Source organism: Pristiophorus japonicus, chromosome 22 (genome assembly GCF_044704955.1).
Source record: "Pristiophorus japonicus isolate sPriJap1 chromosome 22, sPriJap1.hap1, whole genome shotgun sequence".
In the NCBI taxonomy this organism is placed as follows: Eukaryota; Metazoa; Chordata; class Chondrichthyes; family Pristiophoridae; genus Pristiophorus; species Pristiophorus japonicus.
The window spans coordinates 63545509-63689687 of NC_091998.1; the positions used below are offsets into that span (position 1 = coordinate 63545509).

The 144179-nt window shown below is 44.3% G+C and overlaps 1 protein-coding gene and 1 non-coding gene across 3 annotated transcripts; both read right to left on the bottom strand.

The window, feature by feature from the left end:
- Nucleotides 1–32013: 32013 nt before the first annotated feature.
- tia1 (TIA1 cytotoxic granule-associated RNA binding protein) lies at nt 32014–86807 on the bottom strand. 2 transcript variants are annotated; one of them, XM_070866276.1, is made up of 13 exons: nt 86442–86807; nt 64579–64675; nt 62041–62136; nt 60202–60291; nt 59457–59511; nt 57695–57782; nt 48301–48376; nt 42790–42898; nt 41306–41401; nt 39859–39943; nt 35414–35537; nt 34348–34499; nt 32014–33580 (listed from the first exon to the last, which is right to left on the bottom strand). In XM_070866276.1, exons 1-13 carry the CDS (start codon nt 86474–86476, stop codon nt 33457–33459), a joined length of 1227 nt encoding a protein of 408 aa, XP_070722377.1. In that variant the 5' UTR covers nt 86477–86807; the 3' UTR covers nt 32014–33456. The 2 variants fall into 2 exon arrangements, with proteins under 2 accessions (XP_070722377.1, XP_070722376.1); XM_070866275.1 differs by lacking the exon at nt 60202–60291 and having other exon boundaries at nt 86442–86805.
- Nucleotides 86808–90798: 3991 nt separating this feature from the next.
- trnag-ccc (transfer RNA glycine (anticodon CCC)) lies at nt 90799–90869 on the bottom strand. The gene has a single exon. It is a non-coding gene; the product is annotated as a tRNA-Gly (tRNA).
- Nucleotides 90870–144179: the final 53310 nt, after the last annotated feature.

Sequence of the window (144179 nt, forward strand, 5' to 3'; positions counted from 1 at the left end):
CCTTAGCCCTTAGATACACTTAAATTGGTAATAACAATGTTACAGTTCACTTACTGATATAAAAAATAAAAAGAAAAGCTACTCACCAATCACCAGCCAATCACTTACCCCATTGGCTGTGACGTCACCTTTTGATTCCTTTCTACTTCTATTTTGCTTTCTCTCCCGCTGTAGCTGCACAAGTCACGCCTTTATAGGCCGCTCCGACACTGCTCCCACCTCTCGCCAACTGCCGCTGGCTCTCGATCTCCCGCTGAGCCTTTTATAGGCCGCTCCCCTCTCACCAACTGCCGCTTCATTGCGAGACGGATGGAGTACAAAAGCAGGGAGGTCCTGCTGCAACTGTACAGGGTATTGGTGAGGCCGCACCTGGAGTACTGCGTGCAGTTTTGGTCACCTTACTTAAGGCAGGATATACTAGCTTTGGAGGGGGTACAGAGACAATTCACTAGGCTGATTCCGGAGATGAGGGGGTTACCTTATGATGATAGATTGAGTAGACTGGGTCTTTACTCGTTGGAGTTCAGAAGGATGAGGGGTGATCTTATAGAAACATTTAAAATCATGAAAGGGATAGACAAGATAGAGGCAGAGAGGTTGTTTCCACTGGTCGGGGAGACTAGAACTAGGGGGCACAGCCTCAAAATACGGGGGAGCTAATTTAAAACCGAGTTGAGAAGGAATTTCTTCTCCCAAAGGGTTGTGAATCTGTGGAATTCTCTGCCCAGGGAAGCAGTTGAGGCTAGCTCATTGAATGTATTCAAGTCACAGATAGATAGATTTTTAACCAATAAGGGAATTAAGGGTTACGGGGAGAGGGCGGGTAAGTGGAGCTGAGTCCACGGCCAGATCAGCCATGATCTTATTGAATAGCGGAGCAGGCTCGAGGGGCTAGATGGCCTACTCCTGTTCCTAATTCTTATGTTATGTTCTTATGTTCTTATCCTTCTAAACTCCAGTGAATACAGGCCCAGTCGATGCAGTCTCTCCTCATAGGTCAGTCCTTCCATCCCGGGAATCAGTCTGGTGAACCTTCGCTGCACTCCCTCAATAGCAAGAACATCTTTCCTTAGATTAGGAGACCAAAACTGAACACAATATTCCAGGTGAGGCCTCACCAAGGCCCTGTACAACTGCAGTAAGACCTCCCTGCTCCGATACTCAAATCCCCTAGCTATGAAGACCAACATGCCATTTGCTTTCTTCACCACCTGCTGTACCTGCATGCTAACTTTCAATGACTGATGTACCATGACACCCAGGTCTCGTTGCATCTCCCCTTTTCCTAATCTGCCGCCATTCAGATAATATTCTGCCTTCATGTTTTTGCCGCCAAAATGGATAACTTCATATTTATCCACATTATACTGCATCTGCCACGCATTTGCTCACTCACCTAACCTGTCCAAGTCACCCTGCAGTCTCTTAGCGTCCTCCTCACAGCTCACACCGCCACCCAGTTTAGCGTCATCTGTAAACTTGGAGATATTACACTCAGGTGAATGTAAAAGATCCCATGGCACTATTTTGAAGAAGAGCAGGGGAGTTATCCCCGTGTCCTGGCCAATATTTATCCTTCAATCAACATAACAAAAACAGATTATCTGGTCATTATCCCATTACTGTTTGTGGGAGCTTGCTGTGTGCAAATTGGCTGCCGTGTTTCCTACATTATAACGGTAACAACATTTCAAAATGTACTTCATTGGCTGTAAAGCGCTTTGGGATGTCTGGTGGTTGTGAAAGGTGCTATATAAATGCAAGTTTTTTTCTTTTATTTGCAGTTTCCCTCATTCTGTCTACTCCACCCCTCCACATCTGAATGCAATGGCAAGACAAAGTCAAGACGTCTAGAGATAGGGAGGGTTGCAGTGAATGGCTTTCATGGCCAGAGAAGTTAGCACATCTGGCACACAGCATTCCTCATGCACTGAGGAAATAGGTGTCTCCATCATCCAAGATACAAATCTACCAGCTACCCTCAGCTAAGGTAGCCTGCGAACCACCTTAATTCCCAAGCAACTACTTGGAGTCGTAGGTGAGAGTTGTGTAAGCAGAGACGTCCAAAGATTGGAGACCATCCGAGCGATATGGCATGCGCAATATAGATCGCATCAGTGTACATTTAAAAAAACTTAATTTTGTGCAATGCGTTTGCTACACGAGTGTAACTGAAATAGAGTCATAGAAATATAGAAGTTACAATATGGAAATAGGTCATTCTGCCAATCTGGTCAATGCCAGAATTTTAAAAGCTTTTATTTCATAGAAACATAGAAAATAGGTGCAGAAGTAGGCCATTCGGCCCTTCGGCCTGCACCACCATTCAATGAGTTCATGGCTGATCATTCACCTCAGTACCACTTTCCTGCTTTCTCTCCATACCCCTTGATCCCTTTAACCATAAGGGCCATATCTAACTCTCTCTTGAATATTTCCAATGAACTGGCATCAACAACTCTCTGCGGCAGAGAATTCCACAGGTTCACCACTCTCTGAGTGAAGCAATTTCTCCTCATCTCAGTCCTAAATGGCTTACCCCTTATCCTAAGACTGTGTCCCCTGGTTCTGGACTTCCCTAACATCGGGAATATTCTTCCTGCATCTAACCTGTCCAGTCCCGTCAGAATTTTATATGTTTCTATGAGATCCCCTCTCATCCTTCTAAACTCTAGTGAATACAGGCTCAGTCTATCCAGTCTGTCCTCATATGTCAGTCCTGCCATCCCGGGAATCAGTCTGGTGAACCTTCGCTGCACTCCCTCAATAGCAAGAAAGTCCTTCCTCAGATTAGGAGAGCAAAACTGAACACAATATTCCAGGTGAGGCCTTACCAAGGCCCTGTACAACTGCAGTAAGACCTCCCTGCTCTTATACTCAAATCCCCTAGCTATGAAGGCCAACATACCATTTGCCTTCTTCACCGCCTGCTGTACCTACATGCTAACTTTCAATGACTGATGTACAATGACACCCAGGTCTCGTTGCACCTCCCCTTTTCCTAATCTGCCACCATTCATTGCACTGTAATCTGCATTGTTCTAATGAAAACATAGGAACAGGAATAGATCATTCAGCATTTCCATTCCATTGTAACATGGATGATTTGTACCTCAACTCCCTGTACCTGTCTTTGCTTCATAACCAAGACCCATACTTAACAAAAGTTTATCGTTCTCAATCTTGAAAATATCAATTGACTCAGCAACCACAGCCTTTTGTGGAGAGAGTTCCAAATCGAATAAGAATGATCATGGCTGATCCGATCATGGACTCAGGTCCACTTCCCTGCCCGCTCTCCGTAACCCCTTCTCGTTTAAGAAACTGTCTATTTCTGTCTTAAATTTATTCAATGTCCCAGCTTCCACAGCTCTCTGAGGCAACGAATTCCAGATTTACATCCCTCGGAGAAGAAATTTCTCCTCATCTCCGTTTTAAATGGGCGGCCCCTTATTCTAAGGTTATGCCCCCTAGTTCTAGTCTCCCCCATCAGTGGAAACATCCTCTCTGCATCCACCTTGTCAAGCCCCCTCATTATCTTATATTTTTCAATAAGATCACCTCTCATTCTTCTGAATTCCAATGAGTAGAGGCCCAACCTACTCAACCTTTCCTCATAAGTCAAACCCCTCGTCTCCAGAAGCAACCTAGTGAACCTTCTCTGATCTGCCTCCAATGAACTGTTCGAGTGTCTGGTGTAAGCAGATTCAATAGTAGCTTCCAAATTCATAAGGAACCCCTGAATTTTTTTAAATTATGTGCTGTATTATTCTATGATTCTACTACCCTTTGTATGTGGAGGGGACGGGTGGAGGGGTGTTTTCTGATTTCACTGCTACATTACCCAGCTCGAAGTTTAAGATTATGCCCTCTTTTTCTGGATTCCTGCTTTAGGAAATAGTTGATCTCCATGATCAATTTAAAAGAAAATTAAATATCTCGATTAAATCACCTTGTAAAATCAAAGCAATGCAACCCAAGTTTATACAACGTGTCCTCAATTTAACCCTTTAAAGTTCTGGTATCGTTCTGGTGAATATGCACTGTAATCTTCCAAGGCTCATATATCTTTCCTAAGGTTTGGTGCCCAAAATTAAATGCAGTACTCCAAGTGGCATGAGTGAAAAAGGCTCAATTTTTCAAGTCTTTCTTTAGAGCCTCTTCAGAGCAGACAGCATCCTAGTGAATCTGTATTGTACCCACTCTAAAGCCTTAATATCCTTCCTGTAGCGTGGCAATCAATACTGCACACAGTACTTGCTCTAAGGTTTTATATAGGCTTGGCTTCTAACACAGCACACATGTACTTACATTGCATGCATGAATGAGCTGCATTAAGTAGTAAGGATCAAAACCCAAGGGCCATCTCTTCTGGATGTTCTGAGCTAAACCAAATCTGAGCATTTATATGTTTTATTAAACCTCTCCAAAAAATCCAAAAGTGTTTATACACAATTAATTATTTTAAGCAGGTCAGGAGCTGTGAACAAATACAGCAGCCTTTCTGCACACAAGATCCCATCAACAGTGTGAGATGAATGATAAGTTAATCTGTTTATGGTCGTGTTTGATTAAGGGAGGAATGTACCAGGAAAAGGCCTGCTTTTTCCAATTGTGTTTTTTTTTAACATCCACCTTAACCAGCAACACAAAGAAGTGGAGCCTCAGGTTAACAGCTCAAAGGGTAACAGTCCCAACACTGCAAATATTCCCTTGGCACTGCACAGAAGTGTGTGTCTAGATTATTAAAAAAAATAATAATTTTTTTTTAAAGTGTCTAGATTATGTGCTCAAATCCTGGAGTGGGGTTTGAATCTATAAATTCTGACAGAGGCAAAACTGATCAACTAAGCCAAGCTAATACAAAAGTAAAATCAATCAGTTTATCTCATTCTCGATCTTTTCTACAAAGGAATTCAAATACAGAATCCATTGTTACATTCTGAACTGGGAATGTTGAATATGCACCATCTTGCAGCCTGCAAGCAACCTACCTACTGATTCCCAATGCAAGTAGTGGCCAGGGGCCGGCACTATGACCACTGCTTTTAATGACTTGGACTTGGGTGTACAGGGCACAATTTCAAAATTTGCAGATGACACAAAAATTGAAAGTATAGCGAACAGTGAGGAGGATAGTGTTGTGTATCTGTAAAGCATGCACTCCCATGTTCGTCCACCAGGGAGCTCATCCCCTGAAGTCCCAAGGGATCCCAGCATCCCTTGGGAGCACTGTATATAAGCCGGCCCCTAAGGCCTGTTCCTCACTCTGGAGTGTCTTATTAAAGACTGAGGTCACTGTTACTTTAACCTCCCTGTGTGCAGTCTCACCTGTGTTAGGAACACAATAACTGGCAACGAGAATGTGAATCCAACGCAAAGATGCAGCAAACTGTGGGCATCCTGGAGAAGTTCTCGGAGGGTGAGGACTGGGAAGCCTATGTCGAACGGCTAGACCAGTACTTTGTAGCCAACGAGCTGGACGGAGAAGGAAGCGCTGCAAAAAGGAGAGTGGTCCTCCTCACAGTCTGCGGGGCACCGACCTACAGCCTCATGAAGAATCTTCTGGCTCCGGTGAAACCCACAAATAAGTCGTATGAGGAGCTGTGTACACTGGTTCGGGAGCATCTTAACCCGAGGGAGAGCGTGCTGATGGCGAGGTATCGGTTCTACATATGCCAGCGATCTGAAGGTCAGGAAGTGGCGAGCTACGTCGCCGAGCTAAGGCGACTTGCAGGACAATGTGAGTTTGATGACTACCTGGAGCAAATGCTCAGAGACTTTTTTGTACTGGGCATTGGCCACGAGACCATCCTACGAAAACTTTTGAATGTAGAGACACCGACCCTCAGTAAGGCCATTACGATAGCACAGGTGTTTAAGTTCACCAGTGATAACACCAAACAAATATCTCAGCACACAAGTGCTAGCAATGTTCATAAATTAACTGGAACTGTGTTTGCGAGCAGAAATGTACAGGGCAGAAACCACGAATCTGCAATTGCCAGCAGGCCTCAGGTGACCCAGATGACTCCGAGCTCCCAACAAAGGATGAATGCAAGGCAATTCACACCTTGTTGGCGTTGTGGAGGCTTCCATTCAGCCTATTCATGCCGCTTCAAAGGGTATGTTTGCAAGAGCTGTGGAACAATGGGGCACCTCCAACGAGCTTTCAAACGAGCTGCAAGCTCTGCAAAACCTGCTAACCACCACATGGCAGAGGAAGATCGGACCATGGTGGATCAAAGCAATTTCAAGCCTCAGAGAGAGGAGGCAGATGCTGAAGTACATGGGATGCACACATTTTTGACGAAATGTCCACCTATAATGCTAAACATAAAATTGAATGGCTTACCTGTAGCCATGGAACTGGACACTGGCGCAAGCCAATCCATCATGAGTAAAAAGATGTTTGAGAGACTGTGGTGCAACAAGGCATTCAGACCAGCCCTGAGTCCCATCCACACAAAACTGAGAACGTATACCAAAGAGCTTATCACTGTCCTGGGCAGCGCCATGGTCAAAGTCACCTACGAGGGCACGTTGCATGAACTGCCACTTTAGATTGTCCCGGGCAATGGCCCCACACTGCTTGGAAGGAGCTGGCTGGGCAAAATCTGCTGGAACTGGGATGACATCCGAGCGCTATCACATGTTGATGAGACCTCATGTATCCAGGTTCTCAAAAAATTTCCTTCCCTTTTTGAGCCAGGCATTGAAAACTTTTCCAGAGCGAAGGTGCGGATCCAATTGGTCCCTGAGGCATGACCCATTCACCACAAGACGCGAGCGGTACCTCATTTGATGAGGGAGAGAGTAGAAATCGAGCTGGACAGGCTGCAATACGAGAGCATCATCTCCCCAGTGGAATTCAGTGAGTGGGCCAGCCCGACTGTTCCAGTACTCAAAAATGATAGCATGGACAGGATTTGCGGCGATTATAAAGTACCTATTAATCGTTACTCGATACAGGACCAATACCCACTACCTAAGGCAGACGACCTATTTGCGACTCTGGCAGGAGGCATTCACCAAGCTCGACCTGACTTCAGCCTACATGACGCAGGAGCTGGAGGAGTCTTCGAAGGGACTCACCTGCATCAACATGCTACAACAGATGCCCGTTTGGAATTCGGTCAGCTGCAGCGATCTTCCAGAGAAACATGGAGAGCCTACTCAAGTTGGTACCACACACGGTGGTCTTTCAGGACGACATATTGGTCACGGGTCGGGACACCGCCGAGCACCTACAAAACCTGGAGGAGGTGCTCCAGCGACTGGATCGCGTAGGGCTGCGGCTGAAGAGGTCGAAATGCGTCTTCATGGCAACAGAAGTAGAGTTTTTGGGGAGAAAGATCACGGCAGACAGCATTCGGCCCACAGACGCCAAGACAGAGGCTATGAGGAACGCAACCAGGCCACAGAACGTCACAGAGCTGTGGTTGTTCCTGGGACTCAATATTTTGGTAACTTCCTACCGGGGTTAAGTACCCTCTTAGAGCCCCTGCATGTGTTATTGCATAAAGGTGAGCACTGGGTATGGGGAAAAAAACAAGTAATTGCTTTTGAGAAAGCCAGAAACATTTTATGCTCCAACAAGCTGCTTGTATTGTATAACCCGTGTAAAAGACTTGTGCTAGCATGTGATGCGTCGTCGTACGGAGTCGGGTGTGTATTACAAGCTAACGTTGTGGGGAAGTTGCAACCTGTCGCCTATGCTTCCAGGAGCTTGTCTAAGGCCGAAAGGGCCTACAGCATGATTGAGAAAGAGTGTGTGTTCAGGGTAAAGAAAATGCATCAGTACCTGTTTGGCCTCAAATTTGAGCTGGAAACCAATCACAAGCCCCTCACATCCCTGTTCACTGAAAACAAGGGAATAAATACTAATGCCTCAGCCCACATACAAAGGTGGGCACTCGTGCTATCAGCATATAACTATACCATCTGTCACAGGCCAGGCACTGAGAACTGTGCGGATACTCTGTCGGCTACCATTGCCCACCACGGGGGTGGAAATGGCGCAGCCCGCAGACTTGTTGATGGTCATGGAAGCGTTTGAAAATGATAAATCACCTGTCACGGCCCGCCAGATTAGGACTTGGACCAGCCAAGATCCTCTACTGTCCCTAGTGAAAAACTGTGTACTGCATGGGAGCTGGGCCAGCATCCCCGTTGAAATGCAAGAGCCAATCAAGCCGTTCCAGTGGCGAAAGGACGAGCTGTCCATTCAGGTAGATTGCCTGTTGTGGGGTAACGGCGTAGAGCTACCAAAAAATGGCAGGGAGACGTTCATCTCGGATCTCCACAGCACATACCCGGGTATAGTAATGATGAAAGTGATGCCAGATCCCATGTGTGATGGCCCGGTATTGACTCTGACTTAAGAGTCTGTGTATGGCAATGCAGCGTATGTGCTCACTTGAGCAACGCGCCCAGAGAAGCACCACTAAAGTTTGTGGTCCTGGCCCTCCAGCCCATGGTCGAGGATCCATGTTGACTATGCGGGCCCTTTTCTCGGTAAAATGTTCCTGGTGGTGGTGGATGCTTTTTCAAAATGGATTGAATGTGAAATAATGTCGGGAAGCACCGCCACCGCCACCATTGAAAGCCTGAGGGCCATGTTTGCCTCGCATGGCCTGCCTGACATACTGGTCAGTGACAACGGGCCATGTTTCACCAGTGCCGAATTTAAAGAATTTATGACCCACAATGGGATCAAACATGTCACCTCGGCCCCGTTTAAACCAGCCTCCAATGGGCAGGCAGAGCGGGCAGTACAAACCATCAACCAGAGCCTTAAATGAGTCACAGAAGGCTCACTCCAAACCCGCCTGTCCCGAGTACTGCTCAGCTACCGCACGAGACCCCACTCACTCACAGGGGTGCCTCCGGCTGAGCTACTCGTGAAAAGGACACTTAAAACCAGACACTCGCTGATTCACCCCAACCTGCATGATCAGGTAGAGAGCAGGCGGCAGCAACAAAATGTAAACGATGGTCACGCCACTGTGTCACGGGAAATTGATCTGAATGACCCTGTGTATGTGCTAAACTATGGACATGGTCCCAAGTGGATCGCGGGAACGGTGATAGCTAAAGAAGGGAATAGGGTGTTTGTAGTCAAACTAGACAATGGTCCAGGTGCTTTCTAAAAATTTGTCCAAACGAGGCTGCGGTTCACAGACTGCCCTGAACAACCCACAGCAGACACCACCTTTTTCGAGCCCACAACACACACCCAAAGGATCAACGACACCACGCCGGACCACGAAATCGAACCCATCACGCCCAACAAGGCCAGGCTCACCTAGCAGCCCAGCAAGGGCACAGCCAACACACCAGAACAGACATTTATACCGAGGCGGTCCACCAGGGAAAGAAAGACTCCCGACCGTCTCACCTTGTAAATAGTTTTCACTTTGACTTGTGGGGGGGGGGAAGGGGGGGGGCGGAGAAAGAGAAAGTGTGATGTTGTGTATCTGTAAAGCATGCACCCCCATCAGGGAGCTCATCCCTTGGGAGCACTGTATATAAGCCGGCCCTAAGGCCTGTTCCTTACTCTGGAGTGTCTTATTAAAGGCTGAGGTCACTGTTACTTTAACCTCCCTGTGTGCAGCCTCATCTGTGTTAGGAACACAATAGTGATAAGTCTTCAAGAAGACATAAAAAGGCTGTTGGAATGGGCGGACACATGGTAGATGAAATTTAACACGTAAAGTCTGAAGTGATACATTTTGGTATGAAGAATGAGGAGGCAATAAAACTAAAGGGTACAATTCTAAAGGGAGTGCATGAACAGAGATACCTGGGATACATGTGCACAAGTCATTGAAGGTGGCAGGGCAAGTTGAGAAATCAAATAAAAAAAGCTGACAGGATCCTGGGCTTCATAAATAGAGCAGAGTGTACAAAAGCAAGGAAGTTATGAACTACCTGTATAAAACACTGGTTTGGCCTCAACTCGAGTATTGTGTCCAATTCTGGGCACCGCACTTTAGGAAGGTGTTGAAGGCCATAAAGAGGGTGCAGGAAAGATTTACAAGAATGGTTCCAGGGACTTCAGTTATGTAGAGATAGACTGGAGAAGCTGGGGTTGTTCTCCTTATAGCAGAGAAGTTTCACAGGAGATTTGATTGAGGTATTTAAAAATCATGAGGGGTCTAAACAGAGTAGATAGAAACTGCTCCCATTGGTGGGTCAATAACCAAAGGACACAGATTTAAGGTGATTTGGCAGAAGAACCAAAGGTAACAGGAGTCAGAATCTTTTTTACACAGCATGTGGTTAGGATCTGGAATGCACGACCTGAAAGGGTGGAGGAGGCAGATTCAATTGTGGCTTTCAAAAGGGAATTGGATAAGTACGAGGAGGATGCTAAGAGGCTGCAGGGGGACTTAGACAGGTTAGGTGAGTGGGAAAATGCATGGCAGATGCAGTATAATGTGGATAAATGAGAGATTATCCACTTTGGTGGCAAAAACAGGAAGGCAGATTATCTGAAAGGTGACAGATTAGTAAAAGGGGAGGTGCAATGAGATCTGGGTGTCATGGTACATCAGACATTGAAGGTAGGCATGCAGGTGCAGCAGGTAGTAAATCAAATGGCATGCTGGCCTTCATAACAAGGGGATTTGTGTATACGAGCAGGGAGTTCTTACTGAAGATGTACAGAGCATTGGTGAGACCACACCTTAAGTATTGTATGCAGTTTTGATTTCCTAATCTGAGGAAGGATGTGCTTGCTATTGAGGGAGTACAGCGAAGGTTCACCAGACTGATTCCCAGGATGACATGTGGAAAGACTGGATCGGCTAGGCTTATACTCAGTGGAATTTAGATGAATGAGAGGGGATCTCATAGAAATTTATAAAATTCTGATGGGACTGGACAGGTTAGATAAAGAAAGAATGTTCACACTGTTGGGGAAGTTCAGAACCAGGGGTCATAGAAACATAGAAACATAGAAAATAGGTGCAGGAGTAGGCCATTCGGCCCTTCTAGCCTGCACCGCCATTCAATGAGTTCATGGCTGAACATTCAACTTCAGTACCCCATTCCTGCTTTCTCACCATACCCCTTGATTCCCCTAGTAGTAAGGACTTCATCTAACTCCTTTTTGAATATATTTAGTGAATTGGCCTCAACAACTTTCTGTGGTAGAGAATTCCACAGGTTCACCACTCTCTGGGTGAAGAAATTCCTCCTCATCTCAGTCCTAAATGGCTTCCCCCTTATCCTTAGACTGTGTCCCCTGGTTCTGGACTTCCCCAACATTGGGAACATTCTTCCTGCATCTAACCTGTCTAACCCCGTCAGAATTTTAAACGTTTCTATGAGGTCCCCTCTCATTCTTCTGAACTCCAGTGAATACAAGCCCAGTTGATCCAGTCTTTCTTGATAGGTCAGTCCCGCCATCCCGGGAATCAGTCTGGTGAACCTTCGCTGCACTCCCTCAATAGCAAGAATGTCCTTCCTCAGGTTAGGAGACCAAAACTGTACACAATACTCCAGGTGTGGCCTCACCAAGGCCCTGTACAATTGTAGCAACACCTCCCTGCCCCTGTACTCAAATCCCCTCGCTATGAAGGCCAACATGCCATTTGCTTTCTTAACCGCCTGCTGTACCTGCATGCCAACCTTCAATGACTGATGTACCATGACACCCAGGTCTCGTTGCACCTCTCCTTTTCCTAATCTGTCACCATTCAGATAATAGTCTGTCTCTCTGTTTTTACCACCAAAGTGGATAACCTCACATTTATCCACATTATACTTCATCTGCCATGCATTTGCCCACTCACCTAACCTATCCAAGTCGCTCTGCAGCCTCATAGCATCCTCCTCACAGCTCACACTGCCACCTAACTTATTGTCATCCGCAAATTTGGAGATACTACATTTAATCCCCTCGTCTAAATCATTAATGTACAGTGTAAACAGCTGGGGCCCCAGCACAGAACCTTGCGGTACTCCACTAGTCACTGCCTGCCATTCTGAAAAGTCCCCATTTACTCCTACTCTTTGCTTCCTGTCTGACAACCAGTTCTCAATCCATGTCAGCACACTACCCCCAATCCCATGTGCTTTAACTTTGCACATTAATCTCTTGTGTGGGACCTTGTCGAAAGCCTTCTGAAAGTCCAAATATACCACATCGACTGGTTCTCCCTTGTCCACTCTACTGGAAACATCCTCAAAAAATTCCAGAAGATTTGTCAAGCATGATTTCCCTTTCACAAATCCATACTGACTTGCTGACTTGGACCTATCATATTACCTCTTTCCAAATGCACTGCGATGACATCCTTAATAATTGATTCCATCATTTTACCCACTACCGATGTCAGGCTGACCGGTCTGTAATTCCCTGTTTTCTCTCTCCCTCCTTTTTTAAAAAGTGGGGTTACATTGGCTACCCTCCACTCCATAGGAACTGATCCAGAGTCAATGGAATGTTGGAAAATGACTGTCAATGCATCCACTATTTCCAAGGCCACCTCCTTAAGTACTCTGGGATGCAGTCCATCAGGCCCTGGGGATTTATCGGCCTTCAATCCCATCAATTTCCCCAACACAATTTCCCGACAAATAAGGATTTCCCTCAGTTCCTCCTCCTTACTAGACCCTTTTTGCTGTACAGTGGCCCTTTTTGTTCTTTGCCTTGGGTTTCTCTGCCCTCCACTTTCCCTCATCTCCTTTCTGTCTTTTGCTTTTGCCTTTTTGTTTCCCTCTGTCTCCCTGCATTGGTTCCCATCCCCCTGCCAAATCAGTTTAAATCCTCCCCAACAGCACTAGCAAACACTCCCCCTAGGACATTGGTTCCGGTCCTGCCCAGGTGCAGACCGTCCGGTTTGTACTGGTCCCACCTCCCCCAGAACCGGTTCCAATGCCCCAGGAATTTGAATCCCTCCCTGTTGCACCACTGCTCAAGCCACATATTCATCTGCGCTATCCTGCGATTCCTACTCTTGACTATCACGTGGCACTGGTAGCAATCCCGAGATTACTACTTTTGAGGTCCTACTTTTTAATTTAGCTCCTAGCTCCTTAAATTCGTTTCGTAGGACCTCATCCCTCTTTTTACCTATGTCGTTGGTACCAATGTGCACCACGACAACTGGCTGTTCTCCCTCCCTTTTTAGAATGTCCTGCACCCGCTCCGAGACATCCTTGACCCTTGCACCAGGGAGGCAACATACCATCCTGGAGTCTCGGTTGCGGCCGCAGAAACGCCTATCTATTCCCCTCACCATTGAATCCCCAATCACTATTGCTCTCCCACTCTTTTTCCTGCCCTCCTGTGCAGCAGAGCCAGCCACGGTGCCATGAACTTGGCTGCTGCTGCCCTCCCCTGATGAGTCATCCCCCTCAACAGTACCCAAAGCAGTGTATCAGTTTAAACATAGTTTAAAGATAAGGGGTTAGCCATATAGGATCAAAATAAGGAGAAACTTTTTCACCCAGAGTGTTGTGAACTTTTGGAATTCTCTGCCTCAGAAAGTTGTTGAGTCCAGTTCAATGGACATATTCAAAAGGGAGTTAGATGTGGCCCTTACGACTAGAGGGATCAGGGGGTAAGGAGAGAAGGCAGTGATGCTGAGGTTGGATGATCAGCCATGACCACATTGAATGGCGGTGCAGGCTCGAAGAGCCAAATGGTTTGCTCCTGCACCTATTTTCTATGTACCTGAGGATTTTCTTTGCAGGGCTACGGGGAAAGGGCATGGGAGTGGGACTAGCTGAAGTGCTCTTGCAGAGAGCCGGCACGGGCTGAATGGCCTCCTTCTGTGCTGTAACCATTCATTTCTCTATCCTTTACCCGTGTCTGTATCTACCAGGAGCAAATTTAAGGGTGATCAATTTGCCCCTAGCTCCTATTATATCAGAGAAAACATTCCAAAAAATTCCTAACTGTCACAATTTAACATGTTCAGGTGGCTCTTCCCTTCACTTACAAAACTCCTTCCCCCTCTCACTTACAGAACTATGTTATGATCTAAGGTCAGGTGAAGAAATTTTTTGCTCAAGTTCAAAAACCACTTGCTAACTTTAAAAATTAAAATTAATTCCATGTTTCCCCATTTCTCATGAAGGCAGCAATTCATGCTAAGATTATGGTTCCATGGGTAGCTGTATCCTAAAAGTCATCATCACCATCGGCAGTCCCTTAAAACGAGGATGACTTGCTTCCACGCCCCAAAAAATGGTGAGTTCACAGGCGTTTCGAATGAAGGACCTGAATTACATCCTCAAGGGTAGAAAGATGCTGTGCGTGAATTTTTTTAACGTGGTGACCGTTGCACACCAGCCACCACACGGGCTTGACAGAGCTAGGACTTGGTCCAGTGGCAAGAATTACCCAAGACAACTGGAGACCTGCTCTGCTGCACAAACCTAGTGTGCACATATCGCAGTGTGGGCTGGCCCGTGCTGCCCGAGCCCCTAACTCACGCCTCCACAGTCTCTCACAGCTCCTTCACCCTAAAGGCAACGGCAGCGAAGAGTGATGTCAGCAAATTCCAGACCGGTGATTGGAGTGAGGGCAGATGCGGCGAGATCGGGGCGAAGTAGCTGAGAGACTGTAATCCAAAAGTGCAGACACAAATAAGCATCCTCATTCTTCAGGAAGTGATTCAACTAAAGAGCATCACAACCAAACTGAACGCTGTACTGCCCAGACAACCCACCCACCTAGATACATGGTCCAAGGGAGAGATATCAACTGACCAAACTGGATTAAAAAAAAAGCGATATCTAAAATGTACGTTGGAAAGCTTTGAGTATGTGTCTAGACTTCCAGAAACCCTTCAATAATTAGTATTTATATAGCACATTTAATCTAGCAAAACAGCCCAAGGTGCTTTACTGAGTGTTATTAGACAAAATTTGACACGGAGCCTCAGAGATATTAGGTGATCAAAATCTTGGTCAAGGAGGTAGGTTTTAAGGAGCACCTTAAGGAGAAGAAAGTAGTAGAGGTGGAGGTTTAGGGAAGACATTCCAGAGCGAGACAGCTGAAGGCATGACTGCCAGTGGAGGGCGAAGGAAAGAGAGAACTTCAAAAAAACATTTCACTTGCGAAGTGAATAAAAAATTAGTTCAAAAAGGAAATGCTGGGAACTAAAATGACATTCTGGGCAGAGCAGTGCAGGCAAGTAAAAATCTGGCATCATTCCTGCTGCAATTGGATGGTGCAGTGATGTTGATTGTTGGGGGAGCTTAGGATTCTATCAAAACAAAACCCAAAAACACAGGATCTTGCTAAAAGTTTGAATTTAAAACTATTTTGAAGTGTATTTAAATTACCTCTGTAAATTTCATAACAAATAGGCACCTATTTGCACTAAGCGCCTTGCTCCCAATCACCCGTTGTAAAATACAACTTCAATCCACCTTGTCAAGCCAGATTCTTAAATCTAGAATTTGAGTTCATACTTTTGATGCACGTGTACCCTTCATTTTCAGAGATTTGAACTTCAGCCAACTTCAATTTACCGAGAATGGCAAGAGATTAAGATTACGAATCCCATTTTAACCAATAAAAATGTTAAAAGTAGTTGCAAGAAAAATAAATGAGGATAGAAGTTATGAACCAAATAAATGAACTTCACAGATCAATTACTGAGTCTTTGGTGAAATATTACTAGTTTATGTATCAGCTGTGGCTCAGTGGGTAGCACTCTCGCCTGAGTCAGAAGGTTGTGGGTTCAAGTCCCACTCCAGGGACTTGAGCACATAAATCTAGGCTGACATTCCAGTGCAGTACTGAGGGAGTGCTGCACTGTCGGAGGTGCCGTCTTTCAGATAAGACGTTAAACCAAGGCCCTGTCTGCTCTCTCAGGTGGACTTAAAAGATCCTATGGCACTATTTCGAGCAGAGGAATTATCCCCGGTGTCCTGGGGCCAATATTTATCCCTCAATCAACATAACAAAAACAATTATCTGGGTCATTAGCACATTGCTGTTTGTGGGAGCTTGCTGTGTGCAATTGGCTGCTGTGGTTCCTACATTACAACAGTGACTACACTCCAAAATGTATTTCATTGGCCATAAAACACTTTGAGATGTCCAGTGGTCATGAAAGGCGCTATATAAATGCAAGTCTTTCTTTCCTATCTCGATCTATATATTGTAAATCAAGCAAATACCTTGGGTTTATCCGCGAGTGTTTTGCGTTGCTCCCTTCTGGTGAAAACTGTTCTGCACCAATGTGTGCATGAAGGCGAGAGTGGTGCATATGGTCTTGAAATGAGGAAATGTGTTTGCACCATCACATAAAACTTTCGATACGGACCATGTTTATCAATGTGTCTCCATCACTTTTTGCTACTGTGTTTTCTGGTTTAACATTTGAGCTCTATAGCAATACTGTGGATTGAAACAGGGTGACTGTAGGATTGGAGACATTTTCTCTGTTAGAGGCACGACATGAATGCAAGCTGATGTTACTCTCATCAGGGAAGCTACAAAAAAATTGTTGCTGTCGCATGCAGCATGAAAGCATAAAACACAGAATCTTGGGACAATCGAGTGTGGAATGAACTTCTCCCTTAACAAGACTTAGTGTGATTTGGCAGAAAGTACATAGAAGCATTCAGACAATTCTCATCATCAAAGCAATGGCCATTTTTGCCGCAACCCTCAAATACACTTTTCGATCTGTTCAAAAAGACAAAACTAAGCAGAAAGAGATCATACATAGCTGCGATTAAACAGAATAAAGGAGTTCAGTATGATGGCCCAATGACCGTTTTATTTATTGACTGTTAATAACTGCTACAGTTATAATACCAACAAGGCCGTGCAGTTAACAAACCCGAATGCAAGTCAATTGGTCCTTCACAAACCTAGTTCATGTGATTTTTGCCTGGAATAGATTTCCCCTGAGGTGAAGTTTTTTTTTAATGCTGATGCAGTTTCAACAGAAAATAGAGACTTTATCCCTTTTCTTTATGGCCTGTTTAGGCTGCATTTATTTTCCCCAACATCTTGGAACTGAAAATCCGCTCATCCAGGTGGCTGCTCACTCCACAAATGCCTGTAACTACAGGTTAGTCTGCCACCCATTTCTGTGATGACTTCAGGGAGGCTGTTGGGTGGGAATATTCCAATCCTCTCCCCTCCCGCCCCTTCCCAGATACAGCATCGAATCTGGGAGAAAGATGCTCACAAAGACAGTCTCATTCCATGACAAAGTATCATCTGCATCTCTTTCTTGTACTCCCTTCTTAACTGGTGGAGCATATGTACAAGCAGGAGACGGTTTTTTTTCCCGGGGGGAGGGAGGGTGGAGTTGGAGTGAACACATAAAATTGAAACAAGTGCCATCTTTGGAAAGACCTCTGTTCAAATTGTTTCAACTGCCTCAACATTCAATTAACTTTAATTTAGCAAATTTAAAAGTTCCACATCAAAAATGAAAGCAGAGCATTAATCGGAATTGACGTGGTTTCTAAGCGCCAACCCTTGTAGGTTAACAAAAGGGATACAGTCTCCAGTGCTTTCTAGCTCAGGACTTCTCAAACAAAATGATCCAGCAGTTCTGAAAGATTAATCTGCAGTGCATCAGTCCAATCCAAAAAACAATTTACTTGAACTCCTGGGGCTGTACCAACCAGTTATACATTTTGGTAACTAAATGCAGTATCTATTATGAAAAAAAAAACTTGCCAAACAATCCAGTATAAAACAAAGGAACCCATTTTAAAATTGGTTAAATGCGGATATAGTGTATCTGGCAAGAATTTGCACATAAGTCATCTTAGAGTAAGTCATAGATGGCCCGGATACCATTTCTTTCGGCCAATACACAGCTTGTCAAGCCAACAGAATTTACAAAAGAAAATACATTTTCACATTTGATTTACTGCTGCAACCATAAGTATTCTACAGAAGAGGATCAGAAGGACTAGACCGTGTGTACAGTACTCTAAACCATGTCTGTACCCACTTACTGACTAGTCCGCTGTCTCAATTTTGTCCATTAAAATGCTGTAAATCAGTTGGATTGGCACAGCCCTATTTGACCCTTTGATCCAGAAGCCCAGGCAAACATGACAATCACATTAAGACGATATTGAAGAAAGCTTGTGAGGTTAGCAGTCTTCCCGATTTCCTGACTATGGAAAAGAATCTCAGCTGGAAGGACTTCCAAGACAATTGCTGGGAAAACGTGAATTTTCCCCAATGATCCTGGGAAAGAGCATTTTAAAACCAATGTACAATTGATATGCAATAAAATACACTTACAGTACCTCTTATGCATATGCAGCCAATATTGCGAGCATAGCTGATCATTTACACCAGAAAACTACTACATTCTGGACACCCTCTGAAGAGACACGCCAAGAGATTTTTTTTTTTTTAATTCTTTTTTTTTGAGGTGCTCCAAATAGTGACTTAGCCAAGAACAGACAAAACATATCAACTGTGGCAGATGGGCTCGCTGCATGGTGTGGGCACCTCCTGCCCATGGAACAGAACCCACAACCGTCTGGTTAAGAAGCCAGTGCTGCAACTGCCGTGTCGGCATATCACTGACAGTATTTAATTTTGTTCCCCCCCCCACCCACCCCCGGCCACCTCCCCCCACTCTCTCCAAATTACCATTTGTATATGCAGGCTGTTATTTTGGTTCGAGATGCACAACGATCCCCAACAATAAACTGCAGCCTCCTTAAGACGCTGTTGCGCCAACTTCCTGAAGTGTTTATGAGCCAACACTCAAGTCAGTAGTCAACTCCGACAGTGAACTTGATTCCTACCATCAGCCTCTTGAAATCATCAAAAAAAAACCACAAAGATGCAGCAAACTGTGGGCATCCTGGAGAAGTTCTCGGAGGGTGAGGACTGGGAAGCCTATGTCGAACGGCTAGACCAGTACTTTGTAGCCAACGAGCTGGACGGAGAAGGAAGCGCTGCAAAAAGGAGAGTGGTCCTCCTCACAGTCTGCGGGGCACCGACCTACAGCCTCATGAAGAATCTTCTGGCTCCGGTGAAACCCACAAATAAGTCGTATGAGGAGCTGTGTACACTGGTTCGGGAGCATCTTAACCCGAGGGAGAGCGTGCTGATGGCGAGGTATCGGTTCTACATATGCCAGCGATCTGAAGGTCAGGAAGTGGCGAGCTACGTCGCCGAGCTAAGGCGACTTGCAGGACAATGTGAGTTTGATGACTACCTGGAGCAAATGCTCAGAGACTTTTTTGTACTGGGCATTGGCCACGAGACCATCCTACGAAAACTTTTGAATGTAGAGACACCGACCCTCAGTAAGGCCATTACGATAGCACAGGTGTTTAAGTTCACCAGTGATAACACCAAACAAATATCTCAGCACACAAGTGCTAGCAATGTTCATAAATTAACTGGAACTGTGTTTGCGAGCAGAAATGTACAGGGCAGAAACCACGAATCTGCAATTGCCAGCAGGCCTCAGGTGACCCAGATGACTCCGAGCTCCCAACAAAGGATGAATGCAAGGCAATTCACACCTTGTTGGCGTTGTGGAGGCTTCCATTCAGCCTATTCATGCCGCTTCAAAGGGTATGTTTGCAAGAGCTGTGGAACAATGGGGCACCTCCAACGAGCTTTCAAACGAGCTGCAAGCTCTGCAAAACCTGCTAACCACCACATGGCAGAGGAAGATCGGACCATGGTGGATCAAAGCAATTTCAAGCCTCAGAGAGAGGAGGCAGATGCTGAAGTACATGGGATGCACACATTTTTGACGAAATGTCCACCTATAATGCTAAACATAAAATTGAATGGCTTACCTGTAGCCATGGAACTGGACACTGGCGCAAGCCAATCCATCATGAGTAAAAAGATGTTTGAGAGACTGTGGTGCAACAAGGCATTCAGACCAGCCCTGAGTCCCATCCACACAAAACTGAGAACGTATACCAAAGAGCTTATCACTGTCCTGGGCAGCGCCATGGTCAAAGTCACCTACGAGGGCACGTTGCATGAACTGCCACTTTAGATTGTCCCGGGCAATGGCCCCACACTGCTTGGAAGGAGCTGGCTGGGCAAAATCTGCTGGAACTGGGATGACATCCGAGCGCTATCACATGTTGATGAGACCTCATGTATCCAGGTTCTCAAAAAATTTCCTTCCCTTTTTGAGCCAGGCATTGAAAACTTTTCCAGAGCGAAGGTGCGGATCCAATTGGTCCCTGAGGCATGACCCATTCACCACAAGACGCGAGCGGTACCTCATTTGATGAGGGAGAGAGTAGAAATCGAGCTGGACAGGCTGCAATACGAGAGCATCATCTCCCCAGTGGAATTCAGTGAGTGGGCCAGCCCGACTGTTCCAGTACTCAAAAATGATAGCATGGACAGGATTTGCGGCGATTATAAAGTACCTATTAATCGTTACTCGATACAGGACCAATACCCACTACCTAAGGCAGACGACCTATTTGCGACTCTGGCAGGAGGCATTCACCAAGCTCGACCTGACTTCAGCCTACATGACGCAGGAGCTGGAGGAGTCTTCGAAGGGACTCACCTGCATCAACATGCTACAACAGATGCCCGTTTGGAATTCGGTCAGCTGCAGCGATCTTCCAGAGAAACATGGAGAGCCTACTCAAGTTGGTACCACACACGGTGGTCTTTCAGGACGACATATTGGTCACGGGTCGGGACACCGCCGAGCACCTACAAAACCTGGAGGAGGTGCTCCAGCGACTGGATCGCGTAGGGCTGCGGCTGAAGAGGTCGAAATGCGTCTTCATGGCAACAGAAGTAGAGTTTTTGGGGAGAAAGATCACGGCAGACAGCATTCGGCCCACAGACGCCAAGACAGAGGCTATGAGGAACGCAACCAGGCCACAGAACGTCACAGAGCTGTGGTTGTTCCTGGGACTCAATATTTTGGTAACTTCCTACCGGGGTTAAGTACCCTCTTAGAGCCCCTGCATGTGTTATTGCATAAAGGTGAGCACTGGGTATGGGGAAAAAAACAAGTAATTGCTTTTGAGAAAGCCAGAAACATTTTATGCTCCAACAAGCTGCTTGTATTGTATAACCCGTGTAAAAGACTTGTGCTAGCATGTGATGCGTCGTCGTACGGAGTCGGGTGTGTATTACAAGCTAACGTTGTGGGGAAGTTGCAACCTGTCGCCTATGCTTCCAGGAGCTTGTCTAAGGCCGAAAGGGCCTACAGCATGATTGAGAAAGAGTGTGTGTTCAGGGTAAAGAAAATGCATCAGTACCTGTTTGGCCTCAAATTTGAGCTGGAAACCAATCACAAGCCCCTCACATCCCTGTTCACTGAAAACAAGGGAATAAATACTAATGCCTCAGCCCACATACAAAGGTGGGCACTCGTGCTATCAGCATATAACTATACCATCTGTCACAGGCCAGGCACTGAGAACTGTGCGGATACTCTGTCGGCTACCATTGCCCACCACGGGGGTGGAAATGGCGCAGCCCGCAGACTTGTTGATGGTCATGGAAGCGTTTGAAAATGATAAATCACCTGTCACGGCCCGCCAGATTAGGACTTGGACCAGCCAAGATCCTCTACTGTCCCTAGTGAAAAACTGTGTACTGCATGGGAGCTGGGCCAGCATCCCCGTTGAAATGCAAGAGCCAATCAAGCCGTTCCAGTGGCGAAAGGACGAGCTGTCCATTCAGGTAGATTGCCTGTTGTGGGGTAACGGCGTAGAGCTACCAAAAAATGGCAGGGAGACGTTCATCTCGGATCTCCACAGCACATACCCGGGTATAGTAATGATGAAAGTGATGCCAGATCCCATGTGTGATGGCCCGGTATTGACTCTGACTTAAGAGTCTGTGTATGGCAATGCAGCGTATGTGCTCACTTGAGCAACGCGCCCAGAGAAGCACCACTAAAGTTTGTGGTCCTGGCCCTCCAGCCCATGGTCGAGGATCCATGTTGACTATGCGGGCCCTTTTCTCGGTAAAATGTTCCTGGTGGTGGTGGATGCTTTTTCAAAATGGATTGAATGTGAAATAATGTCGGGAAGCACCGCCACCGCCACCATTGAAAGCCTGAGGGCCATGTTTGCCTCGCATGGCCTGCCTGACATACTGGTCAGTGACAACGGGCCATGTTTCACCAGTGCCGAATTTAAAGAATTTATGACCCACAATGGGATCAAACATGTCACCTCGGCCCCGTTTAAACCAGCCTCCAATGGGCAGGCAGAGCGGGCAGTACAAACCATCAACCAGAGCCTTAAATGAGTCACAGAAGGCTCACTCCAAACCCGCCTGTCCCGAGTACTGCTCAGCTACCGCACGAGACCCCACTCACTCACAGGGGTGCCTCCGGCTGAGCTACTCGTGAAAAGGACACTTAAAACCAGACACTCGCTGATTCACCCCAACCTGCATGATCAGGTAGAGAGCAGGCGGCAGCAACAAAATGTAAACGATGGTCACGCCACTGTGTCACGGGAAATTGATCTGAATGACCCTGTGTATGTGCTAAACTATGGACATGGTCCCAAGTGGATCGCGGGAACGGTGATAGCTAAAGAAGGGAATAGGGTGTTTGTAGTCAAACTAGACAATGGTCCAGGTGCTTTCTAAAAATTTGTCCAAACGAGGCTGCGGTTCACAGACTGCCCTGAACAACCCACAGCAGACACCACCTTTTTCGAGCCCACAACACACACCCAAAGGATCAACGACACCACGCCGGACCACGAAATCGAACCCATCACGCCCAACAAGGCCAGGCTCACCTAGCAGCCCAGCAAGGGCACAGCCAACACACCAGAACAGACATTTATACCGAGGCGGTCCACCAGGGAAAGAAAGACTCCCGACCGTCTCACCTTGTAAATAGTTTTCACTTTGACTTGTGGGGGGGGGGAAGGGGGGGGGCGGAGAAAGAGAAAGTGTGATGTTGTGTATCTGTAAAGCATGCACCCCCATCAGGGAGCTCATCCCTTGGGAGCACTGTATATAAGCCGGCCCTAAGGCCTGTTCCTTACTCTGGAGTGTCTTATTAAAGGCTGAGGTCACTGTTACTTTAACCTCCCTGTGTGCAGCCTCATCTGTGTTAGGAACACAATAGTGATAAGTCTTCAAGAAGACATAAAAAGGCTGTTGGAATGGGCGGACACATGGTAGATGAAATTTAACACGTAAAGTCTGAAGTGATACATTTTGGTATGAAGAATGAGGAGGCAATAAAACTAAAGGGTACAATTCTAAAGGGAGTGCATGAACAGAGATACCTGGGATACATGTGCACAAGTCATTGAAGGTGGCAGGGCAAGTTGAGAAATCAAATAAAAAAAGCTGACAGGATCCTGGGCTTCATAAATAGAGCAGAGTGTACAAAAGCAAGGAAGTTATGAACTACCTGTATAAAACACTGGTTTGGCCTCAACTCGAGTATTGTGTCCAATTCTGGGCACCGCACTTTAGGAAGGTGTTGAAGGCCATAAAGAGGGTGCAGGAAAGATTTACAAGAATGGTTCCAGGGACTTCAGTTATGTAGAGATAGACTGGAGAAGCTGGGGTTGTTCTCCTTATAGCAGAGAAGTTTCACAGGAGATTTGATTGAGGTATTTAAAAATCATGAGGGGTCTAAACAGAGTAGATAGAAACTGCTCCCATTGGTGGGTCAATAACCAAAGGACACAGATTTAAGGTGATTTGGCAGAAGAACCAAAGGTAACAGGAGTCAGAATCTTTTTTACACAGCATGTGGTTAGGATCTGGAATGCACGACCTGAAAGGGTGGAGGAGGCAGATTCAATTGTGGCTTTCAAAAGGGAATTGGATAAGTACGAGGAGGATGCTAAGAGGCTGCAGGGGGACTTAGACAGGTTAGGTGAGTGGGAAAATGCATGGCAGATGCAGTATAATGTGGATAAATGAGAGATTATCCACTTTGGTGGCAAAAACAGGAAGGCAGATTATCTGAAAGGTGACAGATTAGTAAAAGGGGAGGTGCAATGAGATCTGGGTGTCATGGTACATCAGACATTGAAGGTAGGCATGCAGGTGCAGCAGGTAGTAAATCAAATGGCATGCTGGCCTTCATAACAAGGGGATTTGTGTATACGAGCAGGGAGTTCTTACTGAAGATGTACAGAGCATTGGTGAGACCACACCTTAAGTATTGTATGCAGTTTTGATTTCCTAATCTGAGGAAGGATGTGCTTGCTATTGAGGGAGTACAGCGAAGGTTCACCAGACTGATTCCCAGGATGACATGTGGAAAGACTGGATCGGCTAGGCTTATACTCAGTGGAATTTAGATGAATGAGAGGGGATCTCATAGAAATTTATAAAATTCTGATGGGACTGGACAGGTTAGATAAAGAAAGAATGTTCACACTGTTGGGGAAGTTCAGAACCAGGGGTCATAGAAACATAGAAACATAGAAAATAGGTGCAGGAGTAGGCCATTCGGCCCTTCTAGCCTGCACCGCCATTCAATGAGTTCATGGCTGAACATTCAACTTCAGTACCCCATTCCTGCTTTCTCACCATACCCCTTGATTCCCCTAGTAGTAAGGACTTCATCTAACTCCTTTTTGAATATATTTAGTGAATTGGCCTCAACAACTTTCTGTGGTAGAGAATTCCACAGGTTCACCACTCTCTGGGTGAAGAAATTCCTCCTCATCTCAGTCCTAAATGGCTTCCCCCTTATCCTTAGACTGTGTCCCCTGGTTCTGGACTTCCCCAACATTGGGAACATTCTTCCTGCATCTAACCTGTCTAACCCCGTCAGAATTTTAAACGTTTCTATGAGGTCCCCTCTCATTCTTCTGAACTCCAGTGAATACAAGCCCAGTTGATCCAGTCTTTCTTGATAGGTCAGTCCCGCCATCCCGGGAATCAGTCTGGTGAACCTTCGCTGCACTCCCTCAATAGCAAGAATGTCCTTCCTCAGGTTAGGAGACCAAAACTGTACACAATACTCCAGGTGTGGCCTCACCAAGGCCCTGTACAATTGTAGCAACACCTCCCTGCCCCTGTACTCAAATCCCCTCGCTATGAAGGCCAACATGCCATTTGCTTTCTTAACCGCCTGCTGTACCTGCATGCCAACCTTCAATGACTGATGTACCATGACACCCAGGTCTCGTTGCACCTCTCCTTTTCCTAATCTGTCACCATTCAGATAATAGTCTGTCTCTCTGTTTTTACCACCAAAGTGGATAACCTCACATTTATCCACATTATACTTCATCTGCCATGCATTTGCCCACTCACCTAACCTATCCAAGTCGCTCTGCAGCCTCATAGCATCCTCCTCACAGCTCACACTGCCACCTAACTTATTGTCATCCGCAAATTTGGAGATACTACATTTAATCCCCTCGTCTAAATCATTAATGTACAGTGTAAACAGCTGGGGCCCCAGCACAGAACCTTGCGGTACTCCACTAGTCACTGCCTGCCATTCTGAAAAGTCCCCATTTACTCCTACTCTTTGCTTCCTGTCTGACAACCAGTTCTCAATCCATGTCAGCACACTACCCCCAATCCCATGTGCTTTAACTTTGCACATTAATCTCTTGTGTGGGACCTTGTCGAAAGCCTTCTGAAAGTCCAAATATACCACATCGACTGGTTCTCCCTTGTCCACTCTACTGGAAACATCCTCAAAAAATTCCAGAAGATTTGTCAAGCATGATTTCCCTTTCACAAATCCATACTGACTTGCTGACTTGGACCTATCATATTACCTCTTTCCAAATGCACTGCGATGACATCCTTAATAATTGATTCCATCATTTTACCCACTACCGATGTCAGGCTGACCGGTCTGTAATTCCCTGTTTTCTCTCTCCCTCCTTTTTTAAAAAGTGGGGTTACATTGGCTACCCTCCACTCCATAGGAACTGATCCAGAGTCAATGGAATGTTGGAAAATGACTGTCAATGCATCCACTATTTCCAAGGCCACCTCCTTAAGTACTCTGGGATGCAGTCCATCAGGCCCTGGGGATTTATCGGCCTTCAATCCCATCAATTTCCCCAACACAATTTCCCGACAAATAAGGATTTCCCTCAGTTCCTCCTCCTTACTAGACCCTTTTTGCTGTACAGTGGCCCTTTTTGTTCTTTGCCTTGGGTTTCTCTGCCCTCCACTTTCCCTCATCTCCTTTCTGTCTTTTGCTTTTGCCTTTTTGTTTCCCTCTGTCTCCCTGCATTGGTTCCCATCCCCCTGCCAAATCAGTTTAAATCCTCCCCAACAGCACTAGCAAACACTCCCCCTAGGACATTGGTTCCGGTCCTGCCCAGGTGCAGACCGTCCGGTTTGTACTGGTCCCACCTCCCCCAGAACCGGTTCCAATGCCCCAGGAATTTGAATCCCTCCCTGTTGCACCACTGCTCAAGCCACATATTCATCTGCGCTATCCTGCGATTCCTACTCTTGACTATCACGTGGCACTGGTAGCAATCCCGAGATTACTACTTTTGAGGTCCTACTTTTTAATTTAGCTCCTAGCTCCTTAAATTCGTTTCGTAGGACCTCATCCCTCTTTTTACCTATGTCGTTGGTACCAATGTGCACCACGACAACTGGCTGTTCTCCCTCCCTTTTTAGAATGTCCTGCACCCGCTCCGAGACATCCTTGACCCTTGCACCAGGGAGGCAACATACCATCCTGGAGTCTCGGTTGCGGCCGCAGAAACGCCTATCTATTCCCCTCACCATTGAATCCCCAATCACTATTGCTCTCCCACTCTTTTTCCTGCCCTCCTGTGCAGCAGAGCCAGCCACGGTGCCATGAACTTGGCTGCTGCTGCCCTCCCCTGATGAGTCATCCCCCTCAACAGTACCCAAAGCAGTGTATCAGTTTAAACATAGTTTAAAGATAAGGGGTTAGCCATATAGGATCAAAATAAGGAGAAACTTTTTCACCCAGAGTGTTGTGAACTTTTGGAATTCTCTGCCTCAGAAAGTTGTTGAGTCCAGTTCAATGGACATATTCAAAAGGGAGTTAGATGTGGCCCTTACGACTAGAGGGATCAGGGGGTAAGGAGAGAAGGCAGTGATGCTGAGGTTGGATGATCAGCCATGACCACATTGAATGGCGGTGCAGGCTCGAAGAGCCAAATGGTTTGCTCCTGCACCTATTTTCTATGTACCTGAGGATTTTCTTTGCAGGGCTACGGGGAAAGGGCATGGGAGTGGGACTAGCTGAAGTGCTCTTGCAGAGAGCCGGCACGGGCTGAATGGCCTCCTTCTGTGCTGTAACCATTCATTTCTCTATCCTTTACCCGTGTCTGTATCTACCAGGAGCAAATTTAAGGGTGATCAATTTGCCCCTAGCTCCTATTATATCAGAGAAAACATTCCAAAAAATTCCTAACTGTCACAATTTAACATGTTCAGGTGGCTCTTCCCTTCACTTACAAAACTCCTTCCCCCTCTCACTTACAGAACTATGTTATGATCTAAGGTCAGGTGAAGAAATTTTTTGCTCAAGTTCAAAAACCACTTGCTAACTTTAAAAATTAAAATTAATTCCATGTTTCCCCATTTCTCATGAAGGCAGCAATTCATGCTAAGATTATGGTTCCATGGGTAGCTGTATCCTAAAAGTCATCATCACCATCGGCAGTCCCTTAAAACGAGGATGACTTGCTTCCACGCCCCAAAAAATGGTGAGTTCACAGGCGTTTCGAATGAAGGACCTGAATTACATCCTCAAGGGTAGAAAGATGCTGTGCGTGAATTTTTTTAACGTGGTGACCGTTGCACACCAGCCACCACACGGGCTTGACAGAGCTAGGACTTGGTCCAGTGGCAAGAATTACCCAAGACAACTGGAGACCTGCTCTGCTGCACAAACCTAGTGTGCACATATCGCAGTGTGGGCTGGCCCGTGCTGCCCGAGCCCCTAACTCACGCCTCCACAGTCTCTCACAGCTCCTTCACCCTAAAGGCAACGGCAGCGAAGAGTGATGTCAGCAAATTCCAGACCGGTGATTGGAGTGAGGGCAGATGCGGCGAGATCGGGGCGAAGTAGCTGAGAGACTGTAATCCAAAAGTGCAGACACAAATAAGCATCCTCATTCTTCAGGAAGTGATTCAACTAAAGAGCATCACAACCAAACTGAACGCTGTACTGCCCAGACAACCCACCCACCTAGATACATGGTCCAAGGGAGAGATATCAACTGACCAAACTGGATTAAAAAAAAAGCGATATCTAAAATGTACGTTGGAAAGCTTTGAGTATGTGTCTAGACTTCCAGAAACCCTTCAATAATTAGTATTTATATAGCACATTTAATCTAGCAAAACAGCCCAAGGTGCTTTACTGAGTGTTATTAGACAAAATTTGACACGGAGCCTCAGAGATATTAGGTGATCAAAATCTTGGTCAAGGAGGTAGGTTTTAAGGAGCACCTTAAGGAGAAGAAAGTAGTAGAGGTGGAGGTTTAGGGAAGACATTCCAGAGCGAGACAGCTGAAGGCATGACTGCCAGTGGAGGGCGAAGGAAAGAGAGAACTTCAAAAAAACATTTCACTTGCGAAGTGAATAAAAAATTAGTTCAAAAAGGAAATGCTGGGAACTAAAATGACATTCTGGGCAGAGCAGTGCAGGCAAGTAAAAATCTGGCATCATTCCTGCTGCAATTGGATGGTGCAGTGATGTTGATTGTTGGGGGAGCTTAGGATTCTATCAAAACAAAACCCAAAAACACAGGATCTTGCTAAAAGTTTGAATTTAAAACTATTTTGAAGTGTATTTAAATTACCTCTGTAAATTTCATAACAAATAGGCACCTATTTGCACTAAGCGCCTTGCTCCCAATCACCCGTTGTAAAATACAACTTCAATCCACCTTGTCAAGCCAGATTCTTAAATCTAGAATTTGAGTTCATACTTTTGATGCACGTGTACCCTTCATTTTCAGAGATTTGAACTTCAGCCAACTTCAATTTACCGAGAATGGCAAGAGATTAAGATTACGAATCCCATTTTAACCAATAAAAATGTTAAAAGTAGTTGCAAGAAAAATAAATGAGGATAGAAGTTATGAACCAAATAAATGAACTTCACAGATCAATTACTGAGTCTTTGGTGAAATATTACTAGTTTATGTATCAGCTGTGGCTCAGTGGGTAGCACTCTCGCCTGAGTCAGAAGGTTGTGGGTTCAAGTCCCACTCCAGGGACTTGAGCACATAAATCTAGGCTGACATTCCAGTGCAGTACTGAGGGAGTGCTGCACTGTCGGAGGTGCCGTCTTTCAGATAAGACGTTAAACCAAGGCCCTGTCTGCTCTCTCAGGTGGACTTAAAAGATCCTATGGCACTATTTCGAGCAGAGGAATTATCCCCGGTGTCCTGGGGCCAATATTTATCCCTCAATCAACATAACAAAAACAATTATCTGGGTCATTAGCACATTGCTGTTTGTGGGAGCTTGCTGTGTGCAATTGGCTGCTGTGGTTCCTACATTACAACAGTGACTACACTCCAAAATGTATTTCATTGGCCATAAAACACTTTGAGATGTCCAGTGGTCATGAAAGGCGCTATATAAATGCAAGTCTTTCTTTCCTATCTCGATCTATATATTGTAAATCAAGCAAATACCTTGGGTTTATCCGCGAGTGTTTTGCGTTGCTCCCTTCTGGTGAAAACTGTTCTGCACCAATGTGTGCATGAAGGCGAGAGTGGTGCATATGGTCTTGAAATGAGGAAATGTGTTTGCACCATCACATAAAACTTTCGATACGGACCATGTTTATCAATGTGTCTCCATCACTTTTTGCTACTGTGTTTTCTGGTTTAACATTTGAGCTCTATAGCAATACTGTGGATTGAAACAGGGTGACTGTAGGATTGGAGACATTTTCTCTGTTAGAGGCACGACATGAATGCAAGCTGATGTTACTCTCATCAGGGAAGCTACAAAAAAATTGTTGCTGTCGCATGCAGCATGAAAGCATAAAACACAGAATCTTGGGACAATCGAGTGTGGAATGAACTTCTCCCTTAACAAGACTTAGTGTGATTTGGCAGAAAGTACATAGAAGCATTCAGACAATTCTCATCATCAAAGCAATGGCCATTTTTGCCGCAACCCTCAAATACACTTTTCGATCTGTTCAAAAAGACAAAACTAAGCAGAAAGAGATCATACATAGCTGCGATTAAACAGAATAAAGGAGTTCAGTATGATGGCCCAATGACCGTTTTATTTATTGACTGTTAATAACTGCTACAGTTATAATACCAACAAGGCCGTGCAGTTAACAAACCCGAATGCAAGTCAATTGGTCCTTCACAAACCTAGTTCATGTGATTTTTGCCTGGAATAGATTTCCCCTGAGGTGAAGTTTTTTTTTAATGCTGATGCAGTTTCAACAGAAAATAGAGACTTTATCCCTTTTCTTTATGGCCTGTTTAGGCTGCATTTATTTTCCCCAACATCTTGGAACTGAAAATCCGCTCATCCAGGTGGCTGCTCACTCCACAAATGCCTGTAACTACAGGTTAGTCTGCCACCCATTTCTGTGATGACTTCAGGGAGGCTGTTGGGTGGGAATATTCCAATCCTCTCCCCTCCCGCCCCTTCCCAGATACAGCATCGAATCTGGGAGAAAGATGCTCACAAAGACAGTCTCATTCCATGACAAAGTATCATCTGCATCTCTTTCTTGTACTCCCTTCTTAACTGGTGGAGCATATGTACAAGCAGGAGACGGTTTTTTTTCCCGGGGGGAGGGAGGGTGGAGTTGGAGTGAACACATAAAATTGAAACAAGTGCCATCTTTGGAAAGACCTCTGTTCAAATTGTTTCAACTGCCTCAACATTCAATTAACTTTAATTTAGCAAATTTAAAAGTTCCACATCAAAAATGAAAGCAGAGCATTAATCGGAATTGACGTGGTTTCTAAGCGCCAACCCTTGTAGGTTAACAAAAGGGATACAGTCTCCAGTGCTTTCTAGCTCAGGACTTCTCAAACAAAATGATCCAGCAGTTCTGAAAGATTAATCTGCAGTGCATCAGTCCAATCCAAAAAACAATTTACTTGAACTCCTGGGGCTGTACCAACCAGTTATACATTTTGGTAACTAAATGCAGTATCTATTATGAAAAAAAAAACTTGCCAAACAATCCAGTATAAAACAAAGGAACCCATTTTAAAATTGGTTAAATGCGGATATAGTGTATCTGGCAAGAATTTGCACATAAGTCATCTTAGAGTAAGTCATAGATGGCCCGGATACCATTTCTTTCGGCCAATACACAGCTTGTCAAGCCAACAGAATTTACAAAAGAAAATACATTTTCACATTTGATTTACTGCTGCAACCATAAGTATTCTACAGAAGAGGATCAGAAGGACTAGACCGTGTGTACAGTACTCTAAACCATGTCTGTACCCACTTACTGACTAGTCCGCTGTCTCAATTTTGTCCATTAAAATGCTGTAAATCAGTTGGATTGGCACAGCCCTATTTGACCCTTTGATCCAGAAGCCCAGGCAAACATGACAATCACATTAAGACGATATTGAAGAAAGCTTGTGAGGTTAGCAGTCTTCCCGATTTCCTGACTATGGAAAAGAATCTCAGCTGGAAGGACTTCCAAGACAATTGCTGGGAAAACGTGAATTTTCCCCAATGATCCTGGGAAAGAGCATTTTAAAACCAATGTACAATTGATATGCAATAAAATACACTTACAGTACCTCTTATGCATATGCAGCCAATATTGCGAGCATAGCTGATCATTTACACCAGAAAACTACTACATTCTGGACACCCTCTGAAGAGACACGCCAAGAGATTTTTTTTTTTTTAATTCTTTTTTTTTGAGGTGCTCCAAATAGTGACTTAGCCAAGAACAGACAAAACATATCAACTGTGGCAGATGGGCTCGCTGCATGGTGTGGGCACCTCCTGCCCATGGAACAGAACCCACAACCGTCTGGTTAAGAAGCCAGTGCTGCAACTGCCGTGTCGGCATATCACTGACAGTATTTAATTTTGTTCCCCCCCCCACCCACCCCCGGCCACCTCCCCCCACTCTCTCCAAATTACCATTTGTATATGCAGGCTGTTATTTTGGTTCGAGATGCACAACGATCCCCAACAATAAACTGCAGCCTCCTTAAGACACTGTTGCGCCAACTTCCTGAAGTGTTTATGAGCCAACACTCAAGTCAGTAGTCAACTCCGACAGTGAACTTGATTCCTACCATCAGCCTCTTGAAATCATCAAAAAAAAAACACACAAAAAAAAACAAAGCCAAAAGTAGAGTTTTACCAAAAAAGAACTTGCCATGTGTTAATGGTGGAGGTTGTGTATATTTTAATCATCTTTACATGCAAACTGCATATTCTGGCAAAACAGGTAACATCCCCTTAAATCTGAGTGCATCTGAATTTTCCCTCCCCCTGCCCTCCCCCCACCAAATACACTTTGGCACAAATGGTGCCAGTTTTATTTTGCCAGTAGCTACATTTATGTTTTATATAAAAAAAGATGAAAATATGTATTAATTTTAAAATGGAAACTCAAATTCAGATTTCGGTTGCAAGCCGGTACATTAAACTGCCTTACTCTTAATAGTTATGCTTCACCTACACATCTGGAAATGTCAGTTTTAACCAGTTCCTGAGGACAACCCTCTGCAGTGCCAGGGATAACGCCACGGTTATTTGCACTGCTCAGACCAGGGAACTGTCCTCCCTGAAGATGAAGTGCTTGAGATGACACTGGAAGAGCAGCGGGAATCCAAGTCAACATTCAGAAGTGCTTTCTCTACAACATCACTAAATTTTTACTTGGTTTCTTTAATGAAATGATTAAAATACTACTTCAAAAAGAACAAAAAAAACCACAAAAACATTTTACTATAGTATTTCATTGCTTTAAACTATGCTGTGTACATGCTGAGAGCGCTCAAGGGACTCGACATTTTTTTTTCATGTTCTGAAGGATCATAATATTTTTTTGAACAACCTCCTACATTTACAAACTATGGCCTTGTACAATAGAAATGTGGAAAACATAGGATTATTAAATTTTACAGTTTGAAATCTGTGGATTTTGTGGAATGCAAAACTAAACTGCCCAGTATCTGTTTAGAAACACGGCATCTAACATTGTGCAATTCGCCTGCCTCATTTTATAAAAGTGGCAGCGTTACTTAGAAATCCCTGCTTTTGTTTATTCTCTCCAATGGCCATAGGAAATGGATTTTATTTTTTTTTGTTGAAACATCTGAAAGAAAACTGGACACAAAAATTGGCAGACATCCAGCATCTTTAGACAGACGCTTGGATGAGACGAATTTCCATGATTTCTAAAATGAATTGCTTTCCTTTTAAAATAAATACAATGCAGTTGATATCTTTCATTGATCTGGCTTTGAAAAAAAAAACATCTTAAGTAAACAAAGGCTTGACGTGTCCGCTGTGGCAGGAAACCACTGGCTATAGGTAGGAAGAGAGAGTCCATTTTGCTCACTGGGTTTGGTAGCCTGCCATGCCAAAACCTGCTTGGTTGGCTATCACACTGGGACTTTGACCTTGTGCAGGTTGGACTCCATAGTTAGCGCCCATCCATGCGGCAGTGGACGGTGTCTGACTGCAAGAAAAAACAAGCAAACAGAACATTAAAGCGAGAGGCAACACAAAATGACTAGGTTTATATGTCTTGAACAAAAAAACAGAAGCAGGAGGGATCACGAGTCTTCCCACCCTCCCCTCCCACCTCGGCATCTACAAAGTATACATTGAATTATAAACCAAAAAAGGGCTCGATTATTCAAAATGCTTACACCATCACTAGTTCATTGTAAGAGAGGCTGTGGCAAGCATTCAACAAGATGCTTCAAGTAGACAAGTATAAAATTAAACATGGCCCAGTTTTTCCAGAATGATCACACTGGAACCTAAATGTATCTTTTTTTAAAAAATGTTTCTTGCTGGTCGCCAAGAGGCATTGGTGCATTTTTGACAGTGCAAAATTTAGGAGTGTCTTTGGGAAAGAGGAGCTGACTTTTATACAGGTAATGAGATCAAACAGAACGGTAAAATCTTCACTCTGGTCATTGGCTCTGATGTGATTTTGTTTCAAATATTTTACTCTTTATGTAGTCTTTAGATTACCCACACACTATGCATCAGCTGCCAGTGTTCTAGAAGCTACCACTGGAAACACGATAGTAACAGCCAAAGCCAGGAACTGGGGCACAGGTCATGCACTAAACTTGTATTCAACTCTTGATTATTTTGTCTCAAAAGGAAAACTGCTGAAATCTACTCGCTTTTAGTTCCGTTAATGGGAAGGGTTGATAGAGCACCCAACAATCCATGTTAATAAATACAGCAAAAATAAAAATCACCGCTTACTCCATTCTGAATCCTTGTTGGTTCCAAGCTTGCCCATAAACGCCGTATGGTGGCATCTGCCAGCCGTTAGGCATATACTGGCCGAACTGTTGAGTATTTCCATACCACTGGCCAAACTGGCTCCAAGGCTGAGCGTAGCCCATCTGATTTTGCTGAAAATTTTTTTAAAAAGGGAAGGGGGGAGGGGGGGGGCAGAGAAGCATGATAATATTTTTCTGAAAATTATCCAAGAACTTGACAAAAACAATTTATGCTTCTAATAAAATTCCTGGAGCGTGCATTAGGCTACAGAGCAATGCCAGATTTGACCTGTGGCACCCTAGGACGCATTCTCCACAATTTCTCCCCCGCCCCAATCTTAATTATCGGGGTCAATTTCACACAACACTATCCCCGTTAAAGTTGCTTCTAACGGCACTCCCCATAACACTGAACCCAGACTATGGGTAAAGCTCCATGGGATGCTGTGCTCCATAGATTAGCGAATGAAAAAATACAATTTCAGTCCATTTGCTGTACAAACTCTATGACAGTAACTCTGCTACTCAAATCTCATACATAGCTTTACTCCCATGTTGTACGATTGAAATAAGCAAAGCAATGACCCATCTTTCTTTCCTCTTTTTTCCTATTTTTGATCTGTCTTCAACACTAAGTTTTATTTTCAGATTTATCTGCTCCCTGATCAGTTGAACACCAGTTTCAAATACAACGTTTTCAGCCGCTCAAGCCTCGAGGCAGAGGACATTCATTTGACTTTGTGGCTGAAGCAACCAGTGCTCTTCTGAATGAGGCACTGACTGTTTGACAAGATAACTCATGTGTGGCCCTGTGAAGGAGTGCTGTCCAAAATAAGTTGAGTTAATAGAAAACATCACATTTTAAGAATGCATAGCATTTAACTTGGTTCACTATTCTCTCCCAAATTACAAACATATCCAGATAGGATCAGTATCATAAACTATGAGAGATGGTTACTCAATTTCCGTAGAAAGTTGAGCAATTTGCCAGATACTAATTTGCTTTAAGACGTCTAAAATAGTAAAAAAAACAGATTTCAACTCACCTGTTGAAATTGGCCCATTCCGTCAGGTGTTTCTTTCCCCCAGTAGCATTTGACAATGTGTCCTTCTATGGTGGTTCCATTGACTGAGACAATAGCATGTGCAGCACTTTCGTGTGATGAAAAACTAAGAAAAAACAGCAAAAATTCATAACTACTGAGTAAAATTGATTTATTCCATCTTCCATGCTGCAACTAATACAGAGCATGTTTAACACCAGGGAAATATGGAGTCAGTGAGTATGATACTGATAACACATAGCTCTAGGCGGCTACTATAAAACTAACAGAAAGCAGATTTTGTATTTGGTTGGCACATAACTATTGAACACTGGATGCCCAATCAACTTTTATGTCACTTCTGAGAAATGTGCTAAATATTTCTTTTCAGCTTTCCTTCCTGATTTATGACAAATCACTCCGCTTCTAAGAACATAAGCAATAAGAGCAGGAGTAGGCCATTTGGCCCCTCGAGCCTGCTCCGCCATTTAATAAGATCGTGGTGATCTGACCATGGGCTCAGCTCCACTTCCCTGCCCGCTCCCCATAACCCTTTACTCCTTTATCGCTCAAATATCTGTCCATCTCCGCTTTAAATATATTCAATGACCCAGCCTCCACAGCTCTCTGGGGTACAGAATTCCACAGATTTACAACCCTTGGAAGAAATTCCTCCTCATCTCAATTTTAAATGGTTGGCCCCTTATTCTGAGACTATGTCCCCTAGTTTTAGTTTCCCCTATGAGTGGAAATATCCTCTCTGCAACCACCTTGTCTAGCCCCCTCATTACCTTATATGTTTCAATAAGATCACCTCTCATTCTCATCAAAGTTAAATAATCGCTCACACTCATTCATTCCTGGTTTCATTTGGACTTTCCCCAAGAACCAGCTCTAGGCCACCCGGAAAACGCATTACTGTGGAGGGTCCTCAACCAACTGGTAAAAGCTGGTTGGACATCCAGCGTCGGACAGAAATGCGCCAAAATATACACAATCTACTAGCAGCCCCTTGTTGGCAATTTTATTCCTTACATTCCAGAGATGCATGTAGTGTTAGTTTTATACATGCGGTGCCATATCTCGCATGGATTTCAGTTAATCAGTGACTGCTACTCAGTCATTCTCTCCTGAAGCACAGGAACTTCCTCTGTGAAAGAAATTAATTCTAAAAGAGCAGAGCTGCTCACTGTTATTTTTCAACCGTCAAACCTGATAAGAGCCCAACTTTTCAAACTACAAGTTACGTTGTTAAATCAACCTTGAAATCTGCACATGCTGGTTATTAAAGCAGTGCCGACAATGAGTTTGCGAAGACTTAGAAAATATTTATCTGAATCCTTATCGGTGTAAAAAAGCTTGATTTAAAGTTGATTGTAGTGGATCACTATGAGACTGCTACATATACAAGCAGTTACAGAAAATGCTTGTTATTATTTATAGAATTGTAGTTCTAAAATGCTTCAACTAATACGCCAACCGTTAGGGATGAGATTCCTATGTGGTATGGAGCGGAGGTTGGAAGCTGCGTGGAGGGGAGGTCAGAAGCGGAGAGGAGAGGACGGATGAGGCATGGAGGAGCAGAGAGGTTGGAGCCCAGAGGTGGAGCAGCGTGGATAACACCAAGGGAATAGCGAGGCTGTGAGGCTCACATTGCGTACTACGAATTTCACGGAGAGGTGTCCCATGGGAAGGAGGACAGGGGGAGTATGTTTGAGTTTGTGTGTATGTATTGGCACATGTGGTGGAGCCTGGTCTCCAGTCGTCTTATATCCCCGTGCCACTGGACCAAGACCTTGCTCTGTCAAGCTGGTGTGGTGGCTGGTTTGCAATGGCCACATTAAAATAATTCATGCACAGGCATCTTCCACCGTTTAAAATTTCATTTGTGTAGTCATTTTTAGTGTGGAAGCAAGTGATCTTCGACCCAAGGGGCTGACTATGATGATGTAGTATGCAAGTGTGCAATTGATAGCGTTTATCTATATCCGGTACGGGTGTGTCAGATTGTTACTGTACCTTATATCACTATTATATTCAAGCAAAAGATCTGAATGGCGAAGAAAAAGTGCTTCTCATCTAAAAATGTTTCGACAGATGGCATAAGCAAGACATGTTTGGATGCAGTTATGCACAGTGAATAAAATTATTTTTGCCACACCTATATTTAATTTGCATGAAAGTAATTCATTGAAGTTGATGGGCTGGGGTTATAAATTAAACCCTCAATGCTACATCTGAGACATCCCCACCCCAGATGGCTAAAAGTGATCCCCTCAAAACAGATGGGGCCCATTCTCTACGCTCACACTGTACTGTATGATTCATATTTTCTTGGAAGGATCACACTGAATAAAATATACAGAAAGAATTTTCCGGGAACTCAAAAGGAAATTGTGCAGCCAATGCAATGACTGTAATTTTTTTTTTAAAAAAGAGAAAATTCAGCAATGGAAAACAAACCAGTTGGAGAAGGTGAATAGTTCCCAGATAAAAGCAGCTTGTACAAAGAAACTAGCAAGATTATTAGTCACCACTGCAATAATCATACCGCTAAACTGTACTAACGGGCTTTCTTGTAAATTTAGCCAAAACAGCCATGGACATAATCCCGCATTGGTCTTAACCCTTCTTCCGTTGGACTATTTGGACTGCCACAGGTAACTGAATCACGGCTGCATTATTTCATCATGGTCTGTACCCCTAATAAGGTAAAGTGCAATGAAGGCTTTGCCGTTAAGGACCGAACACAAGTCTAGCTCTTCAGCCCTAATGACAAAATCGTCTTTCAGTCTTGCCTGAAGCGGACTCCACATCCAATGGTCTCAAAATAATGGGTCCCATCCAGCATCTGTACCACATCTATTCTATAAAGTGGAATCTACGTCAAACAGTCAACACATTCACAGAAAGTCTTACAATTAACAGAGTATTTCTCGCAGTGGATTGGAGCAGCCTAGGACTTTTGGGACCATGAGTAACAGAATCCACGCAGCTGAGGTGCTTTACATAGTCATGAACTGCATAAATGCCACACCCACATACATCAAATCGACACACAGGAATTCCAACAGTGCAGTTGCTGGATTAAGAGCTACCAGAAGGGAGGAGTCAATCCCCAACTCTGTACTTCAGCACGTGGTCCACACCGACACTTGAATGCAGTACTGAGGGAGTGTTACATCGTCAGAGATGCCATCATAGAAATTTACAGCACGGAAGGAGGCCATTTTGGCTCATTATATCCGCGCCAGCCGACAAACAACTACCCAGCCGAATTCCACTTTCCAGCTCTCGGTCCGTAGCCCTGTAGGTTACGGCACTTCAAGTCCACATCCAAGTACTTTTTTTAATGTGGTGAGGGTTTCTGCCTCTACCACCTTTTCAGATAGTGAGTTCCAGACCACCACCCTCTGGGTGAAGAAATCTCCCCTCAAAACCTCCTACCAATTACTTTAAATCTCTGCCCCTGCTTGCTGACACCCCCTGCTAAGGGAAATAGGTTCTTCCTATCCACTCTATCTAGGCCCCTCATAATGTTATACACCTCAATAAGGCCCCCCTCAGCCTCCTCTGTTCCAAAGAAAACAATCTCACCCTATTCAATCTTTACTCAAGGCTAAAATTCTCTAGTCCAGGCAACATCCTCGTAAATCTCCTCTGCACCCTCTCCAGTGAAATCACATCTTTCCTGTAATGCGGTGACCAGAACTGCAACGCAGTACTTAAAGCTGTGGCCTAACTAGTGTTTTATACAGTTCAAGCATAACCTCCCTGCTCTTGTATTCTGTGCCTCGGCTAATAAAGGCAAGTATTCCGTATGCCTTCTTAACCACCTTATCTACCTGGCCTGCTACCTTCAAAGATGTGGACCTGCACTCCAAGGTCCCTATGTTCCTCTACACCTCTTAAGTGTCCTCCCATTTATTGTGTATTCCCTTGCCTTGTTAGCCCTCCCCAAATGCATTACCTCACACTTTTCTAGATTGAATTCCATTTGCCACTGTTCTGCCCACCTGACCAGTTCACAGATATCTTCCTGCAGTCTACATCCTTCAGCTTAGATGCTTAACCCATTTGCCTGTTCAAGATGACAATAAAGATCCCATGGCACCATTTAAATATGACCAGGGAGTTGTGTGCCCTGGTCAACATTCGTCCCTCAATCAACATTAAAAGCCAGTTAACTGGTCTCACTTAAAAATAAGTCTCACTCCTGTTTCTGTGGGCTTGCTGTACTCAAACTGACTGATATGGTTGCCAACACAGCAACAGTGATTGCACTTCAAAGTAATATGAAGCACTTTGGGAGGCTGGGGGAGATATGATAACATGCAATATGAATGCAAGTTTGCTCTCTCCCTTTCCTATCAGCCATTCGCTGTTAGTTAATTCTTAGGAAAACAAAGTCAATTCCAAATGCTAATTAGTCAAAGCCCAAGACGTACCGTACAAATGAATATCCTTTCTCAGGAAACACTCTGATCTCCATGATCTGTCCAAAGGGCGAAAATGTCTGGCGCATAAGTTGCTCTAAAAGAAGAAAAATATTCAATTGAAATGTAATATTTAACAGAGATTTCTGCAATAGATTAAGGGTTTAATGAAAGTAATGTGCATCAAAAATACTTGCCATCTGGGCAAGGATATAGGACACCCCAAAGTATATTGTGTTTTGGGTTTAGAAAAAGTACAGCTTATGTACGAGTTATTATGGTAGATACACAACAGTTTTATGCATTTTCTGTTAAAACAGAAGTCACACAACACTATTTGGAACTTACTGCTGAACATGGAAATTTTCACTCAATTTATCAGACAGGAATTGAGATTTACTGCATTAGGGAGTAATGCTACCGATCATTTACATCCGTCATGTCAGAAGATTCAGATGAAGGCCCATGGAGTTTAAGGCAGATGAGCTTGAAGATCTGGGTAACATAGTGGGTTAGATAATAGCCCTGCACCTCAGACTCAAGCTTGAATCACCAGCTTACACTGTCTGGATGCAGTTTTCTATGTTTGTTTTCTTTAAGGATCCACCACTAAGTGAGTTTGGACAGTTGGGGTTCTCATAGGAAGACTGCTTATTAAGTATCAAAATGGTGTGGCAAATAGAAGAATTTCTCAATGATGTAGGAGTAGGTGCTCTTAGTTATATTCCATGCCACACTGTTGAGCAGAGAGCTTTACTCTACATATGACTTGGGAATGCCTGATGCCAACACGTGATGTTTTATTTCCATTTCCATTAACATCTCTCGGTTTTTATCAGCCCCCCCAAAAAACAGGAAAATTGCAAATGAGCTAACTGGACGTGAACTGATTTAGCAAGAGTCAGTGAAAGATAACAATGACTGAAAAAGCAGTGGCTGATAACAGCAACCTTTTCTCTCAGCTCCCATTTGAACAATTCAATCTTTATTCCAGGTGCTTCAAGCAATATAGTAAAATGGGTAGTTACTGCTAGTAGATGACAAGTATAAATGTGATTAAGTATAAAGGTGATTAATAGAATTCCATGGGAGCTGGACAAATTAAGTGGGTGGATTAAGGAATGGCAGTCATTTTTAATGAAACTAAATGGAGCGTGCTCCACAACACAAAGACAATATATATTACAAAGCAGGGTTTTTCGGACATAGACAATGCTAGCACGCCTACTTTTATTGCCCATTTGTCAATTCCTTAAGTTGATGGGCCTGCTCCTTGAACCACTGCAGTCCTCGTGGATGTGGATGTGTGAAGTGCAAAGCATTTGCCAAGATGAAATATCTCGTCGAGCAGCTTCCATGGCACAGGTTTGCAGCAGGTGACCATTCTCAGCCATCGCTGCAGTTTCTCCCCACAACAGCCATACAGTTAAAACTCAAATCTCAAGATATTAAGCATTACCTGTAAGTCCAACCGCTATGCCACCGCAATAGACTGTACAGTTGCTGGGACTGGACTGATTGACAACTTCCTCATAGGAGAGCTGTTTGGTATTTGCTGCAAAGGGGAAAAATGCACAGGTCAAAATAAAAAGCGTTGGTCCCAGATGGCTGAAGATTTTAAGTTAGTGTTTTTTTTTAAATTAAAGTCGGTTTTTCTGATATTTACAAAATTTCATATGCTGCCATGACAATTTGCTTAATCCAAGAAATGATGTAGTCCATAATTCCCCACAAAATATCACTATCAGACACATTAAAACAAAACTCATATCCACGGCCTGCTGGATAAGATGCAAGTGCTACCAACTGTGCCAAGCTGCACCAAGGGAGAGCGACCATTTAATTTTATTACACACATTCTTGATTGCAAAGACTCTTCTTAAACTTTTAGGGCTAGATTTTCGGCTTTTTGCGTTTTCGCCCGTTTCCGGGCGCAATTCGCGGCGAAATCAAAAAATTTAGCGCGGGGTTAGCGTTAGCGCCAGAGCGCAAAGCTTTTCGCCAAATGAAAGTTCACGAGGATCGTTAGTGCTAACTCTGGCGTTGCGCCACACAATTTGTGCGCCGGTGCCCAAAGTTCCCGCGCTTCTGGTCTGCTGGCCGATCGCAAATGCAGGGCGTGGCTGTGCGCATGCGCAGTGCAACCCGGGGCTGAATCAGCCATTTTATGGCTGAAGAGGAGATTTTGATGATGGAAGATGAGTCGTCGAGACAGCGTGCCTTGCGATTCAGCCAAAAGGCTAACGAATCTCTCGTAGGGGCTGTAGAGAGAAGATGGCATGAGTTACAACGCAGGGGTGGGATCTGGACCCCTGCCATCCATTTTCAAACGCATTTGGAGGGAAATCGCTGAGGAGGTCGCTGCCTCAGGCACAGTGGTCAGGAGTGGCACACAGTACTGAAAGAAGTTCAATGATCTTTTGAGGGTCGTTAGAGTACAATTTTTATTCATGCACTCCTTCATTACTTCAATGATAAATCGGACACTATTTGTTCTCATGCTGTTGCTGTCTCTCAGCACTCTATGGGTTGCCTCCTAAAATGCATGACACATAGGTAGGCTTAGTTTGCCATCTTATTTGCCATGAATGATCTTGACACATTAGCAGATGCTAAATCGGGTGATATGCTCGAAAGTTCTGCCCGGACGCTAGCGCAGCGATGCACGACGATTTACGTCATCCAAATGGTCAAAACAGTGACGGGGCGCTAAGTTTTAGCATCGCCGCAAAACCATTGGCGAAAATTCCACCTGGGCGCAAAATCTTGTGCGCCTTGTTTCACGCCCGCCCCCCTCCCCCCCCAAAAAAATCATTTTTGCGCCCAGCCGAGGCGCTAAATGGGGCGCAAATGAGCCAAAAATCAGCCTGTACTCGCTAACCTTGTATGCAATACCATTACTTGCAGTTACTGTATCTCCAATAGGTTGCTTACTGAACTTACGCTCTGATGTACTCTTTGGGGCAGGAGGCTTGCGGGTCGCCCAATTTGTTCGGATCTGCCTTCCTCCAAGCCACTGCCCACCCATTTGTTGAATGGCATTTTCAGCATCCTAAGATTTGAAATAATAAAATGGAAGCAAACCTTCAGTAACTGGATGAATTAACCAAAATGTTTACCAACAAACATTATTTTAGCAATGGACATCAGTAGACGTCCCCAGTTAAACTTCAGCCATCTGACAAGGTACTGCTTCTCCAATTCCTCCATTTTCCTGCACTAATCCCCAGGCAAGAAACTGACCCATTTACCTATCGCAAGTCTCTTCCAATACAGGTCATCAGCCCAAATCTAGTCTCCTTTATTTCTGTGGGAAAGAGTTCTGTCCCTGCCCTGTACCTCCAACAAGAATCAAAACTGTTATAGTTATAACACCTTTACTGCAATAAAAGATCCAAAGTGCTTCACAGAGGTGAAAAAAAACATAATCTGGACAGTGAACATTGGTGAGAGGGATACCAAAAGCAAGGTCAAAGAGTTAGGTTTAAAGAAGACTTTTGATAGAGGGGAGAGAGGAGGCAAGAGTTCAGGCAGAGAATCCCAAAGTGTCGGGCTAAAACTGCTGAAGGTTCTGCCACCGAAAGTGGAGCCAGAAGGGATACCAGAGACGGAATGTTGGAAGAGAGAAAAGTAGAAATTTCCGGTAAGTAGAAGCTGTAAAGAGTGAAATTTAGTTTAACATTTGGATTTAAAACTAGATCTTTAAAAACTTTAGTTAATAGAAGCTACACATCAGTCAGCAGTAAGTGTGTGTCTTGAATAGATGCTAATCACCGGGAGCAGGGAAGGCGAGTCATCACCTGTAACTTGGGTGAAGCTGCTATAGTATACAAACATAGAAAATAGGTGCAGGAGTAGGCCATTCGGCCCTTCGAGCCTGCACCACCATTCAATAAGATCATGGCTGATCATTCACCTCAGTACCCCTTTCCTGCTTTCTCTCCATACCCCTTGATCCCTTTAGCCGTAAGGGCCGTATCGGTCTGATCTCACTGGGCTCCCAGGTTACACGCTGTCTGATAAAAGTAAACAGGTCTGCAGAGCAAAGTGGTCTGTACAGAAGAGTGGGATTAAAGTGAACAGAGTGTTTTATTTGGGAATTCGGGGACGAGGGTTTTGCCTGTACTACTTGTAGTGCTGTGTGTTACAGGTAGATATTGAATTTCATTGCCCATAACTTAATCTAGATCAATTAAGTAGTCAAGAAACTAAACTGTAAACTATGTTACTTAAATACAAATATAATTTAAAAAAAATTAGAACAAGGTCATCTAGGGATGGCAGTGCAGGTGGTGTGCTGCAACTGAAGCACGTGGAAGTTTGTGGAGAGCATTGTGATCCCAGATAACTACATTTGCAGTAAGTGCCTGTAGCCTGAGGAACTTCAGCTCAGAATTGTTGAGCTTAAGTCTGAGGTACAGATATTGCAGGGCATCCGGGGGGGGGGGGGGGAAGAGGAGAGGAGAGGGGGAGCGGCGGGGGAAGAGTTACCTGGACACATTGATGCAGGAGGCAGTCACACCCCATTGGTACGTCTGGTTAGTGGTCAGGGACAGGAGGGTGTGGTAAGGGGATCCCAGGTGCAGTGCTGGAGGAACCTCGGCATTTGTCCTTAACCAACAGGTATGACGTTCTTGCTGCTTGTGTGGTTGAGGGAAAAATCTGCAGGATGAATGAGCAAGCTGACCATGGTACCATGGTGCAGGAGGCCATCCAAATGGGGCAGAATGAAAGGGAATGTAGTTGTGGTAGGGGACAGTATAGTCAGAGGGATCGATACTGTTCTCTGCAGCCACAACTGGGAGTTCCGAAGGTTGTGTTGCCTGCCCGGTGCTAGGGTTAAAGACATCTCCTCGCAGCCAGAGAAGAACTTAGTGGAGAAGAAGAGTGGGATGGGGAGGATCTAGTTGTCGTGGTCCACGTAGGAACCAATGACATAGGTAGAACTAGGAATGAAGTTCTGCTGAAAGAATTTGAGGAGCTGGGATACAAATTAAAAAGCAGAACCTCAAAGATAATAATCTCGGGATTGTTACCTGAGCCATGTGCCATTTGCATAGGGATAAGCAGATTAGATGGCACAAAAAGTGGTGTGGGAAGCAGGGTTTGATTCATGGGGCACTGGCACCAGTACTGGAGAGAGGGAGCTGTTCTGTTGGACGGGCTCCACTTAAACTGGGCTGGAACCAGTGTCCTGGCGAATTGAATAACTGGGGCAGTAGACAGGGCTTGAAACTAATGAAGGTGGGGGGTGGGAGGATTCAGGAAAGAGTAAATTTAAAAGCAGCAAGAGAAATGTCAAGGCTCCAGAGCAAAGTTTTGGGTAAAAATAAGCAGAGTGGGGCAGGAAGGGACAGAGAGATAATAAGGCATCAGTGACTAAGGTGACATCAGGAAAAAATAGAAAAAAATCAAAGCTAAAGGCACTATATATCTGAATGCACGAAGCATTCGCAACAACATAGATGAATAGTGCAGATAGAAATGAATAGGTTTGATCGAATAGCCATTACAGAGATGTGGTTGCAAAGTGACCAAGGTTGGGAACTAAATATTCCAGGATACTTAACGTTTAGAAGAGATTGGCAAAATGGAAAAGGAGGAGGGGTAGCCCTGATCATAAAGGATGGGATAAAGACAGCAGAGAGAAAGGATCTTAGCTCTAAAAATCAAGAATAATCAGTTTGGGTGGAGCTAAGAAACAGCAAGGGGCGGAAAACATTGTAGGGAATTGTTTATAGGCCCCCAAACAGTAGTGGTAATGTAGAGCAGAGTATAAATCAGGAAATTAGAGGAGCATGTAGCAAGGGGTAATACAGTAATCAAGGGGCACTTTAAGCTACACATAGACTGGGCAAACCAAATTTGCAGTAATATTGTGGAAGACAAATTCATGGAATGTATGCAAGATAGTTTTCTAGATCAGTATGTTGAGGGATCAACTAGGGAACAGGCTATTTTAGATCTAGTATTGTGCAATGAGAAAGGGTCAATTAATAAGATTGCAGTAAAGGGCTTCTATAACAATTTTATATTAAGTTTGAAAGTGATTTAGTTAAATCCAAAACTAGGGTCTTAAATCTAAACAAAGCAAACTACGTAGGTATGAGGGGCGAGTTGGCTAAGGCAGATTGGGAAACTACATTAAAAAGTATGATGGTAGACAAGCAATGGCTAGCATTTAAAGAATACATAATTTGCAATAAATATACATTCCTTTTAGGCTCAAAAACTCCACAGGAAAAGTGGACCAACTGTGGCTAACAAGAGAAGTTGAAGATAGTATTAGATCAAAGAGGCTTACGAAGGAAGTTGCCGAAAAGAGCAGTAAGCCTGAGGATTGGGAGGATTTTAGAATTCAGCAAAGGAGGACCAAGAAATTGATAAAGGGGAAATAGAATATGAGAGTAAACTAGCGAGAAACATAAAAAGACTGTAAAACTTTCTATATGCATGTAAAAAGGAAAAGATGAGCAAAAGTAAATGTGGGTCCCTTACAGGCTGAAACAGGAGAAATTATAATGGGGAATAAGGAAATAGCAAAGAAATTAAACAAATACTGTGTGTCTATCTTCACAGAAGACTCAAGAAGAAATAGTGGAGAACCTAGGGTCTAACGAGAATGAGGGACTGAAAGAATATTGTATTAGTACAAAAAATAGTATGGGAGAAATTAATGGGACTGAAAGCTGATAAATCCCGTGGACCTGATGGCCTACATTCTAGAGTTGTGAAAGAGGTGGCTATAGAGATAGTGTATGCATTGGTTGCCATCTTCCAAAATTGCATAGATTCTAGAACGGTCCCTGCGGATTAGTAAGGAGCAGATGTAACCCAACTATTTAAAAAAAGGAGAGAAAATGGGGAATTACAGACCAGTTAGCCTGACATCAGTAGTAGGGAAAATGCTAGAATCTATTATTAAGGACATGGTAACAGGGCACTTAGAAAAGAAAAATAGCATTGGGCAGAGTCAACATGGACTTATGAAAGTTTGACAAATCTTGGAGTTTTTTGAGGTTGTAACTAGCAGAATAGATAAGGGGGAACACCAATGGATGTGGTGTATTTGGATTTTCAGAAGGCATTCGATAAGGTGCCATACAAGAGGTTATCAAACAAAATTAGGGCTCATGGGATTGGGAGTAATATACTAGCATGAATTGAGGATTGGTTAATGGACAGAAAACAGAGAGTAGGAATAAACAGGTCAGTTTTGGTTGGGGGGGCTGTAACCAGTGTGGGGTACCTCAAGGATCAGTGCTTGGGCCCCAGCTATTCACAATCTGTATCAATGATTTGGATGAGGGGACCAAATGTAATATATCCAAGTTTGCTGATGATTATACAAAGCTAGGTGAGAATGTAAGTTGTGAGGAGGATGCAAAGAGGCTTCGAGGGAATATAGACAGGCTCAGTGAGTGGGCAAGGACATGACAAATGGAATATAATGTGAAGTTATCCACTTTGGTAGGAAAAATAGATGGTGAGAGATTGGGAAATGTTGGTATTCAGAGGGACCGAGGTGTCCTTGTACATGAATCACAAAGTTAACATGCAGGTACAGCAAGCAATTAAGAAAGTAAATAGTATGTTGGCTTTTATTACAAGAGGGTTTGAGTTCAAGAGTAAAGATGTCTTACTGCAATTATATCGGGCCCTGGTGAGACCACACCTGAAGTATTGTGTACAGTTTTGGTCTCTTTACCTAAGGAAGGATATACTTGCCATAGAGGAAGTGCAACGAAGGTTCACCAGACTGATTCCTGGGATGGGGGGATTGTCCTATGAGGAGAGATTGAGTAGACTAGGCCTATATTCTCTAGAGTTTAGAAAAATGAGATGATCTCATTGAAACATACAAAATTCTTACAGGGCTTGACAGGGTAGATGCAGGGAGGATGTTTCCCCCGGGCTGGAGAGTCTAGAACCAGGGGTCACAGTCTCTGGATAAGGGGTCGGCCATTTAGGACTGAGATGAGGATAAATTTCTTCACTCAGAAGGCGGTGAATGTTTGGAATTCTCTACCCCAGAGGGCTGTGGAGGCTCAGTTTTTGAGTATATTCAAGACAGGGATTGACAGATTTTTGGATATTAAGAGAATCAAGGGATATGGGGATAGTGTAGGAAAGTGGAGTTGAGGTAGATGATCAGCCTTGAATGGCAGAGCAGGTTCGAGGGGCTGAATGGCCTGCTCCTAATTCTTATGTTCTTAAAGTTGCACAGATAGTGAGGGGCGAGGGCCAATAACCCACATGTGCATATTCACGATTCCACTGCAGGGAGTAACAACCACTTGTTATTTACGGTCATTCGTATGGGTTTCTCGGTTCAGTTCACACTCGGACACACAGGTTTCTGTTGTTTCCTTAGACAAATTGAACACCTGAGATTCGTGAAAGGGTTAGCCAGCTGCCAAAGTGAACATCCAATATGAACATTCACTTACTTACCCACTTATTGTAGAAGGACACAAAGCCATACCCTTTGGATTTTCCAGTTGCCAAATCTTTGACCACTCTAGCATCACTGGAAACATAAATAAGTAAGACAAAATGAATAAACACACTTCTTGCTGGAGTAAGCCTACTGTAGTGAATAAAAGACAGGAACCACACACACACTGCTTATTGTCAAGTCATCGTGTCTCACCTTTGATAAAGGGACCACTTATTGCAAGAGCGTTCTACAAAGCACCTTTCTCCCTCTCCACTATAAAATGTACTATGTCTTCATCTGCTAGTTTACTACATCTTGATCTGCTAATTCAGTTATAACAGCATTGTTAACTTTAATGTGGTAAACATGCAAACTGTAGCTGAGCTGGCTAATGTTGTTACAGAAGTTTTTGTTTTCTTTTTAAAAGCTATTCAAATAGTTTGTAATTTCATTCATTAAAAAAAAGTTAAAACGTCTGCATGGTCAAAGCAGCTATTCCTAGTTGTATGAATCACCAGGCCAAATCAAAAAGAAAAAAAAAATCATTGTAGATTTCAAGATTAATTGAATGGCTTTCCTTAACCATGCACATTACTTAGTACTTGTTGCCAACAAGTTTTCTACCTAGTCTTAAAAATACAGTATATGAAATAGAAAAAAAACTAGAAAAATAAAAAATAGGAATTAAAAGGCATACATCGCCTGTTAACAATTCTTTTAGTTTCTCGGTAGGGTGAATTCGTTACCCCCTTTTTGGACTGTGGGCAGCTGTAAATTTTGAGAAATTGAGATTTTCAGAAACGGTTGCAATATTCAGAAAAAGTGAAAACACTAATAAGACACTGTACTTCCAAAAGTGTTAAACAGAACTACGCAGACTAGCATAAATATACGAAAAGTGCATTATATACAGACAGGATCAGATCACTAAAGAATCGATCGAGAACTATTTTAAGCATAATAGAAAAAAAATAACAAAGTCAATTATATCTGTATACAAAGATAAAAGGAAATAAGAAATCTACAACTGAGTGAACGATTATCCACTGTGACAGTCCCTTGCAGTTAGCCATGGAAATCCTGTCCATTCTTCAGAGACATTCTGCAAAATAACCAGATCCCTATTATTTGAAATTGATTCAGAACCCAACTATGGTGTATCTTCCTTTCCCCAATCATTGCCAATTATGTGGATTGTCCAGTATAAAATGTTTCTTAGGCAATTTGTTAACTCAAAAATAAATTTGTAAATATGATTTAATAAAAATCTATTGGTAGGATGAAAAAAGTGCTTTTTTTTACCTTCAGGTGTGAATGCTTTGGTAACCTCTATGACATGCTTCTGTATAAAAATGCATTTGGAGTCCACGTTTAACCTGAGATTACCATGCAACCGCTTGACATGAAAATACCAACTCTGTGTGGATCAAGAGTAGACACTGCTCCAATCACTTGAAATCTGCTGTTTGAAAGATTCACCCTGAAGACAGCCAATGCCTGGCTTGCTTTTGTTGGCCCACATAGATCGGATTTTTATCAATATCCAAAAAAATAATCTTAATAGTACCATCAAGTACATTTTCTTTTTAAAAAAAAAGCTCTGAAGCAGTGACCAAGTTGCATCAACATGTGCAATTTTCTAAGTTTTATTCACAAAATCCTTCTTGAGAAAACTATAAAGAATTACATATATATATATATATATTTAAATCAATTCCCCAGGTTAGATTTCCAATGCCCATACATAGTCCCCAAGCAAAAGAGGTGCGAGCCTCGACTGCAATGCCCCACAATCCATCTCGTAAGAGGCAATTGCCAACGACACAGGGAGATTTCCATTCCAATCAGAAAACATCTCACTTCCCCATGACATCTACCAACCATCTTGACAAGCTTAGAAACTCGCCAGTGTTGGATATTGCTGGCAGAAACCCACATTTTACCCTCCGCAGTGCCAAATACACCCCAGTGTCCATGAACCCGATTGGAAACAGTAACTGAAGAAAACCACCCGACGCTCTGACCTGGCACTCACAGATCCTCGTTTCACACTATGGGGCTCCCTTCTTTTGTTCTTTTGCAGTGATGCACAATAGGCAGAAGCTCAGTTTTTGACTGAAAGCAGGTTGTGCAAAACTTCAGACCAGTTGCCCTGCACAAAACTTTTATCCATTAACACCAAAAGGTGATGCTAAAGAGCCAATAGGGAAGAGGCTAAATCTAACCAACAGCAACTTTGCCAACAGGTTTTGTTGCTGCAAAAATACTACTTCCATGTAGGCCAACAAACAAAAAGAAGAAAAAGCCATAACATCTCCTCAAATTGAAATGGATGAACGTTTAACATTATAAAACTCTTGAGCTCAAGCCAAGACTGTAATGCTGCTCTAGATGTTAATATCATAATATTAAGAAGAATCAATAACCTGTACCTTCTACATGGAACAGACGGGCAGCATTCTGCAAACACAGATTGTGGTGAAGGACAACGCGAGGAATGCATTAAAATTCCTAGAGCCCTTTGAGTATTGGAAGATTATTTCAACCATCAAATACACACCCTTTGCGAGAACACCTTCAAAACATTCAATATAAAAATAGATTATTCTTTTCATTTTAGTGCAGAAATACTTCTGCAGTCGACCATAGATAAAGCAGAATTCATTTGATATTTAAAGCTAAGGCAAGCTTTGTGAAGAAGATAGAAGATTCTACCCCCCACCCACCCCAGCAAATCTACACAAAGCACCAATTTTTACTGCCCGACCAAGTTGCAACAGATTTCACTTCACCACTTAGATTGTTTAAGATATTCTGGTGTTTGGGTATAGTGAACAAAAAAGATAGCAAAGCTCTGCAGTGAAGCCAATCTCTGCATCATGCAGATCCAATTCTACACACCACGCACAAGGCGATACACCCCATGGAGATTTAAGTACTAAAATCAATTAAGTACCCGAATGAAATACAACTCAGTAAGTATAAAATGACCCAGCCACAATTGTTGTTTTTGATGCAGTAACAAAACCCAAACCTAATGACTAAAACCGAGCACAAATGGACGACCGAATGCCATCTTTGAGGTAAATTAACTTCAACAGACATGAATTAACAAGGAATATGAAGACTTGAATCCATTTATTACAAATTAAAAAAAAACATTTGTAAAGGATTTCCTTGTTAAGCTTGAAACTCCTGTACAACGCATCCCTGCTAAAGCAGGAGAGACCGAACAGTACAAAAAATAATGTAGACACTATATTGATCATGCACAGCCTTTAGCCTAAAAACAAGATTCAGGTTGATCCAAAACAGTGTCCTCAATTTTTAAATATTGACAACTGTACTTATGGTCCAGCAAGAAAGCTCAAGTTTTCAAAGCTAAACTTCAACAGCACTGTCAGTCACCATTTGCTATAAAAACTCAGCCATGTATGGAGCATTAACACAAGGGAGGGTACAAGTCTATGTCTGTTCCTTCACACACACACCTGTCATTTACCAGAGTGGCACCAGCAAGGCATCAGGAGCTAGCTATCTACTCTCTGTCACAAATAATTCTTGGTGCAGGAGAGAAAGCCTCACGAAGCCCGATCTATGCTATTCCCCTCCCAAAAGCAGCTTTGAAGACTAGAGGGAGAGTCTATCGGCATTCACTCTTTCACAACTTTTGGCCCACAAAAAGTAACATTTCAGTTTGTATCCATCTGGATGGTATTCATTCTCCCATCCCATCCTACTTCCTTCAGCCAGAATAGTGGTTATAGTCTCAGCTGCAAACTTTGCTGTTCGCACAGTCTACACCACATTTAAGCAACAGGGACACTGCCGAGGAGTGACACAGGTCCTGCCACTTTTGCTCCCATCAAGATTGAGACTTCTACCCGGTGACATTGGACTGTCGAACCTCAATAATATACAGGAAAGGGAGATAACAGCTATTTTAGCCACAGTTCAAACTTTTGCCCTCGGAACTATTCAGCCTCTAAAATTATAACAGTTCTCTTTGTCCCCCTAGGGATAACTTGTTATATCCACTTCCGTAGTTAAAGGGCCCGTTCCCAAAAAGAAAGCTGAAAAGCGTTTGAAGTTGAAAAAAAATGTAGCAGCAATGCAGTATCAGTGTTTCTCATAGAAAGTGCCATTCTAGCCTGTCACCAACTATACTTAAGGCAATGTTAAGTAGCTTCCAAAAAAATTAAACAATCAAAAATTGCCCAAGAAACATAGAAAACATTGAGCCCTGATGAATACATTCTATGCAAAATGCTGTAAACCTTTTCAGTATCAATGAAAATGAACTATATTGTACTTACCTGAATAGAAAACTTGAAAACAAAAGGCTTAGAAGAATACAGCAAAGTAACAGGTATAGAGTTACATTAAACAAGGAAAAAGTTACTTAAACGGGAACAAATACAAGAATAAACCCAAGTGAAAGAATTTGTTGACATCAATTAACGTTTTTGTTCAAAAAAAATAAGACTTTCCATGCAAAAGTAGGTGGTGTGTTTCCCCGTTATGGGACAGAACACTCTCAAACTAAGTGTTTCACATCAAATATTGACCCTAACATGACAGCAAGGGAATTTGGTTCAGAACTGACAAAAGGCCATCAACCTAAAAGGTTAACTTTTGTTTCTCTCCCCACAGACACTGCCTGACCTGCTGAATATTTCCAGCATTTTGTTTTTATTTCAGATTTCTAGCATCCGCAGTATCGTGCCGCTGTGTTGTGGAAAAATAATTTCCATCTTTGGAAATTGACTTGATTACAATTTCTAACACTGTTCACAACAGCCACCTGTGAGTTTGCATAATACAATACACTCGCACAGAAAATGATTCGTTCATTTTAACACTTCATTAATTATCACCTAATAATTTGGCCACCTTGACTGGTCATAGGGAAATTCGGAAGGAATAACCAACAGAATGCAAAGCATGACACATTGCCAACATGCAAAAAGGGGACTGTATTCAGTCTTGTTAAGAAAGATCTTTCACAACCTTACGATGTTCCAAAATGTTTGAAACCAATTAAGTTATTTTTGAAGTGCAATCACTATTGTAATGTAGGGAAACATGGCAGTCAATTTGCCCACAGCAGGGTCCTAGAAACAGCAATGAGATAAATGACCAGATTTTAGTGATGTTGTTTCAGGGATAAATATTATCCAGAACACCAGGAGAACTCCCCTGCTCTTCAAAAAATATACCATAGGATCTTTTATGTCCACCTAAGAGGGAAGACATCCAATCCTAAAGATAGGTTAAATAGTTGGGTTAAATAGATCAGAATACAAATCTCCACTTAAAATATGATTGTTAATTGCATTTTGCAAGTACTTTCTATGTGCTGGATCCAAAACCAATTGACATTGTAAATCGAGAGCCACTGGGAGCTACATGAAGACGACATCAACCCACTTTATTTGGATCCTTAACAACCTTACAGGGAGAGTTTCTCTTTGGTGCTAAATTTAATCCCAGGTCCCAGATTTTCACTTTTAACATATTCGAACACACTGAACCATCCAGTCTTCACATGTGGAATTTTAGGTTACTCCCAGAGAAGCAAACACACACAGCAGAAGCCCCTGGCAACTGTATATTAACACAACCAAGAATCCGCCACTTTGCTAAGTCTGAAGTGGTGATACTTAGTGCAAACTCCAGTATATTGCGTTGATTGCCAAGCTCCGAAGTTATAAAAAATAGCATGCACTGATCAAAGAATCGAAGAACGTGGAAATGTTTTGATTTTTATGTTACAAAAATATTCAAGCTTGAACTTTCCCTTTAGTACTGAAATGGCTAAAACATTAGTTTACCGAAGAAAACATTAAATTGTCTTACAAATCTACTCTAACAACCACCTTCCCCATACAGCTCTCACACATTAAATTTTTTAAAGAAATTTGCTTTCTTCAAATTTCTACCCCTTTGCTCTCCCTGTGGGGAACGTACCATTACCCCAGTAAATGCTCCCCGTGTGGGGAACGTACCATTACCCAAGTAAATGCCCTCCCTGTGAGGAATGTACCATTACCCCAGTAAATGCTCCCCATGTGGGGAATGTACCATTACCCCAGTAAATGCACTCCCCCTGTGGGGAATGTACCATTACCCCTCCCTGTGGGGAATGTACCATTACCCCGGTAAATGCCCTCCCCCTGTGGGGAATGTACCATTACCCTAGCAAATGCACTCTCCCTGTGGGGAATGTACCATTACCCCAGTTAATGTTCCCCCTGTGGGGAATATACCATTACCCCGGTAAATGCACTCCCTGTGGGGAATGTACCATTACCCCGGTAAATGTACTCCCCCTGTGGGGAATGTACCACTACCCCAGTAAATGCTCCCCGTGTGGTGAATGTACCATTACCCCAGTAAATGCTCCCCGTGTGGGGAATGTACCATTACCCCAGTAAATGCTCCCCGTGTGAGGAATGTATCATTACCCCAGTAAATGCTCCCCGTGTGGGGAATGTACCATTACCCCAGTAAATGCACTCCCCCTGTGGGGAATGTACCATTATCCCAGTAAATGCCCTCCCTGTGAGGAATGTACCATTACCCCGGTAAATGCCCTCCCTGTGGGGAATGTACCATTACCCCAGTAAATGCCCTCCCGGTGGGGAATGTATCATTATCCCTGTAAAATAGCACAGTTGTTTCTTCGGGCTTCTAGCTGGTGAGCACCTGTGTGACTTTGCCTCCTGATGGAGAAACAACTGGCCTGCAACATCTCCTTTTGTCTTCCTAAGCAACAGGAATGGCTCATGGCCAAGGTCCAACAGCTCATTGGGGAATAGCGGGTTGCTCGCATATGGCTTCCTACTGCTTCTGTAGTTTACTCAAGGTAAAGGCTTTTGCAATATCAAGCAACTTGCAACTATCCATTAAAAGAGAATTTTTTTTTTTTTTAAATTGCAAATTACTCCAGGACTTTATTAAAAAGAACTGTTAGAATTGTTGGGGACTTCAGAATACAATTATGTTTAACTAAAAAAACTGTAGAGTGAAATTTCTCTTCAATAGATAACCATGAACAAAACTTTTTTAAAGAAAAAAAAATCAAAAATTGGTAATTTTTTTTAAGGCTTTTGAACACAGCTAGATTAACATTATGGCATAAGTGATCATGATACTTCAAAGATTTTAAAGTTACCATTGGGGAAAACTATTTAATCCAGAGCTAGTTTTTAAACAGCTGGTGATGTCTGGATGAAGGAACAATAATTTAAAGCATTGTTCCTTCAAAATGGACAGCCTAGTTCCCTCCCATTAACCTATATAGCACAAGCCTAGTGACTTAAATTTTCTGCACAAATTACTCCTGATATCTGTTGCAATGGAATTTTATGAATTACTCCGTAAAACTGAACATCTAGAAAAATTAACTGTAGTCAGCAAGAGAGCTACAGAAACTATTTTAAAAAACTATTTAAAAAATTATTTAAAGGACGATCGCCTCCTTCTCAGAAGTGGAAAGCGATACCATATTCTTCTTTGAGTTGAAGAGAAAGTTCAGAAATACTTGGAGATGGATCTTTAAATTCTACATTAATTCAAAACATTTACTTAGCCTACTCCATTTAAGTTTTCATAAAAACAAGTGTACTTTTATTTTCATCTTAGCAACTTTGCACATATAGGCCCCAAGTTTCCACACACGGCAAAACAGGCGCCCCTCCGAGCTGGGCGCCCGTTTTTCGCACCTAAAACGGCGCCTAAAAAAAACGCGCTATTCTCGAGCGCCTTGCAGCTCCATGTCTGCCTGGCGCGGCGTGCAGGGGGCGGAGCCTACCACTCGCGCCGATTTAAATGAGTTTTTATCGTGCCGGCAACCCTGCGCGTGCGCATTGGAGTGTTCGCGCACGCGCAATATGAAGGAAACATCGGCACTCGGCCATTTTTGTAGTTCTTTGCAGCTGTTCATTTTTTATCATTTTTTAATAAAAGCACATTGCCCTTCCATGATCAGCACTGAGGCTTCTTGCAGCAGTGAGAAGGCTGCAGGAAGCCTCAGAAGTTGAGGCAGCCGTTTCCCGACGGGCCCGACCGACGGCAGGGGGGCCTCGGGAATGGCTGCCTCAACTTCTGAGGCTTCCTGCAGCCTTCTCACTGCCTCCTCCCCGCCGTCGGGAACGGCTGCTGCCGTCGGTCGGTCGGGCCTTCACTGCGTCCCCCCCCCCCGCGGGAACGGCTGCTGCCGTCCGTCGGTCGGGCCCTCACTGCGTTCCCCCCCCCCCCTGCGGGAACGGCTGCTGCCGTCCGTCGGTCGGGCCCTCACTGCCTCCCCCACCCCCCCGGAAACGGCTGCCTCAACTTGTGAGGCTTCCTGCAGAATTCTCCCTGCCTGAAGCACTTTCACACAGGTAGGAACATGGTTTATTTAATCTTTTCTTTGCTTATAAATTTTTATTCAGGTTGGAATTATTTGTATATGATTTTTTAATGTGTAGACAAGGTTTTTTCAGGCCTACAAAAATCTTCACTTGCTCCCTTCTAAGTTAGTTTGGAGTACGTTTTCACTGTGGAAACTTTCAAATCAGGCGTCAGTGGCCGGACACGCCCCCTTTTGAAAAAAAAATTCTGTTCAAAAGTGAAACTGTTCTAAATGACTAGAACTACAGAAAACTTAAATGTGGAGAATTGCGATTTCTAAGATACTCCGTTCTCCACCAGTTGCTCCTAGGAGCAAATCATGTGGAAACTTGGGCCCATAATATAGTCTGTAAAGAAGTTGTAGAAAAACCTCGGAAGAACCTCAAGCAGTTCCTTTCACTATTTTGCATTCTCACATAGCAGAAGAATAGAATTTAGCTTCAAAAAATATTGTTCACAACTTTAGTGGAATAGATATTTTTAAAACTCAAGGTTTTTTTTTAAAAAAGTGTTGGTCACTGTTTTCACCCCCAGGGTTTTAAAAAAAAAATCAAAGTTTAACCTCAGAATGGTTTATTAATGAAGATTACGCATGCAGTTAAATTCAAAACATTATATAAAAATGTTCTTGGGTAAAATCTGCAAACCAGCCATATGTGCATAATGTGCTGTTTTACTGCTGAGGGAGATGAATCAAACCAGTGTACTTACTTAGAGTAATGCAGTGTTTTTCAATTTACGGATATTTAACAGGAAGTTTTAAAGAAAACAAAAATGTGCCCTTTTCTGTTCTTTGATTAAACCCTTGCCCTGTACTTCGAAGTAACAATCCACCAGAAACAATGATACAATTACACCTAAACTGGATTGAAGAGGCTCTGAACTGATGGTGGAGATGCCACTACACTGCAACTCAGACAGAAAACTGAGTCGTCAAGAATTAATGCATTAAACATTTAACTTAAAAAAAAAAGCCAATCAGCGTAAAATTTCACACCAAGATATACTTACGATATTCTTCCAAATGGTGCAAAAGCTGCTTTTATATCTTCTGTGGTGATTTCTGGACTCAAGTCGCCAACAAATACATGGAAATGATCTGTTGAAAATTTGAAACAGATTATTTCCAATTAAAAATCGAGCAGAACAATGTTAAAATTATAACACCTCTGAAAGGCCAATTGCCCTGCAGACAGAGGATAAATAGAACTTCAGTAGCACTAGAAATACACACTGACAAAACAGCAGAGCAAAGTTCACTTGCATGCATAAAGAGGCATACAGATGATAGAATATGTAAAGTATTCAAACCTCTAAAGGTTCTTCCTTTGAAGGCCTGAGCTGCAAAAATGGGTTTTGTTAATTGCTGACAGTAGACCAATAACAGTTAAAAGTTAATGACGCACAATGTGATTAGTCCATTTCGGGATCATTCTTGGTAAACACAACTTGTTAAGAGGCAAATTTGAAAATAAATGAAAATCCTAATTAAGCTTTTTGCACCAGATGTTATACCATTGGTGCTGATTATGTGTGTTCAGTCTAATTATTACTTCCTGAAATCGGAAGGAATATACAAAATACAGAATATAACAAATTATGAAAGTTAACAACCATTCTATCCACCTGTTGTCAGTAACTGTGCTATCAGGCATTCCAGATGTGCATTGCAGGGTCAGTGTACTTTTTGAAATCAAGCCATGGACTGTCAAGATTGCGGAAATAGATTTTTATGATGCAGCTGGACACAATTGCAACATGTACAGATAGTTCACACGCTTGAAAATTACTTCGTAATAATCCACAGGGATACTTTTCAAAAAAGCTGCCTTCCTCTAAAGCTGGGTTAGATGGAATGCCTCATGGTGAGAATGTATGGTATCTACAAGTCTATGGCTTGATTTCAAAAAGTACACATAACAAGAATGCCACTACAATGTACATCATCATCATCATCATAGGCGCTCCCTCGAAACGAGGATGACTTGCCAAAAAAGGATGCCTAATTGCACAGTTACTAATTACAGATGGATATAATGCTTCTCAAATTTCACAATTTAATGATCTTAAGTTGAGGTTTTAGACCTAAGTCCCTTCAGCTGTAAATTAACCCTGCTTATTCGAATGAAAGTGAATTTCACGGCTTTCTTGGTGAACTGGGCATTTCCTGACTGGGAAAGGCCACCTTCTTGTGTCCTACCAAGGAGTGGAATTGGCGAGATCCACAATGCCAGGAGTTGTGGAAGGAGGCAACACCATGTCACATTAAGAAAAAAATCCCAGCCCTTTCAGCTTAGATTTCAGATTTGTACATCAAGGAAATGACCCGCTCATGTAAAGAGGTCGGGCAGCTTGGAATGATTTGACCCAACACATTGATTTTGACAATACTTAAATGCCATCATTTATCTTGAAACTGCATAAATCTGCAATTCAGGATGGAACTACTGAAGCTCCAGTATATCTCTCACTTGATAAACTATATGCAACTAGCTAACAGAATATTACACACACAAATTGAAAGTTTGTGACCATTTCATGCCAATCAATTTCTAGTGTTTGAAAACTCTTTTAAATGATAACTCTAGCATTTTAACTTCCAGTTGCCTGGGCTTCAAAATCAGAATGACACAAAACTGTTTAAAACAAACAAATCATCTAAAAACTGATAGAAAGGCTGCACCCTTCAAACACTTTGCAGAATGCCTGCTGCACTGACCATATGAAATTGAGTTTCGATAGGAAAGGAGAATGCTATTAGTGTGATACTTACTACTTGTGTCTTTCTTCTGGCTACTTGGAGTTGTTGCCCAGTTCACTTTGACTTCCTGAAAATTATTTCATAGTGATTAGAATAAAATAAGTTAGCCAATTTTATTCAATACAACATTATACACCCGGCAACATTTTACTCTGCACACATACTGTCCATATCTACTGTACTTAAGTTATCTCCCTAAGTGGTTAAATATTTATAGAGGGATTCTAAAATTGGGTTGCCACCCTCTTTCACATTTCTTCTGTGAATAATGGATTTCACTGAAACATGGCCACCTATAACAGTGGATTTGATCCCCAATGCTTCTTTTGGAAATAATGTTTGGACAGTAATTTAGGAGAACATATTGCAGCAGCTAGTCTGGAATGCAATGCAAAGCTAACGCAATTGAGCGGTTAGATTAATAAATCACAAATGAGTGAAATAAACATATACATGTATACAGTGATGACCTTTTTTTTGTTTTACAAAACTAGCCTGGTCATCAGGATTCTGATCTATTATAATCTTGGTCACTAGGGGCTCATAGTGGCAATTACTGCAACCAATTGAACTTGAACATTAATGGGAAGGCACCAGTGTGTGACAAAGGATGGAGACACAGCATTGAGGGTCTTGTACACAAAATACATGGGCGGCAGCAATTCCATCAACAGGATGAGAGGATGTGATAAACCAGTAGCATACAAAAATTGCTTTTGTACATTGTATTTATCACAATTAGAAAGTTTTTCCTTACTGTTTTGTGGTGTGTAGCTGAATGCAATTGTGAGACTGAAGAAGCAGGATGTGGGACAAAGGACATTACAGCTAACTGTGACACCTCAACCTGAAGACATATAACATCATAGGACAGGTATTAAGGTATTTTCAGGTTTATTTATTACACAGGATGCATTATAAAGTGGCTTGTTAGATACTTTTTACAGTTTAGAGACGTGTACAATAGTTTATATATTCACAGCTAGCTTTGCTAGTTGCTGCAACTGCCAACAAGTCTTATCATCCAAATCCAAGTAAAGTAAGACCACAGTTCAGGATGACAAGTCAGATGTACATTTGTCCTTTAAGGCATCAATCTCGCTTAATGATTTGCTACCGATTAGAACACCAAACATAATTGCTGCTTCACTGGCATCAAAATGGAGCACTCCTTGCACCCTTTCGATTTGCATACTGATCTCATTACGAATCCTTGTGCAAGTCAGCTATTTCACATGGAAAGTATAGGAATTGTACTACCACTGCTTATCGCACTGTGCAAGAATGCAGAGAATAGAGTCCGAGCACTGCAAAGCAACTGATGAAAGGTTTGTATTTTGGGCAGTAACGTAACTTTCTCCTTCAGGTGTGATGAGCCCATTGTGCACTTTCACTTTCTTCCCCCAGATTTTCAGCATTCACACTTATCTTTTCACCACTGCAAAGCAACATTTTGCTTAAGCCAGCACCATGTGACACCATCAATAATCTGAGCAGGTCGGTGAGGTTGTGTGTAAAACGTTGTACATTTAGTCTATCGAACAGGTTGGCATAGTTGACAGCAACAGCAGCACTACATACAGCAAACAATGCAAGGACCGGTGGTCAGGTGTTACAGTTGAAGAGTTGTTTATGAACGTCGGACACATAACTCTATTTACAATACTAAAAACGAGGCCACGCTAACTTCCAGTCATGTTGTGACTAAAAGTGTCCAGAAGTTCATTGTCTTGGATTCAAGATCACCCACCAATGGCAGTGGTCACTGAATGACGGTCCCAATAATGGAGTCATGATTTAGACTTGAATCTGCAACAACACACCCAAATCATGTTGCCTTTAGTTTTAAATTAGAATTTTACTCTTACTTAGTTTAAAGTTTAAATATATTGGTTCCCCCCCCACCACAAGGCTCAGTATCAGAAGGTTGAGTTACAATTTGGGTCCTTGGAATTTTTCAATCATCAACCAACCCAACTCCCATAAAAGCATCAATTTTAATTTGTGGAAAATTTGTGGTCAAAAATGACCTTTTGTTTTCATTCTCAAGTCTTCCAGTAGTTTGCTTTTTGAATGTACATTTCTAAGAATGTCAGAATTGTTATTTCACTTCTCATAAATTTGTGCTTGAATGACAAAAAACTTCATTATTTCAAATCCCCAAACTTGTTTCAAACATTTAGGCCATTATTTTAATCCTGGTTACAATTTGTTTATGTTTTATTTTGAATTTTAATCCCAATTTTCATCCCTTTTGAACAAATGCACTCATTTTCAATCATCATCAGCCCGGAGTGCCTGTAATGCAACTTTTCTGCGGTGAATAAATTTGTTTTACAGATGATTGAGGTGATGTGAGAAAGTGGTGGTATAAAAGTAGTCAATTAATGAAGAAATTGACTACAAAGATTGAAGTATGACACTTCTTGCCAACTAACTTAAGGAAAAATTAAGTCACTTGTGACTGGAATACTAAAACAAATGATATCAGAGTAATTTGTTTCTGAAGACAGCTGCACATAAAAAGGGAGAAAAAGTCACATGTACATATTCTCTTCCAATTACAACTCACCCGTTACACTAGATGATAGCTTACCTTACCCATAATTTTCCGCCCGTTCATAGCTGCTAATGCTGCTGCTGCATGCCGATGCTCATAGAACTCCACAAAGCAATATGGGTCATTGCCAGTCTGTTAGAATAGGAAAACAGAACCAGATTGATTCTTTCAAGAGGTGTTTTTTTTTTGCGGGGGTGGGAGGAGGGGGGGGAAAGAACCAGAATAGACGAGTAAGAAAAATGCAACAGGTTTCAAAAGTGCCGTTATTTCAGAATTTCAGAAGTTTACAAGAGAACAAACGTCACAAACTGAACAAGTCTAAAAACCTGGCAGTTAGTTGAATTATCTTTTCTCTACTTCTTGTATGTTGATGTCTTTCAGGGTATGACTGCACATTCAAATAGCCATTATTCTTCTGCAAGTTTAGCATGCTTTGACTATGAGGTTCAACATAGCTCAGCTTGACTGTTTTTCACCCGACACTCCTGCAGGTGTTGCTGGACTGGAATGAGAACGTTGCCCAATTTCCCTCTCCCAAACTCATGGATGTCAAGACCTGTTGGCACCCCAATGGTTGCCCTGGCTAAGATTATCTCGCAGCACAGGTCAGGGATCAAATCTGGGATTTTCCTGGTTCGGATCGACTACAAACCAATTGCACAAACATTGCAGCTATCACAAGAGTGAGGCTATATGAGTGAGGGAAGTTAACAGAGATGGAAAACATTAGTGAGTAATTGCTCTTGACTACTGCTGGGCAAATGTTCTATGAGGAGAGATTGAGTCAAACTCCAGGCCTATACTGGCTGGAGTTTCGATGAATGAGATGTGATCTAATTGAAACATATAAGATTCTGAGAGGTCATGACAAGGTAGATGCTGAGGGGCTGCATCCCCTGGCTGGTGAGACTAGAACTATGAGGCACAGTTTCAGGATAAGGGATCGGCCATTTAAGACTGATTACAGGAGGAATTTCTTCACTCAACAGGTTGGTAATTTTGGAATTCTCTAAAGGGCTGTGGATGCTGAACTGTTGAGCATATTCAAGGCTTAGATGGATAGATTTTTGGACTCGAGGAGAAATTGAGGGATATGGGGATTCGGCAGCAAAGTGGAGTCAAGGTTGGAGATCAGCTATGATCTTATTGAATGGCGGAGCAGGCTCGAGGGGCCGAATGGCCTACTTCTGCTCCGAATACTTATGTTACGGAAATTTATAGCACAGGAGGCCATTTGGCCCATCTTGTCCGTGCCGGCTGACAAGGAGTTATCCAGCCTAATCCCACTTTCCAGCTCTTGGTCCGTTAGTCTTGTAGGTTACGGCACTTCAAGTGCATATCCAAGTACTTTTTAAGTGCTATGAGGGTTTCTGCCTCTACCATCCTTTCAGGTAGTGAGTTCCAGACCCCCACCACCCTCTGGGTGAAAACAATTCTCAATTCCCCTCTAAACCTCCTATCAACTACTTTAAATCAATGTCCCCTGGTTATTGACCCCTCTGCTAAGGGAAATAGATCCTTCCTATCCACTCTATCTAGGTTCCTCATAATTTTATACACCTCAGCCTCCTCTGTTCCAAAAAAAACAACCCCAGCGTATCCAATCTTTCCTCCTAGCTAAAATTCTCCAATCCAGGAAACATCCTCGTAAATCTCCACTGCACCCTCTCCAGTGCAATCACATCTTTCCTGTAATGTGGTGACCAGAACTGCACGCAGTACTCCAGCTGTGGTCAAACTAGTGTTTTATACAGTTCAAGCATAAACTCTCTGCTCTTGTATTCTATGCCTTGGCGAATAAAAACAAGTATCCCGTATGCCTTCTTAACCACCTTATTTATCTGTGCTGCTACTTTCAAGGATCTGTGGACATGCACTCCAAGATCCCTCTGTTCCTCTACACTTCTCAGTGTCCAACCATTTATTGTGTATTCCTTTGCTAGCCCTCCCCAAATGCATTACTTCACACTTCTCTGGATTGAATTCCATTTGCCACTGTTCTGCCCACCTGACCAGTCCATTGATGTCTTCCTAAAGTCTACAGCTTTCTTCTTCATTATCAACCACACAGCCAATTAATCCAAAACATTAAGTTTATGCACAAAATTCTCCCAATTTTTATATTTGATGCATCAAATTGGAATGCAAATAATGGAAATGTCACCTTGCACAAGTGAAGTCAAAGGTTACATGACAGTAATTAATTCCTATAGTAAAACTTGATTCATTAGAGTAAGAATTCCTTTATTAAAAAGCCTTGACTTAAAAAAAAAACATTATTATGTGACAGTGCACCTTCCGTTACTTGACTATAAAAGCTTTAAGTTTATTTTAAAGAAATTATTCCATTTTAATTTTGCGTTGCGACATAACAAGTGCTGAATATCACAATCCAAATTTCTGAGAGCATTTCTTTTTTTATAAAGTGAAAATTATTTAAAAGAATCACTTCTTGTATCTCTTCCCAGGAATAATATTTGGATTTAATCCTTCTGTGTCAAAGATGCATCCTTTCAATGAATAAATATAACAGGCGATCAAACACCCTTCTCTAAAAAAAAAAGCCGATCTTACCTCAACAATCATCTTACAGCTTTTGCATGGTCCAATCTGACTGAAAAGTTGAAGAATGAGGGCTTCTGTCACATCTCTGGAGAGATTCCCCACATATCTATCAAAAAATAAATACAAAATAAGTAACCACACAAGAGTGATGAATTATCTATACACAGTAACAAATCAGAAAACTAGCAAAAACGTTATCTGCAAATATTTCCTATTACACCCCCTTACACACCTTTCCCTTACAAAAGCTAAGTAGGGTAAACTCATCCCTAGCCAAGATTCAGAATGAATCCATGGGCTGTAAATTGCGGCCCCTCCAGATGCGTCCGATGAGCGCACGCAGCCGAAGAGGCCGCTCAAATTTCGAGTTTAGCTGTGCATTGCATATGCGCCTAAACCCAGCACCTCAAAATTTCTTTTGACAGATCGCATGCCTCCCTGGGCGAAGGGCCTTCGTGGGTGGAGATTTGGGCTATTTGCTCAACTCTTACCCAGCGAATGCCCTTAAAACTCTTACCCGAGTTCTAAAAGGTAAAAAATAAAAATTATGATTTATTTTTATATTAAAAACCCTGCCCATGAAGGTAAGTTTATGTTTAACATTAAAACATTTTTTTATTTCAAAAAAATATTTTCTTTTTATAAAACATTGAATTTAATTTCTATTATTTAAAAAAAAAAGTGAAGTATGTGCACGTTTTCTTTGTTTTTAAGGGTATTCTCACTGGTAGTAATGGGATCTGGGAGCTCCCAGTACTATGAATGAGAATTATGTACAACGTCCCGAATCCAGAATTCCGAAAACCGGACATTTTTGCGGCGGCCAAGATGACGACATCGGGCGCGAGGGACGAGGAAACTGGTAAAAAACGCAGCGCCGGGGGGGGCGGCGGATCGTTGGGTGACGAGGAGCGGAGGATCGGCGGGCAGTGAGAAGCGCCAACAGCGAGATCCGAAATCCGGCAAAACCCAAAAACCGACATGGACTCAGTCCAGATGTTGCTGGATTTCAGACTATTGATTTTCTTGTCTGAGATCCGGCAAAACCCAAAAACCGGCACGGACTCAGTCCGGATTTCAGACATTGTACTTGTGCCACATTGTAATTGGTGGTCCAGGCCCACGTGATCCCAGGAAGCGCGTGCACTCCTGGCATGCGTGAGCCTCTGTGCTAGGCTGCGCAGCTAGGCCTGGGCCCCACAGTCTATGTTGGAGCGGGCCCACCAGGTACATTCGGATTTGTGTGTGTGTGTGGTCGGAGGCATCCGCCCGCAATTTTTGGCCCCGTGTTTATCACCAATACATTACCAAACAATCACGTCACAGTGTTACAAGATTGGTTTTTCTTTTTTAAAAAAAAGACTTATCATTTCCAAACCATTTTTCATTTAGAACAAAACATATTTCTTGGCTTAAGGTCAATGGAAGCAAATGATACAGACAAAAGACAGGAGGAAATGCCAATGGTTTTTGGAGGGATAGTTTTGTTTAAACATAATTACTAAATAATGAACAGTGTTGGTTCAAGGAACAGTGTTTAATATGAACAACCAGAACTAAAATTCAACATTGCATCCAACACATATTTTTGAATAGTTCGAACATGCCGACTTCCAAAGTTTCTTAAAACATCAGCAGCCTCGTTAACATTTTGACAGACCAATTTGATTAAGTAGGGCTGTAAAGTTTAGTATAAGGGATAATCGAATACACTTCAAAGTACAAAGCTAGATAAGAAGGATTGAGAAAACTAAAGTTTACAAAAGCTGAAAGAATACATCAAAGCAGCAAACAATACATGTAAAATTGCAGGAATCAACTTGGGTAACAAGTAGGTTTTCAATTAATTGCGCAGTAATCTAATGATAAAAGAAATACATACAGGTTATAACAGGGAAACATTCAGCCCAACCATTCTATGTCAGTGTTTACCCTCCACACGAGCAAATAGTCTTAACAACATTCAGTCACCCTGTTCCCATATCCCTTCAACCCCTTTTCTTCATCCAGCTATCCAATCAAATGTTACACAGTTTCTGCTCAACCTATAATACAGGAAGTGAATTCTACATCCTCACAACTCTTTGTGCAAAGAGGGTTCTCCTGCCTTCTGTTGGTCCACTTAAAAATGCTGTGTAACAGTTACTCTGCAACGTCTTTACAGGGGATTAGGGTAGACCTTTGGACAAGTACAGAATTAGATTTCCAAGAAAAGCAAACATATCCAGTGCATAAATAATGCTAGATGTTTTAAAATAATTAGAGGTTTAAGCAGATAAATGCTACCCTCATCTACAAGTTCTAACGGCGCTTTAAATTTATAAAACTTCAACCAATGGGAAATGCACTCGAGCTGGAAGCTATCTGATTTATCCAGTTCGAATGTGGTCAGCGGCATGAAACGTAACTCTGTTACTCACTCCACAGATGCTACCTGACCTACTGAGTATTTCCAGCATTTTGTCTTTTTATATCCGATTTATCTCATTCAGGCAGCACACATCTATTTTTCATGGGTTTCACAAGCGGCTGTTAAGATTTGCATGCTCCAATCCTGTGGTATAAATGGAAGAAGACTGCTGCTGGAGGCCAGTGTCGTGCTGTTGTCTCCAAATCAGTGCAGCAAATTGAAGCACTTTAAGAGGATGTGGACATCAAAATTAGGAAAGCTCAAATTAAAAAAAAAAACTATAATCTCGGGAGATTCTCGATTAGAATATGGAAAACAGAACTCTACTACAGGTATTTAAAAGAACTCTGGAGACATAGCTGAAATCTATAGACCAATCAAGTTTAATACAAGCAGGGAAAACATAGAAAGTATCTTGAGAGATCTAGAGGGGCATGGTTTGATAGGTCACACATGGAAATCTACAAGTGAACAAAAGCTGGCCAGCATGGATTCAAAAAGCAGATATCAAGCACAACTAAAAGCAAATATGCAAAACGAATAATGCACATATATAAGTGAGTCCAACAGACAGACATTTCGGAATAAAATGAGGGACAAGGCAAGAAGATGGATTTGAGCTTAACCTAAAAGGCCATATCTCACATTTTCCTGTTCCTAAAATGTTTTGTTTTTAAATCCACGATCTAGCCAGAGTTAGTACTATATTTGGCACTGTAATCTGTGCCTTGGTGTTCCAACACCGAATGTATCAGCACTGAGCCAACTAGAGGAATTTATAATCCAGCATAAATGAGGCAACATATTAACAGCATAAACTTCCACCTAATGTGCACATCAGAATTTAATTGGATAGTATAACACAGTAACACAAATTATATGAATGGAAAGGCATGACAGTAGCTCACTGTCTAGACAGTACTGAACTATCATGGGATTTTTTGTAAGCTCATGTATAGAAGCAGATGGTAGTCATTGTAACTTTTTTTTACTGTCATCAAAATATGGGGTATAGTTGACCCTCTCATTGACTTTGAAATGTTAAGTAGTAACACAGACAAAGTTTCAACCCAGTTCACATGAAAGTACACCCACAGAAAAAACAATACACAGAAAACACACACTGAGTCAATTTTGATGGAATTCTTCCAAAGTTCTGCACATATTCTCTTATTGCGTGCGGGCAACCTATACTGCACAGGGAATAGGGGAAACATTCAAACTTTGCATCCATTAAGTTAATCTAGGGGTGGATTCACTCTGGAGCATCCGTGATGCTGAGGATGCTGTGAATAGCACGTTGAGTGAGTTGGTCATACCGCGGGTAAAGGTTACACAGGCGGATAGGGGATGGGTGACCAACAGGAAGAGCAGTGGAAGGAAGGTAGTGAAGAGGTCACCTGCAGTCACCCCCTCCAAAACAGACTTACCGTTTTGGGTACTGTTGGGGGGGGGGGGGGGGATGACTCATCAGGGGAGGGCAGCAGCAGCCAAGTCCAGGGCACCGTACGTGGCTCTGCTACACAGGAGGGCAGAAAAAAGAGTGGCAGAGCTATAGTGGTAGGGGATTCTATTGTAAGGGGAATAGATAGACGTTTCTGTGGCTGCAATCGAGACTCCAGGATGGTATGTTGCCTCCCTGGTGCAAATCAACGATGTCTCGGAGCGGTTGCAGGACATTTTGGAGGGGGAGGGTGAACAGCCAGTTGTCGTGGTGCATATAGGTACCAATGTTATAGGTAAAAAACGGGATGAGGTCCTAAAAGCTGAATTTAGGGAGCTAGGAGTTAAATTAAAAAGTACCCTCAAAAAGGTAGTAATCTCAGGATTGCTACCAGTGCCACGTGCTAGTCAGTGTACGAATCGCAGGATAGCTCAGATGAATACATGGCTTGAGGAGTGGTGCAGAAGGGTGGGATTCAAATTCCTGGGACATTGGAACCGGTTCTAGGGGAGGTGGGACCCAGTACAAACCAGACGGTTTGCACCTGGGCAGGACCGGAACCAATGTCCCAGGGGGAGTGTTTGCTAGTGCTGTTGGGGAGGGGTTAAACTAATATATCAGGGGGATGGGAACCTATGCAGGGAGACAGAGGGAAGTAGAATGGGGACAGAAGCAAAGGATAGGAAGAAGAAAAGTAAAAGTGGAGGGCAGAGAAAATCAAGGCAAAAATCAAAAAGGGCCACATTACAGCAAAATTCTAAGGGGCAAGGTGTGTTAAAAAGACAAGCCTGAAGGCTCTGTGCCTCAATGCGATGAATATTCGTAATAAGGTGAACGAATTAACTGCACAGGCAGCAATTAATGAATATGAAAAATTGGCATCACAGAGACATGGCTCCAGGGTGACCAAGGCTGGGAACTCAACATCCAGGGGTATTCAACATTCAGGAAGGATAGACAGGAAAAGGAGGTGGGGTAGCGTTGCTGGTCAAAGAGGAAATTAACGCAATAGTAAGGAAGGACATCAGCTTGGGTGATGTGCAATCTGTATGGGTGGAGCTGCGGAATACCAAAGGACAGAAAACACGATTGGGAGTTGTGTACAGACCACCAAACAGTAGTAGTGAGATTGGGGACAGCATCAAACAAGAAATTAGGGATGCGTGCAATAAAGGTACAGCAGTTATCGTGGGCGATTTTAATCTACATATTGATTGGGTTAACCAAACTGGTAGTAATGCGGTGGAGGAGAATTTCCTGAAGTGTATTAGGGATGGTTTTCTAGACCAATATGTCAAGGAACCAACTAGAGGGCTAGCCATCCTAGATGGGTGATATGTAATGAGAAAGGCCTAATTAGCAATCTTGTTGTGCGAGGCCCCTTGGGGAATAGTGACCATAATATGGTAGAATTCTTCATTAAGTGACACAGTTAATTCAGAGACTAGGTTCCTGAACTTAAGGAAAGGTAACTTCGATGGTATGAGACGTGAATTGGCTAGAATAAACTGGCAAATGATACTTAAAAGGATTGACAGTGGATAGGCAATGGCAAATATTTAAAGATCACATGGAAGAACTTCAACAATTGTAAATCCCTGTCTGGAGTAAAAATAAAACGGGGAAAGTGGCTCAACTGAGGCTAACAAGGGAAATTAAGGGTAGTGTTAAATCCAAGGAAGAGGCATATAAATTGGCCAGAGAAAGCAGCAAACCTGAGGACTGGGAGAAATTTAGAATTCAGCAGAGGAGGATAACGGGTTTAATTAGGAGGGGGAAACAGAGTATGAGAGGAAGCTTGCTAGGAACATAAAAACTGACTGCAAAAGCTTCTATAGATATGTGAAGAGAAAAAGATTAGTGAAGACAAACGTAGGTCCCTTGCAATCAGATTCAGGTGAATTTATAATGGGGAACAAAGAAATAGCAGACCAGTTGAACAAATACTTTGGTTCTGTCTTCATGAAGGAAGACACAAATAACCTTCCGGAAATACTAGGGGACCGAGGGTCTAATGAGAAGGAGGAACTGAAGGATATCCTTATTAGGCGGGAAATGGTGTTAGGGAAATTGATGGGATTGAAGGTCGATAAATCCCCGGGGCTCTGCATCCCAGAGTACTTAAGGAAGTGGCCACAGAAATAGTGGATGCATTGGTGATCATTTTCCAACAGTCTATCGACTCTGGATCAGTTCCTATGGACTGGAAGTTAGCTAATGTAACACCACTTTTTAAAAAAGGAGAGAGAAAACAGGTAATTTTAGACCGGTTATAGCCTGACATCAGTAGTGGGGAAAATGTTAGAATCAATTATTAAAGATGAAATAGCAGCGCATTTGGAAAGCAGTGACAGGATCGGTCCAAGTCAGCATGGATTTATGAAAGGGAAATCATGCTTGACAAATCTTCTGGAATTTTTTGAGGATGTAACTAGTAGAGTGGACAAGGGAGAACCAGTGGATGTAGTGTATTTGGACTTTCAAAAAGCTTTTAACAAGGTCCCACACAAGAGATTGGTGTGCAAAATTAAAGCACATGGTTTTGGGGGTAATGTACTGACGTGGATAGAGAACTGGTTGGCAGACAGGAAGCAGAGAGTCGGGATAAACGGGTCCTTTTCAGAATGGTAGGCAGTGACTTAGTGGGGTGCCACAGGGCTCAGTGCTGGGATCCCAGCTATTTACAATATACATTAATGATTTAGATGAAGGAATTGAGTGTAATATCTCCAAGTTTGCAGATGACACTAAGCTGGGTAGCGGTGTGAGCTGTGAGGAGGATGCTAAGAGGCTGCGGGGTGACTTGGACATGTTAGGAGAGTGGGCAAATGCATGGCAGATGCAATATAATGTGGATAAATGTGAGGTTATCCATTTTGGGAGCAAAAACACGAAGGCAGATTATCTGAATGGCGGCAGATTATGAAAAGGGGAGGTGCAACGAGACCTGGGTGTCATGGTACATCAGTCATTGAAAGTTGGCATGCAGGTACAGCAGGCGGTGAAGGCAGCAAATGGTATGTTGGCCTTCATAGCTAGGGAGTTGTACAGGGCCTTGGTGAGGCCTCACCTGGAATATTGTGTTCAGTTTTGCTCTCCTAATCTAAGGAAGGACGTTCTTGCTATTGAGGGAATGCAGAGAAGGTTCACCAGACTGATTCTCGGGATGGCAGGACTGACATATGAGGAGAGACTGGATCAACTGGGTCTGTATTCAGTGGCGTTTAGAAGGATGAGAGGGGCTCTCATAGAAACATACAAAATTCTGACGGGACTGGACAGGTTAGATGCAGGAAGAATGTTCCCGATGTTGGGGAAGTCCAGAACCAGGGGACACAGTCTAAGGTTAAGGGGTAAGCCATTTAGGACTGCGATGAGGAGAAACTTCTTCACTCAGAGAGTTGTTAACCTGTGGAATTCCCTACCGCAGAGAGTTGCTGATGCCAGTTCATTAGATATATTCAAAAGGGAGTTAGATATGGCCCTTATGGCTAAAGGGATCAAGAGGTATGGAGAGAAAGCAGAAAAGGGGTACTGAGGGGAATGATCAGCCATGATCTTATTGAATGATGGTGCAGGCTCAAAGAGCCGAATGGCCTACTCCTGCACCTATTTTCTATGTTTCTAAAACAGTGCTCTTCAAAAAGGGGCAATAAAATAGCAATTTAGGAAACCTTCTAAAATTTGCTAAGCACCAGCAAAGTGCAACAAATGTTGCCCAAATACAAACCTTTCACACATTTCCAAAGGAACATTTGAAGGCAGTATTGATAACCTTTTGAACCATTACTTTAAATTGGACACAGTGTTCATCAGATTTAAGGAAGAAAAAATTAAAACATAATCTAACTTTCCTTAATTGTCAAACAGAACTAGATCAATTACTACCGCATCAGCCGCCCACCATCTAAAGGAGATTAGGGAAGTTTTTTTTGTTCCATGGCATGAATTTTTGAAGTGCTGCTCCAGGCCACCCCACCAATATTTTATTCAACTTAAAAACACATTGAGGGGACATCCTCCCACCCTATCAACATATCCTTCTATTCCTTTCTCTCTCAACTACTTGCCCAGTTTCCACTTAAATGCATCATTGCTATTCACCATAACGACTCGAGTGGGCAAGTTCCACATTATCACCACTCTCTGGGTAAAGAAGTTGCTCATGAATTCCTTATTGGATTTATTAGTGACTGTTTTATATTGTTTACCTCTAGTTTTGGACTCCCCATAAGTAGAAACTCTTTCTTTACAACCACCCTATCAAACCCTTCATAATTTTCAAGACCCGTCATCAGGTCACCCCTCAGCCTTCTGTTTTCTAGAGAAAAAGAGTCCCTGCGTATTGAGTCTTTCTCGGTAGGTACAACCTTTCAGTGCTGGATCACGCTTGTATATCTTTTTTCCATCTTCTCCAGTGCCTCTACATCCTTTTTGTAATATGGAGACCAGAACTGTTTTCCATCCCCAACATCATCCTGGTGAATTTGCACTGTATGCTCTCTATGGCTTTAAAGTTCAATAATCGGGTGTCCAACACTGTGCATAATACTCTAACTGCATTCTAACCAACGTTTGGTACAAATTTATCATTACTTCATGTACTCTATTCCCTATTATGGGCCTTGCTAATGCCACTCAAATCGGCTATCACGAAGTGTTTACGATCAACATCCATGTTACTTTTAAACCTCAGCTCAAAGAAATTAAATTCAGTGTCATGATCTTGAAATGAGGCAAAAAAATGAGTTGTCGAGAGCACAAATGCTGGTAATCAATTTACTGCATTAGCACAAAACCAATACAAACTGAACAGGTGAATACAAACTTACAAGAAATGATCAAATAATTTTTGATTGACTTCAAATTTAGTGTTTGAAATGCAATTACTTTAAAAAGTGGGCCTGAACACTTGGTACCGAAATGTTTGTTAACAAGTGTATAATTTCTTTCCCTCTTAATTTCCTCCTCTACTCCCGAAGGTACCAACTCTCACTGGAATATACAGTGTAAACAAAAAAGCTGCATCCTTCAAATCAATAGTCTTACTGTCCTCATCTAAGTAAAGTAGATGTAGTTAATGTTCCATTCCAAAATCGTGGGTTCACTAAACAAATAACTGCTACCCCAAGTATATATTATACACATACATACATTTAATCTGAACAGTAGAAACTTTCAACCAAAAAGTTTCAGAAAAGTTAGTGGTAGTTATTGTATTGAAAGTAACGATCTTGATGGGATTTCTTCCAAAGGGCCAATGTTATCCTGATTGTCATTTGAGGATTTGACTAAAAGGTATACGGTGTTATTCTGAGATTCTTCATTTTCAAGTTGATATTTTCAGATGGTCCCCCTGGATTGAAATACAGCAACATAAGCCTGTTCTTGCTACCATAGATCAACCAAAGTTGGACAACAATGAAATAAACATAATGTAGTCTGAATAAGGTGGACAGACACCAAGAACAGCAATATGGGGTCTGCTTCAGAATCCTAAATCTTCATGAAAGCTATACTAGAATGAACAGTCACATATTCTGGCAAATCATGATTTTTAAATGCGGTTACACACCAGGACACAAACTGGCCCGTAATTTGCGGTCAGCAAGGAGTTAGGCTTTTCCAACGTGCAGCCAAAATCAACATAGTATACTGGAAATCCCAGAGTGCGAGCTGCTGTGACGTCAACAAGCTGTCTAATCAGCCAATCACATTGCAGAATTCTCAGACAGGGAAGCAGGAAGCAGAAAGCACTAATAATCGATCCCTTTTTAAAAAAAATTTACAGCATGAAATATATATTATTTACATACACATTGAAATAAGGTAGGTTAAACATCATGAATAAACATTGTTTTTTTAAATAATTTTAAAATCGAATCTTTTTTTTAAACTTAATGGAGAATTTTGACATTCCACCAATTTGAAATTAGTTGATCAGTAGTTATTATTCAGATTGCCATTAAAAACCCAGTTACGCCTTATTTGAATGGGTCTAACTTTTTATGGAGTTTCCAACAGTGTTATTTGTTCAGAAAAGGGGATGTTTTCGTCAGATCAGTGATTTCATGGATTGTCGGCTGTGGTGGGATCCACAGGCAGAGCCTCTGGAGGAGCAGTGAATGACAAACCGCAACTTCAGGATTTCAGCGTTAGGCTGCACATGTGCTAAATCCTTAAGTTGCGATCAGTTTCAAAGGCAAAATGATGACCACAAATTCCGAGCGATTATATTTCTAAAATTTCTCCAGCCGAATCGTGATGATGGGGGAAAGGGAGAAAAGTGGGGCAAAAACAAGCCAAAGCTACACTTAGGGTGAAGAATGCGCAGGTTTATGTTAATTTTTAACCTAAATGCTGGAAAGGATGCACTATTATGTACTTTTGCACAATTTCTCGGGATTCTATTGCAATAAGTTTAGAGGTACCTTGTATTTATCAAGTAGAACAATTTAAATCACAGAGCAGCTTTACTATTGAACTCAAACTACTGCACTTTATTTTCAAGAAATGGAAATGTTAAGAAAGATGGAAGGTTGAAATTCGTTAAGAATCTATATGCAGTACTTCTAAGATATATGTAGCCAAATTAATATTAACATTGTGTCGGCCGTGGCTCAGTTGATAGCACCCTCATCTCTGAGTCAGAAGATTGTGGGTTCAAGTCCCACTCCACAGACTTGAGCAGAGAAATCTAGGCTGGCACTCCAGTGCAGTGCTGCACTGTCAGAGGTGCCATCTTTCGGATGGGAGGTTAAACTAAGGCTCTCTCAGGTGGACGTAAAACATCCCATAGCACGATATCGAAGAGGAGCAGGGGAGTTATCCCTAGCATCCTGGTCAATATTTATCCCTCAATCAACATAACTAAAACAGATTACCTGGTCATTATCATACTGCTGTTTGTGGGAGCTTGCTGTGCATAAATTGGCTGCCGCGTTTCCTACCTTACGACAGTGATGACACTTCAAAAGTACTTCATTGGCTATAAAGTGCTTTGGTACACCCTAAGGTGCTACATAAATGCAAGTATTTTTGGTTAAAAGTATGACAAGAGTGCAATGTCCCATATCAAACAATTTAAAGTTCCCACTTTCTTACATAAAGCTTGCAAGGACTTCAGTTTTTAATTTTTGCAACTAATTTATTCCCAAGATTGTCTCGAGCTGTTTTTATCCATAGGTGAATCAGAGTGGTTCAAGGTGAAACAATAATAATCTTACTTCCTCTGCAGAAGTAGCAGACCTCTGGCACCCTCTGGGGTGGAAGTGCAAGCACAAACCTATACTCTACCACCTCACAATTGCTCAACTAGCATGAAGTTACATGTCAAAACCTAACCTTACAAACCTTGGTGACATCATCCAAAAACACAGCGCCAGTTTCCACATGTACATGTTCCACATAAGCCTCAGCTTATCTTTAATTGAAACCCTCATTCACGCCTTTGTTACCTCTAGACTTGACTATTCCAATGCACTCCTAGCCAGCCTCCCTAGTTTTACCTTCCATAAACTTGAGGTCATTCAAAACTCTGTTGCCCTAACTTGCACCAAGTCCCACTCACCCATCACCCCTGTGCTCGCTGGCCTACATTGGCTCCCGGTTAAGCCTCGATTTTAAAAGTCTCATCCTTGTTTTCAAATCCCTCCATGGCCTCACAACTCCCCATTTCTGAAATTTCCTCCAATCCCCCCCTCCCCCCCACCCTTCCAAGATATCTGCGTTCTACCAATTCTGGCCTCTTGAATATCCCCAATTTTAATTGCTCCACCATTGGTGGCCGTGCCTTCATCTGCTAAGCCCCATAGCTCTGGAATTCTCTCCCTAAACTGCTCCGCCTCTCTACCTATCTTTCCTCCTTTAAGGCATCCCTTAAAACCTAACTCTATGCCTCATCTGCCCCAATATCTCCTTAAAAGCACTGTATATAAATGCAAGTTGTTGTTGTTCCACAGGGGTCAGTATTAAGACCACTGTTCTTTTTGATATATATTAATGACCTCGACTTGGGTCTACATGGCATAATTTCAAAGCTTGCAAATGACACTAAATTCCTAAATGTAGTAAACAATGAGGAGGATAGTAACTGACATCAGGAGGACATAGACTGGTGAAATAGGCAGACATATGGCAGATGAAATTTAATGCAGAGGAGTGTAAAGTGATAAATTTTGGTAGGGAAAATTAGGAGGGCCAATATAAACGAAATGGTACAATTTTAAAGGGTGCAGGAACAGAGAGACCTGGGAATATATGCACACAAATCCTTGAAAGTGGCAGGACAAGTTAAGAAGGCTGTTTAAAAAAAGCATATGGGTTCTCGGCTTTATTTATAGAGGAAGAGTACAAAAGCAAGGAAATTATGCTGAACCTTTATAAAACACTGGTTAGGCCTCAGCTGGAGTATTATGTTCAATTCTGGGCATAACATTTTAGGAAGAATGTCAAGGCCTTGGAAGTGGGGGGTTGGAGAGAAGAAAAGATTTACTAGAATGGTACCAGGATTCAGGGACTTGTGTTATGTGGAGACTGGAGAAGCTAGGGTTGTTCTTCGAGAGAAGGTTAAAAATGGATTTGATTGAGGTGTCCAAAATCATGAATGGTTTTGAAGAAGGAGAAACTGGTTGAAAGGTCGGTAACCAGAAGACGCAGATATAAGGTTAATTGGCAAAAGAAATAGAAGCAACATGAAGAATAATTTTTTTTAAAAACACAGCGAGTTGGCGTGATCTGGAATGCACTGCCTGAACAAGCAGATTTAGAAGAGAATTGGATAAATACTTCAAGTAAAGAAATGACAGGACTATGGGAAAGAGCTGGGGAGTGCGATTAAATGTATAGCTCTAACAAGAAGCTGGCACAGACACAATGAGCCGAATGGCCTCCTTCTGTGTTGTATGATCATTTTGATCCTGGAAAAAAAGGTTACTGATTTTTGCTGTAATTTCTCCTTTGATCAAGGCGGTCTCATTCATGTTTCTTAAGATCAGATTAATGAATTATAGAAAAGATTCTGCACAAATATTAAAACGCCACACACAAGTTTCACAGACTGCATCACAACTTCTCCAAACGAAGTACCATTGGTTTAACATAATCGGAAAGAAAACAGGTCACAACAGTGCAGATTATGAATGTTGTTGGTTGCAGATTCCACATGGTTCTTTTTAGTTATCTTGCAACAGTGGAATCAAAAATGCTGCAACAAAAAGAACATTTCTAGTAGCTTTGACAGAACTCAAGAACCTGGCCAAAAAATGCCAGGTGTCTCCAAAAATCAATATTAACAGAAATTTAGATGCTGTTAGACCCTATGGATCAAAATATTTAGATTTCATATGATAAATGAGGTAAAATTGTCTCATTTCACCATTTCATTCGCGAAGCACAGCTGCTAAAAATAAGTGGAAAATGTTCTAAAACACTACTTGGCTTGTATTGCTTTGGGCAACAGTGAAAGATATTTAAAACTGGAGAAGTTAAATTATGGTCAGTCTCAAGTAAAAGCTATTGCACTCCTTAACTCACTTGGTTTGCCCCATGGTAGGTTTATAATTACAGCATTACTGTTCCAAGGACCCGCCAGTGTTGAAACAGCCTAACTACCTATTTTGCACGTGGCAAGACATCACTTGATATTGGTACACAAGCTGTGTCCCCCATCTCTCAAAATCCTGAGCGCAAATATGACATTGAATTTTACCTCAAGCTTTCCTCTGCTTTTCTAAAGGTGAAAGCATGCCAAGGTACGGTTCCATGGGTAGTGGCAGCCCGCCAGTATCTCAGCCAACTGATGACTTTTCCTTTGTGAACTTGAACAGAATGTTCCAGCAGGCTATTTGTCCGCAGGGATCGGATTCTGCCCTCACCCGGCGTCTGCACTTTCCATCTACGTCAATGGACAGTGATCAGGAGCAGAAACTCTGACTGATGCTCCTCCCCTGTATCTAGAGGCCTCCCATTGTGCTCACTGCTGCAATCAAGTGAGATCAATGACCTCTGCACGCCGGGGTATGAACTCAGACTTTCTTGGTATGGGAAGACCAAGTAACACACTATATGGTGAATTTACACAATGAGCCATTGGGGAAGGGTATTGTCATTTTTTTAAATAAAGTGATTCAAGTACAGAAGCCCCTTGAATAAGCTTCAAAGAGAGGTGATCTGACATTCACAGGCAATAACCATCATCTTGGTTGTACAGGATGATCACCGAACCAAGTACTTATTATTTCACCACAAGGACAAAGCTAATTTTATAATTTAAGTCTCAAGTTCAATTAAAAAATATATTTTTAAATTTTTCCTGATACAAATGTTTTGCAGTGACCAGGGCCTGAGAGAAAGTGCAGGCAAGCAAGCACCCACATTTTGCAACTGCACAGCACACCATCGGACTATCGCCAATTACAAATGTAAAGTAACAATCCTATTGACATTGTTTATATAAATAGTGAGACTGAAGTTCAAGTCATTTCCAATAATCTAACAATCTGACAGTCAGATCACCGCCTTGTGTTTACAATGCCACATCAGCAAACGTTGAAAAAAATCATTCATCCTAACTTCTTTGGGCTGAAAACTGGTATCAGTCAAAGTCCCATACCACCAAAACAACCTCAAGCAATTATTGAAGTACCGGAGACTTCAGCTTACAATTCAGCTTATCATTATCAAGAATAAAGGCATTCCTCCAGGCACCCAGTCTAGCAAATACCTCTTACATAAGACACATCACAGTTGAGTGTAATTCTCCTCCTACTCTATCCCAAAAATGTGCATTACTCTCAAATCAGCAAAAAGCACTTGCTTCTGCACCAGTGTGACATTTCCAAATCACCCATTCTTATGGCCTTTAAGAAAGTGTCAGAGAGTCAATGCATGTAAAAACCAGAAAAAACTTCAAATACATATGAAGAGAACAAAAAAATTTCAGATGTGGATCCTTCGTAGTTCTGGCACTGGGTGAAAATCTTGGAACTCACTGTGGGAGCACCTTTACCACACAGGCTGCAGCGGTTCAAGTAAAGCGGCCCACCACCACATTCTTGAGGGCAACCGTGATGGGCAATGAATGAATGCCTGCATTGCCAGCAACACTCAAATTTCCCACCCCCCAAACTTAAAAAAAAAAACTGCTCAGCATTTCAGTTTTTGTTTCAGATTTTCAGCATCTGTTAAGAACATAAGAAATAGGAGGAGTAGGCCATTTGGCTCCTCGAGCCTGCTCCGCCATTCAATATCATGGATCTGATCATGGACTCAGCTCCACTTCCCTGCCCACTCCCCATAACTCTTTACTCCCTTATCATTAAAAAAAACTGTCTATCTCCACAAATTTATTCAATGACCCAGCCTCCGCAGTTCTCTGGGGCAGAGAATTCCATAAATTTACAACCCTCAGAGAAATTTCTCATCTCAGTTTTAAATGGGTGGCCCCTTATTTTGAGACTATGTCCCCTAGTTTTAGTTTCCCCTATGAGTGGAAATATCCACCTTGTCAAGACCCCTCATTATATGTTTTAATAACATCTGCTCATTCTTCTGAAAACCCCATCATCTCTGGAATCAACCTAGTGAACCTACTCTGAACAGCCTCCAATGCAAGTATATCCTTCCTTAAATACAGAGACCAAAACTGTACGCAGTACTCCAGGTGTGGCCTCACCAATACACCAATAATTGTAGCAGGACTTCTCTGTTTTTATACACTATCCTCCTTGCAATAGTTTTTTGTTTCTGCATAAAGTCAGCAGTGTTGTGGGCCCATATGAATGAAGAATTACGTTGAAACTAACCAAACATGAATCACGCAAGAATCTTGCGGCCAACACAGAAAACTAACTCCTGGGCCTCAATAGCAAAAGGACAGTGTATTAACCTACCGCCACACCTAGTGCCCCCTATATCACTATATACCATTTTAATTTTATCAGTTTATTTCACTCAATTTTACAGACAGTATTGCTGATGTACAGGCAAAGTACATCATACTTAATAAACTGAAGAAGAAATGAAGCTCGAAAAGGAAGTGAAATAAATTATCTTTATCATAAGGGTTCAGTTTTGAGCTGTTAAATGCTACTTTTTAAAATAGTTGCACCACAACAATCTCAACTTAACCAGTTTCTCTACTGTCTCCACTATCCCCTGAATATGTAGAGTGGCACAGCAAGGAAACTCCCCTAACTAAACCTGGAAAATGGGAGTCAGATTGCAAACAGGAACGGTCAATCTCAGTTCCCCTAGCACACTACAATGAAAATGACAAGTCCCCTACAATTTCTTCAACTTAAAATACAGTACTGCCAAATAGAAATGTAAACAGCTGGTGTTTGAAGCAGAGTTTCAACAGTAGTGATTCCACAGTAAACTAGGCCAAGTTAACACACGTCGATCCTTTAAGAATGCTACAATGTTACATTGCCTCCCACTTCCTGCCATTTTTGATATTAGGTCTTCATCCAAACCAAGATTACATTTTGTTTCATTTAATTTGTCCTTTAAACAAACAGAATTGGCACATATATTGTGCACAACATTGTCATGTTGACTACATGCTATGGAACACCAGTGGCAAAACTGTTACAATTAAAAAAAACGATCGAGTGCACTTATGATCTTTTCAGTATACCAAGATGAGTGACTTGAAATGTTTTATTTATTTACGACACTTCAGGTCAAGACAATGAATATTTATCCTCAAAGTTAAAGTTATACTTTCCAAGGGAAAAAAGCCATGATTTTTAATTGGGACATTTTCTATGTCAAAGGTGCTATAGAAATGCAGGTTTCAATAATCACCAGGGAACAGCCCAAATAAGAGAATCCGAGAGCCACATAAAGCCCTGTTACTTTAATGAAATTATCTTGCTTTCAAGCCACCCACTTTCAGTTTGAAATGAATGCTATTTTTATTTTCTTATAAGAGGCTTTGGGGAAATTGCACTAACAGAGAACTAGTGTTTTAATTGGAAACCCAACAATCAGGGCAAATATATTTAAAAATGTGGATCCCCAATTTAGCTAAGCTTCTGGAGGTCAGTTTCTTTTAGAGTGCAGAAGCAATCTATCATACTTCTGCCATAACGACATTCCTTCAATGTAAAAGTTCACTTTAAAAATATTTTTTTACAACTTTGACAATTGGCAGGAGTTGTACGTTCTTGATCAACGGATTACATTTATCATGGGGACTTGATCTAAGTGATCAGCAAGAGAACCAGTTCTTCACAAAAAAAAATTCTCCACATGATTGAAGTAAAGATTTGAATGTTCAATTGGGAACAGACACAAAGTTTATCACAGAGTTAAGATTATCATAAACTAATGCAGAACACATGTAATTGTTCATTCACTCAATGTTTTCTTTTTTGACAACGGACTTCATTATTACTGTATCATTTTCTGTTGATCTGTATATATAGTACCCCACAATGTACATTGTAGATGGTATCTATAGGAAATTGAATGGTCGATATCCAGTTCAGCCTTACCAGTTACCTTAAGAACCATGATGTAATTTCAATACAGGTCGAACCTCCCTTACCGGAACCTTCGGTACCTGACCTGTTCTGCATAAGGGATTTTTCCAGACGAGGGGTGGTCATGTTAAATTGGATGGTACAGGTACTGAGCAAGGGGATATTGGGGCTGGCTGGCTGGGGGGGGGGGGGGGGGGGGGGGGCTGGAAGCGCAACAGAGGGATTATTGGGGGGGTGAGGGGGTGAGGGCGATGGATCGCGGGGTCAGGCCAGTGATTTCAGGAGTCGGCAGCGAGGAAGGACTTCAATTTGTTTATGTCGGAGTTCTGCGCATGCGCCGCCCAGTGGCTGGGAATGGTGAATGGTTCTGGACGAGGGGTGGTTCCGGATAAGGGAGTTCTGGATAAGGGAGGTTCAACCTGTACTTGGGAACAAAAAGAAAATCACTCTCTTCACTGATTTCAGAACATTTTAGAAAATTGAAATAGCTGAAAAAAGGAATAAAACATAAATGTAAAGATGAAAAACATTATCGTTAATAAGCAGGCTAAACCCTCACTAACTACCAGCTGTCAAAATCATAGAGACTGCATTAAGAGCCATGATGGAGAATCTGGGGCGAACAAACTAAAAAGAACATGCTTTAATACTCCTTTCATGATCTCAGGACGTTCCAAAGCACTTTACAACCAATGAAGATGAAGTACTTTTGAAGTGTAGTCACTGTTGTAATGTAGGAATGTAGGAATGTAATGTAAATACAACATCATGAACACTTTGGAATGGGCTATTCAAGGTAGCATCTATCAGCTGGGGACAGTGACCAAGATAAAAGTAACAAGGACTGGGTTACATGTCGTAACAGATCCAGTTTGTAATCAGAAAAGGACATGTGCTTTATGGCTGAAGTAATGGAATGCAGGTCCCAACGTGAAAGAATTACATGGAAGACAAAAGCCAAAATGGTTGATAGACGGCTACAAGAGCTGACAGAAGGAAATGTATCATTAAGATCATTTAGTACTTATAGCCAACCTGGTTGTGACAACTGAGCAACTGTCCACATGATGCAAAAAACTTTGTATTAAAATATCTCAAACATGCAATCTTCCTACAGGTGCTTTTCAAGTACGACAGCCACTGTCAAAAAAAGTAGCGCTGTCACTAGGATTTTAGTGAAGTATTTAGAATGTGAGGCTGAATTCCAGGATATAGTCGACATATTTACCGAGGCATACGAAAGCATGGGCCTTATGCTAAACATCTGTAAGACAAAGGTCCTCCACCAGGCTGTCCTCGCCGCACAGCACTGCCCCCCAGTCATCAAGATCCACGGCGCGGTCCTCGACAACTTGGACCATTTCCCATGCCTCGGGAGCCTCTCATCAACAAAAGCAGAAAATGATGCGGAGATTCAACACCGCCTCCAGTGCGCCAGTGCAGCCTTCGGCCGCCTGAGGAAAAGTGTGTTCGAAGACCAGGCCCTCAAATCTACCACCAAGCTCATGGTCTACAAGGCTGTAGTAATACCCGTCCTCCTGTATGGCTCAGAGGCATGGACGATGTACAGAAGACACCTCAAGTTGCTGGAGATAAATCACCAGCGATGTCTCCGCAAGATCCTACAAATTCCCTGGGAGGACAGGTGAACCAACATCAGTGCCCTCGTCCAGCATTGAAGCACTGACCACACTCGATCAGCTTCGCTGGGCAGGCCACATAGTTTGCATGCCAGACACGAGACTCCCAAAGCAAGTGTTCTATGCGGAGCTCCTTCATGGCAAACGAGCCAAAGGTGGGCAGTGGAAACGTTACAAGGACACCTTCAAAGCCTCCCTGAAAAAGTGCGACATTCCCACTGACACCTGGGACTCCCTGGCCAAAGATCGCCCCAAGTGGAGAAAGTGCATCTGGGAGGGCTTTGAGCACTTCGAGTCTCAACGCCGAGAGCGTGCAGAAATCAAGCGCAGGCAGCGGAAAGAGCGTGCGGCAAACTAGTCCCACCCAGCCCTTCCCTCAACGACTATCTGTTCCACCTGTGACAGAGACTGTGGCTCTCGTATTGGACTGTTCAGCCACCTAAGAACTCACTTCAGGAGTGGAAGCAAGTCTTCCTCGATTCCGAGGGACTGCCTATGATGATGATGAGTGAAGTACTGCATGACATGCATGTGAACTTTTCATACAATATGCACTTGAATGGTTAAAAACACCCACCAATATAATTACAAATTCTGCTTTTCTAAACTATTGTAAATCTGGAACGTGATTTCAGCTATAGAATAGGATGAAAACAGAAAATGCTGGAAATCTCAGCAGGTCAGGCAGAATCTGTGGAGGGGAAGCAAGGGTAACGTTTTGGGTCGATGACCCTTCGTCAGAACAAGGGCCATCGACCTGAAACGTTAACTTTGCTTCCTCTCCACAGATGCTGCCTGACCTGCTGAGATTTCCGGCATTTTCTGATTTTATGCCAGATTCCAGCATCGGCAGTATTTTACTTTTGTATAGAATAGGATGAATTACTGGTGGTGGGAGCACTTTGTCGTGATGAATTAAGAGCCTCAGAACATTGAAGGGCCTTCTGTGCATTTTGTCTTGTGTATTGCTACTAATATGTTGAGTCTAGAGACAATATAATAGCAGATTCAGTTTGCCATTTTGGCTAAGATTATGCTATTTTCAACAGTTCTGTTCACTTCCCAAAAGGGAAGCTTAATAAAAGCCAAGAGAAATCACACTGCTGTTCTGAAATCATTCCTCACATATGCCAAAACCCCAAAGTGGCAAGATTTTCTCAAACCAAATCAGACATACTCTGTTGGCTGTCAGATGTGTGCCAAGACTGATGTCACCAGGTCAGGCACTCAAAATACTTGAACCATGGGAGATTTCTACAATTTTAAGTTGCCGTGTGGAATATCACATATCACCAGTCATGTACAAGTAAAAGTGCACCGCTCACATTTTCCTTCCCTTCTTTTCTAGGAAGAATTGCAAACGTAGCATACTGTATTTGTTACACAATTTGAGATAATTTGGTCTCCTAGTCAGACGTTGCTGTATCTAAATGTTCGGATTACGAAAGGACGAATGCCAAGGACTATGTTTTGTTTTATACTAATTTCAGATTATGCCATTGGATCCAAGACAATACATCTGACGAAAACCACACTGGCATCCAATACATGTGTGAAAAACAATTGGGAATTTGTTGATTTTTTTCTAAAAATGATGTGTTTTAAAACCCAACTGTGGCCACCTAATTGGCACAGCAATGGTACACAAACCATTAGATTCTCAATTGGAAGAGACATTTCACAGTGAGCGATCATTTTAAACTCTTAATACTAAACAGGAGAGCGATCATAGCTGTTGCATTATGTACAACTATGTATGACTTTATGCACTGTAGATTTTCCAGACATGTCACCCTAAAAGAACATTTAATATGCCAGATGATTAACAAAACACTAACAGGATAGGCACTTCTGACAAATACTTCAAAATTAGCTATTATTGTCTGCATTTAACCACAATCTAATCCTACTGTAATCCAGTGTACTGAACTCCCCAGTGCGTAACTGCTCGCCATGACTTTATTCCAAAAACATGATAAATCAGAAAATGTTCAAATTGGCATATTAATCATCCATCCACCAAGTCAATCTACGCACGAACACAAACCCACTTAAACACAAACTGCTGCTTCTCTTCACTGTGTTGCAACAAACTGCATTTTAATAGGCTATGTTTTTTTGTTGTTGTTGTTAAAAATGCGAATTAGTTTGATCCACTGGAACGCTACAACTGCATGGGAGACAATGGGCACCGTTTTGAATAAAAATTAAATCCCCAAGGAGGATTTTTTTTTTAAAAAAGTGAGCTTAAAAATATGAAAGGAGTAACAGGGGGATTCTCACACACACACATAACTTGAGGGTGGGGAGATGGAGAAACGTCTATCCTCACCTCCACCGCAGCTTTGAGTGGGCGAAAGAGTTGAATCACTAAATAAATAATCCGACATTAAGTCACGTCAGTGGGCAGAGCCAAGTTTAATGTCTTTTTGCGGTATATAAATAAAAACCCGAATGACTCCTTTCACCAGGGGAAGGTGGGGAGACTTTGCCCCCTGTCAAAGACGCAGTTGTTTTGTGTTTTTTTTTAATAAACACATTACGCTTGGGAGCAAAAGTGCGGGCTTTCGGCCAGCGAGCTGCTCTCTCTCTGTCTGTCTCTCCCGAGCATCGTCACGTCACCAAAAAAGCCGGTGTGGGCCCCCGAGGCCTTCCCCGAGGGAAGAGAAAATAAAGGGCCCGAGCCGCAGGAATGGAGAGACTCTCGGGCCTAGAAGCTGATCCTGAAGCCTTTTCCCTTCCCTCCCGGCCTCGGGTGCCGGGAAAACCCGGGGGAGAGTGGTGGGGGTGGGTGGGGGGTGGGTGGGGGGAGAGTGGTGGGGGTGGGTGGGGGGTGTGTGTGTGTGTGAAGGCCTCGGCCTCGGCCTCTTCTCAAGCCGCGTACTCACAGGGTTCTCGGCTGCCCGTCGTCCTCCATCATCATGGTGGCAGCCTTGCGTCAAGCGCCGAGGGGTTGAACAGGACCGAAATTGTTCTCTGGCAGCAACAACAAACAAACAACAAACAAAAAAAACCCCCCACTGCGCTTCCCGACTTGGGAGGGAAGGGGGGAGGGGGGGAAGAGGTGGGTGAGGGGGTTTGGGTTTTTTTTTTCCCCCCTTCTTTATATATATATATATTTTTGAGGGAGGGGTTGTGGTAAACAGAGCGGCAGGGCCTGAGCCGAGCGGAGCAGCGGCCGAAACAAAGCCAGTGGAAGAGGAGGTGGGGGGGGGAGAAAAATAACTCCACAAACACAGCGAGAGAGAAAATGGCGGCCCGCCTCACTGCGCCGGCGCCGGGGCTCTCCTCACTCACTGCGCCGGCGCCGGCGCCGGGGCTCTCCTCACTCACTGCGCCGGCGCCCGGGGGCTCTCCTCACTGCGCCTGCGCCGGAGGGGGGGGGGAGGAGGGGGGGGTCCGCCTCACTGCGCCTGCGCCGGGACTCTCCTCACTGCGCCTGCTGCCGGAGTCCGCCTCTCGAGCGCAGCTCACAAGTTGCAAGTGTTCGCGTGAAAGTTTGGCAGGCTTTTTCAAAACTTTTCCGCACGTTGAGTGAACACTGCAAAATGGAAATAAATGTAATGAAAATAGCACATGTTGGATTGTTTATTCATCAAATTGCTTATTTATTTATTTATATAATTTTATTGATCAAATGTATTTATTTATATAATTTTATTGATCAAATGTATTTATTTATATAATTTTATTGATCAAGTTTATCAAATTGTCTTATAACACTGCTGCGAAGCGCCTTGGGGCGTTAAAGACACTATATAAATAAAAATTGTTGTTTGCTGCTTTACATTTCATTATATATGCACTAAATATATATAAAAGAAAGACTTGGATTTATGTAGCGCCTTTCATCCAATGAAGTACTTTTTGGAGTGTAGTCACTGTTGTAATGGGGAGACAATATGCGCACAGCAAGCTCCCACAAAGAGCAATGTGATAATGACTAGATAATCTGTTTTTTTGTTATATTGATTTAGTTTAGAAATATATATATAAATAAATACATATTTATTTCTATATATATTTTTATATATATTTATATATTAAATCAACACAACAAAAAAACAGATTTGATAGAAATACATATTTATTTCTATATATAGATATATACATTTATTTATGTATAAGCTGTGGTTCCGTTGGAAGCACCCGCACCTCTGAGTCAGAAGTTTGTGGGTTCAAGTCCCATTCCAGGGACTTAAGTGCAGTGCACAAATCTAGGCTGACATTCCAGTGCAGTACTGAAGGAATGCACTCTACGGGCCCGCCTCGCTGAGCCTGCGTGGGCTCTCCTCACAAGTGAACTTAAGGAGTGCTGCACTGTCGTGGGGTGGGGGTTGCTGTCTTTCAGATGAGACGTTAAACCTAGGGCCCCGTCTGCCCTCTCAAGTGGTCAGTTTGAAAGAAGAGCAGTTGAGTTATTCCCCAATGCCCTGGCCAATATTTAATCCTCAATCAACACCTCGAGAAACAGATCATCTGGTCATGAATACATTGCTGTTTGTGGGAGCTTGCTGTGCAAAAATTGGCTGCTGCTTTTCCTACATTACGACAGTGACTACACTTCAAAACATATCTCTGTAAAGCTCTTTGGGACGCCCGGTGGTCATGAAAGGCGCTATATAAATGCAAGTCTTTCTCTGCCCACTCTATCCTTTTCCACTGTCATCCAGTTGGATGGGACTGCACTCGCCTGGTTCTATTCTTACCTATCTAATCGTAGCCAGCGAATCACCTGCAAAGGCTTCTCTTCCCACCCTCATATCGTTACCTCTGGTGTCCTCCAAGGATCTATCCTTGGCCCCCTCCTATTTCTCAGCTACATGTTGCCCCTTAACATCATCCGAAAACACAGCCTCAGTTCCACATGATGACACCCAGCTCTATCTCACTACCACTTCTCTCGACCCCTCCTCGGTCTCTAAATTTTCTGACTGCTTGTTCGACATCCAGAAAAACGTTTCTTCAATTGAATACTGAGAAGACCGAAGCCATTATTTTCAGTCCCTACCACAAACTCCGTTCCCTAACCACTGACTCCATCCCTCTCCCCACCTTCTGACTGAGGCTGAACCAGACTGTTCACAACCTTGGTGTCATAATTGACCCTGAAATGAGCTTTCGACCACATATCCGCAGCATAACGAAGACCACATATTTCCACATCCGTAACATCGCCTGTCTCCACCCTTGCCTCAGCTCATTTGCTGCTGAAGCCCTCACCCTCAGATTTAACTATTTCAATGCACTCCTGGCTGACCCACCACATTCTACCCTATGTAAACTAGCGATGATCCAAAACTTGGCTGCCTGTGTCCTAACTCGCACCAAGTTCTGATCACCTATCACCTCTGTGCTCGCTGACCTACATTGGCTCCCAGTTAAGCAATGCCTTGATTTCAAAATTCTCATCCTTATTTTCAAATCCCTCCATGGCCTCACCTCTCCCTATCTCTGTAATCTCCTTCAGCCTCAAAACCCCCAAGATGTCTGCGCTCCTCTAATTCTGCCCTTTTGAGCATCCCTGATTATAATCGCTCAAACACTGGTGGCCGTGCCTTCTGTTGCTTAGACCCCAAGCTCTGGAATTCCTGACCTAAACCACTCCGCCTCTCTATCTCTCTTTCCTCCTTCAAGATGCTCCTTAAAACCTGCCTCTTTGACCAAGCTTTTTGTCACCTGCCCTAATTTCTCCTTATGCAGCTCGGTGTCCAATTTCTTTTTATCTCATACTACTCCTGTGAAATGCCGTGGGACGTTTCACTACAAAGGTTCACTATAAATACAAGTTGTTGTTGTATATATATAGAGAGAGAATCTGGACTTGTTCTCCTTGGAGTAGAGAAGGCTGAGAAGAGATTTGATAGAAGTGCTTAAAATTATGGAGGGTTTAGAAAGAGTAAATAAAGATAAACTGTTTCCAGTGGCTGAAGGGTCGATAAACAGAGGGCACAGTTTGAAGATGATTGGCAAAAGAACTAGAGGCAACATACATTTTTACACAACCAGTGGTTAGGATTTGGAATGCACTGCCTGATAGGGTTGTGGATACAGTGTTAGTAGTAACCTTCAAAAGGGACTTGGATAAATACTTGAAGGAGAGAAAAAAAATGCAGGTGTCATCATCAGCATCATCATCATCATCATAGGCAGTCCCTCGGGAACGAGGAAGACTCGCTTCTACTCTTAGCATGAGTTCTTAGGTGGCTGTACAGACCAATATGAGAACCACAGTTTCTGTCACAGGTGGGACAGATAGTAGTCAAGGGAAAGGGTGGGCAGGGAGCCTGGTTTGCCGCACGCTCCTTCCGCTGCCTGCGCTTGGTTTCTGCATGCTCTCGGCGACGATACGCGAGGAGCTCAGCGCCCTCCCGAATGCACTTCCTCCATTTAGGGTGGTCTATGGCCAAGGACTCCCAGGTGTCAGTGGGGATGTCGCACTTTATCAGGGAGGCTTTGAGGGTGTCCTTGAGGTGTATGGGGATTGGGACTAACGGAATAGCTCTTGAATAGAGCTTGCGTAGACGCGATGGGCCAAATGGCCTCCTTCTATGCTTGACTATTCTATGATTCTATATAGAAAGCTATGTATAAAGACATATATATGCAAAGAAAGAAATATATATAAAAACAAAATACTCCGGATGCTGGAAATCTGAAATAAAAACATTAATTCTGTTTCTCTCTCCATAGATGCTGCCTGATCTTCTGAATATTTATAGCATTTTCTGGTTTTATTTAAGAAATATATATACATTTTTTTCGAATAGTGCTGCACTTTATAGTAGCAATTGTCTCCAAAATGCTTTGGGACATTTTTGAGAAATTATATATAAGGCACCAATAAATACACCTGTTTTATTTACAATTTTTAAAAAACCAAAAAATATATTTATGCAACTACCTGTTAACGCTCCCATACGCCTCCCCACACCCTATTTTAAACAACTTTTAGAGGGTTTTGTTTTCACAGACAACTAAAGAATTTTTTTTTTGTCTTAAATCATTTCTCGTCTATATCGAAGACTTTTCAAATGTAAATTTACGCAAATGTTCTGAATTTTTATATGCCAGCATCTTTACATACAGATGTGTAGTTTTGCTGAAAAAGCACAATAGGGACATCAATCAAAGCAATGATTTTTATGATCAACAGATTTTAAAAAAAACACATAAACTCAAAGTCATTTGCAGTTGTGAAAAAGTGATAATGCACTGAAAATAATTGCGAATTTTAGCCAAGTGTGCGCCGCCCGGGAATCGAACCCGGATCGCAAGAATGGGAAACTTGCATGATACCACTACACCAGCGGCGCGTCCGTCCAGCGCCGGCCAAGCCCTTCAATCTTCAAATATTTTCTCTTTATTCTTCATTTGGGCAAATTCTCGGCAGCATTTCGCCGACGGTCGGCGTGGAACAGGTCGTTATGTTGGGCAAAGTTTAAAACATTCCTCTCCCCCCTTCAGAAACGGAACAAATCTGAGGTGAATATATAGAAATAAAAGAGTAAAAGAGCAAGTCCGTCAGCCTCTGCAAAGAGAAAGGCTCGATGGAGTGTTTCAGATATCACCTTTGGTCAGAACTGGCTGCTGATGGGCTGAGTGGCCCGCAAAGTACTTAGCATGACTTTAAATTAGGATGTCTTAAAGTAGGGGTTCAAACAGGTAAAAAGTCATTTAAGGAGTGATAATCAGGAAATTCTTCTTCACACACAGAGTGATCAACGTGTAGATTAAACTTCCAGATAAAGCAGTGGAGGCGAAAGCTCTGCAATCATTTCACAAACATGTGGATGCTCTGTTGGGAGGGAGGACATTGGGATATTCCTGGATGGATGGACGAAGATGGGCTGAATGGCTTTCTTCAACCACAGTCACCTTGGAAAAAAAGAGTTACATTTATATAGCGCCTTTCAAGACCACCGCTTTACAGCCAATGAAGTACTTTTGGAGTGTAGTCGCTGTTGCAATGTGGAAAACGCGGCAGCCAATTTGCGCACAGCAAGCTCCCACAAACTGCAATGTGATAATGACCCAGATAATCTGTTTTTGTTATGTTGATTGAGGGATAAATATTGGCCAAGACACTGGGGATAACTCCCCTGCTCTTCTTTGAACTCGTGTCATGGGATCTTTTACATCCACCTGAGAGAGCAGACGGGGCCTCGGTTTAACATCTCATCCAAAAGATGACATCTCCAACAGTGCAGCACTCCCTCAGCACTGCACTGGGAGTGTCAGCCTAGATTTATGTGCTCAAGTCTCTGGAGTGGGATTTGAACCCACAACCGTCTGACTCAGAATAGAAGTATAACTCTTCATGACTGTCAGAGCATGTTTGGAAGAAGGATTGTAACTTGGGTGGAAACCTCTTTCACCTTTACAGATGCTGACTTACTTTAAAAAAAAATTTGGTCTCAGCATGTGGGTGATGCAGACAAGGTCATATTTATTGTCCATTCCCAGAGAAGTGTGCCTTCTTCTTAAACCAACAACAACGTGTATTTATATAGCGCCTTTAACGAAGTGTAAACGCCCCAAGGTGCTTCACAAGAATATTATAAGACTTCGAGCCACATAAGGAGAAATTAGGGCAGAAGACCAAATGCTTGGTCAAAGAGATAGATTTTAAGGAGCGACTTAAAGGAGGAAAGAGAGGTAGAGAGCAACGTTCCCTCTAATACTTTTTGTGTGGGGTCCCATTAAATTTGCTGCACGGTATCTTCCAGTGGCAACAGCTGGTGAGCGGCCTGCATGGGACTTCCTCATCGATACGTGGCCACATGCTGGCTATCTGGCCAGTCATGCCTGTGCCGGCTCTTTGAAGAACTATCTAATTAGTCCCACTCCCCTGCTCTTTCCCATAGCCCTGCAAATCTTACTCTTTCACGTATATATCCAATTCCCTTTTGAAAGTTACTATTGAATCCGCTTCCAGCACCCTTTTTGGCAGTGCATTCCAGATCATAACGACTCGCTGCGTAACATCAGTCCTGAGCTTGCCTTGTACTGTTTTGTCTCTATGTACCACTTATCCTACAGTCATGGTTTAATGAATTTTAAAAAATTCATTCATGGGATGTGGGCGTCGCTGGCAAGGCCGGCATTTATTCCCCATCCCTAATTGCCCTTTGAGAAGGTGGTGGTTAGTTGCCGCCTTGAACCGCTGCAGCCCGTGTGGTGAAGATATTCCCACAGTGACTTTGTCATAGTGGTTTGGTACAATGGAGTGGCTTGCTAGGCCATTTCAAGGGGCACTTACGGGTCAATCACATTGCTGTGGGTCTGGAGTCACATGTAGGCCAAACCGGGTAAGGACAGCAGATTTCTTTCCCAAAGGCCATTAGTGAACCAAATGGTTTGATGGTCACCATTACAATGAATAGGACTCTACGTTAAACTTTTCTATGTCACTTACTATATCTTGTATAATTTAATAAAATCCCCTCTTGTTCACCTCCTTTCAAATAGTTTCTCCAAGCTTTTCTCACAACTCAATCCTCTGACACTAGACAACAGACTTCTTTCCATTACTTCCACAGCTTAAATGTTTTCCCCATCTTAGAGACAAGAAATTAATGCAGTATTCAATATGTGACTGTTCCAACAATAACTACACTTCTTCAATAAAGTACTTAATTGGAAGGCACTATATAAATGCAAGTCTTTTTTTACAGCTCTGAGCCTGGATTATTTGAAAAGAATGCTAAACTTGAATGTTGGCTGCTTGAAGGCCTTCTGAAGCCCTTGTGATAACCATAGACACCAGATGAATGCAGGTATAGTGAGGTTCAACAGCCACCGATATATTTATTGAGTATATTAATCTTGCAATGCTTTATTTGGAGCTCCTTCATGGTAAACGAGCCAAAGGTGGGCAGCGGAAACGTTATAAGGGCACCCTCAAAGCCTTCCTGGTAAAGTGCGACATCACCACTGACACCTGGGAGACCCTGGCCGCAGATCGCCCGAGGTGGAGAAAGTGCATCCGGGAGGGCGTTGAGCTCTTTGAGTCTCAACGCAAAGAGTGTGAAGAGGCCAGGCGCAGGCAGCGGAAGGAGCGCGCGGCAAACCAGCCCCACCGACCCCCTCCCTCGACGAATGTCTGTCCCACCTGCAACAGGGTCTGTGGCTCTCGTATCGGACTGTTCAGCCATCAAAGAACTCACTTTGGGAGTGGAAGCAAGTCCTGCTCGATTCCGAGGGACTGCCTATGATGATGATGATTAATCTTGAAGCAGCTTTGAATGTTTGGACAAATCAGGAGGCGTTTTATAGTACAACCCTACCAGGGGCTCCAAGATTATCGCTGTCTGCTGCATGTTGCACAACACTGCCAACTAGAAATGATAGAGATGCCAAGCCACAGCCAGTCGCAGAGTAGTTCCCGCCCTGAAAAAGATGCAAGGCAAAAAAGAGTCCTCCCTAGCTCTGTAACTTCCTCCAATCCTACAACTATTTGGTAAAACAATAAATCAAGTGCCCCCTTATTTTAAAGTCGCACTAAAACCGACAAATTAAACAAACTAATTTTTTACAATAATGGTTCAAATTAAAATTTGGTTGCAGTGATGATGCACTCCAGTCCCTCCGGCCCCCACCTCTCGCAGAAGGCCGCGAGCATACCGGTGGACACCACGTGCTCCATCTCCAGGGACACTCTGGCTCGAATGTAACCGTGGAAGCGAGGCAGGCAGTCGGGCTGAATGACCCCCTCGGCCAGGGCCAGGAGCAGTCCTACGAGGAGACCTTCTGACCTGCCCGCTCCCCTCCGCACAGGATGCCCAAAGATCAGGAGCGTGGGACTGAAGTGCAGCCAGAATTTGAGGAGCAGCCCCTTCAAATATTGGAACCCTCCAGCCCTACAACCCTCCAAAATATCTGCACTCCTCCAATTCTGGCCTCTTGCATATCCCCAATTTTCATCATTCCCCCATTGGCGGCCGTGGCTTCAGCTGCCTAGGCCCTAAGCTCTGGACTTTTCTCGCTAAACCTCTCCATCTCTCTCTCCTTTAAAATCTACCTCTTTGACCAAGCATTTGGTCACCTGTCCTAATATCTCCTTATGTGCCAAATTTTATTTGATGCCCGCTCCTGTGAAAGGCCTTGGGACGTTGAGAAATGCTGAGACCAGCTGATGGACAGTGTTTAAAATGTATTTACTGTTTAAATTTAAAAAATTCATTCTATTACAGATCATTATCAGTTGTCTTTTATTGGCTATTAATGGTGTAGGGAGTATTGTACTACTATGCTCATGGCTCATAGAATTACCGAGAATGAACAGCACAGAAACAAGCCATTCAGCCCAACAGGTCCACGCCAATGTTTATGCTCCACACAAGCCTTCTCTCACCCTACTTTTCTAACGCTATCCCTTTCTCCTTCATGTATTTATCTATGCTATTCACCTCAACTACTTCTTATGTAAGCGAGTTCCACATTCAACAACAACAACCTTTATTTATGTAGCGCCTTTAACGTAGTAAAATGTCCCAAGGCGCTTCACAGAAGTATTAATAAGACAAAACAAATACATTTGACACCGAGCTACATAAGAAGAAATTACGGCCAAAAAATCTTGGTCAAAGAAGTGGGTTTCACCCCTCTCCGGGTAAAGATGTTTCTCCTGAATTCCCGATTGGACTTATTAGTGACTATGTTATACTTATGGCCCATGCTGTCTGAGGCTCCCGTGCAGGCCACTTGCTGGTTTCTCAATGGAAAAACCGTACATGCACAAAAGCTTAAAGGTGTCGCGCATCCAGAATAAATCAGACGGAACATTGTTTATGGCCCCCAGTTCTGGCCTCCCCTACAAGTGGAAAGATCATGTCTACCCGATCAAATCCTTTCATAATCTTAATGACCTCTATCAGGTCGATTGTTTATAGATTATTTTGGAAAGCTATAAATGAAGAATAAAGCTGTACTGTGCTCCAGGGGCGTGGTGCGATGTTTTAGATGTGTGATGGATTTCCTACATTACAACACTCCAAAAGAGCTTCATTGCCTCTAAAGTGGTTTGAGACGTCTGGTGGTTGTGAAAGGAACTATATAAATGCAAGTCTTTCTTTATGTGTGAATCCCTATATACTCTTTTTTAATATAATTTGCAGATGACACTAAGCTGGGTGGGGGTGTGAGCTGTGAGGAGGTTGTTAAGAGGCTGCAGGGTGACTTGGACAGGTTAGGTGAGTGGGAAAATGCATGGCAGATGCAGTATAATGTGGGTAAATGTGAGGTTATCTACTTTGGTGGCAAAAACAGGAAGACAGAATATTATCTGAATGGTGACAGATTAGGAAAAGGGTTGGTGCAACGAGACCTGGGTGTCATGGTATATCAGTCATTGAAGTTTGGCATGCAGGTACAGCATGCGGTGAAGAAGGCAAATGACATGTTGGCCTTCATAGCAAGAGGATTTGAGTATAGGAGCAGAGAGGTCTTACTGCAGTTGTATAGAACCTTGGTGAGGCCACACCTGGAATATTATGTTCAGTTTAGGTCTCCTAATCTGAGGAAGGACATTCTTGCTATTGAGGGAGTCCAGTGAAAGTTCACCAGATTGATTCCCGGGATGACAGGACTGACATATGAGGAGAGACTGGATCGACTGGGCTTGTATCCACTGGAGTTTAGAAGAATTTGAGGTGATCTCATAGAAACATATAACATTCTGACGGGATTGGACAGATTAGAGGCAGGAAGAATGTTCCCGTTGCTGGGGAGTTCCAGAACCAGAGGTCACAGTCTAAGAATAAGGGGTCAGCCATTTAGGACCGAGATGAGGAGAAACTTCTTCACTCAGAGAGTGGTTAACCTGTGGAATTCTCTACCGCAAGTTGTTGAGGCCAGTTTGTTAGATATATTCAAAAAGGAGTTAGATATAGCCCTTACGGTCAAAGAGATCAAGGGGTATGGAGAGAAAGCAGGAAAGAGGTTGAATGATCAGCCATGATCTTATTGAATGGCGGTGCAGGCTCGAAGGGCCGAATGGCCTACTCCTGCACCTAATTTCTATGTTTCTATGTTTTTATAATTTTATATTGTGGTATAACAATTTTAATGGTACTTTCAAATGGTGATATCATCACTACGAAAAAGTATTGTCATATGATTCGAGGGATTATTTAATGAGTAGAATTTATATTCTGTAAAGCCACATTTTAATTTTGGAACAACTGATATTAGTTATTGCTGTGCCAGTAATTCTATATGCAATGACCAGTTATATTGCTCAGTGGTGTTGATTGAGGGAGGGATGCTCACCAGGATTCTTTGCAAACTTCCCGCTCTACTTCATATGGTGCCATGGGATCCTAAGAACCGCATCGCCTCTGAACAATTAGAGACAGCCAATAGATGCAGCCTGGCCAGCATCAGCCACAACCCGAGAACAAATAACGGCCCAGAACTTGCTGCCAAAATAACAGCAAGCTAAATGCGCACTAATTGTTGTGTATATAACACAGCACCCTGAGGCGAGGAAGAGATACCCCGTGAAATGCGAATCCCCACAATTTACTCCTCCATTAGCCTCGCGGAAACAGCAGCACCCCCGCAACCTCCCCGTGAGTTTCATGAAATTGCGGCATTTACCCATTAATTGTCAATTAAAGTCACCATGGAAAGTTAGGTCTAGAACTTAACAGCGTAAGTACCCTGGAATCTCATTCCTACAGGTAGTAAAATGTTCCTAGAGATTTTTTAAAATTTAAATATTATTCTTACATTCCTTTCTATTTCTTTTTTCCTCTCTTAATCCAGTCTTTCTTTCCCCCTCCTTATATCGTTTTCTGTACCTGATTTCACTCGAATTCACAATTTCCTTTTCTGCCGTTCCTCAGGGATTCCTCAATCCTTAAATCTCATTGGTTCAGGAGATAGATTGTTAGTCCCATCATTCATCACGCTGTTATCAGCTTGCTCTTGCAGCAAAAGAAAGAAAAATAAAGATTTGTATTTATACAGCGGCTTTCAGGACGTCACAAAGCGCTTTACAGCCAATTAAGTACTTTTGGGGCTTGACTTTTGGGTCTTCTGCGCTCCGTTTCTCGCCCCGGAGCGGCGGCAATGGCGGGGGTGAGGTGTTCTGGGCGGGCGGTCAGTCTCCAGTGCCCCGCGGCGATCCTCGGCTCTGATTTAGTGGCGTGCGCTGAGCAGCACGGCCCGGAAGAGCTGCGCCCGGTGTGTAACGCCCCCGGTTGCGACATCGGCGCGAGTTTTGATTCTTGCCTGACCCGTCCGCCCCGAAGCGCGCCCCGCAGTGACCGCCTGGGAAATAAGACGGTTCAACGATACCGACAGCGGAGAGGTCGGCAATGGACGCCTAAGGTAAGTGTGATTTTTTATTTTAATTTTTTTTGTGATTTATGTTGTCGTGGCGTGGACAATGTTTTGGGAATGTTTTTGTGGTATTTATTTTAGGTTCCCCCCACCCCCCGACCCCCAGGCATCTCTGGGAGCGCTCCCGGCCCGGCTCTTTAGCTCGGGATTTTCCCATCCTAACGCCCCAAGAGAGGGGTGCAACGCCTCCCTTAGGGCTGCGCCCCCTGACGCAGGGCCCAGCCGCCCAATGTTACTGACTGAGGCGCAAACTGTTTCCGGGCGCTAACTTTCCCGCCCCGCCGCCGTTACCGCCCCGAAATCATCAAAGCCGAAAACCCAGTCCTTGGAGTGTAGTCACTGTTGTAATGTGGGAACTTGCAGGACAAAAATAATTTGAGCTGAATGATGAGGGAAAAAATCTAACTAATGAGGCACGCCACAAGATGCACCGCACCAGCAACATCTGGGCCAATAATACAAAAAACATCCTGTAAAGTCGCCCAGTTTAGGCATTCCTGTGGGAGTGGGACTTGCACCATCTGACTGAGAGCCCAGAGAGTTGCCAACTGAGCTGAGGAAAGACGTGTGTTGGACATATAAGAACTGTAATAAAACTGAGCAAGAGCTGATGCTGATTGATGCAGACAGGTATAAAGTCATTCAGAGTAACCCTGAAGATGATGCAAACAAAAATGAAACGCTAGTGGTTCAATTATATTGCCATGAACATAACAACAACTTGTATTTATATAGCGCCTTTAACGTAGTGAAATGTCCCACAGCGCTTCACAGGAATATTATGAGACAAAAGATTTGACACCGAGCCGCATAAGGAGAAATTAGGGCAGGTGACCAAAAGCTCGATCAAAGAGGTAGTTTTTAAGGAGCGTCTTGAAGGAGGAAAGAGAGTTAGAGAGATGAAGTTTAGGCAGGGAATTCCAGAGCTTGGGGCCTAGACAACAGAAGGCACGGCCACCAATGGTGGAGCGATTATAATCAGTGATACTCAAGAGGGTAGAATTAGAGGAGCGCAGACATCTCGGGGGGTTGTGGAGCTGGAGGAGATTACAGAGATAGGGAGGGGCGAGGCCATGGAGGGATTTGAAAACAAGGATGAGAATTTTGAAATCGAGGTGTTGCTTAACTGGGAGTCAATGTCGGTCAGCGAGCACAGGGGGTGATGGGTGAGCGGGACTTGGTGCGAGTTAGGACACAGACAGCCGAGTTTTGGATGACCTCTAGTTTACGTAGGGTAGAATGTGGGAGGGCAGCCAGGAGTGCTTTGGAATAGTCAAGTCTAGAGGTAACAGAGGTGAGGGTTTCAGCAACGGATGAGCTGAGGCAGGGGTGGAGACGGGTGATGTTACGGAGGTGGTAATCGGCGGTCTTAGTTATACTGCGAATATGTGGTCAAAGCTCATTTCAGGGTCAAATTTGACACCAAGGTTATGGACACAGGATTAAATTGCAGCCTGACATTAACTGCTAGCATTTAAAGAAAATATTACTGTAATGGTTTTATAGTAGATTTAGGAGCAAAGCACATGTGCAACTCCACAAAGCGTTACTGAATGCCCCTGTTTTTTTTCGCAGACCATTAACATTACTGTTGCCGCATTGTGCTGCATTAAACAGTACTGTATCTTATAGTGTTGGACCAGATCACAGCCACCACGTGGCTCTGTCCTCAAGTATTCGGAATTATTGTGGCGTTGTTCTGATCCTCTCCACCAGGTGGCACTTTAATCATTCACACATGCATCATGGTTAAATTATCCTCAGACGCTCAATGGCTGGGCTCACGGAGGCAGAGTGACCCCTTGGGTAAGGGTACCAGAAGGAGGCCACTGCCTGTGTACCATCTTTGGGGGAGGGGAGAACAAGAGAAAGGTAGAGGAGGTCAGGAGGCCAGAATTGGAGGAGCGCAGAGACCTCAGCAGTTCGTAGGGCTGGAGGAGCTTACAGAGATAGGGAAGGAGGAGGCCATGAAGGGGTTTGAAAACAATGATGAGAATACCGGGAGCCAGTGTAAGCGAGCGAGCACAAGGGTGTGGGTGAACGGGACTTGGTGCGAGTTAGGATACAGAGCAGCAGAGTGGAAATTGGATTTGCTCTGTGAAGACAAAGGGATGTAAAAAGTGATTTTGACAGCTGGAAAAATATCCCATGAGGACAGCAGAGGCTGAGTCAGACTCTGAACATACAGATGCAGCAGAAATTATGTATATGGGAAGAGAGTAAAATATATTCACACAGGCTGTAATTTATTTTTACTGCAGGTGTATAGAGTCCAATTTGCACAGGATGCTGCAGCAGACACAGGCTTAGAATGATCACACAGCCTGCATTCATTTAAAAGATGCAGCGATTTGGTCACATTGGAAAAGAAAAACTGCGCAAATGTATTTATCCACATCTGCAGCAGCAAACATTTAGCCTCATCATTCATTCCTGCTTTTAATTATTGATTTCCTTTCTTTTGCATCCTCTCCACACTCTGCAGCACTTGAACCCATGTGTGGTGGGTGAGTAACTCTTCCCCATGCCAGCGCCAACTGTACTGCTGTTCACTCTGAGTTTGGAAAGTCCTTCCTGCCTTTGGACATTTGTATGTTCATCAATCTCTGGTTCAGTTTTTGCCTATTGCCAAGGCAATCACCTTCATCTGAAATGTGGTGGCATTTAGCATGGCACAGGTTATAGAGTGATGTATGCACCTGTGAGTATGCTCACAGGTTTGTAGAGCTGTTGCCCAGACGTGCTGGCACGGCGCCTATCGTGGGCCAACATCCGGCGCGTGGCCAATGCCATGGAGTCGCTAAAAACAGCTCTGGGCCCTGACTCCGTTAGGTGCGTCCGGACGGAATTCCTCATCGGCGCCAAGCCCCGAAACCTCCCTCGGGAGCCGGCGCCTCACAACTTGAGCCGCCTCGGGGAAATCCCCTCCGTGCCTTGCAGTTCTGCGCGGAGGGGTTTCCTGTACGGGCTGCTCCTGCACACTCTCAACTTTGCCATCCTCGTCTGCCGTCCGGACACGCCATGGCGCATCATCTTGCCGTCCGGAGGAGGCGGGGGTCCCCGATGGAGGGCACTCTACGCGGGAGTCCTCCCACTGTTTATCGGGGACTTGGCCTGGAGGGTGGTGCACGGAGTAGTCCCGTGCAATAAATTTTTAAGCCGGTTCACGGGCTCCCAGGCCTGGAGGAGTCCGTGTTCAATGTTTTTGCTGAATGTGCGAGGTTGCAGCCCCTGTTTCAATATTTAAAGGGGCTGCTCCTGAAATTCTGGTTGCACTTCAGTCCCACACTCCTGATCTTTGGGCACCCTGTGCGGAGGGGAGCGGGTAGGTCCGAGGACCTCCTCGTAGGACTGCTCCTGGGCACGGCCAAGGGTGCCATCAGCAGGTCCAGGCAGCGGGCGGTCAAGGGGGTCGTTCAGCCCGACTGCCTGCCTCTCTTCCGCGGTTACATCCGAGCCAGGGTGTCCTTGTAGATGGAGCACGCGGTGTCCACCGGTACGCTCGTGGCCTTCCGCGAGAGGTGGGCGCCGGAGGGACTGGAGTGCATCATCACCCCCGGCAACCAAACTTTAAATTGATTTTAACTGTTTTAAAGTTTAAATTGTTTTTATTGCTGGGTGTTAGTGTCCCCCTCCCCTTTTAAAGGGGGCACTTGTATAATGTATGGCTTTAGTGCCCAAAAAACCCCCCAAAAAACCACAAAAAACACAAAAAAGAAAAAAAAACAAAAAAGGGCCTTGATAAGCGTTTGGAGTGTCCCCCAGATCAGGGGGCACTTGATTTAACTGTTCATTTTGTTTTCTACAGCATCGTAGAGCTGTTGCGCCTGCAGCTTCTGCGGTCTGGAGCAGTCCGTGTTCCACGTTTATGTTGAATGTGTGAGGTTGCAGCCCTTATTCCATTATTTGAAGGGGCTGCCCCTCAAATTCTGGTTGCACTTCAGTCCCACGCTCCTGATCTTTGGGCACCCTGTGCGGAGGGGAGCTGGCAGGTCGGAAAGCCTCCTCGTAGGACTGCTCCTGGGCACTGCCAAGGGGGCCATTAACTGGTCCAGGCAGCGGGCGGTCGAGGGGGTCGTTCAGCCCGACTGCCTGCCTCTCTTCCACGGTTACATCCGAGCCAGGGTGTCCCTGGAGATGGAGCACGCAGTGTCCATCGGTACGCTCGCGGCCTTCTGCGAGAGGTGGGCGCCAGAGGGACTGGAGTGCATCATCACCCCCGGCAACCAAATTTAACTTGATCCACTAATGTTAAAAGTTTAATTTATTTAATTTGTCGGTTTTAGTGGCCCTTTAATAAGGCGGCACTTGATTTATAGTTTCAACTAAAAATAGTTGTAGAGCTGTTGCATTGTGAGTGGCTTAGCCAGTCACGTGATGCTCACAAAACTCAATAAAACCCCAGCCAGTTGGGTTTAGGGGGATCCACGATGAGGCGTGCGGTTGTGAGCCTAGTGGATGAACTGGTAATGTGCAGTGTGATTGTTAAACTTTGCTAATAAACCAACTGGTTCTTAATAGTAATGTGTTGCTATGAATGCTTAAGCAAAGAACCGATGAAGCAAATATATTACAGAGGAGAAATTAAGTTCTGTAGCATCTGTTTTTTATAGGTGCAAATTGGCCTCCTGAAGGTCGAAAATCGGGTTCCAGATGCACGTGCACACTTCTGACGGGAATTACGCCGGACGCCATCTTGGTACAGTAGTGTGCGTGCACGCACTTAGCAATCGCCGGCAGCATGCAGAGCAGGTCCATTATGTAGACAATCAGTGTGCAATGCTGATTTGGAACGCCATGGTCCAGCCAGTAGGCTTCACCACCAGATTTTGCTTCATTCTCCATTGCTATTTTGGTTTGGACCGCAGAGGAGAATCTGGCCCCTGGTTTTCGATGAGGCCCACTAAAGGTTGAAAATTGCGTCCACAATGGCAGTGCACACAACTGACGGGAAGTGTGGCGGATGCCAGATTTGTCAACACTGATTTGACGTCGGCGCTGCCATTTTCAAGCTCCACACTGCAGGCAATGCCCTCTCTTAACCTCCCACAGCTCTACACGACGTTAAATAGCATGATGGACCCCCCCCCCAACAGTGCTGCTAAAAGTGATCATGAACTACTTACAGGTTAGTTTGCTGGATTATTTCTTCTGGCTGCTGATGCAATTCTGCGCATTTTTGGAGCTTTATTCTAGTTGTCTAAAGTTGTAATACTCCACAGGGGACGGTTTGGCTGGTGCTGAAGTTCTTTTTGGGTCATTTACGAGGTTGTGCTGGAACAAGTTGCTTCCAGACATGAGTGGCTTGGTAGGGCTTCCTTTGGGAATTGAGCTTGACTGGGAAAATGAAGAGAGGCCACGCAGAGCAGGACATGCTGTTAGAAGAGGGAGGAGGGGGAGAAGAACTCTCCACAGGAGGCCATGCCCATTGAGGGTGGACAGGGAACAATATTCTTACCTGAACTTAAGTGAAGGTCAATGCACGAGACATCTTCGCTTCACTAAAGAGGTTGTGACTGAAATGTACCAACTGCTACATCCACAACTGAAACCACAAAGGGGCCAAGGACAGCATTGCCTGTGGCTGTCAGGCTGACTGTAACCCTTAACTTTTTATGCGCCTGGCTCCTTCCAGGCTGCTGCTGGAGATATAAGCAACATCTCACAGTTTGCAGTACACAGCTGCATAAGGGTGTGTCGAAATCTCGACTCTCAATATAAGACTCTGACACAATCAGCTCCGGTAGATGTTCCTCAATAAGTTTTACTTGCAGCAAGGAAGAGTCTCGCTCAGTCAAAGGCTAAGCGAAGACTCCCACAGTGGTACAGATTTACAATATCTTTATACAGTAGAACAAACAAGTTATGGTTCCATCACGTGTATCGGTTCTGCCCTTACGGTCAGCAAATACAGATAAAGAGTTCTCCAATTTAATTAGTACCACATATTTGTTTGAGTCTTTACGTATCTGTACAACCTTAATCTAGTCCTTCTAAGATTTAGCATAGCAACAGGTTATTAGTAGTACAGGGGAGTACAATGGGTAGTACTTATTCCAACAGGACATTCTTTCTGTTATCTGGTGGTTAAGCCTCCGGCTGGGTGGGTATATTCAAGGTTTCCTCGCTCATACAGATGGCTCCTGCTTTTCTCAATTAATCAGCTATCAGCAGTTTCAGTCAAGGTTAGCATGTTTATGCAGAAGCAGACTGTTCGCTGCAGGGGCTTCTGGGAGGACCGGGACTCCATTTTGTTTCATTGCCAAAGGGTACATGTAACAGGAAATGCAACTTTAAAAGTACATTTCCACAGGAGGTCACTGAGGCGCTCCTTATACAATCTCAGAGACAAGCGGGCAGAGCAAGCATGAGGGTCTTCCCGGATTGCAGGCTTCCCCAAGGTGCAGGGTACCAACGACGGCATGCACACTGCTTTGCATGCGCCTCATGTCAACTCTGCCATTTTCCTGAACTGAAAGGGATTCCACTCCCTCAATGTGCAGCTCGTGTGTGGCCACAGGCAGCGCATCATGAAGGCAGTAGTCACTATTCCTTCATTCTGTGGCAGTCCTCTGTATCAGCTGCATTTAACCCACCACGGCAAGTTAGAGGCTGGGTACTGGGCTACAAGGGTTATCCACTCTTCACCTGTTTCATGACTCCGGTCCAGAACCCACACACATGTGCACAGTAGGCATACAATGAGAGCTATGCTGCCACAAGGAACATTTTGGAGCACACCATCGGCGTCCTCAAGCAACTCTCCCTCTGCCTGGAGCACTCTGGAGGAGCCCTGCGGCACTGGTCTGAGCGGGTATCAAGATTTGTGGTAGTGTGCTGCACACTGCACAACCGGTGCTTTATGAGGGAACAGCCCTTGCTACCACCTCTCAGGCTAGGAGCTGTGGAGCAGGAGCACGAGGAAGTGGAGGAGGAAGTGCAACAGGAAGTTGAGGAACAAGAAAAGGAAGGGAGGATATAACGTAGGCAGCCTCTTCCTCCCCAGGCTAATTAATAAGAGCACTAACGAGCAGGGGAATTGTCCCTGGTGTCCTGGCCAATATTTATCTCTCAAGAAACAGTTTGCTGTGTGAAAATTGACTGCTGAGTTTCCCTACATTGCAGCAGTGAGTGTTTTGGGACATCCTACGGTCATGAAAAACACTTTACAAATGCAAGTTCTATCTTTGAGTATCTCACAGCAGACAGCTATAAAGCTTTCCCTACCCTTGGAAGTGCTTAATAGCTATTTTTCTTCCGTTTTACTGCTTATATGTGTCAAGCTTCTGCACAAACAACATATATTGCTTTCAATAATCTGGCTCAGGGAAATTGGTAATTGCATGCTGTGTAAATTGGCTCTGCTGGTTGTCATGACACCAGGAGTTATCTTTCTCTGTGTTTCATCAGAAAGCACAAGAGGGCAATACAACAGATTACTGATCCAGTGCATCGCTTTTTGCCCGGTTTTCTTCCCTTTCCTGCAGTGTCACTCCAGTATTCCGCCCAAATGGCTGTTCCTGTGTGAGCCGAAAAAGCAAGTATCAGTAGGCTGTTCACTCATGGAATACAATACTGCCAAGGTTGGCAACTCTGGTTGAACACATTCCAGGATGTTTCATCGCATGACCTCCCACCTCCAATCGTCCCACCCCTACACCCCTACAATTGGCCACCTGACACATCCTTCCTCGCAGTGCAGCACCTTCCTACGTCAACTGGAAAGCAAACAGACTGTTACTCGAATGTTATTGTTGATGATTTGATGATTCTCACACATTAATCACACATGCACACCTTTTCTCAAAAGTCACCAGGATTCCCAATCTCGCAGAAACTTGATGGGAATACCCACTGTAATAAGTTGAAGCAAGCCCAGGACCCAGTGCACCATTCGACATGCAAACCAAAGCTTTAGTGGTTAAAATAAGTCCGGTTTATTCACCACGGTAGTTGCGTTTTAAGTACAGCGATGAACTAAACAATAACAGGGTTTACTTTCCAGCTCCCTCCACAGCCCAGGCCAGCCCTCACCCAGCCCAGCCCAGCTCTCGCCCAGCCCTCACCCAGCCCAGCCCAGCTCTCGCCCAGCCCAGCCCAGCACAGCTCTCGCCCAGCCCTCACCCAGCCCAGCCCTGCTCTCGCCCAGCCCTCACCCAGCCCAGCTCTCACACAGCCCAGCCCAGCTCTCACCCAGCCCAGCCCAGCCCTGCTCTCGCCCAGCCCTCACCCAGCCCAGCTCTCACCCAGCCCTCACCCAGCTCTCGCCCAGCCCTCACCCAGCCCAGCTCTCACCCAGCCCAGCCCAGCCCAGCTCTCACCCAGCCCTCACCCAGCCCAGTCCAGCTCTCGCCCAGCCCTCACCCAGCCCAGCCCTGCTCTCGCCCAGCTCTCGCCCAGCCCTCACCCAGCCCAGCTCTCACCCAGCCCTCACCCAGCCCAGCTCTCGCCCAGCCCTCACCCAGCCCAGCTCTCACCCAGCCCTCACCCAGCCCAGCTCTCGCCCAGCCCTCACCCAGCCCAGCCCAGCCCAGCCCTGCTCTCGCCCAGCTCTCGCCCAGCCCTCACCCAGCCCAGCTCTCACCCAGCCCTCACCCAGCCCAGCTCTCGCCCAGCCCTCACCCAGCCCAGCTCTCACCCAGCCCTCACCCAGCCCAGCTCTCACCCAGCTCTCACCCAGCCCTCACCCAGCCCAGCCCAGCTCTCGCCCAGTCCTCACCCAGCTCTCACCCAGCCCTCACCCAGCCCAGCCCAGCCCAGCTCTCGCCCAGCCCAGCTCTCGCCCAGCCCTCACCCAGCCCAGCCCAGCTCTCGCCCAGCCTAGCTCTCACCCAGCCCAGCCCAGCTCTCGCCCAGCCCTCACCCAGCCGAGCTCTCGCCCAGCCCAGCCCAGGAGTCGTTCCTGATTAAAGGCAATTAATGTCAACGATTTATGGTCCCGCTCTATTCGTCCTCGCAGTTTTTGGGCATCCCTGGCGGCTCCCTGAAAGCAGCATTGGTACGATTTAAATATGCGCTTGTTCCGGGACCCTTCTGCAATATTCGTCAAAGACTGGACGGAGCACTTCTGCAGCGGACTAACCTTAAAGGGCCACTGGATGGAAGCAGGCGTACACCTCCCAATTCTATGGCAGTACTGTGAGCTTCTGCTGGCCTGCCATCGCCCTATGCCACCCCCTCCCAGGACCTATCTAATGGCCGCTGCCGGTGAGGCACACGGTCCGAATTGGTCCTGCGGGGAGCGGTGAGCTGCGACAGGAGGTGCGACATATCCCCAGTATCTTGGTGCCATTATTAGGATGAGGATCGAGAACCATTTTGGGGAATCCTCAACTGACCTCTTTGGGTGCGCACTGCAGTCACGTTACCTGTTTTTCACCCATAGTCGAGCGCCATCCCTGTGTCACAAAATTCATTCTATCCTTAAATCCTGCAGTCCCGCTCTCTGTAGTTTAGCTCTAGCATCTTCAAACAGAAGTGGAAAAAGGATATTCCAGTTCTGCAAAAAATACTTTCAAAGAAAGTTCACTGCCCTGTACATGTTATTATAATTGGCTTCAGATAATGAAAGGACTGTTTGGGCTTTACTGGCAAGGTTTCCAATATAATCTGAATCCTTCAATTGGATTACTGTCGAGAAGTTGTCATTAATTATTCTCTGTACAACACATTTACAAAAATCCATTCACTTTGGTGAAGCACAGTCACAGCTAGCTTCCAATTTCTTCCCATTTCACACCTCTGCTCTTGCTGGTTTACAGTTACATCGGGGCTCTGGACTCGACAATTGTCTCAAACGCCAATTCTCTGTGGGTAGCCTAGAAGCAATTATAGGCAGGCTATTACACTATGGGTGCATCACATCTGAACCCAAACCTGTCTTCACCTGATTTCAACAAACACTTTTTTTACATCATAGGAGCAGGAGGAGGCCATTCAACTCCTTGAGCCTGTTCCAGAATTCAATTAGATCATAGCTGCTCTGTATCTTAACTCCATTTACCCGCCTCAGTTCTGTAACCTTTATCCCTGCCTAACAAAAATCCATCAATCTCAATTTTGAAATCTCAACAGCTTTTTGGGGAGAGTTACACATTTTCACTAACTTTTGTGTGAAGTAGTGTTTCCTGACATCACCCCTGAACCGCCTAGCTCTAATTTTAATGTTATGCCCCCTTGTTCTAAACTCTTCCCACTAATAGTTTCTCTCTATCTACCCTATCAATTCCTTTAATCATCTTAAACACCTCAATTATTCATCACTTAATCTTCTACATTCAAGGGAATAGGTAAGTGGCAGGTAAGTGGAGCTGAGTCCACGGCCAGATCAGCCATGATCTTGTTGAATGGCGGAGCAGGCTCGAGGGGCTAGATGGCCTACTCCTGTTCCTAATTCTTATGTTTTTATGTTCTTATGAATACAAGTTTATGCAATCTGTCCTCATAATTTAACTCTTTTAGAACCGGTATCATTCTGCTCAATCTGCATTGTACCCCTTCCAAGGCCATCAGGGGTGATTGGATAGTAACTAGGGAGGAGAACCTTGCTTTCTTTTCCCTGGAGTACAGACTCACTCAGCACAGATTAGGAATCAATGCTGTGACTTTCCTGTTCTGTATCGCCAATAATACTCCAGGCAGTGCCTTTCCCCCACAAAGACAGCAGGGAGCGGCTTCTATTCAATAAACGAATCAAAAGAAGCTTGAACAATTTGCAGTTGCGAGGTCTGCCAGTAGTCCAGAGCAATGTTCCCTGCGAGCGGCACTTTGTTCTGCGCAGCCTGTTTCGTTTAATGCGCGGTCCCTTTAAATTTCTGCATATGCGCGGTGTGTGCAGTGTAAAATCCGGTGAGCGGCCTGCGCGAGACCTTTCAGATTACTGTGAGGCCGTGCGCATGTGCACCATAGCGGGTTGTGACCCTGCTGTCAAGCTGCCACTGCACTACTTTCCCAGATGTCAGGTCTGTCAATGCTGAACAGACTCGACATGCAGCGCCAGAGGATGCAATTTAGGTCGTTATGACCTTGTTAAGACCCTATTAAAAAGAATTTTGAGCTAAACTTACCATTTTACCAGGTTGTCCACGGGGTTTACGCTGCTTGGGGATCACATCAGGTAAGGACGTCGGGAGTTGTGTGACCATGAATTAATTTCTTTACTTGACAGCTGCAATTGTGCCATAAAAGCTCCCATCTCATAGCTGTCCACTTTTCAAGATCAAAAGCTGTTGCTTACTGAATTTGGAAGGCAAAATTAACTTTATGCAGTTTGCAAGTGTTTGGAGCAAACTCTCTATCCAGTGTCACCTCATTGGAACAATCTCTCTCACCATTGACAGATCGCTTCTGTTATCTCAAGTTCATCTGCTGTCTATTACATTAGCATCGGTGCCCTTGAAACTATCTCGCCTTGGTCTTCAGAATCGCACCATGTTCAGCCCCAACACCAACATCACCAACGGCACACCAGCAGCACCAACAACAATACCAACATTCTCCGCAATCAACTGATGATCCACAGGGCATCAGCACCCGACCACGTTGCTGCCCGGGAGGCCAGGAATGGCCCCACCATGGCCAGATTTACTTCACTTGACGCTGTATACCGTGGCTGCCACATGATGCGCCAGGTTTGCACCACCCCACACCAACAACATAAAGCATCCCTGCAATGCTCAAGCCATTCCTTTCACACTCATGATCATTGCGGGGGATACTGTTATGTCTCACCATTCACTGCAACTCACTAAGCCACTTCCAAACATACACACAAATCTGTCCAAGAACGCAAAGTGTTGGAAATAAAGGTTTCAATGTCTGACAGAACATTACAGAAACTTTACATGAACATTGGCTAAAAGAACCAAATGCCTACTCTTGTGTGTTGTTAGTTGGTATGATAGGTCTAGGATGAGGTGTGAGGGGTGGCTAGTGAGATGGGGAAATGATAATGTAGATAGAGGGATGGGTGAGGTGCAAGATAAGTTGGTGTGAGTAAGGATGTGTAGGAATAGGGTGTGGAAGGCAGAGTGATGGGGAGAGACACAGCAGGATGAGGTTGAGTGTAGCTTTGTAGTAATGTTTCGTGATCCACTGAGATCATTGAAAGGTTTATGCCACTGCAGCCAGGTCCTCCTGACCACATCCCTACTTGTGTTGTCCTGTGCAATGTGCAACCAGGCTGCATTGATCTCCTGGGGATGTCTCGTTCACCCATTGGAAGGGAAGAGAACCTCTCTGTGTGCTGTAACTTCCCCCATAAGCATATTGTGCAGTGCTTGTCAGTGTTTGCACCACCTCAATGCTGTAGAACACTGACAGCACAACTGTCAAAGTAAATTTGCGCATAAGTCCCTTTAAGGAAACTGGCTGATGACGCGTCATCAAATTATGTCATCAGACCGGCTTCCTTCAGTTGGCTGAGAAACGCGCTGGGCAGGGGCAATTAGTGTAAAATCATTTCTGCATGACGGGCTGGGGCCAGCAGCCGTCACGGACCGCTGCCGCACAGCACCTGCCGATGTTGGGGAATTCACGGCCATTTCATGTGCTTTACCAGTCTGTCTTCTGCACAGCAGACTGTGAAGATTGTGCATCTGCAATGCAGAAATCTATATTTAGCAACATTTAGATTAGCAGGGAGGCTGTAGCAGTGGGGCCGAGATAGACTCACACACTTACCTTGCAATACACACACACCTCGTAACACATATATATATGCTCGCACACACACACACCTCGTAACACACACATACATGCTCACACACACACACACACACACCTCGTAACACACACATACATGCTCACACACACACACACACACACACACACCTCGTAACACACACATACATGCTCACACACACACATACTTGCTCACACACACATACTCACAAGCTGCTCTTTACCATTACTTTCTGGTTGCGCTTAATAATTAACACGACATCTCGGAAGTCATTGTAACAACTCCACATATTTAACTTTTTGATAATTGACAGACTAGTTCAAACTGCACTTTCTTTGTTTTAATTATCGCAAAAAAGTTGTAACATTTGTGAGAAAAAGCAAAAATTGCTCCATAATTTCTGGTGATCCTTCATGGGATTTATACTAGAAACAGTAAGATGAACTCAGGCCAATGTATTGTAGATTGGCTCCCCGAATGGCAAGATGCCAATCTTAGCAGCACTATTACTTGCTGAGTCATCCCAGACTTGCCATGTAGGGAATGATCAGCTTTGAAAGATAACCTTAAAGAAAGATTTTCATTTATATAGTGCCTTTCATGACCACCGGATGTCTCAAAGCGCTTTTCAGCCAATGAAGTACATTGAACCAGACACTTGGTAGTACATTGATTTAACAGCACATTCAATCGATTTAATAGAGGTGTTCAAAATTAGGAGGGGTTTGATAGAGTAGATAGGGAGAAACTGTTTCCACTGGCAAGAAGGTTAGTAACCAGAGAACACAGATTTAAAATAATTGGCAACAAAATGCGCTCTTTACCATTGGAGGAAGATGAGGAGATTTTTTTTAAGCAGCGAGTTGTTATGATCTGGATGGACTGCCCTGTAGTGGTGGAAGAAGAGTTAATGGCAACTTTCAACAGGGAATTGGATATATACTTGAAAAGGAATAATTTGCAGGTGTATGGGGAAAGAGCAAGGCAGTGGGATTAATTGGCTAGCACTTTCAAAGGGTCGGCACAGGTGTGATGGGCTGAATGGCCTCCTTCTCCGCGATATAATTTTATGGTCTGGATTTTCCACTCCCTTGTGTCTCTGGTAGCGCCCCGGAGGAGCGGTAAAGGGTGTTTTTAAGTGTGACGGCGGGCATCCAGCTTTTACTGCCCGGTCAGCAAATTTGGCTCAGAGTTTGTGTCGGTGCAAAATCTTACCGTTCTCTAGTTCACTGAGATCATGACATCAATCATCGTGCAATGCTCCGTTAGTGCTCCAGATGCAAAATTAGGCCCTAACGTCCCATTATACGCCTGCCCCAGGAAACACCTGAAAAAACAGGCGTTCCCACGGTCCAGTCGGCGGTATTTGCGGCATATGTAATTTGAGGGAGGAGTCTCCTACTTCGCAGGCCATTGATTGCAACATTTGTGCATAGCACACTCCGTGAAGTTCTGTTTTGAAAGTGGTACTTTTATCTGCCATTACAGTGTCCTTACATCTTCACTGAAAACATTTAATGAGGGTATTACTAGTTCGTCAGTGTTTCATCTTCCATGTTGTTGGAAGGCGGCGTCAGGATACAACAAGGTCTCTTGGCCATGTTGGGCCACGGATGAGGAGAGGCCGAAGACATCTGTGGAGGAGGGCTTATCCTCCACGGTTTTAAAGGCACCAACGCTGATACCTCCAGCTCTCTGAGGAGCAGTGTGTGAGAAGGCTGCGCTTCCGAAAGGAAGTGTTGACAGAGATATGCCGTCTCCTACAGGCAGACCCATGCCTGCGCTGCTCTGGAGGCAGCCTTCAATACTCCCCTGTACAGCTTTCCAAGTTCATTGTGGTGTGCTGGGTGTTGCACGACTTGGCCATCATGAGGGGCCAGGCATTGTCAGTGGGGATTGTAGGCCCACCTCAGGAGGAGGAGGACAACAAAGAGGATCCTGGTGAGGCCCCCAATGGACAGCCACACCATCCACAGGGGAGGCAGCGTGGAGAGGCTGCAGGAGTCACACGTCCCCAGCTCATAATGGACCAGCTCTCCTAAATGGAGGAAACTGAGGGATGGAGCTAATACTGGACACACTATATGCCCCATAAAGGCACATCTCCAGTGACCATTGCAATGACACACAAGACACCAATGGCAAAGGTTGAATCATAACTTTTACTGCAACAAGTAACAAAAACTCCCCCCACCAAAAGAAAACCATTCAATATACAACATTATATTGCAGGCAACTGAACAACAATGACATTTCTTAAATCAACAAAGCTATTAACAAGGGAAATGTTCCTTGCCTGCACATTATTCTGACTTGCCATGCGCTTTTTCACCCCGACCTTTTGCCCCCCTCCCATGCCATGCAGTGAGGCCTCAGTGTCTACAGCAAGGCTGCTTAAGGGCTGCTGTGTAAGGGGGCAGACAGTTCAGACGGCGAAGGAGGTCGCCCTGGACCAGCTCTGAGCCTGGAAGGACCACCTGCACCCGGGGAAATTGAAACGTGTCTGCGCATGTGCGAAATGTCGAACTTTTTAAAGGTAGCGATTTTCAGCTTGGGCGCAAAAAACGACCTAGTGTAATGCCTGATTTTGCTCCCCCTTCCCCCGTCCCCATCATGGAATCTCATTTTTTGTCGAATTTTGCAGATGAGGGCGCAAACCTTTTACAGGCAGTATCAGGGCCGCCTCGCTGCCATTACCGCCCCGAAATCACAAAAGTCGAAAATCCAGCCCAAGTAAGTCTATTCTAGAATGCCACCAAGCTTCTGAACAGTTTAGTTTTTTTTAATTACTCAATTAAGTTTTCACTTGTTTTGCCCAGCATTAATGGGGCAGTAACAGCCTCAGAATGTGCTCAGTGGCCTTACCGCCCCTTTAACACCGGCAAAGAGGCCAGCTCCATTTTAAAAGCAGAATCTCGCTGGGTGCCTGAAGGGTTCGCTCGCCTCAGGTGGTTGGCACTTTTTAATTTGCAAATTGCTATCCTAGGACCCTGACGGCCATTTTAGGTCAAAACGGATCAAAGGCTGCGCTGTGCTCACTGCGACCAGTTCCACAGGTGGTGGAGCGAAACAGCCTCGATCAATTATTTTTGTATAGTAGGAATGTTCCTCTGGGCCCCACAAAAAAACACCAACAACCCCCCCACCAACAACCCCCCCCCCCCCACCAACAACCCCCACACCACCAATAACCCCCCCACCAACAACCCCCCCACCAACAACCCCCCCACCAACAACCCCCCCCCCCCCACCAACAACCCCCACACCACCAATAACCCCCCCACCAACAACCCCCCCCACCAACAACCCCCCCCCCCACCAACAACCCCCCCACCAACAACACCCCCCACCAACAACACCCCCCCCCACCAACAACACCCCCCACCAACAACCCCCCCACCACCAACAACACCCCCCACCAACAACAACCCCCCCACCAACAACACCCCTCACCAACAACCCCCCCACCACCAACAACCCCCCCACCAACAACCCCCCCACCAACAACCCCCCCCCCACCAACAACCCCCCCACCAACAACCCCCCCACCAACAACCCCCCCCCCACCAACAACCCCCCCACCAACAACCCCCCCCCCCACCAACAACCCCCCCACCAACAACCCCCCCACCAACAACCCCCCCACCACCAACAACCCCACCACAAACAACGTCCCCCACCAACAACCCCCCCCACCAACAACCCCCCCACCAACAACCCCCCCCACCAACAACACCCCCCACCAACAACCCCCCCACCAACAACCCCCCCACCAACAACCCCCCCACCAACAACCCCCCCCACCAACAACCCCCCACCAACAACAAACCCCCACCACCAACAACCCCCCCACCAACAACCCCCCCACCAACAACCCCCCCACCAACAACCCCCCCCACCACCAACAACAACCCCCCACCAACAACCCCCCCACCAACAATCTCCCCACCAACAACAACTCCCACCAACAACCCCCCCCACCAACAACCCCCCCACCAACAATCTCCCCACCAACAACCCCCCACCAACAACCCCCCCCACCACCAACAACAACCCCCCACCAACAACCCCCCCACCAACAACCCCCCCACCAACAACCCCCCCACCAACAACCCCCCCCACCACCAACAACAACCCCCCACCAACAACCCCCCCACCAACAATCTCCCCACCAACAACCCCCCACCAACAACAACCCCCCACCAACAACCCCCCCACCAGCAACCCCCCCATCACCAACTACCTCCCCAATTGAAAAGCCACTCTCCCACATACCTTGTTGGCAGTCGGGGCTGCCCAATATTGGGAAGCTTCAATCCGGTGAGCTGCATCACCATTGCCTGTTTGGCACCCCACCTGACTGGTGGCTCAAAACCATGGCCGTCTCTTAGCTGCGAGTATGGGCGATCGGTCAGCAGCACACTCTACCGATTGGTTCCCCAAAGTCAAAACCAACCCCGTAAGAGTAGGTAAAATACTACACCCATACAATAGTGATGTGCAGGAAGTTCAAATCCTAAATTACCCAAATCTGGTGGAATTTACAAGTTAATTTACCAATGTATCAGTTTTTACTCTATTTGACCGTTTTGGAATCTGTTTAATTCCATCCTGCTCCATCCCTACACATCAGCATTATCCTTGGTCCCTACTAGTTTCTTTTGCCATCATTAGAGGCAAGCAAAAAAGCCAGGTAAATGCATGTTTAGTATCAAAGTGCTTTATTTCTAAAACTGGTAATCTTGTGTTTGCGAGGCCAGTCTCTGGTGTTCATCTAGGCAGGGCAAGCTGTCCTGGGGTGGTCTAGTGGGATGAACCCTGATGGTTTAGTCCAGAGTATAAGCAAATTCCCAGTGGCCTGGAGAGATTAATTTCTGGTGGTGAACTGGCATTCATTTAATGGGATTTTGCATGCCAGCTGATTGGTCTCTTGGAAACATCACAAAACTCTTCACCTGTAAGGAATTACTATGATGTGCGCTAGTAAGTTGTTCTGTAGGCAAATGTTGCAGTCATCTAGCACAGAGCAAAACCTCCACAGCAGCAGTGAGTTAAATGATCTGTCAATCTATTTTTGGTGGTGTTGGTTGGGCAAAGAATGTTGGCCAGGATACAAAGAGACCTCCTTTCTCTTCTTGAAATAGTGATAGGAGCGCTAAGCACCAGAACAGATCACTCATGGCCTGACACAAGTGCGACTGACAATGCTGGCACCAGGTGGTTTACGCTACAGGATTGCTTCCTGTCATTGCTTGCTGTAAGAGGCATACCACTGAGCTAGAAGAAGCTTTACTCATGCCCCCATTTTAGTGGGGTAATCGAATCCACTGTAGCATTTTGCTACTAAACATGCATTTACCTGGCTTTTTTGCTTGCCTCTAATCATGGCAAAAGAAACTAGTAGGGACCAAGGATAATGCTGATGTGTAGGGATGGAGAGAACTGTACCAGCAGGATGGAATTAAACAGATTCCAAAACGGTCAAATAGAGTAAAAACTGATACGTTGGTAAATTAACTTGTAAATTCCACCAGATTTGGGTAATTTAGGATTTGAACTTCCTGCACATCACTATTGTATGGGTGTAGTATTTTTACCTACTCTTACGGGGTTGGTTTTGACTTTGGGGGACCAATCGGTAGAGTGTGCTGCTGACTGATCGCCCATACTCGCAGCTAAGAGACGGCCATGATTTTAAGACCATTTCCCAAATAAAGATCCACTTTCTGATCTGCAGAAATAAAAAAGCAAAGCCAATCCTTCAATGGCTGACTCTGTGTGAAATAAACTGCTGTTGGAGATTGGCCTTTTTTCGTCATTGGCCGTTAACGAGAGAGCTACTTGTTCCTGGCTCCTTCTAGAAATTTCCCTGCCTCACCACCCTTAGCTGACTCTGTAATTGAGTTGACATTTTCCTTTCATGACTTCTTGTATCAAACAGCTGTCGCTGCTGATGGCCTTTGCTTGGCCACTATTGCTTTGTATCAAGCTTGACTTCACTCATAGACTAATACACATCTCAAAACAGTGCTGTGTTTTGGGACCCTTACTCCAACTAATGTATCTGCCTGTAGCTTTTTGTATTACTGGGTTTTCTGATAGACAACTCTCAATACTTGAAAGTCACTTAACATATGCACAGAGAGCCCCAAGGGCTCAGTAGATCAGAAAATCTGACAACGGGAAAAATCATACTATCATAGAAGTTTACGGCACATAAGGAGGCCATTTGAACCCATTGTGTTGTGCCAGTCGAAAAAGAGCTACCCAGCCTAATCCCACTTTCCAATTCTTGGTCTGTAGCCCTGTAGTTACGGCACTTAAAGTGCACATCCAAGTACTTTTTAAATGCAATGAGGGTTTCTGCCTCGACCACCCTTTCAGGCAGTGAGTTCCAGATCCCCACCACCCTCTGGGTGAAAAGATTTCTCATCAACTCCTATCCAATCCTTCTACCAAATATTTTAAATCTATGCTCCCTGGTTATTGATCTTTCTGCTAAGGGAAATAGATCCTTCCTATCTAATCTATCGAGGTTTTGTACACCTTTATAGAAAAGTGAGAATTAAGGGCAGTCCCACTAGAATCTGACCACATAAATAATGGATCAATATCCGAACAGAGCACCAGTAGAAAACCTGATCAGAAAATTCAGTGGGACAATAAATGTATCTACACCCATTTTTGCTTCCTCCGGTAGAATCAACCATAATATTGATCCTAAAACTAAAATACGACATAGAATATACAGCACAGAAACAGACCACTCGGCCCAACCAGTCCATGCTGGCGTTTATGCTCCACTCGAGCCTCCTCCCATCTTTCCTCATCTAACTCTATCAGCATAACCCTCTACTCCCTTCTCCCTCATATCTTTGTCTAGCCTCCCCTTAAATGCATCGATACTATTCACTCAACCACTCCCTGTGGCAGTGAATTCCACATTCCCACCATTCTCTGGGCGAAGTTTCTTCTGAATTCTCCATTTGATTTCTTGGTGACTATCTTATATTGTTGGCCTCTAGCTTTGCTCTTCCCCACAAGTGGAAACATTCTTTCTGTGTCAATTCTATTAAAACCTTTTAAAGACCTCGATTAGATCAGCCCTCAGCCTTCTATTTTCAAGAGAAAAAGACCCACCCTGCTAGATATAACCTCATATTTCTGGTATCATTCTTGTAAATCTTTTTTGCACCCTCTTCAGTGCCTCTATATCCTTATTATAATATTGCATCCAGAATTGTACACAGTACTGCAAGTGTGGTCTAACCAAGGTTCGATACAAGTTTAGCATAGCTTCTCTACTTTTCAATTCTATCCCTCTAGAAATAAACCCCACTGCTTTGTTTGCTTTTTTATGGCCTTATTAATTGACTGTGTTGCTACTTTTAGCGATGTGTGTATTTGTACTCCGAGATCCCTTTGTTCTTCTACCCCATTTAGATTCTTATGTTCCAAGCAATATGTTACTTCCTTATTTTTCTTACCAAAATGTAATACCTCACATTTATCTGTGTTGAAATTCATTTGCCAATTATATGCCCATTCTGCAAGTTTATTAATGTCCCCCTGTAATTTGTTGCAGTCCTCCCCAGCATTGACTATTCCTGCAACAATTTGGTGTCATCCGCAAATTTAGAAATGGTGTTTTGGATTCCAAGGTCTAAATCGTTAATATAAATTCTGCCACTCTGAATAGTTACCCTTAACCCCTACTCACTGCTTTCTGTCTTGAAGCCAGCTAGCTATGCATTCTGCTACTTGTCTCATGACTCCGCATTCATTGACCTTATTCATTAGTCTATTATGTGATACTTTAATGGGGTTGGGGCCCAGGGATGGCGCAGCAGAGCTTGGTTTCCAGTTATCTTGGTTAACCCTTGCCACTGGACCAAGGTCTTGCTCTGTCAAGCCCGTGTGGTGGCCGGTGTGACCTAGAATCCCAGGTCCCTCATTGAAACACCCGTGAACTCATCTTTTTTTTGGTGCGAAAGCGGGCCATCCTCGTCACGAGGGACTGCCTAATACTATACTATACTTTATCAAAGGCCTTTTGGAAATCTAGATAAATGACATCTACTGCATTACCATTGTCTACTCTGTCTGTTACCTCTTCAAAGAATTCAATGAGGTTGGTCAAGCAGGACTTTCCCTTTTGATATCCATGCTGACTATTCATTATTATATTTTTGGTTTCTAGATCTTCTATTTTTTTCCTTTAGTAGGGATTCCATTATTTTTACTACCACTGATGTTAAGCAGACTGGTCTATAGTTCCCTGGACATGTTCGATCTCCCTTCTTAAATATTATGTTAGCTATCCACCAATCCTCTGGCACTACACCTTTTTTCGAACAAATTATTAAATATGTGTAAATATGAATCTTTCCTAGATTCTTTTATAATGTAATCCGTCTGGACCAGGTGTTTTATTCTCTTTGAATTGATTAGTTTATTTAATATTTCTCCTCTTTTTATTTTAAATGCAGTTATATCATTTCTCATCTCATCTTCTGATGTCATGTCCACCTGATGTGTCTCCCTGGTAAATATTGAAGTAAAGTAAATATTTAATATTTCTGCCATTTCACTATTGCTGTCTGTTATTTTATCTTGACCGTCCCTTAGTGGTCCTATTCCCATCTCAACTCTCCGATTTTTATTGATGTGCCTGTAGAATATTTTACTGTTTTTTGTTTTATGTTCCTTGATAATTTGATTTCATAGTTCCTCCTTGCCTTCCTAATTGTTTTTTTAATACTTCTCGCATAATCTCTTGATAATCTCCCTTGTCATGCTCTCCCCCGTTGTCCATGTACTTAGTGTATGTCTCTTTCCTTACCCTCAATGTTTCTCTAATGTCTTTATTCATCCATGGTGTCTCATTAGTGTTTAGCTTGTTCTTGTTTTTTTAGCAGTTTATATTTTTCCTGGGCTCTGTTGAACACCGTTTTAAATGTTTCCCCATTGCTATTCTACATCATTGTTTGTCAATATTGTTGTCCATTTTATTTTCCCAAGTTCTATTCTCAGCCCCTCAAATTCATTTTTTCTCCAATCTATTACCCTGGTCTTCATCATACTTATGTCCTTCTCAATTATTATCTTAAAGCACATTATATTATGGTTGCTATTGCCGAGATAGTCCCCTATTTTTACTTCTCTTATCTGGCCTGGTTCATTCCCCATTACTAGATCCAGTAGCGAATCTTCCCTTGTCGGGCTTCTTACATACTAGGTTAGAAAGGAACCCTGTACACATTGTTCCCTTATCCCCTTTACCTACCTCTTCTGGCCAATTAATTTCGAGGTAGTTGAAATCCCCCATGATTATTATTCTATGTTTGTTACTCATTTCAGAACGATCTACACCCACTTTTCATTCCTTCGGTGGAATCAATCCGAACATCTACCCCACAAGTAAAATACTGTGAATGCTGTAAATCTGAAATAGAAACAGAAAATGCGAGATACACTCAGCAGGTCAGGCAGAATCTGTGGAGAGAGAATTAAAGTTAATGGTTGGAATTTTGCCTACATGGGTGGGTCCGGTGCGGGCGTTGTCTGTGGTGGATCGCGACCCCGCTGTTGGCTCCATCCCGCTGTTGAAAATGTACTTACCTTAATGGGGCCATTAAGCCCGCCCAGCGCTTTACTCAGCCCAATGAGATGGAGCGGGTCTGGTGACGTCATTCATGTTCCCGTTTCCAGCCAGGTTCTTTAAAAGGACCATGGCCACATTACATTTGACGTTTAATCTAACATAGTGCTGTCAGTACACTACAGCATTGAAGTGCTGCAAACACTGACAATGACTGCACACTGGCAGAGGGCTGCACCCAAGTTCTCCGATGACTCCCTCCAGATGCATATGGAGGGTGTCAGAGCATGCATGGAGGTCCTCTTCCCTTCCAATGGGTGGAACAGACTTCCCCAGGAGACAAGACAGCCTGGTTGCAGATTGCAGAGGAGATCACAAGCAGGGATGTTGTCAGGAGGATCTGGGTGCAGTGCCGCAAATGTTTCAATGACCTTATTAGATGAGGAAACGTTACTATAAAGTCACACTCAACTACATCCTACTGTGCCTCTCATCACATCCCCATCACTCTGCCTTCCCTACCCTATTCCTGCATATCCTTACTCACACCAACATACCTTGCACCTCCACCCATCCCACTCTTGTATCTACATTATCATATCCCCATCTCACTAGCCACCCCTCACACTCAACTTCATCCTAGTGCAGTCATACCAACTAACAACACCCAAGGATAGGCACTTGGGTGTTTTATCCAATGTCTATGCAAGTTTTCTGTTAATGTGGTGTCAAACATAAAAACCTTTATTTTCAACACTTTCCAGTTTTGGACAGATTTGTGTGTACCTTTGGAAGTGGCTTAGTGAGACATGCTGATACCCCCTGCAATGGTGATGAGTGTGAAGGAATGCCTTGGGTATTGCAGGGATGCTTTATGGTGCTTTATGTTGTTCCTGAGCTGTGTGAATCCTGTTCCTGAGCTGTGTGAATCCTGTTCCTGAGCTGTGTGAATCCTGTTCCTGAGCTGTGTGAATCCTGTTCCTGAGCTGTGTGAATCCTGTTCCTGAGCTGTGTGAATCCTGTTCCTGAGCTGTGTGAATCCTGTTCCTGAGCTGTGTGAATCCTGTTCCTGAGCTGTGTGAATCCTGTTCCTGAGCTGTGTGAATCCTGTTCCTGAGCTGTGTGAATCCTGTTCCTGAGCTGTGTGAATCCTGTTCCTGAGCTGTGTGAATCCTGTTCCTGAGCTGTGTGAATCCTGTTCCTGAGCTGTGTGAATCCTGTTCCTGAGCTGTGTGAATCCTGTTCCTGAGCTGTGTGAATCCTGTTCCTGAGCTGTGTGAATCCTGTTCCTGAGCTGTGTGAATCCTGTTCCTGAGCTGTGTGAATCCTGTTCCTGAGCTGTGTGAATCCTGTTCCTGAGCTGTGTGAATCCTGTTCCTGAGCTGTGTGAATCCTGTTCCTGAGTTGTGTGAATCCTGTTCCTGAGCTGTGTGAATCCTGTTCCTGAGCTGTGTGAATCCTGCGGCCATGCAAAGAAATTTAAAAAGTCGGTGAAGGAATGCCTCATAAGTTTCTTAAGACTTAAAAGTCTCTTAAGTGCCTGTAAACGATCTGATAATGATTTCAATTGCCCTCCGCGATGACAGGTGTGCCTGGGGGAAAGACGCTTGGAAGCGAGATGACAGCTGGTCCTTTCCCACCCGATCCGCTACCAATTGCGCCGGCTGCCACCCCAGAAAATTCTGGCCAATGCTTCAGACTTTCATCAGAACTGGAAGGTATTAGTGATGCAACAGTTTATAAGCATGTGCAGAGCCAGGCAAAAGAAATAGGGAAGGGGGGCGGGGGGTGGTGGGGGGGGTGGAATGCAGCAGGAGGGGAGGAAAGAACAAAGGGGAAGGTCTGTCATAGGGTGGAGCTCAGGAGTGATTAAAGGACAAAAAGGATGATGGGGCAAATCAAAAGGGGGCGGTAATGAGACAAGTAAAGAAACTAAAGATGGGTCCAGAGAAGGTGTAAATAGTTACAACAGATCCATTACCATCACCTGCTATCAAAGAAAATGGGAGCTGTGGTTATGATCTAAAGTTGTTGAACCGAATGTTGAGACCAGAACGTTGTAAAGTACCTAATCAAAAGATGAGATACTGTTCCTCGAGCTTACGTTGAGCGAAACCCTCAAACTGCACAGGCACGATGAGCCAAATGGCCTCCTTCTGTGCTGTACCATTCTATGATTCTATTCGGTATAAGTTGATAGTTCATTCACATCTGATATGTGGAGCTCACATGGACACTTATGCCATGGGGGTAGGTTACACATAGTCACCAGTAAACCCAATAGGGAATTCAGGAGAATCTTCTTTACCTAAAGAGCGGTAAGAATGTGGAACTCACTACCAGACGGGGAAGCTTGATAAGTACATATGGGAGAAAGGTGTAGAAGGATATGTTGATCGGGTGAGATGAAGTCGGGTGGGAGGAGGCTCGTGAGCTGCATTAACGCTGACATAGACCAGTTGGGCCGAACGGCCTGTTTCTGTGCTGTACATTCGATGTAAATGTAAACCAATCATTCCAAAATACCCTTAATAAAGGCTTCCACAAATGGTACGTCTGCTGCTGTTTTATGGTCTTTGACAGATTCCTACAGTCAGTCTAGGATCAAGGTGAGCACAGCTGTCTAATCAAAATGACATATTACTGTGCACAAAAATTGCCTGTGGAGAAAAAACTAGGAGACAGTGTTTCAAGGTTAACAGGCACAAAGGGTGTTGGAGATAAGCTGAAATGAGCATTAGTTTAACATACATCTGCCTTTCTATCGGTGCAGATTATGCACCCTGTATTATGATTGTTATTAATTGTTCATTCCAAGTTCATTGGAAGCATCATAAACACGCAGCAAGATGAATTAATGAAAGCTATAAATTACCAATGGCTTCTTATGCAGCTCAGCAATTGGTCATTGGTTAATTTCAGTTTCACCAAATCACAATTAGATATTGGGCTAGAACCTCCACCTTTTTTGCATGCTTAACGCCCTCTTAATGCCCATTTTACCGCTGAAATGACGTATAACGTCCATATGTCGCCCATTTTGGCACAAAATGGAAACTGACGGGCATTTTTAGGAAACTTATTGCCAAGCATTACTTTTCCCGTGGGCTTAACGCCGGGGAAAAATATTACCGCCAGCCCACTTTTTTTGGGCGGAATCATCAGAATGGCTGAAATCAACGCCCATAATATCGCCCAGTGTTAATTTCTGCACTGATTTAATGTCGAGATTCAATATTAATGCCCGCCCATTTTTTTTGTCATAAAGAGCATATTTACCGAAACTAGCGGCCATGAGATTGCCCAGGGTCAATTTCACCGCCTCGCACACATATCGGCCACAATATCTCGCACCCAAAAAAACGCCCAGAAAAAGTGGAACTAACTGGAACTAATCACAGCGTTATGGACGCCATGTTCTAGATCACATGTCGCATTCTTTAAAAGGCTGTGCTTCAAAATCGGCAGAGTTCAGATGTACTCTGCGTCATTGGAGTTGATGTGAACATCTCTAAAAACATCTTGACCATACAGTGACTGATTGGAATTGACTAGGTGTCTTCGTCGGATCATTCCTTGTTTGTGACCAATCGGTGGAAAACAGAGAGCTACTGCAATGGGGCCTGTCCTTTCTCACCCTCTCTTGGTGACCAATTACATGCAGCAGATTCGACATCGCCGAAGGAACGCTCCACTGCATTATGTGCCCAATGTAAGATGTGACAGACTGATGATGAGGACCAGACGTTACACCCCCCGCAAGTATAAGGAGAGCATTCTTACGTCGACTTGCCTTCGGAGACTGTGCTGCCACAAAGAAGTTATCAGGTATGCCAGCTGATAAGGGCAGATCTGCAGCCTGCCAGCACCATCAGTACTTCACTGTCCGTCGAGGTCAAAGTCACCACGGCACTGTCGTTCTACGCCTCGGGTTCTTTTCAGGCCACAGCTGGAGACATTCGCGGACTTTCTCAGCATGCCACACATCGCTGCATTAGACAGGTCACTGAAGCCCTGTACACGGGCAGGAGGGACTTGGGCATCGAGGAGGAGGTGGAGCGGGAGATTCAGTAGGCCTACAAAAGGCCCATCAGTCGGGGAGTGGCAGCGTTGAGGAGGAGGCCAGTTGGTGCAGCTGCAGCAGGGAGAGAAGACAAAAAAGAAGTAGAAAGAAGTAGTAAGTGATTGGCTGGTGATTGGTGAGTAGTTTTTCTTTTTCTTTTCCTTTATCAGTAGGTAACCTTTATCATTGTTATTGCTAAATTAAGTTAATCTAGGGGTTAAGTCATGGCAGGAGAGCTCGGACACATGTCATGCTCCACCTGTCCTCCTGTGGGAACTCAGGGATGCTTCCAGTGTTCCTGACGACTACATGTGCGGGAAGTGTATCCTGCTGCAGCTCCCGGCAGACTGCATTGCGGCACCGGAGCTGCGGGTGGATTCACTCTGGAGCATCCGCGATGCTGAGGATGCCGTGAATAGCACGTTTAGTGAGTTGGTCATACCGCAGGTAAAGGTTGTACAGACAGATAGGGAATGGGTGACCAGCAGGAAGAGTAGTGGAAGGAAGGTAGTGCAGGGGTCCCCCGCGGTCATCCCCCTGCAAAACAGATACACCGTTTTGGGTATCATCAGGGGAGGGCAGCAGCAGCCAAGTTCATGGCACTGTGGGTGGCTCTGCTGCACAGGAGGGCAGGAAAAAGAGTGGGAGAGCGATAGTGATAGGGGATTCTATTGCAAGGGGAATAGATAGACGATTCTGCGGCCACAATCAAGACTCCAGAATGGTATGTTGCCTCCCTGGTGCAAGGGTCAAGGATTGGCTGCGGAACATTTTGGAGGGGGAGGATGAACAGCCAGTTGTCGTGGTGCATATAGGTACCAACAATATAGGTAAAAAATGGGATGAGGTCCTATAAGCTGAATTTAGGGAGTTAGGAGTTAAATTAAAAAGTAGGACCTCAAAGGTAGTAATCTCAGGATTGCTATAAGTGCCACGTGCTAGTCAGAGTAGGAATTGCAGGATAGCTCAGATGAATACATGGCTTGAGGAGTGGTGCAGAAGGGAGGGATTCAAATTCCTGGGACATTGGAACTGGTTCTGGGGGAGGTGGGACCAATACAAACCGGATGGTCTGCACCTGGGCAGGATCAGAACCAATGTCCTAGGGGGAGTGTTTCCTAGTGCTGTTGGGGAGGGGTTAAACTAATGTGGCAGGTGGATGGTGTTGTGTATCTGTAAAGCATGCATTCCCATGTTCTGCCACCAGGGAGCGCATCGCCTGAAGAAACAAGGGATCCCAGCATCCCTTGGGAGCACTGTATATAAGCCGGCCCCTAAGGTCTGCTCCTCACTCTGGAGTGTCTTAATAAAGACTGAGGTCACTGATACTTTAACCTCCCTGCATGCAGTCTCATCTGTGTTAGGAACACAATAACTGGCGACGAGGATACGAATCTAATGCAAAGATGCAGCAAACTGTGGGCATCCTGGAGAAGTTCTCGGAGGGTGAGGACTGGGAAGCCTATGTTGAACGGCTAGACCAGTACTTTGTAGCCAACGAACTGGACGGAGAAGGAAGCGCTGCAAAAAGGAGAGCGGTCCTCCTCACAGTCTGCGGGGCACCAACCTACAGCCTCATGAAGAATCTTCTGGTTCCGGTGAAACCCACAGATAAGTCGTATGAGGAGCTGTGTACACTGGTTCGGGAGCATCTTAACCCGAGGGAGAGTGTGCTGATGGCGAGGTATCGGTTCTACACGTGCCAGCGATCTGAAGGTCAGGAAATGGCGAGCTATGTCGCCGAGCTAAGGCGACTTGCAGGACAATGTGAGTTTGATGGCTACCTGGAGCAAATGCTCAGAGACTATTTTGTACTGGGCATTGGCCACGAGACCATCCTATGAAAACTTTTGACTGTAGAGACACCGACCCTCAGTAAGTCCATTGCGATAGCACAGGCGTTTACGTCCACCAGTGACAACACCAAACAAATCTCTCAGCACACAAGTGCTAGCAATGTTCATAAGTTAACTGGAACTGTACAGGGCAGAACCCATGAGTCTGCAACTGCCAGCAGGCCTCAGGTGACCCAGATGACTCAGAGTCCGCAACAAAGGATGAATGCAAGGCAATTCACACTTTGTTGGCGTTGTGGAAGCTTCCATTCAGCCTATTCATGCTGCTTCAAAGGGTATGTTTACAAGAGTCGTGGAACAATGGGGCACCTCCAACGAGCTGCAAGCTCTGCAAAACCTGCTAACCACCACGTGGCAGAGGAAGATCGGTCCATGGTGGATCAAAGCAATTTCGAGCCTCAGAGAGAGGAGGCAGATGCTGAAGTACACGGGGTGCACACATTTTTGACAAAATGTCCACCTATAATGCTAAATGTAAAATTGAATGGCTTACCCGTAGCCATGGAACTGGACACTGGTGCTGGCCAATTCACCATGAGTAAAAAAATGTTTGAGAGACTGTGGTGCAACAAGGCACTCAGACCAGCCCTGAGCCCCATCCACACGAAACTGAGAACGTATATCAAAGAGCTTATCACTGTCCTGGGCAGCGCCATGGTCAAGGTCACCTACAAGGGCACGGTGCACGAATTGCCACTCTGGATTGTCCCGGGCAATGGCCCCACACTGCTTGGAAGGAGCTGGCTGGGCAAAATCCGCTGGAACTGGGATGACATCCGAGCGCTCTTACATGTCGATGAGGCCTTGTAACCAGGTTCTTAACAAATTTCCTTCCCTTTTTGAGCCAGGCATTGGAAACTTTTCCGGGGCGAAGGTGCGGATCTACTTGGTCCCAGAGGCACGACCCATTCACCACAAGGCGCGAGCGGTACCTCACATGATGAGGGAGAGAGTGGAAATCGAGCTGGACAGGCTGCAATGCGAGGGCATCATCTCCCCAGTGCAATTCAGCGAGTGGGCCAGCCCGATTGTTCCAGTACTCAAAAGTGATAGCAGGGTCAGGATTTGTGGCGATTATAAAATAACTATTAATCATTTCTCGCGACAGGACCAATACCTGCTACCTAAGGCAGACGACCTATTTGCGACGCTGGCAGGAGGCAAGACATTCACCAAGCTCGACCTGACTTCGGCCTATCTGACGCAGGATCTGGAGGAGTCTCGAAGGGCCTCACCTGCATCAACACGCACAAAGGACTGTTCAGCTACAACAGATGCCCGTTTGGAATTCGGTTGGCTGCAGCAATCTTCCAGAGAAGCATGGAGAGCCTACTCAAGTCGATACCACGCACGGTGGTTTTCCAGGACGACATATTGGTCACGAGTCAGGACACCATCGAGCACCTACAAAAGCTGGAGGAGGTCCTCCAGCGACTGGATCACGTAGGGCTGCAGCTGAAGAGGTCGAAATGCGTCTTCATGGCAACAGAAGTCGAGTTTTGGGGAGAAAGATTGTGGCGGACGGCATTCGGCCCACGGACGCCAAGACAGAGGCTATCAGGAACGCGCCCAGGTCACAGGAGCTGCGGTTGTTCCTGGGACTCCTCAACTATTTTGGTAACTTCCGACCAGGATTAAGCACCCTCTTAGAGCCCCTACATGTGTTATTGCATATAGGTGAGAACTGGGTATGGGAAAAAAAACAAGTAATTGCTTTTGAGAAAGCCAGAAACATTTTATGCTCCAACAAGCTGCTTGTATTGTATAACCCGTGTAAAAGACTTGTGCGAGCATGTGATGTGTCGTCGTACGGAGTCGGGTGTGTATTACAACAAGCTAATGTTGCGGGGAAGTTGCAACCTGTCCCCTATGCCTCCAGGAGCTTGTCTAAGGCCGAGAGGGCCTACAGCATGATTGAGAAAGAGGCATTAGCGTGTGTGTTCGGGATAAAGAAAATGCATCAGTACCTGTTTGGCCTCAAATTTGAGCTGGAAACCGATCACAAGCCCCTCATATCCCTGTTCGCTGAAAACAAGGGGATAAATACTAATGCCTCAGCCCGCATAAAAAGATGGGCACTCGCGCTATCAGCGTATAACTATACCGTCCGCCACAGGCCAGGCACCGAGAACTGTGCGGATGCTCTCAGTCGGCTACCATTGCCCACCACGGGGGTGGAAATGGTGCAGCCTGCAAACTTGTTGATGGTGGCGCAGCCCGCAGACTTGTTGATGGTCATGGAAGCGTTTGAAAATGATAAATCACCTGTCACGGCCCGCCAGATTAGGACTTGGACCAGCCAAGATCCTCTGCTGTCCCTAGTAATAAACTGTGTACTGCATGGGAGCTGGGCCAGCATCCCCGTTGAAATGCAAGAGCTAATCAAGCCGTTCCAGCGGTGAAAGGACGAGCTGTCCATTCTGGCAGACTGCCTGTTGTGGGGTAACCGCGTAGTGCTACCCACAAAGGGCAGGGAGACGTTCATCTCGGATCTCTACAGCACACATCCAGGTATAGTAATGATGAAAGTGATAGCCAGATCTCACCTGTGGTGGCCCGGTATCGATTCTGACTTAGGGTCCTGTGTACGGCAATGCAGCATGAGTGCTCAGTTGAGCAACGCGCCCAGAGAGGTACCACTAAGTTTGTGGTCCTGGCCCTCCAGATCATGGTCGAGGATCCATGTCGACTATGCGAGCCCGTTTCTCGGTAAAATGTTCCTGGTGGCGGTGGATGCTTTTTCAAAATGGATTGAATGTGAAATAATGTCGGGAAGCACCGCCACCGCCACCATTGAAAGCCTGAGGGCCATGTTTGCCATCCACGGCCTGCCTGACATACTGGTCAGTAACAACGGGCCATGTTTCACCAGTGCCGAATTTAAAGAATTCATGACCCGCAATGGGATCAAACATGTCACCTCGGTCCTGTTTAAACCAGCCTCCAATGGGCAGGCAGAGCGGGCAGTACAAACCATCAAACAGAGCCTTAAACAAGTCACAGAAGGCTCACTCCAAACCCACCTGTCCCGAGTACTGCTCAGCTACCGCACGAGACCCCACTCGCTCACAGGGGTGCCCCCGGCTGAGCTACTCATGAAAAGGACACTTAAAACCAGACTGTCGCTGGTTCACCCCAACCTGCATGATCAGGTAGAGAGCAGGCGGCAGCAACAAAATGTAAATGATGGTCTCGCCACTGTGTCACGGGAAATTGATCTGAATGACCCTGTGTATGTGCTAAACTATGGACATGATCCCAGGTGGATCGCGGGCACGGTGATAGCTAAAGAAGGGTGTTTGTAGTCAAACTAGACATTGGTCAAATTTGCAGAAAGCACCTGGACCAAACGAGGCTGCGGTTCACAGACTGCCCTGAACAACCCACAGCAGACACCACCTTTTCTCGAGCCCACAACACACACCCAAAGGATCAACGCCACCGCCCAGGACCAGGAAATCGAACCAATCACGCCCAACAGCCCAGCAAGGCCAGGCTCACCCAGCAGCCCTGCAGGGCCAACAACATGCCAGACCAGCGAGGGCACAGCCAACACACCAGAACAGACATTTGTACCGAGGCGGTCCGCCAGGGAAAGAAAGGCTCCCGACCGCCTCACCTTGTAAATAGTTTTCATTTTGACTTTGGGAGGGAGTGATGTTGTGTATCTGTAAAGCATGCACTCCTATGTTCCGCCACCAGGGAGCGCATCCCCTGAAGTCCCAAGGGATCCCAGCATTCCTTGGGAGCACTGTATATAAGCCGGCCCCTAAGGCCTGTTCCTCACTCTGGAGCATCTTGATAAAGACTGAGGTCACTATTACTTTAACCTCCCTGTGTGCAGCCTCATCTGTGTTAGGAACACAATAGCTGGGAACCTAAGCAGGGAAACAGAGGGAAGTAGAATGGGGGCAGAAGCAAAAGACAGAAAGAAGAAAAGTAAAAGTGGAGGGCAGAGAAACCCAAGGCAAAAATCAAAAAGGGCCACATTACAGCAAAATTCTAAAGGGGCAAAGTGTGTTAAAAAGACAAGCCTGAAGGCTCTGTTCCTCAATGCGAGGAGTATTCGTAATAAGGTGGACGAATTAACTGCGCAGGCAGCAATTAACGAAAATGATATAATTGGCATCACGGAGACATGGCTCCAGGGTGACCAAGGCTGGGAACTCAACATCCAGGGGTATTCAACATTCAGGAAGAATAGACAGAAAGGAAAAGAAGGTGGGGTAGCGTTGCTGGTTAAAGAGGAAATTAATGCAATATTAAGGAAGGACATTAGCTTGGATGATGTGGAATCTGTATGGGTGGAGCTGTGGAATACCAAAGGGCAGAAAACGCTAGTGGGAGTTGTGTACAGACCACCAAATAGTAATAGTGAGGTTGGGGACAGCATCACACAAGAAATTAGGGATGCGTGCAATAAAGGTACAGCAGTTATCATGGGCGACTTTAATCTACCCATAGATTGGGCATAACCAAACTGGTAGCAATACAGTGGAGGAGGATTTCCTGGAGTGTATTATGGATGGTTTTCTAGACCAATATGTCGAGGAACCAACTGGAGGGCTGGCCATCCTAGACTGGGTGATGTGTAATGAAAAATGACGAATTAGCAATCTTGTTGTGCGAGGCCCCTTGGGGAAGAGTGACCATAATATGGCAGAATTCTTTATTAAGATGGAGAGTGACACAGTTAATTCAGAGACTAGGATCCTGAACTCCTGAACTTAAGGAAAGGTAACTTCGAAGGTATGAGACGTGAATTGTCTAGAATAGACTGCCGAACAGTACTTAAAGGGTTGACGGTGGATAGGCAATGGCAAACATTTAAAGATCACATGGATGAACTTCAACAATTGTACATTCCTGTCTGGAGTGAAAATAAAATGGGGAAGGTGGCTCAACCGTGGCTCACAAGGGAAATTAAGGATAGTGTTAAATCCAAGGAAGAGACATATAAATTGGTCAGAAAAAGCAACAAACCTGAGGACGGGGAGAAATTTAGAATTCAGCAGAGGAGGATAACGGGTTTAATTAGGAGGGGGAAATAGAGTATGAGAGGAAGCTTGCTGAGAACATAAAAACTGACTGCAAAAGCTTCTATAGATATGTGAAGAGAAAAAGATTAGTGAAGACAAACGTAGGTCCCCTGCAGTCAGATTCAGGTGAATTTATAATGAGGAACAAAGAAATGGCAGACCAGTTGAACAAATACTTTGGTTCTGTCTTCACAAAGAAAGACACAAATAACCTTCCGGAAATACTAGGGGACTGAGGATCTAGTGAGAAGGAGGAACTGAAGGAAATGCTTAATAGGCGGGAAATTGTGTTAGGGAAATCGATGGGATTGAAGGCCGATAAATCTCCATGGCCTGATAGTCTTCATCCCAGAGTATTTAAGGAAGTGGCCCTAGAAATAGTGGATGTATTAGTAATCATTTTCCAACAGTCTATCGACTCTGGATCAGTTCCTATGGACTGGAGGGTAACTAATGTAACACCACTTTTTAAAAAAGGAGGGAGAGAGAAAATGGGTAATTATAGACTGGTTAGTCTGACATCAGTAGTGGGGAAAATGTTGGAATCAATTATTAAAGATGAAATAGCAGCGCATTTGGTAAGCAGTGACATGATCGGTCCAAGTCAGCATGGATTTATGAAAGGGAAATCGTGCTTGACAAATCTTCTAGAATTTTTTGAGAATGTAACTAGTAGAGTGGACAAGGGAGAACCAGTGGATGTGGAGTACTTGGACTTTCAAAAGGCTTTTGACAAGGTCCCACACAAGAGATTGGTGTGCAAAATTAAAGCACATGGTTTTGGGGGTAATGTACTGACGTGGATAGAGAACTGGTTGGCAGACAGGAAGCAGAGAGTCGGGATAAACGGGTCCTTTTCAGAATGGCAGGCAGTGACTCGTGGGGTGCCATAGGGCTCAGTGCTGGGACCACAGCTATTTACAATATACATTAATGATTTAGATGAAGGAATTGAGTGTAATATCTCCAAGTTTGCACATAACACTAAGCTGGGTGGTGGTTTGAGCTGTGAGGAGGATGCTAAGAGGCTGCAGGGTGACTTGGACAGGTTAGGTGAGTGGGCAAATGCATGGCAGATGCAGTATAATGTGGATAAATATGAAGTTATCCACTTTGTTGGCAAAAACACGAAGGCATAATATTATCTGAATGGTGACAGATTAGGAAAAGGGGAGGTGCAATGAGACCTGGGTGTTATGGTACATCAGTCATTGAAAGTTTGGCATACACGTACAGCAAGAGGTGAAGAAGGCAATTGGTATGTTGACCTTCATAGCTAGGGTATTTGAGTATAGGAGCAAGGAGCTGTTACTGCAGTTGTACAGGGCCTTGGTGGGGCCTCACCTGGAATATTGTGTTCAGTTTTAGTCTCCTAATCTGAGGAAGGATGTTCTTGCTATTGAGGGAGTGCAGCGAAAGTTCACCAGATTGATTCCCGACATGGCAGGACTGACATATGAGGAGAGACTGAATCGACTGGGCCTGTATTCACTGGAGTTTAGAAGAATGAGATGGAATCTCATAGAAACATATAAAATTCTGACGGGACTGGACAGGTTAGATGCAGGAAGAATGTTCCCGATGTTGGGGACGTCCAGAACCAAGGGACACAGTCTAAGGATAAGGGGTAAGCCATTTACGACTGAGATGAGGAGAAACTTCTTCTCTCAGAGAGTTGTTCTGTGGAATTATCTACTGCAGAGAGTTGTTGATGCCAGTTCATTGGATATATTCAAGAGGGAGTTAGATATGGACCTCACAGCTAAAGGGATCAAGGGGTATGGAGAGAAAGCAGGAAAGGGGTACTGAGGTGAATGATCAGCTATGATCTCATTGAATGGTGGTGCAGGCTCGAAGGGCCGAATGGCCTACTCATGCACCTATTTTCTATGTTTCTATGTTTGATCAACTTCCCTATGACCAGGGAGGCACAGCGTGAGAGAGAGCTCTAGGATTCTCCAGAATTGCAAACTTCCCGAAGGTGCAGGGAGCAATAGACTGTCCGCACATCGTGATGCAGGCACCGTTTCACGATGCAGAGGTTTTCAGGAACCGCAAGGGATTCCACTCCCTGAATGTCCAACTGGTTGTCGACCACCAGCAAATTATACTGGCAGTGAATGCTCAATTTCCGGGCAGCATCCATGATGCTCACATCCTGCGTGAGAGCACTGTATCTGACTTGTTTAACAATCAGCCACCAGGTCAATGTTGGATGCTTGGTGACAAAGGATATGGCCTCGCCACTGATGACCCCCCTGCGTGACACCCACACCGAAGCCGAGAGGCGATACAACGAGAGCCACAGAACAACTTGCAATATCGTGGAGAAAACCATTGGAGTGCTGAAGCAGCATTTTTGAGGCTTGGACCACTCAGGAGGCGAGCTCCAATACCACCCTGAGCAGGTAGCTCAATTTGAGGTGGTGTGCTCCATGCTGCACAACTTGGCTATTAGGAGGGGACCAGAATTGTCTGATGAGTCTGACAGTCCACCTCACCAGAGAGAGGAAGAGGAGGACGAGGAGGCGGACGCTGACATCGGCCCAGACAATCAGGTTGATGCTGAGGCCATGCCCCCGCCCCCCTGTAGACCGCATGAAAGGGCCCGTGGTGGCATGATAGCTGCAAGAGCCTTATGTCAGGAGCTCATCAATGATCGCTTTGCCTGAAAGAACGTTGGTGTTATTTACAAGGCTGACACACTGCTGGGTGTGCAGGTGATACATCAATGGTGGGCATCACCTTGGTGACAGTTAAAGTTGAAGTTGATTGAAGTTAAGTGTAATTATACCCTTTGATGTTAAGGAATCACCAGCGTGTAACAGTGCAGCTATCTGAGCCAATGCGCAACATGGTTTTGTTAATTTGCACCGAATATTAGTCTGAAATCATCAGTATTTCTGTACAAACCAACCCTTCCCCTCCCCCCCCCCCCCCGCCATCCCCGCTTCTCCTCCCCACTTCTACCCCTTCCCCACCTGATTCCAAGCTGCCTGGCCGAGGAGCTCCTCAGGCGATGCTTCATTGCGGGGGGTGAGGGGTTGTGATGGCCGCTTGGACGGATACGGGAGAGGACAGTCCCGAGGTGAGAACGTGCTCCAAATCAGAAGCAAGATGTTGCTCCTGGCTCTGATGTGTGGTTGGCAATGGGGGTGTGGCACCTTGGGGTGCAGTGCCATGCTCCGGGGCCACTGGGATCCCTCTGCCACCAGTGTTCCTGGGTACCAGCTCCAGGGCCTCCTCCATCCCTTCCATGTTATATCTTATTTGTTCGACAAAAACTCGGTGCCAACTATGCTCTTGGTGCTTAGTAGGCTTTTTGCTGCTGGTGAATCTCCCTCGTGCCTCCCACAACAGCCAGACAAGCTCACACCACACCCACACACGCTTTCAGTGCCTCTGAACTCCCTCTCTCTCTGTCTCCTCTTCTGCGCATGTCATGATGACCCTCGACCTCCTGAATCGCGGGAATCAAGCGTTGCCATGCCGTTGCTAAGGACACCCACACTTTACGGCAGACGGTCAAAAATATTTTACGCTACCGCCCATCTCATATCGCTCGCGGTAATGCCCATTTTCGAAAATGGAGTCTAGGTGCTTTGAGAATGTGTGAGAAGCTGGCAATCTGAAAACCCTTTTTTAACGCCAGAAATAACGCCCATTTTTGGGCGATAAGCACATAAGTGGAGGTTCTAGCCCATTGTCTCAAAAGGAAAAGGAATGTTAAGGGTCCAACAAGCAGGACCCATAGATTTATATCTTAATAATAAGAGTAGATACATGTTATTCTCAATAATTTATTTTCTCAGCCTGGCTATCAGAGTTGGTAAATGGAGATAAGGAGCTTACCCCCAGAGAGGAAGGGAATTAAAGACTGAGACATCCACTCTTTTTTGCGTGCATCTTTACAACTGACAGTGGAGAACCTTTGGACGTGGTCTTATGGCATGTGCTATTAAAAAAAGAGCTTGCATTTAAAAAATGCCTTTCATATCCTCGGGATGTCCCAAAGTGTTTCACAGTCTATTTTTGAAATGTGATCACTGTTGTAATGTTGCAAACACCATTAAACACAGTCTTACGGCACAAGCTCTTAAGTAAGTAAATGAGTTGACGGCACAAATCATTACAAATGGGTATGATTTGGTGGCCATTACAGAAACATGGTTGCAGGGTGGCCAAGACTGGGAATTAAACATACAGGGATATCTGACAATTCGGAACGATAGACAAGAAGGGAAAGGAGGTGGGTAGCTCTGTTAATAAAGGATGATATCAGGGCAGTTGTGAGAGACGATATTGGCTCTAATGAACAAAATGTTGAATCATTGTGAGTGGAGATTAGAGATAGTAAAGGGAAAAAGTCACTGGTGGACGTAGTTTATAAGCCCCCAAATAATAACTTCACGGTGGGGCGGGCAATAATCAAGGGAATAATGGAGGCATGTGAAAAAGGAATGGCAGTAATCATGGGGGATTGTAACCTACATATCGATTAGTCAAATCAAATCGCACGGGATAGCCTTGAGGAGGAATTCATAGAATGCATACGGGATTGTTTCTTAGAACAGTATGTTACAGAACCTACAAGGGAGCAAGCTATCTTAGATCTGGTCCTGTGTAATGAGACAGGAATAATAAACGATCTCCTAATAAAAGATCCTCTAGGAATGACTGATCACAGTATGGTTGTATTTGTAATATAGATTGAGGGTGAGGAAGTAGTGTCTCAAACGTACTATGCATAAACAAAGGGGACTACAGTGCGATGAGGGCAGAGTTGGCGAAAGTAGACTGGAAACACAGACTAAACGGTGGCACAATTGAGGAACAGTGGAGGACTTTTAAGGAGCTCTTTCATAGTGCTCAACAAAAATATATTCCAGTGAAAAAGAAGGGCGGTAAGAGAAGAGATAACCAGCCGTGGATAACCAAGGAAATAAAGGAGAGTATCAAATTAAAAACCAATGCGTATAAGGTGGCCAAGGTTAGTGGGAAACTAGCAGATTGGGAAAATTTTAAACGACAGCAAAGAATGACTAAGAAAGCAATAAAGAAAGGAAAGATAGATTACGAAAGTAAACTTGCGCAAAACATAAAAACAGAGAGTAAAAGCTTTTATCGATCTATAAAACGGAAAAGAGTGACTAAAGTAAATGTTGGTCCCTTTGAAGATGAGAAGGGGGATTTAATAATGGGAAATGTGGAAATGGCTGAGACCTTAAACAATTATTTTGCTTCGGTCTTCACAGTGGAAGACACAAAAACCATGCCAAAAATTGCTGGTCATGGGAATGTGGGAAGGGAGGACCTTGAGATAATCACTATCACTATTTGGAGGGTAGTGCTGGACAGGCTAATGGGACTCAAGGTAGACAAGTCCCCTGGTCCTGATGAAATGCATCCCAGGGTATTAAAAGAGATGGCGGAAGTTATAGCAGATGCATTCGTTATAATCTACCAAAATTCTCTGGACTCTGGGGAGGTACCAGTGGATTGGAAAGCAGCTAATGTAACGTCTCTGTTTAAAAAAGGGGGCAGACAAAAGGCAGGTAACTATAGGCTGGTTAGTTTAACATCTGTAGTGGGGAAAATGCTTGAAGCTATCATTAAGGAAGAAATAGCGGGACATCTAAATAGGAATAGTGCAATCAAGCAGATGCAACATGGATTCATGAAGGGGAAATCATGTTTAACTAATTTACTGGAATTCTTTGAGGATATAATGAGCATGGTGGATAGAGGTGTACCGATGGATGTGGTGTATTTAGATTTCCAAAAGGCATTCAATAAGGTGCCACACAAAAGGTTACTGCAGAAGATAAAGGTACGCGGAGTCAGAGGACATGTATTAGCATGGATAGAGAATTGGCTAGCTAACAGAAAGCAGAGATTCGGGATAAATGGGTCCTTTTCGGGTTGGAAATCGATGGTTAGTGGTGTGCCACAGGGATCGGTGCTGGGACCACAACTGTTTACAATATACATAGATGACCTGGAAGAGGGGACAGAGTGTAGTGTAACAAAATTTGCAGATGACACAAAGATTAGTGGGAAAGCGGGTTGTGTAGAGGACACAGAGAGGTTGCAAAGAGATTTAGATAGGTTAAGCGAATGGGCTAAGGTTTGGCAGATGGAATACAATGTCGGAAAATGTGAGGTCATCCACCTTAGAAAAAAAAACTGTAAAAGGGAATATTATTTGAATGGGGAGAAATTACAACATGCTGCGGTGTAGAGGGACCTGGGGGTCCTTGTGCATGAATCCCAAAAGTTAGTTTGCAGGTGCAGCAGGTAATCAGGAAGTCGAATGGAATGTTGGCCTTCATTGCGAGAGGGATGGAGTACAAAAGCAGGGAGGTCCTGCTGCAACTGTATAGGGTATTGGTGAGGCCGCACCTGGAGTACTGCATGCAGTTTTGGTAACCTTTCTAAAGGAAGGATATACTAGCTTTGGAGCGGGTACAGAGACGATTCACTAGGCTGATTCCGGAAATGAGGGGGTTACCCTATGATGATAGATTGAGTAAACTGGGTCTTTACTCGTTGGAGTTCAGAAGGATGAGGGGTGACCTTATAGAAACATTTAAAATAATGAAAGGGATAGACAAGACAGAGGCAGAGAGGTTGTTTCCACTGGTCGGGGAGACTAGAACTAGGGGGGCACAGCCTCAAAATACGGAGGAGCCAATTTAAAACCGAATTGAGAAGGAATTTCTTCTCCCAGAGGGTTGTGAATCTGTGGAATTCTCTGCCCAAGGAAGCAGTTGAGGCTAGCTCATTGAATGTATTCAAATCACAGATAGATAGATTTTTAACCAATAAGATAATTAAGGGTTACGGGGAGCGGGTGGGTAAGTGGAGCTGAGTCCACAGCCAGATCAGCCATGATCTTGTTGAATGGCAGAGCAGGCTTGAGTGGCTAGATGGCCTACTCCTGTTCCTAATTCTTATGTTCTTATGTTCTTATGTTCATTGGACAAGGCCTTATTGCATGTGCGATTGCCATTGGATAAGGCCTAATGTTATGAACTATTACCATTAAGAACATAAGAATTAGGAGTAGGAGTAGGTCATACTGCCTTTCGAGCCTGCTCCGCCATTCAATAAGATCACGGCTGATCTTCGACCTCAACACGACTTTCCCACCTGATCCCCATATCCCTTGATTCCCGTAGCGTCTAAAAGTCTATCGATGTCAGCCTTGAATATACTCAACGACTGAGCATCCACAGCTCTCTGGGGTAGAGAATTGGACGAGGCCTAACAGTATGGGCAATGACCATTGGACGAGGCCTGACAGCATAGGCTATTACCATTGGACAAGGTGTAACGGTATGGCTATTACTACGTTCTTAATCCAGGAATGACTAGTAGTGTATGCATTTTGAAAAAAGAGGTAACATTTTTAAGTCTGGCAATGAACCATGTCTTCACAACTCCCCAGTGCTCCAGTGGGCAAATGCACCACCCAAATGATGCTAAAGCAGACAGGTTAGAACAAGGTCCCAATTCAAGCGCCAATCTGTGTGGCATTCGCTAATCTCATCTGGGACAGCAGGAAGGCTGCTATAATTATGAATTCTTAGGCTAGGGGGCCTGCCCGTGATACCTATTTATCAGCCCATGCTGAAAAGTTTGCAACTGTAAATGTCAAGGAATCAGGAACAGCTATAATGCCAAAACTCATGTCCCAGGGCAAACAAGTAGACAGGCCACTTCGGGGAGGTCCTGGAGGGCTGACATTGTTTGTGGAGCATTAACTCCTTAAGGAGAGGAGTAAACTGGAGGGGGAAAAATTCATCTGGACAGACTGTTTCCATGTAGATGCGTGACAGTTCTCAGAGACAACTTCCTAGAAAGTGATGTCTTTTGATTCTGTGCACCCTGTGTTAGAGACTGCTGGAGAAGTCCAGCACATGTATCTAAGAATGGATTTTATTGAAAGTCTGAACACATCACAGGCAAAGCAAAACAAAAGAGTGCCTCGTACTTACTGCATTCAGGGTTCACAACTGATATAAAATCAGATGGACAGCAATGAGATAGCTGTAATGTATAACACGCAATGTATTATTATATAGCAAGGGGAGCCCAGGATACAGAAGATGTTAGGGAAGATGTTCCGGGTTGTGGGTATCTGGGAGTCTGGGAGGCTTGAGGATGTGTGTTTGTTGCAGGGTTTTACAGCTGTTCTTGGCCAAACAAATGTTCTTATGTTTATCTATTCTCACTGTCAATTTTATCCAATTTCCTCATTTGATGCAGCAGAAAGGATAACATCGAAGTTAATCTGTTAAACAGCTCGTGGTTTAGATCTGCAATCCATGTGAGAGGAAGCTTTTGTATTCTGTGAAGGGGTCTGTTCTATAAATAGATTGGACACCAGTTATCTTTATAACGACAGAAACAGCCATGCTGAGATATCTGATGGAATGGGGTGAATCTAAGGTGAAAAATTGTAATATTTGTTAAAAATCATATGGAACAGGTTATTTCAATGTGATTTCATACAAGGAACAAGAGTAGACCACTGAGCCCCTCGAGCCTGCTCCGCCATTTAATTAGATCATGGCTGATCAATCCTCATAATTTAACTCTTTTAGCCTCAGTATCATTCTGGTGAACCTGAGTTGCGGGGCTTAGAACTGAACACAGTGCTCCAGATAGAGTCTAACCAGAGCGCTGTACATTTGTAACATAAGTTTCACCTCTTTGCATTCAAGCCCCCTTCAGATAAAGGCCAACATTCCATTAATTATCTTTTGTCCCTATCCTAGTTTCTCGTCATTTAGAAAATACTCTGATTTTTCTTTCCTTGGCCCGAAGTGGGTGGCCTCACACTTTCCCACATTGAATTACATCTGCCACAGTTCTGCCCACTCACTTGATCTATCTATATCCCTCTGCAACTTTCTGCTCCCACCTACACTGTTTTACGGTACCACCTAACTTAGTGTCATCAGCAAACTTAGATATACAGCTCTCTATTCCTTCATCCAAGTCATTGATAAATATAGTGAACGGCTGTGGCCTCAGTACAGCACCCTGAGGTACAGCACTAGTCACATCCTGCTAATTTGAAGTACATACCCATTATTCCTACTCTTTGTCTCCTACCTCCTAACCAATTCCCTGTGCAGGCCAATAGGTTGTCTCCAATTTCATTCTCTCTTATTTTTGTTAACAGTCTCTTATGTGGAACTTTGTTGAATGCCTTCTGGGGAAGTCCATGTAAATAACATCCATAGACAAGCTAGTATCAGTAATGACCATGAAACTACTAGATTGTCACAAAAACCCTTCTGGTTCACTGACATCCTTTAGGGAAGGAAATCTGCCGTCTTTACCCCATCTGGCCTGTATGTGACTACAGATCCACTACAATGTGGTTGACACTTAACTGCCTCTGAAATTGCCTGGCAAGCCATTCAATTGTATCAAACTGCTACAAAAAACAATAGTAAGAATAAAAGCAGATGGACCACTCAGCATCGACCTAGATACCGGATTCAGACACGACAACGGCACACCCAGCTCAATTGACCTTGCAAAGTCCTGCTCACTAACATCTGGGGACTTATGCCAAAATTGAGAGAGCTGTCACACAAACTAGACAAGCAACAGCATGACATAGTCATACTCAGCGAATCATATCTTTCAGCCCAGACTCCTCCATCACCATCTGTGGGTATGTCTTGTCCCACCGGCAGGACAGACCCACCAGAGGTGGTGACACAGGGGCATTCAGTCAGAAGGGAGTGGCCCTGGGAGTCCTCAACATTGACTCCGGAACTCATGAAGTCTCATGGCATTAGGTCAAACATAAGCAAGGAAACCACCTGCTGATTATCGCCTACAGCCCTTCCTCAGCTGATGAATCAGTACTCCTTCTTGTTGAGCAGCATTCTGAGGGTAGCAAGGGCACAGAGTGTACTCTGGGTGGGGGGGGCGCAATCAATGTCCATCACCACGAATGGTTCGATAGCATCACTACTGGCCAAGCTGGCCGAGTCCTGAAGGACATAGCAAACAGATTGGGCCTGCGGCAGGTGGTGAGAAAACCAACACAAGGGAAAAACCTACTTGACCTCATCTTCACCAGTCTACCTGTTGCAGATGCACCTGTCCATTATAGTATTTGTAGCAGTGACCACTGCATAGCCCTTGTGGAGACAAAGTCACGCCTTCACACTGAGGAAACCATTCATCGTGTTGTGTGGCACTACCACCGTGCCAAATGGGACAGATTCAGAAACTCAAAACTGGGCATCCATGAAGCGCTGTGGGACATCAGCAGCAGCAGAATTGTATTCTGCCACAATCTGTAACTTCATGGCTCAGTATGTCCCTCACTCTACCATTACCATCAAACCAGGGGACCAAACCTGGTTCAATGAGGAGTGTAGACGAGTATGTCAGAAGCAGCACCAGGGGTACCTAAAAATAAGGTGCCAACCTGGTGAAGCTGCAACACATACATGCATGCTAAACAGCAGAAGCAGCATGCTTTAGATAGAACTAAGCAATCCCACTATCAACAGATCAGACCAAAGCTCTGCAGTCCTGCCCTTGACATCAAGGCAGCATTTGACTAGGTGTGGCATCAAGGATCGCTAGTAAAATTGAAGTCAATGGGAATCAGGCGGAACTTTCCACTGGCTGGAGCCATACCCAGCAAAAGGAAGATGGTTGTGGTTGTTGGAGGCCAATTATCTCAGCCCCAGGACATCGCTGCAGGAATTCCTTAGACCAATATCCTAGGCCCAATCCAATATCCTAGCTTCAGCTGCTTCATCAATAACCTTTCGGTCGGAAGTGGGGATGTTCGCTGATGGTTGCAGTGTGTTCTGTTCCATTTGCAACTCCTCAGATAATGAAGCCGCCTGTGCCAGCATGCAGCAAGCCTAGGACAACATTCAAACTTGGGCTGAGAAATGGCAAGGCAATGACTGTCTCCAACAAGAGAGAGTGTAACCACCTCCCCATGTCATTCAATGGTGTTACCATCATCAAATTTCCCACCATCAACATCCTGACCATTGACCAGAAACTTAACTGGACCAGCCACATAAATACTGTGGCTGCAAGAGCAGATCAGAGGCTGGGTATTCTGCGGTGAGTGACTCATCTCCTGACTCCCCAAAGCCTTTCCATCATCTACAAGGCACAAGTCAGGAGTGTGATGGAATACTCTCCACTTGCCTGGATGAGTGCAGCTCCAACAACACTCAAGAAGCTCGACACCATCCTGGACATTCACTCGCTCCACCACCGGCGCACCGTGTCTGCAGTGTGTATCATCTACAAGATGCACTGCAGCAACTCGCCAAGGATTCTTTGACAACACCTCCTAAACCCATGACTTTTACCACTTAGATGGACAAGGGCAGCAGGCGCGTGGGAACACCATCACATGCAAGTTCCCCTCCAAGCCACGCCCCATCCTGACTGGGAAATATATCGCTGTTCCTTCATCGTCGCTGGGTCAATTTCCTGAAACTCCCTACCTAACAGCACTGTTTGAGCACCTTTACCACATGGACTGCAGCGGTTCAAGAAGGCAGCTCACCACCACCATCTAAAGGGAAATTAGGGATGGACAATAAATGCTGGCCTTGCCAGCAACACCCACATCTCACAAATGAATAAACAAAATTCTCTGGAATTCTCTACCACAGAAAGTTGTTGAGGCCAATTCACTAAATATATTCAAAAAGGAGTTGGATGTAGTCCTTACTACTAGGGGGATCAAGGGGTCTGGCGAGAAAGCAGGAATGGGGTACTGAAGTTGCATGTTCAGCCATGAACTCATTGAATGGCGGTGCAGGCTCGAAGGGCCGAATGGCCTACACCTGCATCTATTTTCTATGTTTCTATGTTTCTATGAAATGCGAGGCAGTTAACACTCTGTTGGCGCTGCGTAGGTGATCATCGGCCCCATCAATGCCGCTTTAAGCACTATGCGTGCAATGGTTGCAAAACAATGGGACACCTCCAACGAATGTGCAGGCGAGCTGCAAACCCTGCAAACCCTGCAAACCACCACGTTGCAGAGGAAGATCGATCCACAGTGGATCAGACTGAATTGGAAACTCATACTGAGGAGGCAGAAGTGTACGGGGTACACATGTTCACGACGAAATGCCCACCAATAATGTTGAAAGTTGAACTGAACGGCATTCCAGTATATATGGAGCTGGACACGGGGGCAAGTCAGTCCATAATGAGTAAAAAGGCCTTCGACAGGCTGTGGGGAAAGAAGGCACAGAGGCCCAAGCTCAGCCCCATTCACACCAAAGTAAGGACTTATACCAAGGAACTAATCCCTGTAATTGGCAGCGCTGAAGTCAAGTCTCATATGACGGAGCAGTACACAAACTCCCGCTGTGGATTGTGCCAGGGGATGGCCCCACATTGTTTGGCAGAAGCTGGCTGGGGAAAATCCGCTGGAACTGGAACGACATCCGAGCGCTTTCGTCCGTCGATGGCCCCTCATGCACCCAGGTTCTAAGCAAATTCCATCATTATTCGAGCCAAGCATTGGAAGCTTCTTGGGGGTGAAAGTGCAGATCCATTTGGTTCCTGGTACGCGACCCATCCACCACAAGGCTCCGTACATGCTGCGTGAAAAAGTGGAAATCGAGCAGCACAGGCTGCAACGTGAAGGCATCATCGCGATGGTGGAATTTAACGACTGGGCCAGTCCGCTTATCCCGGTACTCAAGGAGGACGGTATGGTTAGAATTTGCGGGGACTATAAAGTAACGATTAACTGTTTTTCGCTGCAGGACCAGTATCCGCTACCCAAGGCAGACGACTATTTGCGACCCTGGCTGGAGGGAAGACGTTCACCAAGCTGGACCTGACCTCGGCCTACATGAGGCAGGAGCTGGAGGAGTCTTCGAAAGTACTCACCTGCATCAACACACACAAAGCGCTTAAGTCTATTTATTTACAACCGGTGCCTGTTCTGGATTCGGTCGGCTGCAGCGATCTTCCAGCGGAACATGGAGAGCCTGCTAAATTCATT

Bases quoted from the DNA above. Each gene is read 5' to 3' on its own strand.
- tia1 (XM_070866276.1), bottom strand. From the start codon at position 86,476: ATGATGATGGAGGACGACGGGCAGCCGAGAACCCT. The intron at 34,500-35,413 runs GTGAGTTGAAAT...AAAAATTTTCAG, and splicing joins GAATGGGCCAATTTCAACAG to CAAAATCAGATGGGCTACGC. The intron at 33,581-34,347 runs GTAAGCGGTGAT...TTTTTCTTGCAG, and splicing joins CAACAAGGATTCAGAATGGA to TCAGACACCGTCCACTGCCG.